The sequence below is a fragment of the Eschrichtius robustus genome, chromosome 21 (assembly GCF_028021215.1).
Source record: "Eschrichtius robustus isolate mEscRob2 chromosome 21, mEscRob2.pri, whole genome shotgun sequence".
Taxonomy (NCBI): domain Eukaryota; kingdom Metazoa; phylum Chordata; class Mammalia; order Artiodactyla; family Eschrichtiidae; genus Eschrichtius; species Eschrichtius robustus.
Window position 1 is genome coordinate 14,609,593 of NC_090844.1, and position 144,179 is coordinate 14,753,771.

General features: G+C 40.3%; 3 protein-coding genes and 1 non-coding gene across 5 annotated transcripts; all 4 read left to right on the plus strand.

Annotated features, from left to right (window-relative positions):
• Nucleotides 1–40,382: 40,382 nt before the first annotated feature.
• TLR3 (toll like receptor 3) lies at nt 40,383–50,263 on the plus strand. The gene is made up of 6 exons (XM_068531963.1): nt 40,383–40,743; nt 41,938–42,029; nt 42,752–43,203; nt 44,720–44,911; nt 46,571–48,423; nt 48,661–50,263. The coding sequence occupies exons 3-6, from the start codon at nt 42,760–42,762 to the stop codon at nt 48,887–48,889; spliced, it is 2,718 nt and encodes a 905-aa protein (XP_068388064.1). The 5' UTR covers nt 40,383–40,743; nt 41,938–42,029; nt 42,752–42,759; the 3' UTR covers nt 48,890–50,263.
• Nucleotides 50,264–61,642: 11,379 nt separating this feature from the next.
• FAM149A (family with sequence similarity 149 member A) lies at nt 61,643–99,082 on the plus strand. The gene is given in 16 exon segments (XM_068531942.1): nt 61,643–62,475; nt 62,521–62,670; nt 80,534–80,644; nt 80,931–81,069; nt 83,319–83,461; nt 84,774–84,899; nt 85,568–85,738; nt 86,323–86,513; nt 87,352–87,506; nt 90,916–91,019; nt 91,488–91,697; nt 94,781–94,901; nt 96,122–96,221; nt 96,224–96,249; nt 96,336–96,414; nt 98,745–99,082. Coding segments are annotated over 16 exon segments (2,391 nt in total). The 5' UTR covers nt 61,643–61,984; the 3' UTR covers nt 98,819–99,082.
• Nucleotides 72,171–72,303, plus strand: LOC137756133 (small nucleolar RNA SNORA31). Its single transcript, XR_011072189.1, has one exon. It is a non-coding gene; the product is annotated as a small nucleolar RNA SNORA31 (small nucleolar RNA).
• A 6,016-nt stretch (nt 99,083–105,098) lies between the features above and the next one.
• Nucleotides 105,099–122,274, plus strand: CYP4V2 (cytochrome P450 family 4 subfamily V member 2). 2 transcript variants are annotated; one of them, XM_068531940.1, is made up of 11 exons: nt 105,099–106,003; nt 110,462–110,574; nt 111,276–111,361; nt 112,154–112,344; nt 112,741–112,810; nt 114,287–114,413; nt 116,380–116,565; nt 119,297–119,399; nt 120,206–120,340; nt 120,434–120,613; nt 121,846–122,274. In XM_068531940.1, exons 1-11 carry the CDS (start codon nt 105,790–105,792, stop codon nt 122,016–122,018), a joined length of 1,578 nt encoding a protein of 525 aa, XP_068388041.1. In that variant the 5' UTR covers nt 105,099–105,789; the 3' UTR covers nt 122,019–122,274. The 2 variants fall into 2 exon arrangements, with proteins under 2 accessions (XP_068388041.1, XP_068388042.1); XM_068531941.1 differs by lacking the exons at nt 111,276–111,361; nt 112,154–112,344 and having other exon boundaries at nt 114,361–114,413.
• Nucleotides 122,275–144,179: the final 21,905 nt, after the last annotated feature.

The window sequence follows — 144,179 nt, forward strand, 5'->3', positions numbered from 1 at the left end:
TGGGTCTTCGTTGCTGCGCGCAAGTTGCGGCGAGCGGGAGCTCCTCTTCATTGCAGTGCACGGGCTTCTCATTGTGGTAGCTTCTCTTGCAGAGCACGGGCTCTAGGCGCGCAGGCTTCAGCAGTTGTGGCACGCAGGCTCAGTAGTTGTGGCTTGTGGGCTCTAGAGCGCAGGCTCAGTAGTTGTGGCGCATGGGCTTAGTTGCTCCGTGGCATGTGGGATCTTCCCGGACCAGGGCTCGAACCCATGTCCCCTGCATTGGCAGGTGGATTCTTAACCACTGCGCCACCAGGGAAGTCCCCCCTATATACTTTTTTTACTCTTCGTCATCCCTTCCCTTCCTCACAATGTAGTTCTCCTGACACTTGTAAGACACCTGTGACATAAGAACCTGTTTCTGAGCATCTCTTGCAAAGTCCTCATAAAGATGGCAGCTACTTTGAGGATGACATCCCCACTTAATTCTTCTTCAGATGTTCTGAAGGGGTTTCGTCAAATAATTTAAAACCATCTATATTTAGAAATAAAAACTCTGAAGATGACTTCTGAAGATTTTCTCCGTTCTGTTAAGAGCAACTTTAAGAGATATATTTTCATTCTCGTACTGGATGCTCCCCTACTTCTGGTACCACTTCTGGGTGTGGGTGTGGGTGATCACGATTGACAGTTGACCTGCTATTGCATAGATGTTCATGTTTGTGACTAAAGAAATAATCAGAGACTAAGATGACCACTCAGGTGGCAGTGATATGATCTGTAACTTTCACCTAGGGGTGTTTTTTAGAGCTTTTAAAAAATACAGATCAAGTGAATAATAAGTTAGGTAGGGCCTCGCTTGGAAAAAACCTAATGGGAGCATAATCAAAGTAAATAAAACTGACCAAGAAAATTTATGGAAGAGAAGCTGATTTCATGGATCAACACACTGCATCTACCAGAGTTGTAACTAATGGTCATGAGGAAACTACCTGCTCCTCATGTATCATGTTAACAATATCTGGAAGAATCTTTAACCTTATTGCTTTATGAAGCCAATAGAAGTACTTGAGAAGATGTTCAAAACCACGCCAAGGAGTAAGAACGATCTTCAATATGCTGTACAGTCATGGGCCCCGGACTGACTGCGACGCCCTGGGTGCCCTGGTTCAGGAGCAGCTCGGGTCTGCGGGTCCAACGCTGGTCTCGTACTGAATCCCCCGAGAGCTCTCAAAGAGCATGGCCCAACCCAGAGCCACACATACTACCAATGTTTCCGGGCTTCACTGTGCATCAGAATTGTCTGTGGATAGTTTAAAAACCATCTCACCTCCTCAGAGAGCCCATTTCAAGTGGTCATGGGTGGGGTCAGGTAACTATTTTAGAACTGGGTAGGTGGTTCTGGTGAGCAGCCAGCATTAAGTAGCACTGGTGTGTGTTTGCCTGTGCACACGCGCGTGTGTACCATATACGTACGTGTGTTAACGTGGAATCTGCTGGAGCCTCAGCTGAGAGTGAGTGTGGATGTGTGGCTCCCTGTTGAGGCCTCCAGAGGTCTGTTTATCTGAGGAGCCAATTTTAAGGGAAGAGGGACCCACGTAAGATAAGCCTTCGTCCCGGGGGTGGACGGGGCGAGTCTGTGTGCAACATCATGTCCACTCTTCAGCTCTGGCCCTGCCCCAGTCCCACAGGCTGAGTCCCGGGACAGGGAGGGCTTTAAGGGAAAAACAAACAAAAAAGATCAGCTGTTTCAGGTTGCACCAGACAACAGAACGAAACACAGGACAATCTCCCACCTCACAGATGACCTTTTGCTTGGCTTTTGCACAAGGGGGCCGCCCGTGCACTGCAGCAGTGTCTGAGGTGGGGAATACGGGCACAGCTCGTGTGCACGGCAGGATGTGCCTGGCGGAGGTCTCCAGGCATCCAATGGACAACCCACCGCTCCACCGGTGACCCGCACATACACACCTAGTGCCTTTTACAGGTGCCTTGAAAGAACTTGGCAGGATGTTCCATGTGATCAGGTGTAACTAAGGAAGGGCTAGTGACACTGCTATTATTATTATTATTATTATTAATACTTAGCATGACCCTATCTATTTATTCAGGCTAGAAAGAACCAGCGCACACAAGCACACACACACATATATACATATACATGCATATATGTATACACACATGTGTATACATATAATACACATATACATAAATGCATGTGCACGTTTGCATGTGTGTAACACGTATGTGTATGCACACGTGTGTTTGTGCATGTAGCACATGTGTGTGCGCGCACGCAACACATGTGTGCACGTGTGACACATATGTGTATTGCACTGTGCGTGCGCCGTGCCTGTGTATGTGTGTAGCACATATATGTACATGCACGTGTGTGTACGTGTAACATATATATGTACACACACACACACACACAAAAGGGCCACCATTACATGGGAAGGTGACTGCAGGTTCACACTCCCAGGGAAGCAGGAGGCAGAAAGTCAATATGGAAGCTGCCCTCCAAGCAGAAGATGAGGAGGACCCTAAGACCTAGTGGACTTGGCCCTTCTACAACCATAAGAAGTCTTACGACATGAAAATGGACCAAGTCTGCAACACCAACACTGGACTCATATCTTGTATGGTGTGTAAAGACATACACACACACACACACACACACACACAACTACAGGTTATATGAGCTTGTTCTGGTATTGACCGAAATCCCTTCTCTCCTGGAACTGTTGAAAATTATAACCAAGAATATATTTCTGACCAGGTATATATATATATTTTTCATTTTAAAATTCTTTGTCATTTCTAATCTGTCTACAATGGACTAGCTATTTTCTCGTTAAAGGGCATTTCTTACGCTATTGAAAAATCTAGTAACTGTCTACAGCAAATAAGTCACACCTCAAGCACTGAACACCTACTTAGGAATTTGCCTCTACACTTTCGTGTAATGCTGAGACCAAAGTAGATCTGCCACCTTCCAGAGCATTCTACAAAATAAATGTCTCTCAAAGCTGCACATTAGCCAGAAATGTCTTCTCTCCATGTGAACTGTGACAGAGCAAGATTGTATATAGATGGTCCTAAATTGGGGTGAGAAGGAAGTCACTTCACCGTTAAATACTTTCTGAAAATGTCTCTCCCACATTGCAGACAATGTTGATTATATGTTACTTCCTAAACGTCACTATCAGATACCCTGGTCTTTTCATCCAGGTTTTACTGTTTAATTCTTCAGAGTTATACACGCCGAGAAAGGATTCAATGAACATCTCCTTTGAGACGTTTTTAGGAGAATTAAATTCTATAAGAAGTTTTGAAATTTTGTAATTTAAAACATCAAGTCTATAAATTAATGACACATCTGGGATTAGCCACTCCGGGTATGTGGGTCTGATGTTGAGCTTGTTTTCCAAGCTCTCTGGGGAGGACATTCCACACACTCAAATATTTTGTCATGAGATTTTCTTTATTAAGGAAAGAAGCTCAAGCATTTACAAAAAATCATTTCAAACAACACAGAAATTGGATTTACTTTCTGTTTCCTTATTAACTGACAACTCCCCCCTTTCCTGTTCCCACCAAAGAAATTGGTATCAATTGCATGCTGTGCTAAAAGAGATAAAAGATGTTTTTATCAGGAAAGTCCCTGGCAGTCCAGTGGTTAGGACTCCATGCTTTCACTGCCAAGGGCGTGGGTTCAATCCCTGGTCGGGGAACTAAGATCCCCCAAGCTGCGCAGCAAAAAAAAAAAAAAGATGTTTTTATTATAGTTGATGAAAATGACTAATTAGATGTTCAAGTTTTGAGGCCCAATAATATTTTCACCATCCACAAAATGTTTATGGATTCCACACAGACTTGTCAACACCTTCATTACTATTCCTTTCAAAGTTTACATGTGAATATTCCATGTGACTCCAACAGACTGGCAAGATACAAGAACTTGATGTTCTTGGATTTTTATTTTGTTTTCCACAGATTCATTCTTTTGAGAATCTAGGGACATAGAATATACAAGTTTGGATGGCTATGGGTTAGATTAATTTAGAGTGGGGAAAAATAATCTTTTACCCTCTCTTTTATACTCACACACCTAAACACACACATACACACTTTTAGCTCCATTTTTTTTCTTGTACATAAACGTATAAGAAGTAGACCAAGTGATATCTAGACTCCTGGGACTGAGGGTCTATAATTTTATTAAATGTATCACTCATCACTGATCATGATCAGATGTACAATTCCACCTTAACTGGGAATATAGACGGTAGCACTCTATAACCAATAAAACATAATTTAACTGAAAGCACATTATTAAATTTACCAAATACCTAGAATTTTTGCTCTTCATTTATTAACTTTAAAAATCACAATTGGGGCTTCCCTGGTGGCGCGGTGGTTGAGAATCTGCCTGCCAATGCAGGGGACACGGGTTCGAGCCCTGGTCTGGGAGGATCCCGCATGCCGCGGAGCAACTGGGCCCATGAGCCACAACTGCTGAGCCTGCACGTCTGGAGCCTGTGCTCCGCAACAAGAGAGGTCGCGATAGTGAGAGGCCCGCGCACCGCGATGAAGAGTGGCCCCCGCTTGCCGCAACTAGAGAAAGCCCTCGCACAGAAACGAAGACCCAACACAGCCATAAATAGAAATAAATAAATAAATTTAAATAGCACTTGGCAAACAAAGAGAGGGAAGAAAAATATAGTTATAAAAAAAATCACGATAGTCAAATGATAAGAGGGATTTTAAAATGCATATTTTAAATCCACGATTTCCTGACTATTTGGTTTGATCATCATGTAAAAATCCTTTCCTCCCACCTATTCTATATCTAAACTATTGCATGATAATAGCCTGTTAAAATCCGATGACTGTCAGATCACTTAGTCCTATACCCTTATTCAGAGGCAAAATACTAAAGACTAAAATAAAGGACTCAGTAAAGGTCACCTTCAGCTGGATCAGGTCAAATGAGGACTGGAACACAGACCTTCAAGACAGAGGTATTTCTTCAGCATTGGCTTACGTCAGCACAGTTAACCTTCAGGGTAATACTCATGAAATGCTACCATATTATCCAAATACAAATTAATCATCCTCAGCATATTATGCTATTAAGGAAAGAAGTCTGTTTAAATACTTTAAAACTATTTTTAACAAGGGAGTCATTAAAAAGGATTTTCTGGCAAGCTTATGTTAAGTAGAGAAATCTATTAATCTGAACGTTTGCCTCCAAAGTATTCTTATTATTCAAAATTTGATTCATCGCAGGCAAGACCACAGGTATTAACCTAGTACATCTAATTCATGCGTGTTTCAGATAAATAAACAGCTGGAAGCAGATTGCTTTTTGTCTGCTTCTGTGTTTTTCCTCTCTCTAGCTCTTCAGCTTACCTGCTTGCAATAAATATCACACACCCTTGCTAAACATTATCACCATTCCTCCTCCTGAGTGTCACCCTGACTACCTTGGGCCCATGGAGCCATACAATGGCCAACACAGGGAACCGTGCGACTCACTGTCTCTGCCCTATCTCCTCTGTCCTCTGGGGAGATCACACATATTTCTACCATTGATTGGTAACAGCTCTGTTAATTCCACACCAGAATGTTCTTTTTCATAGATACTCATTCATTCAATAGGGTTTTATAGAGCCTCTCCTTGGTGCTGGGCACTCTCCTGCTCTGGTGGTACAGCAGCGGATCAATAGACAGGTATCCCTGCCCCTGTGCACTTGTATTCCAGAGACAGGGACAGAAAAATACATCACTGGATATATAAAAGTGATTAGTACCATGGAGATAAAGAAAACATAGATAGATTATAGGTAACTCCTAGGAAAAGGGACACTTTCCAAAAAAAGAAATGTAATCTCACTACATGATTATTTTCTGCAGTAAATCAAAGCTGCAGAGTCACGATCCTGTAAATTAGTGTTAATACAATTAATAATCGATACGTATTGCAATGGTGGAATTGGTGATGCAAAGAACATAGTATGGCATTAGATAGCTAATCTAGCAGCTAAATCCTCATCTTCCATAACAGTGAGGTAATAGATATTGTCTAAAACATATTGCCTAATTGATTAATCAAAAATAACAGCATAAATATATTAGTTTCTATTTGGGAGTATTAGTTAAGAAAGTAAAAAGTGGTTGCCCCTGGAGAGTAGGTTGATGAGAGGTTAAGAGTAGGCTGGGGTCTGCTGTTTGCATTATAAACCTTTAGGACATTTGATTTTTTTCACAAACTCTGTGCATCTATTATTTAAAAAATTTTTAAAGATGAAAAGTAAAAAAATGAATAGAAAGAAAAAATAGACCTTGATGAAACTGACTTATGACCCACAGAAGGATGAACTATTTTGCTACTGACTAGCAGAATGAGAATTAGAGGCCAGGCTACATGAATGCAGAGTCCACGTGTGTCATTTGTGTGATGCACCGTTCTATGTGGTGGAATGAATACAATAAAACAGCATCATTGCACTATAGGAATCAACCAATAAATGACAGCTCTTAGCATTATAATTCAATACCACTGATTTGATAATTGTGTGGTCTTAATCTCTCTCAATCACATTTTTCTCATCTGTAAATTAATAACACCAACCTTAAAGAATTTTTGTGTGAATTAGGGAGATGTCTGAAGATCACCAAGTCCTAGAACTCCAGAGGGGAAGTAGGATAAAGATTTGCCTTCGTGTTGCTTCGGCAAACCTGTCCATTACACACCTCACTCAGCTGAGCCCCGGGCAGGGGCAGGTGGGCAAGTGGAAAGTAGACTTCAGGAGACTCCTTCTGAGTCCGACATCTTTCTTCTCATCTATGGCTCTGCTCTTTTCTTCTTACCCGAATTACAGATTTTTCATTCTTCCAAACCCCATTTGTTATTAATGTAGTAGTTGTTTTTTATACGCCAGAACCACAGCTACAGAATCCCTCAAAAGCCAAGAATTAACTTATTTTGTTCTCTACTGTTTTAAGATACAGGTTTTATAATTATGGAGGTATGGAAAAACCAAGGCATCAGGAAATGATTGCCAGTGAAAGATAGTTTGTTACAGATCCCAAGAAGAGGGGGCACATCACACCACGGGGGCTACCTACGGGGATATTCAAGTAGGTCAGGAGGCAGGGGGAACAAAGGAAAATGTGGGCAAGAACTTTTCCTGTGGCTTCCATGGGAAGGAGCAGGCAAGGCAAGGTGAGCACTCTTCGGATTGGCTAGTTTGAATAATTTTCATGGGCTCTGGGGCATAGGGACTGTCCCGAGTTGTCTGGTGATCTCTGGGGTAATTAGTGCAGGAATTAGGCCTGAGTCTGAGAACCCAATAGAGAAGGAGGTCAGGGTTGTGGGCTCTGGAATGATTGGTTTGCATTTTGAAAGATGAGGCTTTTGAAAGGCTGAAGGCGAGTTGTTTATTATCTCTAGGAACTGGTTCACCCTGGAAGGGGGAGTCCCTCCTGGGTCAGCAAAGACCCAGATGCAAAGCATCAAAATACAGACAATACAAAAGGTAAAAACTTCCAATTATAGGATGAAAAGTCCTGGGGATCCAGTGTACAGCCTGGCGACTATAGTCAACAATACTCTATGGTATCCTTGAAAGTTGATAGGAGAGTAGGCTTTAAATGTTCTCACCACCATAACCGCAATAAAGAAATAGCAATTATGTGAGGTGACGGACGTGTTAACTGGCCTTAACGTGGTATCATTTTTCAATATATACACATGTCTAATCTCCACACTGTACACCCTAAGCTTATACAGTGTTATATGTCAATGATATCTCCCTAAAGCTGAAAAAAATAAGAAAAAAAATAAGACATGGTTAGTACACCTACATTCTTCAGTGTCAAATAACACTTGGGGCGATGGAATATTCATATGTAGTCTCCCCACTTGGAAGGAAAAAGGGAAATATTAGGGAGACTTTTAATATCAAAAAGTATTATCCCACTAAATACTCTCCATATTTTGTAACACGGAGCCTTGCTAATCAAGACCATCAAGTTATCGATGGATTTTTTGTTGTTGTTATGCAGTTTCCCTTATATGCGTCTCTGCATTTGTAAAGTATGAATGCTTTATATTTTATAAATGGTTTGAATGCTTGACTCTCTTGAAAGAGTCCTGCTGTGCAAATTGTTTTGAAATCCCTGAACTGATCAGCCTAGAAGCTTAGCTAGTTCCAGGGCCTTCCGTGATTCCAATCCCAAAGTCTTCATATCAAAGCATCCTTTGCTTATTTTGCTACCAAAGAAAATTGCATTTAAACCATTTCTGGAAATTTTTAACAGGTGGCAAGTTTCTGCAGGCTCTTCTGGCACCATGTATAACTGACCCTTGACATTCCATTTTCTTAAACTGATGAAAACATAGCTGTGTTAATACAGATAAACAAGTATTTCTTAACTGCCCACTCTGGGAAAATTCTGTGTTAAAAGCTTGATTTACTGATTTATTCAACACATATTGAATGTGTCAGACACTTTTGCAGGCATTGAGGCTACAGTAGTGAACAAAATAGACAAAAGCTCCTTTATGGAGCTTATTTCTTATTGGGGGGAGCTGGCAATAAACAAAGTAAAAATTGATGGGGCGTCACAGGGTGCTAAGTGCCACGGGGTAAATGAAGCAGTGGAGAGGAGGCTTGGGGAGAAAAGGTCTCTGTAGAGGTGACATTTTAGCAAAGACTTGAAGGATGCATTGGAGAGGATTGTTGGAGACGGGAAAGGAGAGGGAGGGAGCTGGAAATATACGAGGTGGCAGTTAGAACTTGGGATGCCTGAAATGGAGGTTATGGAGAGAGTATATAACAGCGATAAAATCCGTTCCCTGACCTGCAGAACTTTATGGTCTCATTAGAGAGATAAGGTTGATTAACATGAAATCACTGGAAGTAGGTAATTAAAGATGGATTCTGCTGTGTGGTTCACACAAGCAAGTGAATTCTGTGTTAAAACACTAAAGGATACTTATCTTAACATTTGCCAGAATAATCATTAACCAGATGACAGGCTTGGTAACCCCTAAAATTAGGGCACATTCCCACACTCATCATCACGACTCTCTCCAAACATTACCTCAGTGTTTACTACATACAGTTTACTCTGCCGTGTATCAGGAACTGGCAAAGCCATGAGTGTGAATTTCCTGAGGGAGGGTATCTTTTGTGATCCGTCCCTTGTGGGGGAATGTCCAGCATAAGGCTGTGATGGGATTTAGAGGTGTCTGAGACGACAGCTCGGGGGAGGTCTGTGGCTGAAGGAGAATGAGTCAGGAGTTGTCACAGATACGTGGTGATAAAGAGAGAGGAGGAGGAAAGTTTAGCTTTGATGGGTTGGTCCCTCAACCTGGATGTATGGGGAGAGATTGTATGTAGGGAGAGATTGTGGGAAAGGACAACTCCTGGTCTATTGAAGACCCCAAGGAGAGTCAACAGCTCGGGCTCCCGGGGACACAGCTCCCTTGTCACTGTCCTTTTCTGTAACACGGGCAGCAGCCATAGAAAGAAGCCTGGCTCTCCTGGGGCTTTGAGGATAACAGATGTGAACAAGGGTGGGTGTGCAAGGCAGAACCTAGGAGGGTGTTGCTGAGACAGCTCCAGGATTCCCAGCAGTAGCTGAGGGAAGCATTGGACGTCGTAAGCAGGGGCTGCCTGGAGAGCGTGTGTCTGCAGGAAGCTGGACCAGCAAAACCGATCATTGCTGTCAACGGGCTGTCGGAAGAACTCACAGCCTGGTTAGCTCTGTAGAAGCCAACGTCTTATATCAATATATTTCAGATCATAGCTCAGCGCTGTATAAGTCATTTGTAGTCAATTCTTATTGAACTGAAACAAATTATCAATCTAGTCTCTCTGGAAATTGCCTTAATGCACAAGGTAGCGGAAGGGATACAGCCAGAGGGATACAGATACTCAGTTCAGAGGAAGGTGAAACCTTGAAACTCCAAATATGAGTGAAGACTTCACCTGTGAGATAGAGTGTGTGGCCGTGATTGGCTTCGTCTTGCTGCAGGAGCTTCGTAAAGCAGTAGTTATTATCTGCTGTCAGCATTGTAACCACAGCACCGGCCATGCTGGCAGCAAAGCCAGGCAAAGTTAGGGATCATTACTTTCCACAGTAAAAACTTTTACAGGCTACTTTTATATCCTCCTGGAAACACTCAGTTGTTGTGCAATCATCAGAAGCAACTTTCCGCCTACACACCCGTAGAAGCATTTTGAACATCAGTTAAAAGACATGATACTTGAGGTGGTGCGATATGTATTTTTACGTGGTACTTTTTAAAATAGTATATTTTATGCAGTACTTAATCACAGGAGCAAAGTTGTTGTTTTTTTTTTTTCTCTCTCTCTTCTTTTCCTGCCCTTTATAAATTTTTCTGATGCCTAATAGTGATCAAAGCAATCCATTCACCATTTTCTTTTCTCTAGGAAATGAATCAGGCTGAAAATCTATGAGCCTATGATAACAATTACTCATTGATAGCTTAACGCTTAGGAAGAAGACTAGGTTTTAAAGACTTAGTTGGAACCCCAAAGCAGAGACTGGTTAATGAAAGAGAGAGTCTCCCCCCCTCACCCAAACCGTACCACCTGGTGTAGATCTGCTACGGCTTGGGGCTGGCAAATGAGACGCTGTCTGGAACTGGGGATTCCTGACATTTACCTCTTAGGTGCACCCTGTGAAGGGGTGGGATAATTTGATTGCCGGGTTCCAATCTTTTCTCTTAGAACAAGAGACGGGCAAGATGTGCAGAGAACAATACTGTACTCTTGTGGTCAGAGGGAGAATTGGACATCAAGACACTTGTTTTTATTTTCCTGACTGATGCTGTCAGTAAGTCCCAGAGCAATCTACTGCTACCAAAGTGAAGGAAACAAGTGATACGATTTACGGGATAAAATCCAGGCCCAAATAATCCTGGTTTTGTCTGACTTGTCTGGGTCATGTCTACCGCCTGGTCTGATTCAGCCTTTGGGACAGTGAGTCGTGTATCCATTTTATTCATAATTCAGATTTTCTAACGGCAAATTCAAGATGTTTCTATCTCCATTAAGTATGTATGTAGCTTTTCATCAGTTAAATGAGGAAACAATGTCTCCTGTCCACCTGATGGACTTACGATGGGGATCAAGTAAAAGTGTATGAAAACAGTTTAAAAGTATAAAGCTCTGAACAAACGTTATCATGGAGGAAAATGCATGCTTATCTGTTATCATTGAAAACAATTCTCTAATTCAGTCCCGTGTTTTAGAATTTTCACCTATAATTACAACATAATAATGAAAAAATATATGTATATGTACACACACAAGTAATGAAAACAATTTATATTCTATGCAATTACCTCCCTTCTGGACCTACTGATGAAAGTCTCTCCAGGAAGAAAATTCTTTATTGGTGATTTTTTTTTAATTTTTTAAATTTTTAAAATTTATTTATTTTTGGCCACGTTGGGTCCTTTTGGCTGCGCACAGGCTTTCTCTAGTTCTGGCGAGCGGGGGCTACTCTTCGCTGCAGTGCGCAGGCTTCTCATTGTGGTGGCTTCTCTAGCTGTGGAGCACGGGCTCTAGGCGCACGGGCTTCAGTAGTTGTGGCACGTGGGCTCAGTAGTTGTGGCACGTGGGCTCAGTAGTTGTGGCTCACAGGCTCTAGAGCGCAGGCTCAGTAGTTGTGGCGCATGGGCTTAGTTGCTCCGTGGCATGTGGGATCTTCCAGGCCAGGGGTCGAACCCGTGTCCCCTGCATTGGCAGGCGGATTCTTAACCACTGCGCCACCAGGGAAGCCCCTTTATTGGTGATTTTAAACTTTGAAAGATATACGTCCTTACCCTTCTATGATTCACCCAAAGGGATTTTCTTTAAGGACTGTATAACCCACATTTTCAGAGCATCCTCACATTATGGTGCAACCATTATTGTAAGCACGCACATACTCGCTATGGAAGGAAATGGACAGTGGAGAGAGTTAGCCCTAAGACAGTGACATAGTTTCCTACTAAGTATCACCACCAGCTGATCTTTCTTTAAATCACTTCCAGGTCATTAAAATACAAGGAAGGGAATGATCATAAATAACAGCTTGGATTGCTGAATTTTTCACTACATTAGGGTTAAAAATTGGGTGGTGACACTTGGGTTAAAATTATTTAATGTGGTAATCTTTTTTTTTTTGCCTTCACTGGAAAAATATTTTCAGTAAAATCTCAGATTCAGAAACAAAACAAGAGGAAACATATTCTCATATGCTGTGCTGGGAAGATGGAATATGAAGGAACATTTCCAACCAGGAAAACAATTACTTAAAGTAATTTGGGGTGGGTTCTTTTATAATGATCCTCAAGATATTGAAGATCATGTCAGGCAAATGTTGACAACTATTTTACTTCATGCTTATTTGAAAGTTCAAAATAACAGCAAAAGAGGTCAAAGCAATGCTGAGACAACCAAGAATGAACCAGCTGTTAATTTGCATGTGGAATTAATTTTCACTGTGCAGGGCTCAGCCCACCCACCCCTGCCCAGGTGGAACCTTAAATACCAAGGAATGAGGACATTGGTGTGCCAGCATTTACAGTGCCAAACTGGGGGATTTTCTACAGCATCATTTTTTCATTCCCTTCTATAGTCTGATACTCTCTCTCTTCACCAGCTTGATTCTTTAGTCAGTAAAGAAAAGGGAAATTTTTCAGACGCTGAAATATTTTTCTCTATTTTTAGAATAAAACGTTTGTGCCTTTAGTATAAATTTTATAGAGTTCAAAAGTTACTTTTCAGAGTGTATTGCCATCAAGTTGAATATTTTAAAGTACATCCTACAGCTTCCCGAGCACACAGACTCACGCACATCGCCTGTGCTTTTCTTGCTCTGTATTGCTCTGCTTTGGAACTTGTGGCCTGTGTGTTTTTGTGTGTATGCTGTGCACGGCTTTCAGGAATGATATGCAGATGCCAGTGGAGACCGAGCAACGGGGCTGAGTCTGGAGGCCTCCAGACTGACTCTGCCGACGGCTCACCCACCTCATGAGACCCCCTGGGCAGCCTAGCTTCCTGTCCAGCCTCCTGTTCCTGTCCTTGTCTGTGTCACCGGCTTCTGATCTTGGGTTTGTCCACAGACTGATAGATCGCTGTGCTCACACGCCTGGGAGTTGACGGCTTCTGCGCGGCTAATATTCTGACTACTGTCGGCCTAGCTCCCATGCTCTCGCTCGGGCATCTGACTCTGGCCAGCCCCTGTTTGGCTCCACTAGTCCTGTCTTGGCACTGACATATCGTACTGGGCTGAAAGGGGCCCCAAAAGGAGAGCTTTGGCAACTGCACAACGTCACTTCTCTTTTCGGAGCAATACTGCCATCTCCTCCCAGTGGCCTGAGAAACCGGTAGCCAGACACCCAACCACTTGGGGTACAACAAATCTAGAGGTTCTGAAGAATATAAAGAGGGCAAGTGTGAATGATCGCATCCTAGATATTGGTTTCAAACTTCTGTTTTTTTAGAAATAAATACTGATTTTAATCATATACAATCTACTAGATTCCCTTTTACTAGTCTGGTCGACCTAGAACCTGCCGACCTTGCAGAAGCGCTGAGATCAGTCAGAGCTGAGCGTGACTAAGATGGGTTTGACCCACTAGACCTCAAGAAGAGAATTCTGATCCGGGCTAACCCTGGAATAAGAATAAGAGTAAGAATTCCATTTCCTTATTTGTGAATGAAGAATGGAAGGAACACTGTTCTGTGTCTGTCTCCTTACCTTTTCTGTCTGGCAAACTCTTGCTCAAAATTTCAGAAATAACTCAAATAATTACACGTCCTCGGTGCCCATAAGTCCTATTTACTCAGGTCCATATTCCCACCGTGTTTGGTTCCACTCCTATTATGGTCTTCACCACTCGGCTTCATAGCGCTTGTTTATGTGCCTTTGCTCCCTCTGGATTGTGAGTAACTGCAGGGCAAAAACTGTGCCTTATTCCTTTTGTATCCTCAGCTCTTTACATGGTGATGTGCAAATAGTAGACACTTAATAAATGCTCAGTGAATTAACAGATGTTTCACATCGGAAGCTTTTAGCAGTGCAGGTGCTTTGATCTCTTGCCAGGGAGAGAAGCACACTCCAGACCCCAGGGCTGGATCTCTGAACAGAAACAGAGAATTCTGCTTCCACTTAGGATGTGGAGAGCTTCAAGAAGTTGTCTCCCCCCACTTCAGCCGTGAGAAGAGGCCAGCTAATCTACAAAATCATTAACATTTGGGGGCGCATCAGAAAGCAACCAAATGAACTCAATTCTGAAGAGTGACAAGCCCATTGAGGGGAAATGGGTGGCAAGACTCACCTTGACAGAGCGCGGGAGGAGGATGGAGCCGCCATAAAAGCAGGTTGGAAGAAAACAGCTAAAATTTTCACAAATTCTTAAAGACCAAGGACAGGCTAGTGAGATAATTTGGAATGGCTGGGAACCTGAGCCACAGGGAGCAAGTGCCCTCACATCTTTTCCCCACTTGTCCTCCCTTGTGGGCGTGTGAGAAGGATGGGGGGGCAGAGCAGGAAGCAGGTCCTGACACCATGATCTGCTTCTGAGGGAGCAGCAGAGGCACATCTGCTGCCCTTGGGGAGGGGCCAGAAGATGCTCAGGGGCAGGGTCCTGCACTGGGCACAAAAGGAGGGAATGTATTTTTTATGGCTGAGTAATATTCCATGTTTTCTTTATCCATTCATCTGTTGATGGGCTCTTGGGTTGCTTCCTATCTTGGTTAGTGTGAATAATGCTGCAGTGTACGTTGGGGTGCAGGCATCTTTTCGAACTAGTGTTTTTGTTTTCTTCGAATAAGTACCCAGGAGTGGAATCGCTGGATCATGTGGGTGGTAGTTCTATTTTTAGTTTTTGAGGAACCTCCATACTGTTTTCCATAGTGGCTGTATCAGTTTACATTCCTACCAAGAGTGCACGAGGGTTCCCTTTTCTCCACATCCTTGCCAACACCTGATATTATCTTTCTGATGATATCCATTCTAACAAGTGTGAGGTGGTATCACATTGTAGTTTTGATTTGCATTTCCCTGGTGATGAGTGATTTTGAGCCCCTTCTCATGCACCTGTTGGCCATCTGTATCTCATCTTTGGAAAAAAGTCTGTTCAGGTCCTCTGCCCATTTTTTATTTGGGTTTCTTGGGGGGATTTTTGATATTGAGTTGTAAATCTTACCATTTGCAGCAACATGAATGGACCCTGAGATACGCTAAGTGAAATAAGTCACACAGAGAAAAACAGATCCTGTATGATTTCACTCACATGTGGGATCAAAAAGACAAGACAAATAAACACACAGACCCATAGATACAGAGAACAAATGGGTGGTTGCCAGAGGGGAGGATATGGCTGGGGGGATGGATGAAATAAGTGAAGGGGATTAACAGGTACAAACTTCCAACTGTAACATAATTAAGTCATGGGGATGTAATGTACAGCACAGAGAAAATAGTCTATAATATTGGAACAACTTTGCGTGGTGACAGATGGTAACTAGAATTATTGTGGTGAGCACTTCATAATGTTATAAAACTATCAAATCACTATGTTGTATACCTGAAACTAATATAATATTGTGTGTTATTTATAACTCAATTTAAGAAAAGAAAGGAATTACCTTGGGGTCATTACCTTGGGGTAGTTTCCATGGGGAAAGGGGCAGGGATGTCTCTGGGGCCAAGGCTGTCAGAAGCTTTGCCATCAGGTGCAGCAGCTGGGAGAAACAACACAGCACAGATGTGTCCCTGTGTTAATCTTACTGCCACCACCTGCCTCTCAGTATCCACAATGTGGAGATCGGACAAAGAGCTTCTGGTCAAGCAATCTGGATGCATCTAATGCTTCTGCCCCCAGACTGGTTGCAGAGCCCCTCTCCTCACTGCCTGACGCTCATTGCCTCTGTGGGACCACAGTCAGACCTTAGCTACGAGGGAGTCTGGGGAGTGTCATTTGAGTTTTTTATATTTTGGCTTTTCTGCTGCTGCAGTTCAAAGAGGCATTGTAGCTAGAGTTCAGGAAGGGATTCTGTAAGTGGGTTGGAATAGGAGTCATAAAAGCCAGTCCATAATATGTACTAACCCCTACCATCCAACTAGATAGATTTCCATCACGCTGTTTATTTCCTTCTAGTGCCAGAGCCCTCCAAACGAAATAAAACACTCATGGTTGTTAGTTGATTTTTATTTGCTCCATGCCTCCCTCTACCGCATTCATTTATAATTTCCACTCATGCAGGGACCCTGTCCCCCCTTGTCCTTCACTGGATGCTCAACTATAAACCACAGTGCCTACCATATAGCTGGCCCTCAGTAAATACTGGAGAAAAATCAGCAGACCCTTTGAGAATTAAATAAAAGCAAGTGATGGCCCTTTCCATGGAAAAATACTTATAGGCACGACATTTACATTCCACTTTCTGAGATTCCCCAGGAAGAAAGTACAGTGAGGAGATGAAGATGAGGTGTGCCCTTATTACTTTGCTATAAATGTAGCGATTTTGCTCTTAGAATGATTACACTGAATGTGACACCAAGAGTAGAAAGGCCAGAGTAGAAATGTTTCAGGCCTCGGTGCAGGTGGGAGAGGCCCATGTGTCACTGGCAGGTCACTGCCCTAAAAGTGCAGGCCAGCAGCTAACACCATGTTTGGAAAAGCCTGACGGCGGGCAGAAACTGCAGTGTATCTCCATCTGGCATTGACACAAATTCCTGGAACCCGGGCCAGCTCGTTTTTCAGACTGATTGGCTGGCAACAGAAAAGGAAGAAAAAGAAGTCTTAGGTCTTAGGGTGCATTTTTTTCCTTCTCTTTCTACAGCTTAAAGGAGGCTCAAAGCCTAAGAAGGGATTCGCAGTCCTTGAATAATAGCCAGAAAAGGAGATTAATAAGAAAAGAAGGTATGTGAGTTTCAGAGCACTGGGGGATTTTTCTGAGTTTTAGTATTAGAAGAATTTAGGGCTCTGCCTGGCATTCAACTTCCTAGTTCTATTGGTATCACCCACTGCGTAGCTCAGGAGCCCCCATTTGCCTTTCCTTTTCTTTCACCAGAAAGGAGCTGAAGTCAAGGTCAGTCACAATGTCACAGTGAGGTGGTCTCCCAGCCCCGCCCGGGAGAGGTTAGGGCAGGGACCCTGGCCCAGGCTCTCACCTCAGGCTGCTGGTGGGAGAATAAAGAGGAGGGGTGCTTTGCTCGATCTGGCTACCCGGGGGGCAGGGGGGAAAGTTCTGGGGCCTTTGAGAAACCTGGACTTGGCCCGGAGACATACTCCTTTCAAGTGATGAATTTGTCAGACTTCCATATTTCAAAGGAGAGTCAGCAGTGAACAAGCAAACAAGTGTTCAGCAAGTTAATCAAATGATTCCAAACTCCTTGATAACAATTGGCTTTCTGCATTAGTTCTCTTTTTCCAATGGGGATTCTTCCTTATGATCTTCCCTCCTAAAGCTGTGTCATTTGGCCAATTTAAATAGACTCATTATAGACTTATAGATTCATTTTTCTCCATATGAAATATGGCAATATTCTTGAAAAGAAAGTTCCTTTTACTCATCTCCCTTCGTATGAGGGATGGTTCAAAATGAGTACGATGTTTTTTGAAAAGTATTTTCTGAGCTATTTCCTTTCAGACATCATTTCCATTTCTGGTAAATCTCAATGGCTGGGCACCCCAGCCTTTGAGGTGGTAGGTTTCAGTGCTTCAAGGGTAAAGTGGATTCCTGCTTGCAGCAATATGCTTTAACAGTGGAATTGGAATTTTGTTGCTGTGGGCTGCAAGACAATAAGAGCAAAGGCTAGACTTTGGAGAGAAGAGAATGAGAAAGAAAAAAGAGTGAGCCGGAGAGAGTGAGAGAGACAAGGAGATGGAGACAGATGAAGAAAGCTGGGAAAAGAGAGAGAATGAATTTCATGAATCTCTGAAGTATGTATAGATGCTGGGCTCACAGAGCTTCTGCCCTGATGGTAGAGAAGTTACCTTGTGCCGAGCAAGGCATGGTCAGGAGACCTCTCCTGCTTTACTAGGAGGATGTGGTGAACGCGGGGAGTTTTGAGGGAAGGGAGTGAACAGCTGTGTCTCTCCCCTTGGTGTTGGGAGCGGGTGGTAAGAAGAAGAGAGAGGCAATCTGGGAAACTGAGCACCGACTGAAGGGGGATTTTAAATTAAAAAGTCAGGTTGAACTAAATCTGGATTCACCATCCCGTCCCATCATCACCAGCCCCAGCAGACTGACACTCCTGAGCGAGATGTATCAGTTAGAGAGAAATTGAGAAGCCACATTTTCTTTACCCACCTGAGTGCAATGTGGATAATTTTGCTTCCCAGTCACAGAGTTCAGCTTAGCCAGTGACCGCATGTCTACTTTGTTGGTGAAGAGTCCTGTGAGAGGCAAAAGGAGACCACGAAATGATATCCGAAATCATCTTGATGATCAAGTCCTTTCTTTTTACTACAAGGCACTGAGGCAGAAAACTTAAAAAAAAAAAAAAAAGGAAATTGGGCACATCAGTTTCTCCCTAACCCATCATCCCCCACAGAGAGGCAAAGTTTTCATCCGTCTGAACTCCAGGTCAGGTCAGTTCAACATCTTGAGTTATTTTCAGCCATGATGGGTGTTGAAATTAATTTCCAGGCCCAAGATGCAGCCACTCCTGCCCGGGTGACACATCAGTAAACCAAGATGTAGATCACTTTTGTGTCCCTGTAGATGTTCCTCTTGACCAGAAACGCAGTCTATCCAGGCAGCCAACTCCCAAACGCCAAGGTGACTCTGGGCTCTCTACTTACTTCCTATTCCTTACTCATTTTCTGTTTTCTCTTCCATGTTCCTTATTCTTTAACTTATAAAAGCGTCCTGCCTTCCGCCACACTTTCCAGTTCTGTGGACGCTTGGGAACAGAGACTTCCCATTTCATGAAGTGTTAAAGTTTGTTTCTGTTACCTAAATTGTCTTCTTTAATCGTTTGTAGCATCTAAAAGGACTTTGCTTTGGAAGAGCTGCTGATCAACTTTGGTTTCTGTTTTTTGAGAATCCCCAGATTTATATTAACCAGTAGAACAATCAGCCTTCATCTCATAACTGACTTCTTTGCTGTGACTTGCAGACTGCTGTAAAGACTAGAAGATACTCAAGAAAACAAGAGCAGGAAGCCCAAAAAGGCGACTAACACACTCTGAGGGAAATTAAACCAACTACCTAAAGCAGACTCTAGTACCCTCTAAAGAACATAAATATGTGGTGAAGAAAGCAGAGGAAATTGTCTGTACTTGAACAGGCAAAAGCCAACCAACCAAACAAACAAACAAACAAACCCCAAACCTATCATTTGTTTTAAATAAATGTTAGTTCATTCATTAAAACAGTACCTATATGCATGAAGGTTGCTACGTGCATATGTTGGGCTGCACCCTGCAGGCCTGCAAACTCTGTACTTGCCCAGCTCAAGACCGAAGAAAGAGTCCAGAGTCACTGACAAAGGCATGAATGGTTCGCTAGATGCAGGGGTAGGGATGGGGTTAGGGAGGTTACCAGTGATAGAGGGAATTGGCAATTGAAACCAGCAGAGGAGCACGGCCCTCACTGCCCCTTGGATAAACTATCATAGTGGAGATAGCTCTGATCCAAAGATTAGAGCAGTCGCTAGCTGGGGTCGGGGGCAAGTATGTAGGCAGCTACTAATTAGGCTCTATGAGTAAGAGGGAAGGTCAGTCAAGTGAATAGGGTGTAGGTGAGGCAGGGACTGGTCGGGCAGGGGATGTACAGGGAGCAAGAGGGCAGCCATCTTGAGTCGCCTGACCATACAACCTGCAAGTGTTATTATTTATTCAGTGTACACATTATTCTTTTTTTTTTAAGTGTCTGGGGGTTTTTTTAAGATTTTTTTTTTTTGATGTGGACCATTTTTTTTTTCTTTAAGTCTTTATTGAATTTGTTACAATATTGCTTCTGTTTTATGTTTTGGTTTTTTGGCCACGAGGCATGTGTGATCTTAGCTCCCCGACCAGGGTTCGAACCCACATCCTCTGCATTGGAAGATGAAGTCTTAACCGCTGGACCGCCAGGGAAGTCCCCATAATTCTTGATTCACATATGGATTCCCAGTCCCCTGCTGTAGCATTGTGGTTCATCCCATTCTCACTTCCCGCCCCGCCCCCCCAGAGGTAGGGAAATACTTCTAACGATTTATGATGATTCTTAAAAACAAAAAAATCCCACAACATTTCTGGCTCTTTTCCTAATTAACATCTAAACGTATACCCATTTACATTATTACAAGTAGAATTAAATTGTTATGAAACACTTTACGGTGTGAAAAAAACCCGTTATTTTTACACATATCAACTTTTTGATAAATAATTTTTAAATATACAATTACCTATCAAGAACTTGGTCATTCTTAGTTTTAAATATAAAGAAGTAAATATGGGGACTTTTCTGGTGGCTCAGTGGTTAAGAATCCACCTGCCAATGCAGGGGACATGGGTTCGATCGCTGGTACCTGGTCCGGAAAGATCCCACAGGCCGTGGAGCAACTAAGCCCATGCACCACAACTACTGAGCCTGCGCTCTAGAGCCCACGAGCCACAACTACTGAGCCCACGTGCCACAACTACTGAAGCCTGTGTGCCTAGAGCCTGTGCTCCACAACAAGAGAAGCCACTGCAATGAGAAGCCCGCACACCGCAACGAAGAGTAGCCCCTGCTCGCCGCAACTAGAGAAAGCCCGCGCATAGCAACAAAGACCCAATGCAGCCAAAATTAAATAAATAAATAAATAAATTTATAAAATTAAAAAAAGAAGTAAATATGCTTTTGTACATACTCGATGGCTATTTTAATGGACTGGCACATGATGGGAGAAACTTTTCTCCCGACATTTAATATAAATAGTGGGAAACAGGTAGAGAAATTATTTATCTACATTGCAGAACATCAGTTATCTGTTGGTAAAGGCTGGGTGGAGGTGAGCAGCAGCTCAACTCTGTAATGTTTTTATTTGCTTCTAAGACTGTTGACCCATGGACTATCCTCCGAAGAATTAAAGCCAATTCGTTTCCTAGGTTTATCTGATACTCCCCAACGATCCAAGTTACCAGTTCAGTTTTATTTTTACAAACTTACTACTCAGATTCAAATTTCATTTGCAAGCTGAGATGAATCCAAATCTGCCATTTCAATAAGTATCCCAGTTAATCTATTTTAGTGAGCAGAAATGTAAGGCATGTAAGCCAGAGATAAATGTGGAAAACAAAATACAGAAACACTAGCAATTAAAATGACACAGCAGGGAGGCAATGGGAGAGCAAGAGGAAAGATTACACGAATGAATTAATTTGAAAGGGAGGAATTTGAATGAGGGCCCTACATTCAATTACTGGCAAAGGATGATTAAAAGATCAGGACAAGCAAATAGAATGGGAGGTAGGGGGTCGGGTGGGGAGAGAACAGGAAAGTAAGAGTTAGAGGTGGAAGAGGTCAAGGGAGCTAGTCCTTCATCCACTTAGCAATTCTTTCATTGACTGAGCAAGTGCTTATTTAGAATAAACTTTGTAGAAGGTTATGTGAGAGATGAAATACAGGAAACAGAAGGGAAGAAGAACAAAGGGATAAACTGGTCTTGACCAAGAATTATGGGCTCTTTAAATGGGGAAAGTGAGGGTAGAATAATCTGATCCAATTCGTCTGTCACAGGAGGGAACTAATGAAAAGTTGTGTTCTTCTAGGCAAGGATGTAGATAAGAGAGATGAAGCTGTAGAAAAAGGGAGCAATGTGCAGGGAAGGCTGGGGGAAAATGGGAGGGAGCAGCGCCTGTGATACAGACAGGCAGCCTCACTGTTGAGCCTGACCCAGTGAAGGGGAAGGGAAGGATGCTGAAGACAGAGGTTGGCCACAAGCACAACATCCCAGCCTTCCAGAATTTAGAAGAGAGGCAGCCCGGGATATGGATGTAAAGCAGATGTAGACATCCGTCCCTGGAGTTTCCATAGACATGGGAATATCGGCCCTGTGCACGTTTCACTCACACCTGGACAACCAGTGGGAAAACCCTCTCTTTTTTCTACCACTGCAAGGGAGCCCAAATCTCTACGCTGCCGCAGGTCCAAACAAGGAAAACAAGAAAACAGAGAAGAGGAAAGAGGGCAGCTAAGAGCAAACTCAAGCGTCTAAGTCCTCTAATCTCTGAGTAGCCTCTTCAGTCACTGAATTTTAAAATGAAATTTGATTTTGCCAGTGTTTAGAATTTTCACTTAAGTGACCAAAAAAAAATTGGTCTCTTCGCTCCATCTAGCGTTGCATCTTGAAATGACATGCTGCCCGACGCCTCTCACAACCCGAAGGAGCTGCAGTGATCACAGCCACAGAACCGGAAGTTGAGTGAGGGACACGGTCGGATGAGCCTCTTCTATTGCGTAACCCTGAGAAGTGCTCCGAATTAGATCGTGCATTCCACGCACCAGATGAGTTTTCTCCATGGTGTCCAAGGATATCCCCAAATCTGAGGCAAGGCAGTTAACTGTGATCCAGTTACTGACTTGGAAGTTCAGATATAGGACACGACTCTAGCTCCCAGTGCGATGAGAATAAACAAAGCCTGCAGGTTAACTTGAACGTCAGCGACTACATGGTAGACTATAGAGAATTATGTGTAATTCTAGAAGGAAGGAAGAAAGGGAGGAGATAGAGCATATCATACCTATGTATATAACCGTATCTGGTAAAAACTAACGAATACACTGAGTAAAATACAGAGTCATAAGGCTATTTAACTGTAATAAGCATATTGCTAAAAAGTATTAAATAGGAAAGTAAAATTATCACCAAGAGATACTAATAAGAGTAATGACCATTCACTGAATATTTACTATATGCCAGACGAGCACATACACTATTTGATTTAATCCTTACAATGGTCCTCTAAAGTAGGCATCACTATAACTGTTATTCAGGTGTAGAAATTAAGGCCACCCAAGGTCACACATAGTCATTAACTGACAGAACCATGATGCGAACCTCAATCTTTCTGATTGAGGTTACAAAACTCTGGTTTTCACTGCTGTGCTATGCTGCCTCCTTCTGTCAGAAATGCTTTACATTCATGACTAAGTATAAATCTAAAAACTCAACTTCCTCTTTATCTGTTTCCTATTTCCTTAATCTGTTACCTATCATTTTCATTAGACTAGTATAAAACTATATCCAGAAGTGATTATTTGATGTCGTGTAGAGTGCAATGCAGCTGAAATGATCATTGAAAACTTGGACCGCACCTAAATTGTGAGGCAAAGGAAGAATATTTTCATAACTTCGTATCTCATTTGCACATGCCAAGGTGCAGATCTCTGCATCTGAGTGGCTGGTAGTACCAGGAACTAACATTATCAACACATCAATCGTGTGAGAAGCAGGTACCTTACAAATGAGTCTTGTCTCCAGAAACCTTGACTCACTGACCCCATGAAGCAACAGCAGATCTGCAGTCTCAACACAAAAGAGAGGACTGTCAAATTCTCTCCTTGCTTAGCAAATTAGCCAGTTCCTAAGGATCTTGTCCCTTTTGCTATGCCTCATCAAGAACTTTCCAAAAACGTAAACCAAAAAATGGGAGAAATGTTCTCTCAAGTTTCATTTGATTGGTTCACAAGCACTCTTTAAATGGTCTTAAGTTAATTACATTCCTGCTGAGAAGAATTTTATTCTATACATGGACCAACCATTCCATAATGCTCTGGGTCATTAAACCCCTCAAATTTGGGGGAAAAAAAAGAAACATTTTCTCTGTGAATGGACGTAAAAGAGCATTGGGCCAAAGTAGCATTTTTTTTGAGGTCTCCAGAGCGTCCTAGAATAGTTTGATTTAGGATTAAAGTATGTTTATTGCTAAAGTAGTCAAGCTTGATAGTAGAACTTTTATGGCAGCGAAATGTTAAAAGATCTCATCTACCTCTTCTAAAACTTTATAGTTGATTTTTCTCATACTTTAAGGATAAAGACATTGGTAAATTCAAGTCAGCAAGAAAACAAAGAAAGGTTTATTTCTTTAATATTCCTGGGTTTATATGAGGGGGAATTTTAGGGCTCTGGCTGAATGTAAACTTCCACATCCATAAGCTGAAAGTTTACTTAGGTTTGTCAAATGCCACATCCCTCTAATTTCTTCTGCGTGGATGCTGATATGATGCTGATCTTATGGGTGTTGGTAGCTTATCTTCACCCTCTGATACTTTGCCAACTAGTTTTGTTTTTGATGCGGTCCGTGGATTTGGGGTTTTGCTATCTAATTGCTCTATCTGCTTTTAATGTGATGATTCAGGGAGAGTCAAATACTCTCTGCTGCCACTGCCGTATCTTCAAAGGCTGTGCATCTTAATATTCATTCTTTATTACAAAAACAGAGCATGGGCATGATAAAAGTTTAAACAACATGGGAGAGTTTACTATGAAAATTAAATCCTTTTTCCTTTCCATACATACCTGGAGTTTTCCCACCCCAGCTCTCTGGAAGTAACTACTATTCACAGAATCTTATGTAACTTTCTAGACCTTTTCTAAGAATATAAAAGAATATAGTTTAGAGATATAGGTCTTTTTTCTCTTTTTACACAAATGGGGTCACACTATACATTATTTTGCAATTTGGCTATGTCACTTAACAACATAACTTGAAAATCTTTCTAAAATGGTAAATGTATATATACCTACCTCATTTTTTTTTTTTAATACCTACCTCATTTTTAACTGCTCTGCAAGTATTCTGTTTATTGAGTTAGCAAATAGTATTGGTCAATACCCTATTGGTACAGTGAAAGTTTTTTTAACATAATATTTTCATCGTTTTGGAGAATGTATTTAGGAGCCAAATTCCCTGAATGAAATTAAAGAGTATGGAGTGGAAAAGACTTTCTAAGCAAGAAACAAAATTCAGACACTGTGAACAGATGGATAAATATGATTTTACTAAACTTTTTCATGGCCTAAAACAACACTCAAAAAAAAAATCAAAAGACAGATAACAAACCAGGCAAAAATGACAGAGTGTATAACAAAAAGTTAATTTTCTTAATATTAAAAAACTTACAAGGGAGTTCCCTGGCAGTCCAGTAGTTAGGACTCAGCACTTTCACTGCTGGGGGCCCAGGTTCAATCCCTGGTGGGGAAACTAAATCCCACAAGCCACACAGCACAGCCAAAAACAACAAAAAGCAAAAAAACCAAAAAAACAAAAAACGAAAACAAACAAAAACTTACATGTAATAAGAAAAATATGTAAAAACAGTAGGGAAACTGGAAAAAGGCAATCAGATACTTTAGTGAAAAACAAATACAAATAAACAAAGATGAAAAAATGCTCAGCTTCACTCATAACATTTCAAATACGCCATCAAACAGCAAGATGCTATTTTCCATTTATCAAATTGTCAGAGTTTAAGTATCCTTGAGACTATCTGAAAGCAGTAACTCTCAAGATCTATTTGGCAGGAATATAATATGGTGATTGATATGACATTTTGGATGAAGATTGAATGATAACTATCAATGTTAATGGCATACCCTTACTTTTAAAACGTACACTTCTAAGTCTCTTAATATCTTCAAGTAGAGTCTTTATCAGTGATATCTCCTTAACCAATCTCCCCTTTGATGTGCTGGTGGTGTGCCCTGGGACATATGGGCACTGGCTATAACAGTATCTGAGTGCCACCAGATGGTGATTTTACAGATAAAATCAGGTGCTGGGCTTCCCTGGTGGCGCAGTGGTTGAGAATCTGCCTGCCAATGCAGGGGACACGGGTTCGAGCCCTGGTCTGGGAAGATCCCACATGCCGCGGAGCAACTGGGCCCGTGAGCCACAACTACTGAGCCTGCGCGTCTGGAGCTTGTGCTCCGCAACAAGAGAGGCCGCGACAGTGAGAGGCCCGCGCACCGCGATGAAGAGTGGCCCTTGCTCGCCACAACTAGAGAAAGCCCTCGCACAGAAACGAAGATCCAACACAGCCTAAATAAATAAATAATTAATTTAAAAAAAAAAAAAAAAGTCCTTGAAAAAAAAAAAAAAATCAGGTGCTATCTTCCTAGACTGTATCTATGCCTACTCCTCGAGAAACGCGACAGTGTTAATCTGATGCAATTCTTCTTACGTGCTAGCAAGCTGTTGTACACGATTGATTTGTTCTGAGTGTTCAAAACTCAGAGGTACAGCCTATCTAATTTTCTTATAAGAATTACTTGATTTATCTTAATAGTAAAAACAATAGCTATAATTTATTGAGTACACTCTATGTGCCAAACAGTTAGTTTAATTATCCCTAATCTTCACAATAATTCTGTCAGTTGGTTACATTGTCTCTAATTGACAGAGGAGGAAATTCGTGCTCAGATGAAAAAAATTGCCAAAGGTCATAAAGCTAGTAAATGGCTGAGTCATGATTTGAATTTAGGTTTGATTAGCTCCAAAGTATCACCATATTTGCCTTTCTCAATAGTTGGGAATCATATTTTGGAACTCACATGTGGTAAGATATCTACTTTTGTTATTGGTTAGACTTACTAAGTTTTTTATTCTTTTTGATGCTATTGTGCATGAAATTTTTTTCTTTTTTTTTCTGGCCTCGCGGCTCACGGGATCTTAGTTCCCCAACCAGGGATTGAACCTGCACCCTTGGCAGTGAAAGAGAGGAGTCCTAACCACTGGACCACCAGGGAATTCCCATGAAATTGTTTTCTTAATTTCTTTTCAGATTATTCATTGTCAGTGCATAGAAAAACAACTGATTTTTGTGTGTTGATTTTGTACCCTGCAACTTTGCTGAATTTGCTTATTCTAACTGTGTGTACGTGTGTGTAATCCTTGGGGTTTTCTATATATACGATCATGTCGTATGTGAACAGAGATCATTTCACTTCTTTCTTCCTAATTTGGATGTCTTTTATTTATTTTTCTTGCCTAGTGGTCCTGGCTGGAACTTCCAATACTATGTTGAATACAAGTGACAAAAGTGGGCATCCTTGTCTTGTGATGTTAGCTGTGGGCTTTTCATAATAGCTTTTATTATGTTGAGGAAGTTTCCTCTATTCCTAGTTTGTTGATGTCATACAGTTTTGGTTTGTTTTGTATTTTCTAATGTTGTCTTGACCCTGTTTTGAGGTCCTGGCTAGAGGCTAGTTAGCTGTTCTTGAGCCATGGATTAAGTCCACACCCCAATCACTTCCCTTACTGGGCTTTCACACAGAGGCCACTATACATCTGCCCTAATTGCCCCGGGGTTAGTTAGGTACCAGACCAGTAGGGACAGCCCCTATGCCCCAGATTCCACTGAAATTATTCAAATTAGTCAATCCACAGGGAGCCACGAAAAGCTATAGCTAAGCCCAGCCAGCTTGCCATACATATATCGTCCCCACAGCCCAGCTTGCTGCTACCCTGTCCCCAGTTGCAACTCCCTGTGTGGGCCTGCCTGGCAGCCTTCTCTTGTTTGGAGCTGCCTTTCATCTATCTGAGTATTACTGTGTCCTGCTTCACCATCAAAAGAACCTTTAAATCTTATAAAACAATTGGCGCTGTGAGCAGGATGGCATGGCCATGACGATAGACTCTTGAGCAGCTTTGTGAAGGGACAGCTCTTGTCTTCCTAAGTGGTTCCAAGCTCCCGTGAGAGCCACTTAGGACAGAATCTCTGCCTCTGATGAACTTGCAGTTTAACCTCACGGCTTGCTGCTGTGTCTGCCAGTGATTGCCACATCCCTCCTGACACTAATGTCCTGGACCGGGGAATATTCAAAACAAACAGTCCTAATTGGCTAAACTCGGCTTCTAGATACTAGCCCAGGTGGGACTCACCTTAGGGCAGCAGGAATGCTGGGCCCTAAGCTGCGCTGTCTAGAGTTGGGTGTTCTCCTGCGTTTCGGGTCACAGCCTGTGTTCGATAAAGGATCGTTCCAGGGCCCATCGCATCTTTGGCGTTGGTGTTTCTTTATTATTATTTGGAGCACAACCTTGATTCGTCCCTGTGTTTCCGGTATGCCCTGTGGAGGAAGGTGTTGGGCGGGCTCCCCATGGTAGAGAATTGGCACCCCGGTCTCCATGTTGACGTTGCTCAGGTGGAGCTGTCTTCCTTGTGCTGCGTGCCTTGCCTCCCTCCAACCAACATGCCCCCCACACTCTCGGGGGGATCGTGAGATGCATCCTTGGAGACCAGTAGCCCAAGGTTTAATCCAAAGGGGGCCCTTCGGACAAGGACACCAATATCTTACTCCTGCACCGGGCTTCCCGCTCCAGAACGCCCTACCTGAGTTACCCAATTGCTTAAGTAATGCAAAGTCCTGAACCGGTGTGCTTGGGCTTCAGTAAGTGCTGCCTGTATCAACATGCAGAAGGACTGGTACTTGGGACAAGGGGACTAATGGTGCTGTCCCAAGGTCAGGCTGCCGTAGCACCCAAGGTACAAAGCCCAGCACCCAGGAGGTGGACTGAGAACCCTGGGAAAGACAGCCAGCTGCCTGCGAGGTAGGTCACTAGCCCTTCCCCCGCTTTTCCTGTGTTCATTTAGAAGGTTCTCCAATGAGTTACCAGACAGAGACAGAAACTAAGCAGCTAGAAGCAACCCCACCAGAAAAAAAAAAGAATACAGAGGGATGAAATGTTTAATTTTATATTTTTATATATTAAGTATATAAATTTAAATTAAAACAAAGGTCCATAATTTGACCCATTGGAAATCCAAAATTAACTTTACAAATGTGTATGACAAAAAGGTAAAATGATGCTGATTGGCTTTTGTGCCTCTGCAACATCGGTTCTAAATTAACTTGAATATTTGCTAAAATATACCAATTGACAAACTTCATGGACTTAATCAATATGGGGGCTCAAGTCATAATTACTGGCCACATCTGGGGATCCCAGCAAATTTAAGCATGGTAGCCTTTATAATCTCAGGAAAACAACTAAATATAAAATAGAGAAAAAAAATATTTATGCCTTGCCTAAATTTCCCATGGTCATAGTACCCTTTGCCCTAAAATGTCCCACAGTGACATAGACACTCAACACAATGAGTAATACATTGAAATGGAACTATGCTTTTGACACTTACAAATCAGCTTGACAAAATGGGACTCCATGGACCCCAGTTAAAATAGTTAATATGGCCCAATGTAAATTAAAACAGGACCTTCAAGGGTTGAGACTTATTATGTAAGACCTAATTGGTGAATGGGTGATTGTCCGCACTGCTTCTACATTTTTAAAAAATGTTCTTAAACTGGGAAAGAATAAATGATGCCTCATGGCGGTTACTACAACCTTAATGCTGTAGTCCATCTATGAAGTCTCCCATACCAAGTACCCAATATTATTAAATTACTAATTCCATCCATCCCATCAACAACCAAGGAATACTTCCCATTATAGATTTGGCTGCTATGTTCTACTCAGTGCCTATTTCAACAGTCTCTCAGCTGTGGTCTGCCTTCATCTCCAGAGGGACACTGTGCACGTTTTTCCGGCTACCAATGGGGTACCCCCATAGTTTGACCACCATGTACCATCTTTGAAGACAAGATCTTACTTGCATCCATCTTTCCCCAGGAGCACAAGTATGACATTACATTGATGACAGCCTCCTCAGAAGAGATTCGTTTGACATGCTCTTAAGGGCATACAAGTCCACAAGTCCAATATCTTGTAGTAGTTTTTGGGTTCTGGAATCAGCATATTCCTTTTTTACCAATTTTACCCAGTCTCACTGATGCTGCTGCCTACAAGTCAGCACACCTCAGATGAAGCCCCTCCAACAGAAGTCTCTAGAATCGGTTCAAATTAAAGTCAACCAGCCTTCCTGTTCGTGCCCTCAGAGACTCCTTCACTGTAGTGGCTTTAGCAATCTCTTCCCATGCTTCCTGGAATCTCTAGACCACATATGATGGCCAAGAAACTGCCCTTCTTGGCCCCATGCTGTAGGTCATTAGAGCAAAAATTGTTGGCCATGTACCGGGTTCCCCTGTAAATAGGATTTGTCACAGACTCTGAGCCTATGACCCTCCATACTCAGCTTCCCGTTACATCTTGGCTCAGAATCCCACAAGCTCAACTTGGATACCAAGACCTCTTTGATACAGGTTTGGATGGAGCCATACCTGGGCTCTCTGGCATATTCTACCTGCAGGGGAAGTGGCATCACCCCTCCTCTGTCCTTTGCCAGATACCGTGGTGTGGAGGAGGCCACCATTCCCCCAGACCCCTTGGTTACTTGGGGAGTCCCTTGGTATTAAATGAGTGAATAGCAATGGGAGTTTTTATATTGTACAGGTGGAATTGCCACCATCATATGGGATGGAGCTCAGTTGAGTGTGGGTGCTTTCCATCTCAACCAGGATGTCCCCCCGTAATGGATGGGACCCAAGGGTCAGCACAGTTGGCCAACATTCAGGCAGTAATCTTAGCACAGTATACCCTGGTCAGCAAATGGTTCCATCTGCACATTTTTACAAACTCCTGGGTCATTGCTTAAGTTGTACCTTTCAGAGTAGAGAACTCTTGGCTCCTAGATACCAAAACTATGAGTCAAAGTCACATGTCTCTCTACATATACAAGATCACAGCATAAGGCCTTACCAGGACACTCCTTACCTCCTTCAGTGCTCCAGACATAACTGATCATAACCAAAGCACACATTTCACTTCTCAAAACAAAGTGTTGGGCTATAATGCCTTCTGTAAAAGGCATTGAGCAGAACTTACAGCCTCCTATAGGCCCCTCCTAACAGGTTAAATTGAGAAGACTAATGGACTCCTCAAGAACTTCTGTTTAAGTTACAAAATTACACATAAACCATTAAATAGGTCTCCACCTTTCCCTAGGCCTTAATCTCTCTTAATTCAAAGCCCTTTGGTTGACTCACATTTCACACTAACTTTAAAAAACTTTCCCATCACCCTTTCCTGTATTTAAAAGACGATGTGTCTCTCCTCCAAGTATACAGACTTACATATGAGGCCCTTTAATAATGTTTCACCCTATTTTTACAGATTTTCTATCCTGCTCCCAGCCCATGTGGGCTGAGGCCCGATCAAGGGTGCACACTCTCCTGGGATCCTTTATACCGTAGATTGTTCCCTGGGCCAAGACACCTGTCCATCTGATATAAGAGCCACTAGAGCCTAAACTTCCACCACCTAAAACCTTCCTCTATATTCAGGTTATAAGAGGTAGATCATTAATCTGGCTCTCCCTCTGATCCTCGCTAGGAAATTAAAATTAGTTTTCCAGGGCCAAGCCCTCAATAGAGTGAACTACCCAGAAGGGAGATAGGAAACCCCACTTAGTAAATGAAAATCACCTTCAGAGATAATAATGGAATCAACATCATATCCATAATAATACAACTAGAAAAACCCTCTTTGGTAAGAATATTTGCCAGGGGAAATCCACCAGGCAACAGAAGACTGTCACGTGCAGCTGCACACCATCCAGTTGGCTGTTGGTCTTGTAACAACTGGTCTCAGAGTTTTCATTAGTTTGCGATCTGGAGACCTAAGCCTTCCAAGTAAGCCCTTGTTTCAACCATATATGATGAATTCTGATGTCCCCTTGCCATCCAGTTTAGCCCAAAGACCTCACTAGCTTGCCTGTCACCAACCAAACTGACAACGGAGGCAGAGGGCACCTAGTCTTTGGCTAAATTAGAGCACCTGCCAACAGACTAATGCTGAAGCTCCAGCATCAGACAAGGATATTTCAGTTGCCTAACCACCTGACACCCTGTTAACCACATGCATCCAAATCAGGCCATTGGATTTAAATCCTATTTGCAGTAAAATCTCTCATCATCTATCTGGGCAAAACCTTGGATTATTGGGAGCTTTAGATTCAGCCACTCTTAATTAGGATAGTAATTGTGCAATTGCCAGTTGGGTTACGAAGCTTTGGTCCAATTACAAAAGATCACCAATACTGGCATCACTTTTGCTAGCTGTGATGCACCCAGAGAGCCCCTTGATTTGAAAGATATTTACAAGCTCCCAGACCCAACATTGCCTTCAAATTCTATGAGGGGCTCAACCTTGTTATGATACCATATGGTCACAAAAACATGACCTACATCAACCCAAGTGGGTGTCCATGTGGGAAGGATATCCTGGTCCCACATCCAAGACAGCATTGCCCTGGCCCAGGAGCTTGCTGCTAAAAATAACATTGCTCTCCACGACAGATATAACTTCCTCCCGGACTCTCAGATCTCTACCATGGCTAACCTCTCTAAGGTGCCCACAAATTGGACACGGGACATTGATTGCTTTCTTCCTCTGATACTAGAGATGCTATTACACTTCCTGAGCTCACTGTCTGCCCACTCCATGATCCTTGTATACACCTTGCTCGCTGCCAAAACCCCTACACTCCCATGCCTAAAGGGAAAACTTATCAAGGTTACTACTAACTGTGCCACTCTAAATATAAATGAAAATTATTAGTCCAACCCTCGACTTCCTGGGGAGAGGCCTCCCACTTTCCAGTGCCTTCTCTTACTCCCTCTCCCAGCTTTCCACCATGACCCCCCACTCTGCATTCTGACCACCCCTTCCCTTTGGTTATAAACAAATACCATTAACCTTTACATATACCTTCCTAAATGATTAATTTATACCCTCCAACAATGTAACTGCCAGACCTCCCACCCTGACCCAAGAAATACACCAAGATATTTGTCACAAAATTACAACTCATATTTTAACACACTCTTTAACTCCGCCAAGATATTTTTAGAGACTCCAGAAATTTCAGTTCTGTCTTCTTGGCTGATACTGTATAAATGAGGAACTTGGTGATGGGCTGGCCACCAGGACTCCTTGTACTTCTTTTCTTTTTTTTTCTTTTTTCTTTTATTTTTTTTTAACATCTTTATTGGAGTATAATTGCTTTATATTGTTGTGTTAGTTGCTGCTGTATAACAAAGTGAATCAGCTATATATATATATACATGTATCCCCATATCTCCTCCCTCTTGCGTCTCCTTCCCACCCTCCCTATCCCACCCCTCTAGGTGGTCACAAAGCACCGAGCTCATCTCCCTCTGCTATGCAGCTGCTTCCCACTAGCTATCTATTTTGGTAGTATAAGTCCATGCCACTCTATCACTTCATCCCAGCTTACCCTTCCCCCTCCCCGTGTCCTCAAGTCCATTCTCTACATCTACATCTTTATTCCTGTCCTGCCCCTAGGTTCTTCATAACCATTTTTTTCTTTAGATTTCTATATATGTGTTAGCATACTGTATTTGTTTTTCTCTTTCTGACTTACTTCACTCTGTATGACAGACTCTAACTCCATCCACCTCACTACAAGTAACTCAATTTTGTTTCTTTTTACGGCTGAGTAATATTCCATTGTATATATGTGCCACATCTTCTTTATCCGTTCGTCTGTCGATGGACACTTAGATTGCTTCCATGTCCTGGCTATTGTAAATAGAGCTGCAATGAACATTGTGGTACATGACTCTTTTTGAATGATGGTTTTCTCAGGGTATATGCCCGGTAGTGGGATTGCTGGGTCATATGGTAGTTCTATTTTTAGTTTTTTAAGGAACCTCCATACTGTTCTCCATAGTGGCTGTATCAATTTACATTCCCAACAGTGCGAGAGAGTCCCCTTTTCTCCACACCCTCTCCAGCATTTATTGTTTGTAGATTTTTTGATGATGGCCATTCTGACTGGTGTGAGAGGATATCTATCTCATTGTAGTTTTGAGTTGCATTTCTCTAATGATTAGTGAGGTTGAGCATCCTTTCATGTGTTTGTTGGCAATCTGTATATCTTCTTTGGAGAAATGTCTATTTAGGTCTTCTGCCCATTTTTGGATTGGGTTGTTTGTTTTTTTGATATTGAGCTGCATGAGCTTCTTGTAAATTTTGGAGATTAGTCCTTTGCCAGTTGCTTCATTTGCAAATATTTTCTCCCATTCTGAGTGTTGTCTTTTCATCTTGTTTATGGTTTCCTTTGCTGTGCAAAAGCTTTTAAGTTTCATTAGGTCCCATTTGTTTGTTTTTGTTTTTATTGCCATTTCTCTAGGAGGTGGGTCAAAAAGGATCTTGCTGTGTTTTATGTCATAGAGTGTTCTGCCTATGTTTTCCTCTAAGAGTTTTATAATGTCTGGCCTTATATTTAGGTCTTTAATCCATTTGGAGTTTATTTTTGTGTATGGTGTTAGGGAGTGTTCTAATTTCATTCTTTTACATGTAGCAGTCCAGTTTTCCCAGCACCACTTACTGAAGAAGCTGTCTTTTCTCCATTGTATGCTCTTGCCTCCTTTATCAAAAATAAGGTGACCATATGTGTGTGGGTTTATCTCTGGGCTTTCTATCCTGTTCCATTGATCTATATTTCTGTTTTTGTGCCAGTACCATACTGTCTTGATTACTGTAGCTTTGTAGTATAGTCTGAAGTCCAGGAGCCTGATTCCTCCAGCTCTGTTTTTCTTTCTCAAGATTGCTTTGGCTATTTGGGGTCTTTTGTGTTTCCATACAATTTGTGAAATTTTTTGTTCTAGTTCTGTGAATAATGCCATTGGTAGTTTGATAGGGATTGGGTTGAATCTGTAGATTGCTTTGGGTAGTAGAGTCATTTTCACAATGTTGATTCTTCCAATCCAAGAACATGGTATATCTCTCTATCTGTTGGTATCATCTTTAATTTCTTTCATCAGTGTCTTATAGCTTTATGCATACAAGTCTTTTGTCTCCTTAGGTAGGTTTATTCCTAGGTATTTTATTCTTTTTGTTGCAATGGTGAATGGGAATGTTTCCTTAATTTCTCTTTCAGATTTTTCATCATCAGTGTATAGGAATGCAAGAGAATTCTGTGCATTAATTTTGTATCCTGATACTTTACCAAATTCATTGATTAGCTCTAGTAGTTTTCTGGTAGAGTCTTTAGGATTCTCTATGTATAGTATCATGTCATCTGCAAACAGTGACAGCTTTTCTTCTTCTTTTCCGATTTGGATTCCTTTTATTTCTTTTTCTTCTCTGATTGCTGTGGGTAAAACTTCCCAAACTATGTTGAATAATAGTGGTGAGAGTGGGCAACCTTGTCTTGTTCCTGATCTTAGTGGAAATGGTTTCAATTGTTCACCATTGAGAACAATGTTGGCTGTGGGTTTGTCATATATGGCCTTTATTATGTTGAGGTAAGTTCCCTCTATGCCTACTTTCTGGAGGGTTTTTATCATAAATGGGTGTTGAATTTTGTCAAAAGCTTTTTCTGCATCTATTGAGATGATCATATGGTTTTTCTCCTTCAATTTGTTAACATGGTGTATCACATCAATTGATTTGCGTATATTGAAGAATCCTTGCATTCCTGGGATAAACCCCACTTGATCATGGTGTATGATCCTTTTAATGTGCTGTAGGATTCTGTTTGCTACTATTTTTTTGAGGATTTTTGCATCTATGTTCATCAGTGATATTGGCCTGTAGTTTTCTTTCTTTGTGACATCTTTGTCTGGTTTTTGTATCAGGGTGTTGGTGGCCTCGTAGAATGAGTTGAGGAGTGTTCCTCCCTCTGCTATATTTTGGAAGAGTTTGAGAAGGATAGGTGTTAGCTCTTCTCTCAGTGTTTGATAGAATTTGCCTGTAAAGCCATCTGGTCCTGGGCTTTTGTTTGTTGGAAGATTTTTAATCACGGTTTCAATTTCAGTGCTTGTGATTGGTGTGTTTACATTTTCTTTTTCTTCCTGGTTCAGTCTTGGAAGGTTGTGCTTTTCTAAGAATGTGTCCATTTCTTCCAGGTTGTCCATTTCATTGGCATATAGTTGCTTGTAGTAATCTCTCATGATCCTTTGTATATCTGCAGTGTCAGTTGTTACTTCTCCTTTTTCATTTCTAATTCTATTGATTTGAGTCTTCTCCCTTTTTTTCTTGGTGGGTCTGGCTAATGGTTTATCAATTTTGTTTATCTTCTCAAAGAACCAGCTTTTTGTTTTATTGATCTTTGCTATTGTTTCCTTCATTTCTTTTTCCTTTATTTCTGATCTGATCTTTATGATTTCTTTCCTTCTGCTAACTTTGGGTTTTTTTTGTTCTTCTTTCTCTAATTGCTTTAGGTGTAAGGTTAGGTTGTTTATTTGAGATGTTTCTTGTTTCTTGAGGTAGGATTGTATTGCTGTAAACTTCCCTCTTAGAACTGCTTTTGCTGCATCCCATAGGTTTTGGGTCGTGGTGTTTTCATTGTCATTTGTTTCTAGGTATTTTTTAATTTCCTCTTTGATTTCTTCCTTGTACTTCTTTTCTTCCTTTCTTCTCTCATGATAAATTGTTTTCTATTCAGTTTAGGGCAAATTATGCCCAATCTCTAGAAGTCTCCTCTATTATTGTATTTAGGTCACTCAAATATCCCCCAAAAACTGAACTCAAAACTAATGTCAAGACATCAAGGGGTCAATTGTAATATAGTTTTAAAAAATGCTCTCTTGACCCAGTTTTGAGGCCCTGGCCAGGGGTCGGTCAGCTCCTCTTCTTAAAGAACTTACTCATTTCCCTTGTGGGCCTTTCACACTCCAGGCCACTGTACCACAGGTAATTTAAACAGAAAGGAATGTTACCATTTCTTTTGAAATGGTATTGATGTTAAAGTGTACATTCAACTCTTATATAGGCCTATTTCTAGGTAAAGAGTAAAGAATAAGATTAACATTTTATACAGGCTGTAAACTCTAGCTTACAGCTTTCTGAATTCCACTAGGTTTATGTACTTTTTCTCCAAATCTTTAGCCAGTAAACCTCCCCCTCCCCACCTTCCTTTCACTTTTACTTCTCATTTTTTAAGGACCAGTTCTCATATTCTTATTATAAATCATCCCAGATACAGATATAGCTTCCTGTTAGGAGAAAAGCAAGAAGCATGTTCAAAAGCAACTGCCTATCCTTTTCAACACTGGATGCTCTCTTTAATTTTCTGTGTTGATTCAAAATTTGCATTATAAAATGGAGATCGACCTGCATGAGCATTAAACTGTCACCAATGACCAGTTTAATCTGATTACAGTAAATTATTAGTTGCTTTTGATACTTTGAACTTCTTTGTGTTGTGTGATTGTTAATGGCTTTGTTTGACATTTATAACTCCATTCACTGGATGCCCAGTAGGCATCAGTTCATTCAAATTTAATTAGGATATTTAAAGTGTAGGATGATATCATATTGTATATCAACTATACTCCAATTTAAAAGAAAGGGAAAAAAGTAAGAATAACAAGGGCAAATGCTCTTAACAGCAGATTTTGATTTGAAATCAAGCTGCTCCTCACATAGACAGGGGTAGCACCATGACGGTTATTTATTTAATCATGACTCTGTAGAACAATTCCAGGAGGCCAATTTACTCATAATAAATACTGGAAAAATGTCCAAGTTGAAAGTAAATAAATAAATAGAAAGAAAGTAGGATGATAGTGAAGTTTGGTCTGGAATTTTATTTTATCCTATTTTGTTTATTTTTTGCCGTGCCACGCGGCATGTGGGATCTTAGTTCCCTGACCGGGGATCGAACCCATGCTTCCTGCAGTGGAAGTGTGGAGTGTTAACCACTGGACCTGGAATTTTATTTTTCATATTAATAAATGAATATCAAATTTAAGGCATAGAGTTTGAAGAGACCTTCACCATATCCTGAGACTGTCAGTGAAGGAGGGTGAGACCATTCACCCGAACCCACCTCCCAGATTTACAAGAGAGAGGAAGATATCACCACTTTTCATCTACCACGTAAAATTACAAAAAAATAAAAAATAAGGAAAAGCTCAAGTTAAGCTAGAAGCTCTGTGTGTCAAATGTTGGTTTCTTTTTCAGAGGGGAAGTTCAAGTTCAGTCCTGCTCAGTGGACATGAGTGAGAGTAACAGGAGGGGCACAGTGTTATTTCTTCTCATTAAAGTTCTTGCTGAGTTTGTTGTCTGACAACAAACTTAATTTAAACCAGCTGAAGCTCAGTGAGCAGAAATGGAAATGACACTGACAAGAGGAACTGCACCTTTACTTTAGAGAAAGAGTTCACAAAGAAAAAAGAAAAAGAGATGCCTTCTGGAATTTCAGACAGTTCAGAGCAGGACCATGTCCTTTCTGAATGGTGGCTGTGAAGGGAGATAGGTCAGCACAGTTCAAAATGATGGTCTATCTGATGCTCTGAGGGAAATGTAACTGTTTATCTAGGTCCATAATATACTTATCACATTGTTAACCCATGGGAAGTTTTTGTTTGTCTGTTTTGGAATCATAGTTAACATACAGTATTATATTAGTTTCAGGTGTACAACATAGTGATTTGATATTTTTATACATTATGATCACCACAATAAGTCTAGTTACCATCCATCACCATGCAAACTTGTTCCAAGATTATTGACTATATTCTTTATGCTGTACATTACACACCGGTGACATTTATTTTGTAGCTGGAAGTTTGTACTTCTTCATCCACTTCACCTACTTCATCTGTTCTCCTGCCTGCCCCCGTCTGGCAACTACCAGTTTGTTCTCTGTATCTATGAGTCTGTTTCTGTTTTGTTTGTTTGTTTGTTTCTTTCTTTCTTTGTTCTGGTTGTTTCGAGTCCACATATGGACATATATCATAGTTTTGATTTAATTCTCTTAAAAAGGGAAAAATAAACTTTTTCACTGTAGCACCTACCACCATAATAGCTAAATAAGTTAATGCATAATTGAGAAATACACACTGGAGAGAAACTGACCTGTGTTGTATTTAGAAGCCAGCATGAATTAAGGACTATTAATATCTGGATGAGAACTGGTATTATGCCTAAACTGATTATTGCATTATGAGACTACCAATAAAAATTATTTTTTGGAAGCCATTCTTTAGTTCAACCAACATTATGAAAAACCTGATATTTACAAGAAGCCCTAAGGCATAAGAGATGGGTGTGTAGGGTTGTGGGGGGAATGAATTTCATTTATCTGATGATACCCAACATATCACTCCAAATTTTTTTGGTTTAAAACATGAGTCACTTATTTGTTTACTCCTCTGGGATTTTGGCAGGACTTGTGGGGACAGCTCGTCTCTGCTCCGTGGGGCATCAGCTGGGGTGACTCAACTGGGATTGGAAAATCCACTCCCAATATGGCTTACTCAATGGCTGTCTTCTGGGTGCTCAGTTGGAGCTATTGGCTAGACCCTCGGTTCTCCTCCGTGTTGCCCTGCACAAGGCTAGGCTGGGCATCTCACCACACAGCGACTGGGTTCTGAGAGGAAGAGGGACAGTCCTAATATGCAAATGCTTATCCAGCCTTGCCTGGCTGCATGCTTACTAATATCCCGTTGGCCAAAGCTAGTCACATGGTCAAGCCCAGGGTCAATGTGGAGACCACACAAGGGTCTGAATACTGAAGAGCAGCCTGGTTCACTGGAGCCCAAAGTGACAGCCTACCATGGAAGACTGGCCGGAGAGTCACACACAAAGAGCACACCCTGTCCTGCCTTCAGGGACTCACAGAGAAGAAACCTTTTGAATAGTAGTAACGTTTTACTGCACATCCCAATGGGTAGATGTGGGGGACAGTCGTTTGCCTGCTTATGCCATTATATCATAGATGTGACTTCAGAATCAGAAAAGTGTAACCACAAGGTGGTCCAGCTAAGGCTGGAGCCCAGGAAAGGGCATTTTGCATCCTGATACAAACTAACTTCTTGCTCTCAATTCCGCAGTCAAGCTAATGACATGTTTCAACTGTTCCAAGCTGTTTTCTTACTTTACTAGTATAAAGCATTAAGGCAACTTGCGGTATGTCCTCAGGCAGATCCCTCACCTAGCTCTGTTTCGTTTTCCTCACTTCTCAAACAAGGGAGCTGGATTCAGTGATCTCTACAGTTCCTGCCAATTGTTATATTTTACTGTATAACATTATAGTTATCCTATGATGTTATATCAACAATGAAAACGTGTTGCTTTTTTGACGAGCATGTTCCTTACACTAGTTGAAGTCAGTAAAGCTAATTGATAACTAAATAGTGAATCTGAACTTTCTCCGGTCTCATCTATTTGTTCCCTAACAGATTCTGACCATGTAAAGTGGAACAGCATGAGTTAGGACCGGCTCCTGGCTTTGCCAAGCCCAGCTCTTTCTCTGCTGTGAAACTTGGTCTCTTTGATCAAAAGGTTAATTTCTGCATTATTTGTCTTACAAAGTTGCTAAGAAGATAAAGTGAGATAAGAGAAGTGAAAGTGCTTAGCTTTGATTGGGGACTGAGTTTTTTTTCTGTCCCTCTAACCGATTCTGACCGCTGTGCATCAGGCTTTGGTTTAAAAAAAAAAAAATAGAGGAATTCGCTCTCAGTTAGATATTCATTAACCTCTAGAGCCCTGCCCACATCAACGGGCGAGGTCTTAATTCTTTCAACTTTTTCTGTTGCTAAATCTGTGACCCTCTTAATAAAACCCAAGGGACTGTACAGAAGAAGAAAAAACAAGACATTTTTAAGAAACAATGTAAAATACCTCTTGCTGAGATTGTGATTTTTTTCCTTTGCCCTTCTTAGAATGTACCAAGGGGAAAACGTTGTTTTTGTTTTTTTTTTAAACTTTAGTTTCACTTTCCAGATTGCAGCAAACTTCCTCACTTCCCAGATGAAAACGACTGGATTTGGACTAATGAAAAAAGGAACGGTCAGCTGCCGTCAGAGTAAGTGAAGGTGTGTATTTTAAATTCTTCCTGGGATGGGATCTCTCATGTTGGGTACAGCTAGAATGCTTGTTGGCTTTAGCATTCTTTGATCTTTCTTGGATCTGGTGCTTGAGATCGAGTCAGAATCATTCAACATGGAGAGTGGAAAAAGGGGAAAGAATATAGGGGTGAAGAGACTTGTATCACAACTCAGAGAACAAGGGACAGCAACAGTTTCTCATTAACATGATAAAACATTTTATGCAGTATTTTTTATTTCCTTTGTAGTGTTCTGTAACTGGGAAAGCACATTAGGGAAGCGATGGAAATCATTCGGCAACAGCCTTTTTAAAAAAATCACAGCTTTGTCTTAAAGATGCAAAGCCCTGTGAGCTTTAAAGAGCTTATCTCCTTTTCTCAGTTTTCTTGGCTGGAGAGGAGACAGGAGCTGGCATTTTATAATGGGCTTGACAAGGAGAAAACACTTCAGGTATTCCTAGGAGTAAGAAAATGGCTTTCTTTGGCCTCATAAAGGAAAACGGAAGAAGATGAGACATGGAAAGATCTTCAGGTGTGTAGCAAGGTCAGAAATGAGCACATATGGGCTGGTCGGCCTCAGGCGGTACTGGTTTCAGGAAGTTGGCTCCCAACTTTACAGTAGGATTATGTGTTAGTGTGTATCTGCAGATAGATGTGCCTGCATAAATTTAGGGGAAAAAATATTGTGAATTTACAAACCAAACTGTACAAGCCAAACTGCAAATAATGATTAAGCACCCTGGCGGCAGATGCCACGTCCCAAACATGATGCAATATTGTCTTTTACTTGGACAAAGAAATGTGTAATCCTAGGTTTTTCAAAATTGCAAGGCCCAGTGAATCTACTTTTCATCTCTTTTAAACTTCCTTTGTTTCTGTTACGTCTCATGAAACATCAACTCTTCACTCTAATTTCATTCTCTCCCTTTTTTGTTTGTTTGTTTTACTGTAGCACATTCTAGAATAACTTTTTCATGAGTCTGTGCATATCTCAAAATGCTTCTTGCCCTTATCTTTAATTGTTCAGCCTCATATGAAATTTGGGGTACAAAATTATTCCCCCTGCACGTTTTGAAAGCTTAGCACTGTTGTTTTCTAGTGGCTCATGTTGCTGATGAAAAGTTTTGTGGCAATCAGGATCTCTTTCCTCTGGAAGTAATTGATCATATGTTCTCCTTAAAAGGTTTTAGGATTTTTTTGGTGGATGATCACAATTCTGACGTTTCAGAAGAGTCTGTGTCTTTTTCCTTTTTCACTCATCCTGCCTGGCATTTGGTGAGTCTCTTCCATCAGGGGAAGTGTATCTTCATATCTGGGAATGTCTTTCAGTCCTTACATGTTTTGTAAATGGCTTAATCCTTCTCAGTATTTCTTATCTCTAGCTACAGCCCTTCCAGAAGAGGTAAATGTCACCTAGGCAAGGAGGGGAATATATTTCAGGTACTATGCCTGTGAGTTGGTAAATAGAGGTAGTACCCTTATGGTACTGGAAAGAGAGTTTTCAGAATAGGCTTTAGAACTGGAACACTAGATTAAATGAAATTAAAAAATAACTAAGGAAAAATGTGAAGAGGATGAGGAAATAGTATAATTAAGTTCCTCATCTTTTTGGTGGGAAGAAACTACTTAAAGTCCAGAAATGAAGAAATAGAAACATAAGCATATTATTTAGGTTTGTGGAAGTGACCATGAGAATTAAAAGTAGAAACAGTCAAGAGGTTTACCTTGGAAAGTTGCAAATGGGGTGGAGGTGAAGAGCAAGGAGGGAGTTTGTTTTTTGATCCTTTTTTGTGCTGATTGAATTATTTCCATTTGATGTATTACTTGTATAATACGTACTTGTATATCATAAATGTTACGAGTAATGAGATCACATTGGTTACATATATTACATATATAGTCACATTTGTTGCATATATTACAAGGAATAAACCAATGCATATGGAAGCACATGTTATTAATGCTGCCCATTACTTTTTATGTTTTTCTTTTATAAGGCAAAATCATGAGCAGGTATTTGCTTTATCGTATCTACTCCTTTTTGGGACTGTTGCCCTTTTGGATACTGTGTACATCTTCTACCAACAAATGTACTGTTAGACATGAAATAGCTGACTGCAGTCATCTGAAGTTGACTCAAATACCTGATGACCTCCCAACAAACATAACAGTGTTGAATCTTACCCATAATCAACTCAGAAGATTACCACCTGCCAATTTTACAAGATACAGACAACTTACTATCTTGGATGGAGGATTTAACTCCATCTCAAAGCTGGAGCCAGAATTGTGCCAACGTCTCCCTTTGTTGGAAATTTTGAACCTCCAACACAATGAGCTATCTCAGCTTTCTGATAAAACCTTTATCTTCTGCATGAATTTGACTGAACTCCATCTAATGTCCAACTCAATCCAGAAAATTCAAAATAATCCCTTTAAAAACCTGAAGGTAAGATGGAAATGAATATTTCCATGTAAGAAATGAAAAATATGTTATCGAATATTGTTTCAAGTCATTTATGCATCTTTAGACTTCATATCTAAATATCAAGGTGAAGAATAAGAAATCTGGTCTACCCAAATGGGAAGAGGGGGGCTCCACACACAAATATGGCCATTATGATTGGAAATATTTTCAAGAGAGCAAATACCGTAATTTTAAAGAACTCTCCTCTCTTGCATCCTTCCACTAGAAATAGAACTTAGATTCAAGAGGTAGAGACCAGAGAGGAATCAGAATATCCCATGAAGAATGGCAAATAAACTCTCCACACTGCTGACTTAGTACCTGCAATAATGAAAAAATATGTCGAGTCCAAATTCTAATTTAAATAAAATTAACAAATTGATGCGTGAGAAAGCCATCTGTTCAGCTAAAAATTACATACTTTTGATTTAAGAAATCTTCTACAGTATTGCTTTTCAGTAGCTACCACCTTTTTCTTGTCAGTACTTTGCTTGAATTTTAAATCTGTGAAAAAATATGCTAGTGTGTTTAAATCTGAGGCAATTATTAAGTGCTTTTCTTATATCAAAGCTATTTTCAGAACTCTGTTTTCTTCATTTTGTGGGCTTATAAAAAACTGAGCATTCCTCGACCTCAAATACCAAGAATAATATACAAATTTAAATATTCTTAGAAACATTTATAAAATGATTTGCTTGCTAGCTAGGGATTTGAAATTCTTTCTTGTGCCTTCTTAGATTCTGATGTAGATGAAATGATGTCTTTGGGCACAAAGACCTCAAAATCTGGTTAATTGCTGGCAAAATGTTATTCTTATTTTTAAAACATAAATAGAAGTCTTAAGCTCTTTGATAGACATTACATAAGATATTGCCCTAACATATATCAGTTTTTCCTTACATTTTACCTGAGTGGAAGTTTACATGTTCAAAGGTAGCACAAAGTGACAAAACATCCTACAGCACAGACAAAACAAAAAAATAATATTCTGAACTAGTCATGATGCAAAATTTACATAACTACCAATCTTTCTCAATATGAAAATCTTTTAAAAATTTCATGAACAGCAGCATTCTCCTCATGCTTCTTAAGAAAATATTTCTTCATCTTTTTTTTGTTGTTTAGTTTCAAGGTTGATGCATGACACTATGTTTGATAAGCCACATGAATATTTCTTACATCATAAATAAATGCTTATTATAAATAAATAAGTAAATAAAAAAGCTTATGAATATTCCTTACATCACGATTAAATAAGCTTAAGTCATTTTATTTTGGTAAGAGAAATAAGGTGATTCTTTGAATTAAGAAATTAGTCTTTGTAGCAATGGTATTTTCGATCACAATCAAGATTTTTTATTACTCCTACCGTCAGTTTTCTATAAAATAATAAAGATGTGACATTTTGCTGTCCAGTTATTTCTAAGATTCATGTACATTTAAAAGAACTATTTTTCATGGCAAGACTGTAACTTATATACATATTTTTTCCCCTCAGAATTTAATCAAATTAAACCTAGCTCATAATGGTTTATCATCTACTAAATTAGGAACTCAGCTGCAACTGGAAAATCTCCAAGAGCTTCTACTATCAAATAATAAAATTTCTGCACTAAGACGTGAAGAACTTGATTTCCTTGGCAACTCTTCTTTAAAAAGATTAGAGTTGTCATCAAATCAAATAATGGAGGTAAGATAAAAAATTTTGTGTTGTACTTTTAAGTGTGGGCAGTCCCTAATTGTGTCACGTGGGTAAGAATCTAAAGGTAGAGATAGAGAAAGAGGTGATAACCTTTGTCACGTCTTCTAGAAATCCTTCACACTTCCTGCTTAGGATCATTGATGTCATCCACACAAGAAAGGGAGTTTGGTAGCAATTAGGAGCTGGAGCTCTGCTGTCAAACAGAAGTGGGTTAAAATCCTTGATCCATTACAGACCAGGACTTTGGCCTTGGGGAACTTAACCTCTCTGGGTCTAGTTTCCTTGCCTATGAAGTGGAAATAATACCATCTATTGCACAAAATCCCTGGAAGAATTGGGGGCTTCCCTGGTGGCGCAGTGGTTGGGAATCTGCCTGCCAATGCAGGGGACACGGGTTTGAGCCCTGGTCTGGGAAGATCCCACATGCCGCAGAGCGACTGGGCCCGTCAGCCACAATTGCTGAGCCTGCGCGTCTGGAGCCTGTGCTCCGCAACAAGAGAGGCCGCCGTAGTGAGAGGCCCGCGCACCGCGATGAAGAGTGGCCCCCACTTGCCGCAACTAGAGAAAGCCGTCGCACAGAAACGAAGACCCAACACAGCCATAAATAAATAAATAAATAAAATTAAAAAGAAAAGAAAAAAAAAAAAAACCAAAAGGTTTTGGCCCATCAAAGCTGGGTTTCCGGCAGTGTTAGACCAGGGCCCCATGCCCTTAGCAGCTGTGCTGTGTTGCCTCTCTGAGGATGATGGTGTATCCTGCCTTTTAAAAGTAATATCATAACATGAATATCCTCCATGTCATTAAGAATTATTCACAAACTTAATTTTAGTGACTGCAAAATTATCCTATCCTATAGATTTACCATAATTAATCTAATCATTTCCTGCTTTGTATTTTGACTCACTTTCTTCCACATTTCTCTCGTGTCATCCATTGGCCCTAACATCTCACAAGTGACACAGTAGAAATCAGAGCCTCTTTGCTCTCCCAGGAGACTTGAGCTCTATCCTCTCTGGATCCCTTCCCTCCTGCCCCTGCTCTCTTGCTCCAGCGCTGAGTCTCATAGCAGCCAAGGCTTCTAGTGTGGGACTGGGGGGCAGAGCGGAAGGGAGCTGGAAACACAGTAAGGAAATAGTCAGGAGAAAACCTTGGTGGGAAGACAGAGAGGATCGCTGGAGCTCAGAGTCATAGAAAGGAAAGTCCATGTCAATGCTTCATAATAAAATCCACCCATTCATTCCAGAATGTTCACTGAGAGCAGTGGTCACAAAGAGAGAAACAGGATCTGCCCCAGAGGTGACTTTACAAACAGTCTATTAATTACAATAATACTCAGTGTGATGAAGTAAAAGTACCAGGAGACTTAACTTAGCCTGGGAGATCAGGGAAGACCCTCTGAAGAAGTGGCATCTAAGCTGATACATGGATGCTGAGTAGTAACCAGTGACCAGGGGAGGCAAGGGCTGGAGCGGGAGGTGGGTGATACGGGTGCAGAGGAAGGAGCGGGGAGACAGAGGAATGGAGAGAAAACCCAGAGAAGGTGGTGAAAGAGGAAAGGGGATTGAGTAAAGAATATGCCTGTTTTTCAAGGGTCGTACAGACTCGTTGTGTTTTGGTTATTAACCTCTTTTTCCGTCCCACTCTTAGTTCTCTCCAGGGTGTTTTCATGCAATTGGAAAATTATTTGGCTTCTCTCTGAACAATGCCAAACTGAGCCCCAGTCTCATAGAAGAGCTCTGCTTGGAATTATCAAACACAAGCATTCAGAATCTGTCCCTGAGCAACAACCAGCTGTACACAACCAGCAACACGACTTTTGTTGGGCTGAAGCAGACAAATCTCACAGTGCTCGATCTTTCCCATAACAGCTTAAGTGTGATTGGTAATGATTCCTTTGCTTGGCTTCCACATCTAGAATACCTCTTTCTGGAGTATAATAATATAGAACATCTGTCTTCTCGCTCTTTTTATGGGCTTTCCAATGTGAGATACCTGAATTTGAGACGATCTTTTACTAAACAAAGCGTTTCCCTGGCTTCACTTCCCAAGATTGATGATTTTTCCTTTCAGTGGCTAAAATTTTTGGAGTATCTCAATATGGAAGATAACAACTTTCCAGGCATAAAAAGCAATACTTTCACGGGATTGACAAGGCTGAGATGTTTAAGTCTATCCAACTCCTTCTCAAGTTTGCGAACTTTAACAAATGAAACATTTTTATCACTTGCTGGTTCTCCTCTGCTCACACTCAACCTAACCAAAAATAAAATCTCAAAAATAGAGAGTGGTGCTTTTTCTTGGTTGGGCCACCTAACTGTACTTGACCTTGGCCTTAATGAAATTGGGCAAGAACTCACAGGCCAGGAATGGAGAGGTCTAGAAAATATTGTTGAAATCTACCTTTCCTACAACAAATACCTAGAGCTGACTAGCAACTCTTTTGCCTTGGTTCCAAGCCTTCAACGACTGATGCTCCGAAGGGTGGCCCTTAAAAATGTGGATAGCTCCCCTTCACCTTTTCACCCTCTTCCTAACCTGACCATTCTGGATCTAAGCAACAACAACATAGCCAACATAAATGATGAACTGTTGAAGGGTCTTGAGAAACTAGAAATTCTGGATTTGCAGCATAACAACTTAGCTCGCCTCTGGAAGCATGCAAACCCTGGCGGTCCTGTTCATTTTCTGAAGGGTCTTTCTCACCTCTACATCCTTAACTTAGAGTCTAATGGCTTTGATGAGATCCCAGCAGAAGTCTTCAAGGACTTACGTGAATTGAAGAGCATTGATTTAGGATTGAATAATTTAAATATCCTTCCACCATCTGTCTTTGATAATCAAGTGTTGCTAAAGTCATTAAGCCTTCAGAAGAATCTCATAACATCTGTTGAAAAGAACGTTTTTGGGCCAGCATTCAAGAACCTGAGTAATTTAGATATGCGCTTTAATCCATTTGATTGTACATGTGAAAGCATTGCCTGGTTTGTTAATTGGATTAATAATACCCATACGAACATCTCTGAACTATCAAGCCGTTACCTCTGCAACACTCCACCTCAATATCGTGGTTTCCCAGTGATGCTTTTTGATATATCACCCTGCAAAGACAGTGCCCCATTTGAACTCCTTTTCATGATAAATACCAGTATCCTATTGATTTTCATCTTTATTGTACTTCTCATCCATTTTGAAGGCTGGAAGATATCTTTTTATTGGAATGTTTCAGTACATCGAGTTCTTGGTTTCAAAGAAATAGACAGACAGCCAGAACAGTTTGAATATGTGGCATATATAATTCATGCCTATAAAGATAGGGATTGGGTCTGGGAACACTTCTCCCCGATGGAAGAAGAAGATCATACACTCAGATTCTGTCTGGAAGAAAGGGATTTTGAGGCAGGTGTCCTTGAACTTGAAGCAATTGTTAATAGCATCAGAAGGAGCAGAAAAATTATTTTTGTTATAACACAGAATCTACTGAAAGATCCATTATGCAAAAGGTAGGTGAACACTCTGAAATCTGAAGTGTATTCTCGTTCTTAAATTGAGCTTTTAAATGTTACTAACATTATTACTCACAACTCAAAGTATTTTAAAAATAAAATTAAGAAGAAACGTAACCTGATTTTTAGTGACAGATTAAAGTTAATTACAAGGGAAATGTTAATTTTAGAGCTTTGGGCTATTAAAAACTGTATATTGATATATACCGTAATTCAGTTATTTTTTTAACTTAGATTCAAGGTGCACCACGCAGTTCAGCAAGCTATTGAACAAAATCTGGATTCCATTATATTGATCTTTCTTGAGGATATTCCGGATTATAAACTGAATCATGCGCTCTGTTTGCGAAGAGGGATGTTTAGATCTCGCTGCATCTTGAACTGGCCGATTCAGAAAGAACGGGTAAATGCCTTTCATCATAAATTGAAAGTAGCACTTGGTTCCAGAAATTCAGTACATTAAATTTATTTAAAGAGTAAATTAAAGGAGTAGCTTTCCTAATTTAAGAAAGGTCCATGGTAAATTTACATTTTACTTGATAATAATGTAAATCTGTTCATTCATACTTATCAATAAGAATACCACAAGTATCTCTCTTCTATGGAGATATATCTCCCTATTTCAGGCCTTTTATTACTAATCAAGTTAATTTGACCCAAAATGAACAGATAAGAATATCCTTTACTAATGAATACACAATTGGGTTACTGAGGCCTATCAAAACAAAGTTTTAAAGTATTTCTCATTTAAAGAAAAGTTAGAGGTATATGAGTGTTTGTGATAATTATATTTGGGTTTTTTTTCTGGATGCACTCAGAATAAAATATAACTTTTATGGGTACAATGCTATTTCAATTGTGAAAGAGTAAAATATACAGCCATGTTTTTAAAAGTTGAATCAGCAATTTTTCAACTGAAAAACTTTATATTTTAGTGGTACCTGTCACAGTGTTGATTTTGTTAAATGTTAAATACCATTTTAATATACGTACTCAGGACAGAAAACATTTGCACTTCATTTTGATTACTTAATAAATAAATATTTTAATAAATACATTTCCTAATATTTGGAATTCTGCTATATGAGGCATTAGAAGACACTATTCTTTTACTTAGAAGTATTGCAGGAAGGCTTATTTCCTAAAGGTTAATTAGTAGATTGGCTTTGTGGAAACAAAATACTTTCTTCCTTTGGTCACAGATTTGGCCCTGGCCAAATCACGTGGTTCCACTGGGATTTTTTTGACTACTGATCTTGAAAATTACAGTGATAAACAAAATCTTGACTATTCCCAAATCATTACTGATGATGATCCTGGTATAATACATTCCCATAGAATATATTATTATACCATAAAAAAGTATGCTGTGTGTAAATTAGTCCTTATGATTATTTTAAGTTTTATTTTTGTTTTACAATAAAAAGAGTCTGATTAGTGGAAATAGACATGAATAGCTTTTAAAAACCTTTATAGTTCTGGTATTCAAATATAAAGGAGAGTTGAAATGATCATGTTGAGATAATTTATATACTTGAAGCACTCATTTGTCTGCTGAATTGAGGGAGCATTTGAGATGTCACACTTTGGAACTTCGATTTAAATAGTTCCGTATTCTCGGGGCTAAGTTCACATAATCCTAAAAAAAACGTAATACCCGCTGTACTGCTGATTCTGAAGGACTCTACAACAACATGAATATACGGAGAACTCATTTTCACTCTCTCATTATACACCACCCTCACACTTGAGACATGTGTTTTGTCGTTTTTTTGTTAAGATTTGTTTTCTAACTGTGAAATAATCCTGTTTTAATTTGGCATCATAAAATAAAAATCACAACTAGTTTTTTCGTGATGCACTTTGTATGTTATCTATCAATATTCTCAACCTCACTGAAATATTTCTAAATCTATTATTATTATTATGAATTTATCAATATATTGTCAGTTTGTGGAAAGCAGAGCAGGAAGTAATTTTGCTTTCTTTCTCTTGTCTATTTGTTTATGAGGTAGTTGATTACATGCGCACAATTTAAATTGAGCTCAAATGTCATTTTTGTAGAAGTTGCTTAATATTTATGAGGTTAGGCTATACAAGGGGTGGCCTGTTTAACTGAATATAATTAAAACTCGTAAAAGGCATAAGCCTTGACTTGTGTTTGACCCACACAGGAAGCAGCATCCTGAACTCTGCAGGCTATCCTCTCTAACTGTTCTCAGGAGGAGTCCATCTCCCTTGGGTTCAAGACAAAGGGAGTGCAGAAAATGATGTTTTGCTGACCTATTTAATTTACACACGTGAACTGACTTGTCTGAATGCTCTCAGGATGTCATCATGTAATCGGTTCACCCCAACTCCTTCCCGTTTTCACTTTTAAAACAAAATCCAGCTGAATCAACAACATGGAGTTTGAAATAAATCTAGGAATTTAGATTTTACCTAAAAAGGACACCTTTTAGGCTGTAATAAGAAGTAGACACAATCAATTTGTTAGTGAGTAGGGGGGTTTTCAATGCCATTTATTTAACAGTGTTTACTTTTCCCAATGTCTACCTTAGATTATTTGTAGAAGGGTCTCAGTAGTAAGTGATGGTGATCATGAGAAAACGTAAAGATGTTCCAACTCAAGAGCTCAAAATACATTTCTTGCGATCTATAGAGACAGTGGGCATCAGAGATCTTTTGGGGGTGATGAAAATGTTATAAAATTGGATTATGGTAATGATTTCACAACTATGTAAATTTACTAAAAATCGTTGAATCATACACTTAAAACAGGTGAATTTTTAGTACAAAATTATATATTAATTATTTATTAGTAAAGCTGTCAAAAAATTGTATTCATTGAGGAGCTAGCTACATGTGCCTAGCCTTGTGCTAACTAAGCACTACGGAGTATGATTGGATATGAAATGTATTGTAGGAAATGGGGCAGTAGGAGTTGGGGTAGGAAGGGATTCTTGGGGATAGACCTGGACAAGGAAGGCTCCATGGAAGAAGATCAGACCTTTCAAAGGCGGGTAGGATTTTGGTGAGTGAGGAGGAAGGTGGAAAGGAGGGAGGGAGACATGAGTTGGTGTTGGGAGACAGTGGAGATACTGTGGAGGATGGAACCATGTTGCAGAGGGCGTGGCAGAGGAGTTTAGATTTAAGAGGTTAGGTATTTTGAAATTGTAACGTTATCGGTTTCTATTGGCAAAACCAGAAATTATAATAAAATTCCCTCTTGGGGTCTGTTACTTAGATTTATGTGACACCTAGTTGAATAGAGGAGCATAACTTATAATTTCACAGTCCAAACATCCAGGCTTACTTTCACATAATAGAAGGGGATTTGAAGCGGTTTTTTTCCCAATAAATATATAAGCCTGTATTAAAATAGCAAAGCATGACAATCAATTGATCATTAGTTACTAATTACACCAGGTGATATGTTAGCCATTCTTAGCTCTTGCAACTAAGCTTTGATCCATCTTCCTGTCCAAGGAAGAAACTGGGTCTGTTATGTGACTTCCCACCCCCAGTTTAACAAACAATCATGAGGGAGGAGTCATGGCACTTTTCAATGGTGGAACTTTTCCAGTTCTGTGTGAGAATTTCTGGGAAACCTGTTTTGAATTCTTAGCTTGCTTTTATCTTAAGTCAGTTCCCCAGGAAACAGACTCCAAGATGGAGATTAACTGAAGCAGGTTAGGGGAGGGCTCTGATTTACAAGGGAGTGAAATAAGCTGGATTGGGAACAGAGAGAACGATGAGCTTTGAGTCAATTGCAATTGCAGCTGAGGCCTTAGTGGACCCCATGGGGAGCTCTGGAGTGGGAATGGCCCTACAGAGTTGACGCAAATCTAGGCGTAGGGGCTAGACTGCTATACCCTCACGTCAACCAGTCATTGGATGTAGACAGCCCCAGGAAGGAAGTATGACTTGAGCAAAAAGCTTTGCTACAAAGCAATTCCAAAGCAGGGGCTCAGTTGTGAAACATCAGAAGGCAACACTCTGGGCACCTGGAAGAACAGATGCCCAAGCCCTTGATGGCGAGAGCTTGGTGGTTCACTACAGCGTCCACTACACCTTCTAAGGTATTTATCGTTCCATTGGTTTCTTTAAGCACTTCTTCAAGGTTGCAGCCATTTTATTTTTAAAAAATAAAGTCTCTTCCAGAAATTATCAATCTGCCCTGATCTATGGATTTTGAAGAGGCAGAAAAAAGTGAACCAACTCAAGCTCTGGAGCTCACAGAGGATAATACTAAAGAAGATAGCATTGTCCCATTTGCTTAAGTTAAGTTTCATAATGTTATCAGTGCAACTATATTTGTTCAGTCAATCAAGGTGATGAAGAAACAGCAAGAATTTCAGTTTACTTTTTTTTTTTTTAATTAATTTATTTATTTATGGCTGTGTTGGGTCTTCGTTTCTGTGCGAGGGCTTTCTCTAGTTGCGGCAAGGGGGGGCGACTCTTCATCGTGGTGCGCGGGCCTCTCACTATCGCGGCCTCTCTTGTTGCGGAGCACAGGCTCCAGACGCGCAGGCTCAGCAATTGTGGCTCACGGGCCCAGTCACACCGCGGCATGTGGGATCCTCCCAGACCAGGGCTCGAACCCGTGTCCCCTGCATTGGCAGGCAGATTCTCAACCACTGCGCCACCAGAGAAGCCCCCCAGTTTACTTTTATTGGTACTCTAGTCCAGACAACTCTTGTGGGACTCCTTCTTTGATATACCACCCGCTGCCCTACACACCATGCAGAGCGAATCACTTCATTACTTATGCATCCATAGTACTTTATTCATACCCTTAGTCCAACTGCACATCGGGTTCTGCACACTGTTTAGATCTGAGTCTATCCTGAACCCGCAGAACATGAGCACCTTGAAAACAGGGAGCTTCATCTTATTCATCTTACTCGCCTTGATATCTAGATGAATGACTGGAACATAGTAATTTTTCAAGCAAGAGTCTGGGCTGAAAAGTAAATGTTAGATTGGTGTTGTGGCAGTGGAAATAGACATGTTAGCTTCTTTTGAAATATATTTTTACCATCAGGAAATTTTGTATTTGGTAGTTCTGTTTCTGGGAGAGAAAATAAACAAAGAGAATCAGGATGCTCCAAAATTCCCTCCAACCTCCTGCAACTCTGCAATACCTATTCCAAAAACATGCCGGTATGCCACGTAGGAATGGTCCAGGGAGTTCCAGGTCCCTACTTAAATAAAACCTTAGTTTACATTCTAAGTTTTCTTGGGATGTTGTCTCTTTCTTTTCATGCTTCATCTCTAATCATTTCCTCCTCTTTACGTAGCCCCTGACACACAGTAAGCAGTCGCAAAATGTTTGTTGATTGAATGATTAAAGGATTAAGTGAATGAATATACCATGATCTTCAGTCACCCAGAACTATCTGCAGTTCCCCAAACGTGCTTTGCCCTTTCAAATTGCCATCCTCATGTAAATGTGGTCTGCTTTCACTGCTGTCCTATCTCCTTCTTTCTTGGCTAAATTTGGTAGTTTCAAGGGTTAGGTCAGGTATCAGCTTCTCCTATAAGGAGACCTAACCCTTGACTCAAGCCTGACCTAACTTTTGAAATTTACAGCCTTCCTAAACACACCTCCTCCATAGGATGAGTTAGTAGGACTTTATCTCGTACCAAGTACTCTTGTATAGGAAGGGCTCAGTCTCCTAAATACTAGGAATGCCTGGGGAAGAGTCTCAGGAGAGAGTAACCTTAAGATCCACCGTTATTGATGCAAGAATCTGTACAAACCCTGGTAGAGGAAAGGGCTTTGCCTCGGCTGTGGCCTTGGAGCGGGCTCTCAGGTCAGAGACTTTTCTCCACTCTACCCGTTTGCTGAAGGTAACCCTTTGGTGCAAGGGGATTTAAAGAGCTGTTCTTCTGCTGGGGTTGTTTTGGTGTGAAGCAATCTTGACTGGATAAACAATGGGTCAAATGAGAACGTCCTTCCTCAGAGAAACCCGGTTACCTAAGCAGTGGTAAGAAACAGAGGCTCCCTCTAGAGTTCCCTTATAAGAGTTCCACCTTCCCAGCCTGGCAGCTTAGTGATTCTGCAGCCTCTTCTGATGTAATTTAGCTCTGGCAGCTCACAGGGCATTCCCTGACCTTAAAGTGTGTGTGCTCCCAAAATCAATCCTAGCCCAGAGGGAGCAGAACATCCCTCCCCACCAGCAGATCACGCTTATCAGGAGGCACCTGATGTTTCTGAACAGAATAGCAGAGTCTATAGAGGGAAGATGGTATGTCAGGGAGGGATGGTCCAGGGCTGTGGTTAGGAAACTGAAGTTCTTGTTAATCCTGGCATAGTAGGTTTTGAGCATGGTACCTCTGAATAAATTCCAGGAGGTGCCATTGGGCACAGTTCAAACTTTCAGGACAGACTCAGCAGTTACATAATATACCCTCCATTTTCCTCCTATCCCTCTTATTTCTCTTTTTACCTACCTTCAATCTCTTTCTATTCCTCTCTGTTCTCCCTGAATTATGCCCCACTGTGGAGGCTTGCTTAGCAGAAAAACACAAACATTAAAAAAAAAAAAATCCTGTTAGGAAACTTTAATGTACCTTCAATTGATCTAAAGGACGGCACTCTACTGCAAGTCCAGGCATCACTTCTCATCTTGGCTATACTTGGGGAACTTTATACTTGTGGATACTATCAAAACAACACTGAGGGGCTTCCCTGGTGGTGCAGCGGTTAAGAATCTGCCTGCCAGTACAGGGGACACGGGTTCTAGCCCTGGTCCGGGAAGATCCCACATGCCGCGGAGCAACTGGGCCCATGCACCACAACTACTGAGCCTGCGCTCTAGAGCCCACGAGCCACAACTACTGAGCCCGTGTGCCTAGAGCCCATGCTCTGCAACAAGAGAAGCCACTGCAATGAGAAGCCCATGCACCACAACGAAGAGTAGCCCCCGCTCGCGGCAAGTAGAGAAAGCCCGCGGGCAGCAACGAAGACCATTTGTAGAAATGAATTCCCACAAAGAAACGGAAAGTAGTGAAACAAGTAAAGTGTTTATTAGGAGGAAAAAGAGTACTTGTGAATAGGCACACATGGTTGAACTCAGAGAGTCGCACCCTCGTGGTAGTTTGACTCACTTATATGGGGCATGTCTTCCAGGTTTCCTTTGGCCAGTCATCTTGCTTTGCCTGGTTCTGAGTCTGTATTTGGTTTAACTCAGGGTCCTCCCATGTATGCGTGCATCTCTTAGCCAAGATGGATTCTAGCCAAGAGGCCTATGGGTAGGTTGACATCACTCCCTTTTTGACCTCCAAGGAGCCTTTCTGCACATGTATAGTCAGGAAGGTCTCCTTGACCTTGAGAATGAGAAATATGTGGTCTCTATCTTTTAGCTGGGCGGGGCTCGCCTCTCCTATTATCCTCCTGCTGTGATCTTCATCTCGGATTACCTGTCCGCAGGGGACAAACTCCAACTGCTCAGCCGAGGGCCCATCTATCTCCGGCCTCATTGTCACTTCTCTTTCAACTTATTTTTCTTTCGTTAAGATGTTCTATAAGCCTGATTTCTAACCACCCTTTTGAGTTACTCATCACTGAGTTCTCCTGTGTGTATGTGAAAGAATCTTAAATTGGGCACACCCCCTGCCATGGCTGTTCCTTCAGCTGAGTGCTGCACACCAAGGGCTCTGTCTGTGAAAGGAATCCCGTGCTTGGTGTCGCCATGACATGGAGTTTTGCATGCAGATCGATTTAAAATGTACCTCTTGTTTACATAATTTGCATAATTTAAAAACATAATGTTGCCAAACTTTGGAAGTGTTAATGTTCAAACTGAAAATCTCCACTACCTGTAACTTTCCCTCTGGATCAGTATGTGGTTTATAATCCCAGCCAGTCGTTTGATCTGTTCCAGTGTAATTTCCATGAGCTCTGCTTCAACTGGAGAACTAGTCTTTGTGAATTTTTTGTACATAAGTGTCTGTCACAAATATTTTAGCAAACACTTTCTATTTCTCTGGCTTGTGCATATCTTGGCTGGCATTACAGAAAAATAGTGCAAACATTATTCCCTTACTGGGAAACTTTTTAATTTTTCTCTCGTTCATCTATCTTTTGTCAGTCTTTTTCAGGGCCCAGCCAATGAACCTAAGGTGGGTAGAGGGAAAAAATAATTTTCTTCCTCTCCTACAATTGCAAAACTTTTTTTAGAACTCTTAACCAGTTCTTCAGTTCTGAAGTTTCCTCTCTGTCCCTTTTTTGGAGCATCTTAGTTTGTGAAATCTTTTTCATGAAGAGTCAAGGATTTTTACTCTTTTTCTCCCCAGCAATTACCTTGCTTCTGTGAATTTTTTCAGATTTCAATTTACTGATCTTTCACAAGACTGACACGTATTGTGGAACACCCGTTCAGGTGCCCGATGCAGAGTAAGGCCAAACAATCTGCAACGTCGGAGTTTGGAACAGAGAAAGGTTTACTGCAAGGTCAAGCAGGGAGAACAGGTAGCTCATGCTCAAAAAACCCGAACTCCCCAATGGTTTTCAGGAAAAAGTTTTTATAGGCAAAATTTAGGGTGAGGGCTGCAGGGTGTGCAACTTTCTTCTGATTGGTTGGTGGTGAGATAACAGGGAGGTGTTCCAAGACTCAGCCAGAAGTTTCCATCCTCCACGTGGATGGGGGCCTTAGTTCCTGCAGAAGAACTCAAAGATATTGTTATGTGTATTCCTTGAGGAGGAGCCAGGACCCTGCTTTGATGGCTGCACTATTGTTTCTTGATTGTTCCTCCTTTGTTTCTGCATTCCCTCATTTCCCCCATTAGTAACTGTTTGAATCAGCCTTTTGGAACCCAGGGAAGGTCTAGGAAGCTGAAGAAACCTTTTCCTACAAACAAGAAACAGGGGACATGGAAGGATTTGTACCCAGGAGGGCCCCACAGGGTCCTGTTCTGTTTCATAAGTCTTGCACACCAGTTATTATGTGCTAAAACTGATGCTTTATTCTGAATCAAACTCTCAAGCACAAGGCTGCTGTGTACCTCCAAGTTCTCTTTAAGCACAAACTTGGACGTGCAGACCCTTGAAGTGGACAGAGATCTGCTGGTGAGACCTAATGCCACTGAGCTCAGCAGCCCTACTGCACTCACGGATTTCCTGTGCTCGGCTGGAGGGCGACGCAGCCCAGGAAGGGTCAGGGCACAGCTTCAGGTGGCTGCTGCCTGAGTCCTGGGCTTCATCTGTGCTGCGATAAAGAGCATCCTTTCAATGTAACCTGGTGTCACATGTGATGAAAACTAACATCTACTGAGAGCTTACCCTGTGCTAGGCTCTGTTCCAGTTCCCAAGCATGTATCAATTAATGTAACTATCAGAGTCCCATTATTTGAGATAGGCACCGCCCCTGGATTACAGGTGAGGAAACTAAGGAACACAGAGAGACTTGGTTGTTGGCCAGTAGCAGAGATAATACGAACCTAGGAAGTCCAGCTCCAGAGGCCCCCATACTGTACCGTCTTCGTCAAGGTGCTTAGTAAATATTTGTTGGATCAGCAAATACCTCTCCTTGTCCAGAAGTTTAGTGTGGTTTTTTTGTTTGTTTTTTTTTTAAATTAATTAATTTATTTATTTATTTTTGGCTGTGTTGGGTCTTCGTTTCTGTGCGAGGGCTTTCTCTAGTTGCCGCGAGCGGGGGCCACTCTTCATCGCGGTGCGCGGGCCTCTCACTATCGCGGCCTCTCTTGTTGCGGAGCACAGGCTCCAGACGCGCAGGCTCAGCAATTTTGGCTCACGGGCCCAGTTGCTCAGCGGCATGTGGGATCCTCCCAGACCAGGGCTCGAACCCGTGTCCCCTGCATTGGCAGGCGGATTCTCAACCACTGCACCACCAGGGAAGCCCTAGTGTTTTATTTTAGTAATAAAATTTGATAGTACTTTTTCTTTATAGAATATTGGCCTTGGTGTCGTGCTAAGTGAGACAATTTAAATCCCTAAACAGATTAATTCCTCAGGTTATTTGTTTCAACTTTCAGATTTTCAAAACATAACATTTCTTCATAGCAACATGGCCATCACTTAATACTTTCTCAATGATGTAGCCAAGCATTATTATACACATCAGAAAACCAGTTCATTAAATTGTTAATTGACCAATGTAAGCATAAGAGTTTTATCACATAAAACATGGCTGTGACATTTCTAATAAAGTCCGTCTAAAATCAACACTGCCGAAGTTAGAAACAATGATCTACTGCATTTACTTTCATTTCCTTACTCTGCCTGAGCCAGACCATTGTGGTACATCACCTGGGGCTCATGTTTTGAGAATGGCATGCTACAGGTAATTAACAGAAAAGCCTGGTAGCATCTAACATCTGTCTGAAAGCCTGTTGATGGATGAACAATGGGTATAAAAGACCTAGCATCTTGTGAAGAATTGTTTATCATGTTTGCAATTATCGGTCATTTTCAAAGGACCCTCAAACAAAAGGATCAATCATTCATCTATTGTGCATTCTTCATGAAGCTGGCTGGCCAGAAGTTTACATCCACTGTTTAACCCACAATGATATTTTTCCCCGTCCTTTTTATATTTTCTGTCATCCTCCCTGTAGATTTTTTTTTTCTGTCGCACAGTGCGGCATGTGGGATCTTAGTTCTCTAACCAGGGATGGAACCCTTACCCCCTTCAGTGGAAGCACGGAGTTAACATCTTTATTGGAGTATAATTGCTTTACAATGGTGTGTTAGTTGCTGCTGTATAGCAAAGTGAATCAGCTATATGTATACATATATCCCCATTTCCCCTCCCTCTTGCTTCTCCCTCCCACCTTCCCTATCCCACCCCTCTAGGTGGTCACAAAGCACCGAGGTGATCTCCCTGTGCTATGCAGCTGCTTCCCACTAGCTATTTTACATTTGGTAGTGTATATATGTCCATGCCACTCTCTCACTTCATCCCAGCTTACCCTTCCCCCTCCCCGTGTCTGCAAGTCCATTCTCTGCGTCTGCGTCTTTATTCCTGTACTGCCCCTAGGCTCTTCAGAACCACTATTTTTTTTTTTTTTTAGATTCCATATATATGTGTTAGCATACGGTATTTGTTTTTCTCTTTCTGACTTACTTCACTCTGTATGACAGACTCTAGGTCCATCCACCTCACTACAAATAACTCAATTTCATTTCTTTATATGGCTGAGTAATATTCCATTGTATATATGTGCTACATTTTCTTTATCCATTCATCTGTCGATGGACATTTAGGTTGCTTCCATGTCCTGGCTATTGCAAATAGAGCTGCAGTGAATATTGTGGTGCCTGACTCTTTTTGAATGATGGTTTTCTCAGGGTATATGCCCAGTAGTGGGATTGCTGGGTCATATGGTAGTTCTATTTTTATCTTTTTAAGGAACCTCCATACTGTTCTCCATAGTGGCTGTATCAGTTTACAACCCCACCAACAGTGCAAGAGGGTTCCCTTTTCTCCACACCCTCTCCAGCATTTATTGTTTGTAGATTTTTTGATATGGCCATTCTGACCGGTGGAAGCATGGAGTCTTAACCACTGGACAGCCCAGGGAGGTCCCCTCCCTGTAGATATTTTTAGACAATTATGATAATTATTTTAATTTGTAGCCAACTTTTTAGAGCCAAATATACCCACTGAAGATTTTCATAGAGGTGCCAGGAAGATTCTATGATCATGAAGCACCCCAAATATTAATTACTACCCCAATAGTGTATTCGTTTTCTAGGGCTGCTATAACAAAGTGTCACAAACTGGGCGGCTTAAAACAACAGAAATGTATTCTGTCATTGTTCTGGAAACTAGAAGTCTGATATCAGATGCCAGCAGAGCCACGCTCCCTCTGAAACCTGTAGGGAAGGCTCTTCCTTACCTCTTACTAATTTCAGGCTATGGCCTTCAAAGATTGACATGCCTCGGCTTACAACTGCATCACTCCAACCTCTGCCTCTGTCATTACGTGGTGTTCTCCCTGTGTGTTTGCATTCAAATTTCTCTCTTCTTAAGGGTATTGGATTAGGGCCCATGCTAATGACCCTGTCTTATGTTGATTTTATCTGTAAAGATCCTATTTCCAAATAAGATTACATTCACACAGACTGGGAGTTAGGATTTCATCATATCTTTATGGGGAACACAATTCAGCCCGTAACAGGATACGTGCAAACACACCTCAGAGACAGACTGCTTTCAAGGCTGGGATTTGCAAGAGGAGGAGCTTTTCTGTAGCCTTATTGACAGTATCTGCATACTTAAAGAAAATCATGTGCATAGAGGGAAGTGGTTAGTAATGAAAGCATAGAAATATCTAAAGTTAGAGAGCTGAAGACAGGTGGGTGAATCCCGCACTGTTCATGTAGGGTTGCTCTTCCAAGGTGGGGGAGGGTGATTTGCTCCTATGGTTACTGCCCTCTGTATATGAAATATATATCATATATATGACTCACTCCCCTTGCTTTGATTCTGTGCTCACCTAACAATCTTCCAACTTAATTTGACATCAACAGGAATTCCTCCCCTAGGGAAAGAGCAGAGGACAACACTACAGTTATTAGTTAACACATTTGAGTTGGGGCTTATGCATCAGTATTTTTGAGTCAAGTAAGTGGGGCTCCACCCTAAGAGGCTGGTCAGCTATGAAGGTCCTGGGCCTGTAAAATCAGGAACCCTGAGACATGGCAGCAGACAAGGGCTGCTCCCAAGGAACTGGGTGAGTTGAATCAAGCTTCACTCAGCAATGACCCTTTTTTGCTGCTTGTCCCTTCAAGTTAAATTACATATGTTCAGAATCAATCAGAGGATTAGCAGCTTAAACCTGAAAGCTCATACTCCAGAAGTGATCCGAATACATGTTTTTATTAACCTTCCCCCCTATCAGAGAGCTGGCCATGGTTCCTTTGGTCTTGTCAGATTGGGTAAGTCCCAGATCTTTTGTAATCAGGGTTATCGTTCCCAGGTTTATGGTCAAATTCCTCACCATCAGCCCAGAGTTCTGCGAATCTGGTGAAGCTCTAAGGGTGATGGAGAAATTGGAGAGTGTTCCTTTAAGGCACGGATCAAGGAGGGGAGCCAGGGTGTCCGTTGTAGACGCAGCCCCAGGCTGCAGTCTGGGGCCCAATTAGCAGTGAGCTAAGCAGGGTTTTTGTTTAGCTTAGCAACCGCCTGCGCGGTCCCGGGGGCCCGTCGGGGTATCTGCGGCGGGCGGAGGCCCGGACCTCTATCCTCAGCTCGCGGTGGCGCTGGCAGCTGCAGAAGTCGCCTCCGTGGGCTCCCGGACCCCTGGCCCTCGGGGTCTCGCAGCACTAGGGCAGAGAAGGGACTGCTCCCCGCGTCGGGGCAGGTCCGGCCGAGCGGGGCCGAGCGCCCGGGGGGAGATCCTCCGCGTGGAGAGAGCACCAGAGGCTCCTGGGTGCGCGGCTTGAGGGGACCCCACGACCCCCGTCCCCGCCCCGGGCCGCCTCGTCCCGATCCCTGCGGGCGGCGGTGGATGGAGCCCCGCAGCCCGGCTCCCCGCGGACTTGAGGTTCGGGCAGCAGCCAGGACAGCATTTCCAAGGCCAGGACATGAAGGTCGCTGTGTTGGACCTTGGGTCTCTCTTTGCCAAAATCTTCAAGACCTCGACGGCGCCCGCGGCGGTTCCCCCGCCGGTCGCCTCCTCCAGCCACTCGCGAGGCGCAGCCACCGCAGGGCCGGCGGGCATCGGGGCGGGCACCTGGCTTGGCACGGCCCCGACCTTGACCCTCTTTCCAGCCCTGGCGCCCGACTCCCGCTCCGGCTCGCGGGGGGCGCCAGCCCTGCAGCAGCCGACACCCGCCCCGCTCCATCCTCTGCTCGCCGCCTCCCACCCCCGGGTCTCGGTCGCGAGCCGCACGGCAGAAGCGGGAGGGACCCCCCTCTGGCTGCCCAGTAGCCCGAGAGCAGCCAAAGTCGGGTCCTCGCCCCCGCCCCTGCCCGCGCCCCCCTCCAGCGGCGTCTGCGGCGCAGCCGGCTCCCCCGCCCCCCCGGTGGCCGTGGCGCGGCCGCCCCCGGGCCCTGGCGGGGTCTGGGCGGCGCTGCCGTCCATCGGTGGCTCCGCGGGCAGCGGCAGCGTGACCGCGAGCCCACCGAACCCTCGCCCGCCCGGCCCCGCGGAGCGGGAGCCCGGCACTCGGGTACCCCCCGGGCCTGGCCCCAAGACCCTGTTCTTCACCCTGCCGGACCTCGGCGAGGAGTGGGCCTCGGACAGCGACTCGGAGGACGGCCGAGAAGCGTGAGTAGCGGCTGGGGCCAGCCAGGCCGGTCCTTCTTGGGTTGGGACCCCTGCGTCTCGACCTGTCACACCCACCTTGCCAGGCGCCCCTTACAAAACTGCACTATTTGCAGTAACTTCCACTAAGTGCCCTGGGTACGTCCCTGCCCTTTTCTTGGATCCTTGTTCCTGGGCTTTCTTTTCTTTTCAAACACAGGCTGTGACAGGCTTTTGATCAACTTTCTCGGAGGTAGTCCTCTGCTGTTCACTAGCAGAGAGGGAGGGAAGACGAAGCAGGACTTAGAGGAGAGAAGGACAAAATTTTGTTTCTTTTCCAGCTGAAGCCTTGACTTAGGTCATTTGATAGTCAGGTTTCCTTAAGGACTTAGAAAGGAGCCTTTCTCTAATGCAGGATACGGCGGATGTGCAGGGTACCCGATACCTACACTGGCAGCTATTATTTTAAGAAATGGTGAGACACAGGGCGCCTCCCTCCTTTTCAAGGATCCGCCCCAATTCTCATCCTAAGTGGGATTTTTTTTGTGTGAGTCATCGAGTTGATTTACATATGTATAACATCATCTGACACAAATGGATTTGTATCATATAGCCTAGAGCTCCTGTGTTATTGCCATGGGGCCCTGAGGTACTCGGAAACGCTGACTGACTTCGTGGGAGCCATCTCAATGGGAATTAGGGGACACTTCCCTCAACACACAGACAGACACACACACACACACACACTCACACACTACCCTTTCACCACCAGGAGCAGTGATGAAAACATTCCTCTTGTAAAATGTGGATTTTAGAACAAAGGCAAATTTAATTTTTTTAATGAGAAGATATAGCTCCTCTTAAGTGGGTATAAAAATGTTCAGCCTTCTTGAATTTCACAAAAGGATAGTGAAATGGTCAAAGGCAAACCAGAAAGTCCTGTTCACGGATGGAGATTTCTGTATTGTAATCTAGCAAAGGAAGAATGGTCAGGCCTGTTAGCAGAGAAGCTCTCTTCTCCCCCCAAAAATGGACAGGAAAACTTTTGCATTAAGACTGATTCTAACTCAAATCAAAATTTAAATAACTATTTTCACAAAACTACGTGACGTTCATCTCAGTGCTAAAATAAGTTAAAGAGTAAGTCGTTCTTTTTTCATTTAAAATATTATATTATGAAATAGATGAATCAACTGATTTTTTTTTCCCCCTAAGGAAAATCAATTGCATTTGGATAAGTGGCTAGAATCCATATGTCTAAGGAATTAGGCCTTTGTTATTGTCTACTGGTCCTTAACATTTATGCAATTAATGTTTTATGAGCAAACAGATATACACACTGACCTTAAACTCTAGTCTTAGTGTTTTTTTCCAGCAGGCACTAAAACACATTCAGCATGGCCAGTGGAAAGCACTGGTGTTGGTTTCCTTTCTTGAACATCTTAAACCATGTTTGCATTGTCCAAAAATGCTTAATAGATACTTTTTGAATAACACTGTATTTGGCACTATTTGCAGTATGCTAATCTACATTAGCAAAGATATCCAATTGTACTGAAAGGGCAGACATTGAATTTTACACAATTGCTTTGAGGAATAATAGGTACAGATATGTGTGTTCAAGGATCTTCCTAATTATGTGCCTTTGTTCTCTCCATGGGACATCCGACAGCCCTTCAAGTACGTTAGCTTTTTTTGGTTTTTTTTTTACATATGCAAATAGTCATGTTCCCTTCCTTCCATACCTCATTTCTTTTTTTAATCATGAAGTTTACAAACGGATAAGGGAAAAGAAGAAAGAAAGGAATTTTTCCTTCAGTCTTACAGACCTTTTGCATCTTGAAGTATATTTTTTTCACTCCCAGATTTCTGGGGTGGCTACTTATAACACTGAATAAACAAACATGCTTCAGCCCTGGATTTAAATTTTACAGCTGCTACCTGATCTGTCAGTTTGCAGTTAGCTGTTGCTAGTTATTAGCCTGCCTGATTACTAACAAAATCGTGTACTTGGTTTTCTCAAGCCCAGGGACACGGACAGTGGAAGATGGTTACAGTAAGAATAAGAGACGGAGGGGGAAAAAGCATAGCTAGAGGGAATGGGGATACATGTAAAACAAGTGCAAGCAAATCTTGAGAAACATGAATCTAATTTGAAGACCACCACACTCATTTACAAAGAAAAGTCCTCATTCACAGTTTATATTTTTTGGAAGAAAACCCATGTATTTTACCTTTGACCTGATTCTGTCCTTGGCCTTTGTTAAAACTAAAAATAGTGAAATTAATTTGAGTGGGGACATATGCAAACTTTCAATTCAGAGCCTTTTCCTTTTTCACTAAGGTGCTATGTAATAGCATGAGTTTTGATCTCTGATTCATGGATTAAATACATGACTGGCCCACAGAAGAGGGGTTCGCCCTTTTCAGTCCACAAGACATACTGGTGGCCACATTTGAACCAGAGGCAGAGATCCTGAGTGGCCTTATTTAGCTCACTCTCCTGCACCCCCAGATGTGTGATTCAGCACTTTCATCCTCATCTTCACCTCCCTGTGTCTTTCACGTATAACGTTGTCCCTCATTCACACTGGTTTCTGGTCTCCCCAGCCCTCTTTCCTACCTCCTTTTGCATTTCCGGTTTGAACTACACAGTTATCACCTTGTAAAAGGACTTTTCGTTTGTTCTGCAAATAGAAGAATTTCTAACAGTAGATAAGGAAGATAGATGGAGAATTGCTGTGTATGAAGGTTGGTAGAGTTAAACTTCACATGGTCAGGAAGTATTTCTATCTTTTTAAAATTATCGCGGATAACAGAGAGTCATTGCCCTTTTGAGTGATTGACTTTTCTTGTTAAAGTCATGTAAATGTGGAAATATCATAGCTGGTGCCTGAAGGACTTGTTAACTTGACTGCCAATAAAATGAATGCAGGGACTTCTCTGAGGCAGCCCAGAGTTGGAGTGATACTTAAGGACCCAGGCAGGAATCCAGTGAGTTGGATTCCTATCTCAAACCACTTGCTAGCTGTGTAATTCTGGGCAAGCTCTTCAGTTTTCCAAACTGTAGATTTTCCACCTTGACAAAATGGAGATAATAATACTTTCCTCATAGGGATGTTCCAAAAATTCACTGAAATAATATTTTAAGTGCCTAACACATGGAGAAGTGTTTAAAAAATAGTATCTGATTATTATCTGCTTCTTGGCACAGGAATGAAAATAGAAAACATGTTTCATTGAAGAATACATTGCAGGAGAAAAAGAGAGCGACAGAAAAAATGCATTGATATTTATTGTACAACTGTAATAAATGGCATCTTTTAGTGAAAGTATTTGGGAGAACGAATTGCAGTACACTCTAATCTTTCATCATTTTCCCTGTAAAATTTACAGAAGATAAAGGTTACTTTAATTAGTATTACCACTCATTGCTGTACAATACCTAGAAGAAAATGTATTTGCCACCCTGGGATCAAACTTTTTTACTTTTCGAGACACTGCAGAATAACCAGTAGCATCACAAATCAAATCGTACGTAGCCAGTACCTCGTACAGCGCTTGCGCATTCCTACCCAGTGATCGTATTATATATATGCGCAGCATATCTTTTTTCAAATGATAAACTCTTTGTCCTGTGACACAACACACACCCACAAAAGGCATTTAATAAATACTTATTAAAAGAATAAATGAAAATATTTTCATCACAAAATCCACTTTCATGGGTTCCTAACCTTATAAAACTCGAGAGGAAATTTAAATGTCCTTCTTTAAGAAATTGTCTTGGGCCTTTCTGTTTTCATTGTCTTGGCGTTTTCCCAGAGTTAGTAATGCTTTTTGCTGGGCGTTTGCATTTCCACAGGGATGAATGGTGAGCTCAGTAGACAATTGTCATATGACTGTTACTTTCTATTACAGTCATATGACCATCAATTTCGTTAAAAGTAATGAACTTGACTTGGTCGTTCATGTCTAGCATTTGCTTAAACCCAAGAAAAAAATTTTGTTCTTAATGTCTTATACAGTAGGTTTTTAAGCTTTAAATTATGTTCTTTACTTTGTTATTATATTTGAAGTCTCAAAAATTGAATTTGAGTTATTATGTTCTGCTGTGTATTTAAAAAACACATTCTGAATTTTTTCTAATGTGATAGGTAACGTGTGTACTTGATATGTTAGCAGTTACCAGTTAGTTACCTGTTATCAATCCATGATAAGTACAGAAAGTGAGGATAAATCTTTAGAAAAGTTTATAGCAATTGACAGAGTAACTTTATGTCTGTTGACTGGTAACAGTCTGTTGACTGGATTTGTATTTTGTGTATCTTTTTTTCCATTTTACTTTCTAGTAATTTATTTTCATTACACTTAAAAAATTATAACATCCACAATGAATAGGAAAAAATTTTTTAATGGTCAGACTACACATTAGTTTGAGAAGCACTGAAGCAGACTTTATTTAGACACCTTTAGACCACAATGAGCAAATTTCAGGACACCAAGAGAGAAAAAAACAGCCAAATGACTATACTACCATTTTACTCTTCCTAAAGTAGAGGGCTAAGCAATATTTGAACAGTATATTCTGATTAAAGATGAAATTCTTTAAATTGTTCAAATGATAGAGTTGAGAATATGCTGTAGTCACAATGTCTTTGGGAGCTATGGCTGTGAAGTTACAACCGGTGGCCAAGAATCCACTGCTCAAAAGGAGGGCGTTTCTCACACTTACTACTTTTTTTTGAAGTTGTATGCCAATGGCTACATCCCATCGGAGGTCTCCTAATTCATTCAAAACCCTTGATGGCAATTTCTCTCACAAAGCAAAACTTGCAAACACAGATAATTTCCCCCAAAAAAGGAACTTTTAACAGGAAATTTACAGACATGACATAATCTCTTCTCTTGTTGCCAATGTATAGTCTCTTTGGAAGAGTTCCTGACTTATGGCTAATAGATGATCACGTGTATTAATCCCTCCTGAATCGCATAGGAAGGAATCATGTCATGATGAAGGCAGTGATCCTATGCCCCATCAGGATATTTTCCCATATTTTAAGTTTAATTTCCATTTGGAGCTTACGTTCTGCTACTGGTGGAAACGAAAACCCAGTTATCTGGGATTGCTCTCATCTTTATCTTAGGCTTGCGCCCCATTCTGGGGGGCTTACATGAGACCAGGACATTCAGTGGCGGGGAAGGAACCCACTTGTTCTTTGATAACATCTGTTCTTGCTGAATCCGCTGAAGTATCCATAATCTCGTCTTGTCCTTCTTTAGAACCCAGGTCTCATGCCTTTATCCACAAAGGCCCTTCAAGTTAGGGGTCTCCCTCCCTTACTTCTGTGGTACTTAACGGGAGCCCCTGGGGGCGGCCCGCCGCTCTCATACCAACATTCTCAGTCACGGGACTCCCGGGGGAATGCCAACCCACACCGCACCGCCTTTCTTTTCTCTGGGATTTCACCACCTCACCTAAGTTCTGTGGAAGCATCAGGACCCTCTGATCCCTCACCTCCACTGCATCTGAGGTCTGAGCTTTGCGCCTCTGAATCACAGTTGCCTAAAGGACATCCTCTAGGAACTCCCTGGTGCTGAAAGCCTGATTCAGGGCTCCACCAGCCTGTGGGAATAAGAAAAGACACTCCTTTTATTATTTGGCTATGGTGTAAATCAAGTGAAGGGCTGGCTAGATTTCTGCCCTCTGTCGACTTCTTGGCTGGGTGCCTTCCATAGGGAACGGTGTCCCTGGTGGACTATTTTGCTTTGTAGTGGACCCTCAAGTCATAATCCCCATTCCCTAACCTCCCTGAGATTCCCTCTCTCAGAAATATAGAAAATCTGAGCCTACGAAATCTCCCCATTCCAGGGAATCTGTTTTCCTTCTGAGGGTTAGGAAGAATCTCCCTGACCTATCTATTTCCTCCTAAATCCTTTTCTATGCTAAAAATAAAAAATCCATACCAATCTTGTAAGCTTAGGCTTAAAAAAAAAAAAAAATAGCAGCAACAATAGCATAAACATAAAGGAAAAAAACCCTACTGCATTCTCTGCTTTCTGAAACAATAAGCAAAAAAGCCTTGGATCACTCAATGTAGGAAGGGACAAAGGAAAATGAAAGAACACTAGGGAAAAAAATATCAGCTAACATTTCAAAATTCTCTATCACATATCCTTCATGCACAGAGAACACTTTTTTTCTCCTTACCAGTGCAGTGTAGTTATTTGTTTAATTCAACAGCAGCCAAATCACACACCTCTTTGGATATGAATAATTTTGCAATCCATAAGCAAGAATTTTGCTTTGTAACAAAATATTACATGAACATTTTATGGTCCTAGGAATACTAGGTATTATATACATATTAAATAGAGCATGATTCATTAAATACTATGTGCTATTCATTAAATAAATGAATGAATACTATTCATTAAATATGTATTGAAAAAATTCAAAACATGTCCCTTTATTTTTTTAATTTATCTGATCAAAGTACAGTTCATTTACAATGTTGTATTAATTTCTGCTGCACAGCAAAGTGATTCATTTATACATTTATACATACATTCTTTTTCATGTTCTTTTCTATCACGGCTTATCACAGGATATTGAATATAGTTTCCTGTGCTATACAATAGGACCTTGCTGTTTATCCATTCTATATATAATAGTTAATCCCAAACTTAGAAATAGTCAATGAAGACACGTTTCATAAAGCACAGAAACTAAAGAAAGCCTTTGACATGATTAAATATCCAGTTGTGAACTTGGGAAAGAAGCAGATGGTCTTTGGTAGTGACAAGAAAAACAGTGAAGCTAAGACTTTCCCTACTGTTACTTAATAAACAGATGATTAAGCCTAAGTTGAACTCAAAATGTTCTTCTCATATGCATATATACATATATATTCTTCTTAGGATCACTGTCTTCTTAAATTTATTATAGTGCCAGTAATGAGGATGAGGACAAATCCCGTCTGGGAGCTCACAATTTACATCAGGCTTTTAAAGCTAATAATTATATTTCAGAGAATGTCACAGATGCATAGAAAGTTGAAATAAGGATTTATTCAAAAATGCAACATTTCATTCAAATTCCTAACACTGGACAGTGAAGTCTTAAAAACCGTTCATGTATATGCAAAACTCTTCCTAATCCAGTTAAATTAAGAGTCTACATTGAATAAAATGAATCCCTCCCTCTAAAAAACTAGTAATTTCATTCTAAATTAATGCATAAGAAGCAAATCCTAGGGAACTTTAATTTTATAGTATATGAAGTCTATTTTAAAGAAACGGGTGATGTATTCTCAAGAAAAAGTCTTGGTTTTACTTACTAGTTTAACATTTTTAATAAGTGTTTCACTGATTGATGTGAACATTGCTCAAATATGTATTATTCTACAAAGCCAAGGTTCTCAGCATTTGAAATAACGACTAGTATTTCCATGTCTACCAGGTACCAAATGCTGTGTGCATGTTCTATAGTCATTGCCATGAATCCCCAAAACAAACATACAAGGTAGGAATTTTATTTCCATTTTATTTACATATGAAGAAACTGAGGTTCAGAAAGGAGAAGTGGTCCAATTCATGTGGTTATGGTTAATACGTGGAAAAATGTAAGATTCAAATCCAGGCAGTCAATTTTTACCATCCATGCATATGTGTAACCAAGTGTTTTTAAGACGATAATAAGGGTTAAAGTCTACTTTTACGGTAATTGGTAGTATTTTTCCTGGAACAAACTGACCCTAAGAAATTATACTCTTTTCAATAAAAATATGTATGAAAAATAAAAATCATGTTAATAAGTAATCTAAAAGTATCTTCCTCAAAATATTATTTCTAGTAGTACTGATCAGGAGACCAAAATTAAAGCATACTTTTGTCCATTTTGAAGTACAGATAACAAAGGACTTTTATCATAAAGCTATGACATCTTTAAAATAAAGCATTAGTTTTGTCATCTCCTAGTTTATTATATATGTGTTTCTTATAAATCATTTTGTGTATATTTAATAGTAAATCAAATACTTTATTCATACAAGTAAGGCAGATAATTAGCAAGCATTGTCTTACTTGAAAAAAAAACAGAGAAGAAGCAATTAGATATGGTCCTTGTTAGAGGAAAGGGTATACATATACATTAGCATTTTCTTAATTAGACGTTTCACTTAAGGGTTTGGAAGAAGCCTTATAATTAAATATTGAGGATAAGGATATGGAATGTAGATGAAAGGGATAGTCTTGGTAATGCTCTATTTTTAAAAATGCTAATCACTGATAAACTTAGTCCTAAATTTCTTGGTTCACACTTCACACAACTGAGATTGAGGTGAAGGACCATGATTTTAGGTGATAGGTGAGTAAGAAGAAATTGTGCTCTGTAGGAGATTCATATAGTATTGTCTTAAAGAGTAACTCAGCTAAATGTTATAAAAAACAAAACAAAACAAAAACAAACAACACAACCCTCTGTGGAACACCTCAGTATGCAATACTTTTTTCCTTCTTATAATGAGGAGAATGTGGTTTTATCTTTGTTTTAGCCAAGGGTTGACCTGTGCTTGATGGAAATGTGTCTTCTTATGTTCCAGAGCTCATGATTTTTGTGAATTTAAGGTCAATATGAAATTCAGTTTAGGATTGGAATGCTTATCTTTACTATTTAATGTACTTCAGTTCCTCATTTGCTTAATATGGACACTTTGAGTTTAGCATTGTGTGTGTGTGTGTGTGTGTGTGTTTGTGCTCCAAATACCCTTCTAAGCCATATACCTGTCCCTGTTGGAAACCTCTGTTTTTACCTCAAGCTGACCATGAAGCAGCATGCAACCCTGTTTTCCCCATAAAGTAATTGTGAATTGTTCTTGCATTAAAGAATTAGGGGGAAAATTTATATTTTACTGAAGATTCCCTTGGCAGAGGAATGGAGATTTATATCACACATTGCGCAATATTTCAGTATAAAAATTCCCTTCATTCTACTTCCAACAGTGGCAAACTATTAATAGATTGTTTTAGAAAAACCACCACCCGAGTACTAGAAAAGCTGGACAATAAATTAAAAAACCACCCCAGAGCTTTGGTAAACTGGAAATAGAGCAGCCTCACAGGGCCTGAAACCCAGATTTAAATCTTCTTAATTCCTGACGGGATTAAGATGATTTGGGATTGCTGGAGCCCCAAGCCCTGTCTGCTATAAGAACCAAATTTAATCCCCACTGTATTTAAGATATAAGCAACAACTCTATACTGTTCATCAAAGACACAATTTATGTATAAGAATACAGAAATGTTTAATATAAATGTATGGATGAAATGTTTGTACATGCAAATTCTAATGAAAAACAAACTGGGGTAGCTTTAATAATATCAGACCAAGTAGACTTTAAAACAAGAAGAATTAGTGGAGGTAACAAGGGTCATTTTATAAAGATAAAAAGGTCAATTCATTACAAGATATGAAAATTTTAAATTTGTAGGCACCAATAACATAGTTTTAAAAGTATATAAAAATACATCTATTTTTGACAGAGCTGGAGCAGTTAACATCTGCTCCTAAGGTTTCTACTACAGATGCAAGAAAAAGTGTTTTCTACTTTCTGTTTGTTTAACTGTGGCAGCCAGATTGAATGAGGAAATAAAGTAATTACCATACATGGGGAGGAGAAAAATATAAAACTCAGAAATGATCTTGTAAGCAGTGAAAAGCCTATTTTACTCCAGAAAAGGTAACTAGAATTTGAGTTTAGAAAAAAATTATCTATTTATGTCTATGGTGACAATTGACAGAACTAAGAGAAGAAATAAGCAAATGCAAAATCATAGTGGAAGATTTTAACATACCTTTCACAACAGTTGATAGAAGATATATAGAAAAAGTTGAACAATACAATAATTACTTGAAAGGATATCAAATTTATTGTAAAGGTACTATATATATAAAGCTTATTATAAAGCTTTATATAAAGCTTTAGTATAAAGTTACTAAATATTATAAAGCTTATTATAAAGCTTTATATAAAGCTTTAGTATAGAGCTACTAAATTTATCTATCTATCTAAATATGGTCTTTTCAATAATAGTGCAGAATCAATTGTATATCCTTAAGGAAATAAAAGAAACTTGATCACCTGTGTCATACTTCATGCAAAAACAAAAGTTCAAGTGAATTGTAGATCTACATATGAAAGAAAAACCAATGAAACTTCTAAATACTATAAGAAAATATAGGAGATGATCTTCCCGTCTTAGGGTTAGGCAAAGATCTCTTAAGTAGGACTCTCCAAAAAAACGCTAACCAGAAAGAAATTACACCATGTTAAAATTTTAGGAACTTCACTTAATCAAAAAAGACCATTTACTAGGTTTTTAATTACCCCAGGGCAGCTTTGTAAGGCCAGCTGGCCCTGTAATTGTAATTAATTGTTGGATAGGAGGTCCTTTGGAATTTGTTTTTGAGTTGAGCTTAGCTTCTGTCCTTGCACTATTATTTTTGTGAAAGGTTGGAAGACAAAAACCTAAATAGTTACAGATTAAGGCTTAGAAACACACACGTAGTATTTCCACAGCAGAGAACTAGTAATATTAATCATCTGACAAATATCCTGGTACAATATCATTTTCCAGTTTAGACTGCTTTTTAATAAAGAGCAAAATTTTATAGAACTGTTATCCATTTCGCAAATTAAGCCATCAAGGCTGAAAAAAATTTTATTTCAGAATCAGAAGTTACTGAATTTCATTGACTCTAAGATTCTGTTGATTAAAGCCACACTTTAATTTTCCATTCCACTAAAAAGAAAAATGTTACCTATGCTAAATGTGAAATCTGCCTAAATGTTAAATATGATACAATGCTTTCTCATCAATTAGAATTCTAATTTATTCTTTAGTCTATAGGTGTCAATTACATCCAGTTGAGTGGTGGAGATGTTGAGTCCAGCTATGTTCTTACTGATTTTCTGCTTGCCAGAACTGTCCATGTTTGACAGAGGGGTGTTGAAGTCTCCAACTAAAACAGTGGATGCATCTATTTATTACTCCTTGCAGTTTTATCAGTTTTCGCTTCACGTATTTTGACCCTCTGTTGTTAATGCATATACATTAAGAATTGTTGCGTTTTCTTGAAGAACTGACCCCTTTATCATTATGCAATGCCCCTTTTTATCCCTGATAACCTTCCTTGCTCTGAAGGCTGCTCTGTCTGAAATTAATATAGCTACTCCTGCTTTCTTTTGATTAGTGCTAGCATGGTATATCTTTCTCCATCCATTTACTTTAAACCTGTATGTGTCTTTATATTTAAGACAACATATATTTTAATTTGTGCATTTAGACCGTTGACATTAAAAGTGATTATTGATATAGTTGGATTAATAGCTACCATGTTTGTTACTGTTTTGTATTTGTTGATTGATTTGGGATTACAAATAAATTTTAAAAGGTATATGAATTCACAAATAAGAAACCCACGACTGGTGAGGATTAACTATATTTTTAATGTTTCAATTACATAAAATGAAATTTAGGAGAGTGGTCTAGCAGTTATTACAAAGTCTTCATTATCAGCTCTACTAATTGAAAGAATAAGTCAAATCAAACATTAGAGAACACTTTTTGGAAAATTTTACTATATTATACTATACTAATTTTACTATATTTAAAATATTACTATATTGATGTTGCAGTTTGGTAAATTGAACGCTTCATAGAATATATTTAGGTAGTTGTTTTCCCTTTGAAAGCCTGATGAGTTCTTTATAAAAAATATTTATAAAACAGTTTTTGAGGGCTTGTTCCTTCTTTCACTTTCTACCAGTAAAAGTATTATAAAGTAACTGTTTAAAAGTAAGAAAAAATTACTGGCTATTAAAGAATGTTATTGAACCCATTTATCCAATGCATTAGTTTGAAACATAAAATTTATTTTTCTGGTTCAAAGCAGTATAGTATTGGCTATTTCATATGATCTTGTATAAAAATTATTGTCCTGATAGATTTCAGCACTTATTTAGAAATTGTTGGGTTTATGAATAACCAACTTAAGTATTTTATTTTGAGTAACATACTATTTCTATATCTTTTTATAATTTTATATGAGCTGTACACCTCATATATGACTTATTACTAAGTTTTTTATACTCTTCATATTAAAAGTCTAATAATTTTTCTTTCTGCTATCTCTTTTCAGATACAGCATTTCTCTAAATTTTAAAACTTTTAAATATTCTTTGCTAAATATAGTGAGCCTTGGTTTCTCCATATCATTTGCAGAGGGCTTTGGAGGGGTGTGCCCTGCATAGAAGATTGAAGTATGGTGTTGATTAAGCTTTCTCACCAACAGCTTGAGTTAGAATGTTGGCGGTGCCATGCCATCAACTTCTTTGTGACTCAGTTTACCGATCTGCAGAATGGTACTGATAGTATTCCCCCTTCAAAGAATTACTGTGAAACTTAAATGCACTAATTTATATCAAGTGCTTAAAATAGGGCCTGGGATGTGGTTAAGTATTCAAGAAATGTTGGTGAATATTGTTATAGAACGCGTTTTGTATATCTATAGGAGATATTCATAGAACATCTTTTCGATAAAAAGAACTTCAACAGAACTCTGCAAATTAGCTCTGAGATGAATCCTAGAAAGGGTAAACTTTTGAAGTCAGGCTAGACAGATCTGGATAAAACTGTTTACCTTTGGTAATTAATGTTTCTCGTCCTTGGTTTTCTTTTCTGTACAAAAAAAATGTAATCACCTTTCAGGGTTGTTGTGAGGTTTGGAAGTAAGGTATGTAGGTCTCTGACCATGTTTGCCTGCCAACGTGAAAGCACTCCATCCGTGTAGGATGTTAGTATCGTGACACTTTATGTTGGCTGTGCAGACTAGATATTGTTCACTAAAATAGTGATTTCCGATCTAAACAGGATTCTGCATCTGTACTAGATTGAAAATTCACTAAATCCTAAATCTTGCAAAAACAAAATGGAATTAAAATCCAGCTGGGCATGGTTTTCAACGTGCTAAAGGAGTGACGTCTAGTGGTTTTCTGGCAGTATTGCACGCAAACATTTCAATTTTAAGGAATCGGGCTCCCATAATTGTGGAGGCGTGGGAAATCCAAAATCTGCAGGGTAGGCCGGCAGGCTGGAGACACAGGGAAGAGTTTCAGTTGCAATTCAAGTCCACAGGCAATCTGCTGGCAGAATTCTTTCTTGGTCTTCAGATCCAGAGGACATGCCCCAAGGAGGAGCTTCCTCATCCTTACTTGGATGTGATTGAGATGATGACTTTTTAGGGGATTCTTGAGGGGCTTGAGTATACCAGGCTTGTGGGAGGAATGTAAATAACGTGTGGCTGGAATGGGATTATGGCAGAGTAAAGATGTCTGCAGACTCTCTGGCCCTCTTCTCACTGAGAAGGGCATTCTATCTTCCAACGCTTTGAATCTGTGACTGCTTTGATAATGGAGAACGGTGGAAATGACAGTATGTTTGCTCAGGGCCAGCCTTTAACAGAACAGACAGTTTCTGCCTTGGTTTCTTGGAACCCGGAGCTACCACATAGGAATTCTGGCCCCCCCACGGGAGCGACCGCTTGGGGGCAGCCTTGAGACTACATGGGAGAAGGGCCCAGCTGCGCCCAGCCTTCCAGCCATCCCCATGCCCCAAAGTGCTAGTATGAGGGTGAAGACCTCTTGGACCCTCCAGCCCAGCCCAGTGGCCAGTTGAATAGCACTGAATAACCCAGGTCAGTGCCACATGGGGCAGAAGAATCACCCAGCCAGGTTTTCCTGGAATCCCTGAAATCTGTGGCTTGTGAGCACAACCCCAGGACTGTTGTTTCACCCACTAAGTTTGGGACGGTTTGTTAAGCAGTAATAGATACCTGGGACATACACGCAGGCCACATCCTAGCTGAGTGACCTCGAACATGTCATTATAAGGTGTCTGCCTTCAGTATTTTCATCAGTAAAATTGGATAATAGTATCTACTTACCATGGGTGTTAAAAAATTAAACAAATTAAACAAAAATAACATATAAAGCAGCTAGCATGTTTGGATCATAACATTATTCTTTACTTTTTTTTTTTTTTCCTGTCATGTCTCCTTTCATATAAATAGTATTAGCAGGTATGTGTTTATTTTAGGTACCATCAGTTTTCCTGATTCACACACAAACACACACACACACACCCTGCATGTATATACATATGTATGTATCATTAATTTCAGAATTTATAACCACTTACCACTTTAAAGCTGAGGATTTGTAAACATGGTGAGGACCCTAGTATCCTTAGTTCAAGAAATGTCATTGTTTTGCTGTTGGTAGTTGGCTTCTTATTATCATCTTAGGGTTGTCCATTAAGAGTCAGAGTCAAAATAAATAAACTGGATTTTTCACTATTAAATGGAATAGGCATGGTTTACCTCTGTAAATGCTGAGCTGGAGGAAGAGGTGGGCTTCTTTGTACCTATTCAGATTTAGAAGGCCTTAGATCTCAAAGGAGAATGGATGGCCACGGCAGGCTGGACTGTATTCCAGTGTCCCATTTATTCATTGTAATTATTAAGAATCTCTTACTGGGAAAAGGCACGCAACAGGTAGTGTCTGCCCTTGGACATGTTACTTTGAAAATGTGTATTACTTTAGCCAACTCAGCCGTATTTCTCTCAGTTTCTGAAAATGGTGGCTTGGCCATTTTGCTATCTCACGGCATAGAACCTGGTGACTCTAGTCCTGGTGTTATTGTATGACTTCAAGATTGAAACAAGCACATATTAATAAACCAAAACACAGGTGTACTCTCCGGTTTGCAGAAAAGTTATTGGACTGTATGAGATAAAGCATCTATTTGAAGATGGGAGAGACAGGACGGCATCGGAAGCAAATCTTCGGTGCCTAAGTAGACCTAGAGTTCCTGTTAAGCAGATTAGCATCTTGCATTTACCAGGCTGAGACTTGAATTTTTTTTAAACCTCCCTCTACCTCCCTGCCCTCCCCCCCACCCCCCGCCACGCCCAACTAGGAATCCTTCGATGGGAGGAGGGGGGTCGGTGAAATTGTCTGTATTGCTCCGGTTCATTCAAATTCTATTTAAAAGGATTAAGGACAGCAAACACCTGTCCGGGCAGCCCCGGGGAAGGGGTGGGAAGGCCAGACCGGTGCGCACTGGAGGCCCAGAGAGGGCAGTGGGGCCGGCGGGTGTCCAGAGGCCGAGTGGCCCGCGGTCAAAGCTCAGGACACTGGGTTATAAAATGTGGCCCCTGGCAGCGGGAAGGGGTACGGCGTGCTTTTCCGGAGGTCGGGATCCGGGGAGAGCGGGACGCGGACCGAGGGCAGAGGGCGGCGGGTGGGAGCGGGGAGCGCCGCCAGGCTCCAGAAGAGGGGACGCCGCGGGGAACCGCCGCTGGCCCAGACCGCCCCCGGCGAGGGGCGCGGCGGCCAGCGGAGGAGGAGGAGGGAAGGGCGGGGGCCGGGAGGCGTCGCCGCGCCGCACCGCGCCGCGCCGCGCCGGAATCTGGCGCTTTCGGGGCCGAGGGAGCCGGGGCGGGGGAAGCAGCGCCAGGCGAGCGGAGAACACCGCGCCCATGGACCGCGCAGCCCGGACCGGGAGCGCCCCTGGCCGCGCCGCTCGAGCCTCGCGGTTCCCGGCGGCGCCGCGGCCGCACGTGCAGGGCTAGCGGGCGGGGGCGCAGGGCTGGGCGGCCGGGGAGCCCGGGCCCCGGGGGCGCGGGGGCGCCGCCTGCCGGGGGCCGGCGCGGGCTGGCAGCGCCGGGCGGCGCCCAGGCCTCGGGGCTCTGGGCCTGGCCCGCGGGACGCGAGCCCAGACCTGGGGCTGATGGTGATTGGGTGAGTCCTGATCTGGGAAGGGCGGGAGGGGGGATGAGTTTGCCTTCGTGTCACCTTTTTGTGCCACGCGCGTGATTTTTTCCTGCTTGCAAAGTCAGAATCCATCTGGTCTGTTTCCCTGCATCCATTCCTGAAATCTCGTGCTGACGCCATCAGGCCCTCCGGAGCCAAGATGCTCACTTGGTCTGACAAGCGTTCGTGGCGTCTGAGATGACTTCTCTTCAGTCCCAAGAGCCGGGAGCCTCGGTTGCTTCTAGAATGAGCTTGTATAAGTCAGGGCTTACCATCCTGCGTTCTAACCCATTCAGAATGCAATACTCATTTCAGACAATCTTTTTAAGCAGAAATATAAATTTTGAAAGCTGCCATCACTGTTTAATAATTGAATTTCATTTTTTAAAATAAATTTATTTATCTGTTTATTTTTGGATGCGTTGGGTCTTCATTGCTGCTCAGGCTTTCTGTAGTTGCTTCGGGGCTGTGCAGTGTGCGAGCTTCTCACGGCGGTGGCTTCTCTTGTTGCGGAGCGCGGACTCTAGGCACGTGGGCTTCAGTAGTTGTGGCATGCGGGCTCAGTAGTTGTGGCTCACGGGCTTAGTTGCTCCGCGGCATGTGGGCTATTCCCGGACCAGGGCTCGCACCCGTGTCCCCTGTACTGGCAGGTGGATTCTTAACCACTGCGCCACCAGGGAAGTCCCTAATAATTGAATTTTTATAGGGCAAAGTGGCAGAGGTTTGTGGGCTATCAAGAGGCAACTTTTAAAAAGTAAAAGTAGATAATCTAGTAATTTCCTTGACAACTGGAATGGAGTGACTTGGGGAGATTGAGACTGAGCTTTAATTTAACTTTGATGCACCAACAAATTAATGCAATATAGTTTGGTGGTTGCACTTCAGTCTACCCTAAAACAAATCCTATAATTCTGTTATTCTCTCTTGTAAAGACATCTATATGATCGCTCACCTCTGTTTATAGTAATTAATTTGTTTTAAAAATTCTCTTTTTTGTAGAGTACTGTAGGTATACAACTAAGGACAGAACTGATTCTCTGATTAATATTTTTTTAAAACTCTATTTACATACAGAAATATAAATGATGAAAATTAGGTACCATTTAATTGAAAGCAAAAGCAAACTTTTTAAATGAGTGGTGTCCCTTTTAGAAATATTGAAAGTTGACCTTTTTTCCCCAAATGACTATCGTATCTTAAGTTAATATAAAATATAAGTTATTTGTATGGGAAAATATTATTTCTATAAAGGAACAGAAGTTGTTTACTGTTAAACGTTAGGAAGGTATTTGACTAGAAGGAAGTAAATGTTTTAAGAGGTTCAATGAAAGGACATTTTAATGATTAACACTAACTGGGCTCTACCAGCCAGGTTTAATGCCTTATTTAAAATTGAGAGATTTCTTCTGTTTTAGTTTTCCATTACTCTTAATATTTTAAAACTCTCTACAAACCAGGCTACAAACCCAAGCTACAATGCCAAACTAAAGTGAGTTATTGTTTGTGTGTTTCAGTCATTTCTTTTATTTCTTTATGTGTTTAGTGATTCAAAAGAATTTGATATATTTCAGAATTAATAAAGAATTATCGAGTTTTTTTCGTGCAAGGCCGGTTGGCTTTTGCAAGCTCCAGGGCACCTGGTCAAGGGATACGAGGGACCTGAAATCTAGCTCATGTTTCCGTTGCCGAGTTTTGGAGTGAGTCTGTATCCACCTAGGTTTGGAGCAACTTTTACCAGTCTGGCTGAGTCACAAGAAGTTGTTTTTTTCCCAGTTTACATAACAGTTCATGTAGGTTAATAACAACCTTGATTCTAAGAAAAATAAAAATGGTAGGGAACTAGGCTCAGTGTCTTGAGGTGTGTGTGGGGTGTGTGTGTGTACACACGTGTGTGTTTAGGGGGACGTGGTAGGCGGAGAGGGACAACTTTCTACAAAAGGAAATTTTAAATGTCTTAATGAGTACACTTATTACATTACAGATACTTTTCATATTTTATTTTATTTTTTCAGAAGAGGAGTGCCAGAAGCATCTGGAAAGCAGAGTTTTGCTGTGAAAAGCAAAGATCCTTTACCTACACATTTTACAAGAAATGTACAGAAAGCCATTGATAAATATACCCGGTAAGAATTAGTCTGTTAAATGTGTCTGATTGCAAAATGAAAATGTGCCCATAATGAATATGGGAAACAAAGTCACTGATGGGCCATGAATTTCCACAAGTAAAAGAAGCAGTTTTATTTTTAGCCAACTGAAATGTTGCACTGCATAAATCTTTTAAAGTCAGTGTACTGTGAAAATTAACCAATATATTAAAATAAAGAAAGAGGGAGTAGGCACAAGGTCAAGCCACTTCCCAGTATGACCTCTTCTCAGTAAATGCTATTAATGTTACAATTCTTCCTACAGTGAATCCGCGTCATCATTTTCATCAAGTGGAAGCCCCACGCCCACAGAAGCTCCCAACTCCTGGTCTGGGTCTGGGACACAGAGTTCAACCACAGGCTTATCAACCGAGAGGAGCTCCATTTACTCTTGGAGAGATGACGTATGTCTCACAAAATTTTGGATAATCCCATGGTTACAACTTATAATGATGACTTGCTTTCTTATTTAAAAAAAAAAAATCTTTTTACCAATTTTAAAAGCATTACCTAGTCCACACATACATATACATAAATATAAAAGCACTTACATGTCACACATGAAAACTGAAAATACAGAAACTCTAAGGAAGAATAAAAATTGCCCATAATCGCATAATCCAGAGTCTTAGATGTTGTTAGTTTTGTTTTTTCCACCTCCCAACCCTCCCCCTCAGGTTATTATGTATGATTTCTTGCATAATATGTATGGCTGGAAATTCAGGAGAGACTCTGACAATTAGGAACTTGAGTAAGAGAAAAATTGGGGGAAAATAAAAGCTGTAAAGAAGAAGAATCACCGCGATTAGGGAATTTCCCCTGAATATTCTAGAATATTCTAGGTCAGATATTTTACTTCTAACGCTAGCTGGAAGATGTTAACCGTAACCCTTTAGGGCGACTCCGCTGGGTGGGACTTGAAGTCTGCAGCCCAGGCTTACGTTCAGATCTCTGCGATTGCGCGGTGGCCGACCTGTGATCCCCTCAAGAGTCCCTGAGAATTCCCGGACACAGGCTTTGGTGATGTGCCTGTGGCTGTGGAAGAGTCCCCAGGAGAGCTCCTTGGATGTTCTAACTCCTGCTCCTTTCTTGTTTGTGTTCTGGTTTTCATCGCCTTCTCTAAAGGCCGCTCTCGCCCGCACGGCGCAGGGGTCTGCTCCCAGGGATGGTTTTGTAGCAGCGATTGTGCAAGGGGCCAGAGGGAGGGGGCCGTGTTGGGCGGGGGAGACTGAAGGGGAGCCAGCTGTGAGTCAGGCCCTTTCAAACAGGATGGGACTCTGTCACTTGTGATGAACGGCCCGCACCCTCACGCCCGCGCCCTGCCGCCCTGGCTCTTTGGTCAAAAGTGTACCGACGGGAACACGGCTGAGGACCGGCTTTAGGAAGCAATACGGTCCAAATTCTGGGATTCCTTTAGTACAGATTTTCAGGTAATTATCCATAGAGAGTCTTATGCCTTCCATGAATAGAATTTACTCCAGCCCCTAGACAGTAAATTTTGCTTTGAATCTAAAAACATTCACTTACTCTTTGATAGGTAATATTTGCAAAAGCAACAAAATACAAAAGACAGAAAAATGAAAATAAGCCCTCTTCCACGCTCCAGGCACCCAGTCCCCTCGTAGGAGGCAAATATTCTTCTGAGTTTTCTCCTTATTTTCATTTTAAAAGGGGTAATTCAACTCCCCTGCAGTCTGGAAATCTAGTTTGTTATCAATTGGGGGGAAAAAGTAACATGGAAAATATAGAATTTTTGCTGTGAAAATCTATGAAAAGTCTGTGAAAATCAACCTAAATTGACCATTTTGCATCAGGTATGTCAGGCTGAATACGCACTTGGTCGCTCTGAGTTGTGGGTTAGATTTCAGGTTCACCTGCCACCCCCCAACCCCCAGGGAGAAAACTGAACAGGGCTTTCACCCTGCAGCCCCCAGTACAGTGTTGGCTCTTCCACTTGTGGTTATGTTCATTTTTTCCTCACCGGCTGTGGAGGCAATAGGTCTGTTACTTCTCCATCATGGAGAATATACAGAAAGGCTGGAGGGTTTTCTCACTGACAGTTCACTGTGGCCATAGCCCAAGAACCTCTTAAGGCCACACAAGAAAAATGAATGCTCTGGCCCCGCCCTAACAACCACATCTCTTAGGATACCTAAGGTGGGTTTCTTTTTCTGTTTCCTTGATTAAAGAAAGTGAATGGCCCTTTCTATGAAATAATTTTCCTTTTCATTAGAAAAGAAATAGTTTGTAATTTGCAGATGTACTTAGGTGTCTCATGCCCAACTACATGAGGGACACATGTCTGTGTACACGTATGTGTGCACGTGTAAGTGCTTAGATATATGGTGTGTGTGTGTCTCATTATCAATGTCTGTGTCAATATGTATGTTCATACCTGAAACTATGTCTATGTACAATCTTGAATAAGTCTCATAACTCTAGTTATGAGAATTTCTAGTAGTAGAAATTATCCCTATTTAACAGTTAAGGAAACTGAGTCTCAAAGTGGGATGTAATTTTTCAGAAGAGTAAAACTTGGAGCCCTGGTATGTCCGGGAGGGCTCCCTCCTATATAAATTTGTAAGTATCATTGATTCTGAAGCCTGTATTTACAACTTTTAGTCTTGTAACTAAATGTGCATTTCTATTTTAGGAGTTTGACAAAGCCAATGCACAGAAAGTACAGCAGTTATTCTGGGAGGTCGAGGAAATGTTATTTGAAGGGAAAGTAAGCCCTCAGACCCAGAATCTACAGGCTGAATGCAGTGAGTGGGCAAGAAGGTCCCTCCATCTGAGGTAAGGAGGTTGTTCATAGTAATTCTCCAGAATGTGTTTGCTCACTCTTGACCTGTTCAATAAATTGGGTATATTTTGAGTAAAAGCACTTGTCAAAATATGTATCTGGAACACATGTCCTTTACTGAGGAATCACGTCCTTTGCAATGGTGTCTGAGGAAATCTGGAGACATTCCAATACTCAAGTGCATTTTAATTTGTGAGAAGCAAATGTAGCTCATCCCCAGAACGGCATTGCATGCATCACAAATGCGAGAATGGAAGAAGGGCAGGAGTTATCCTTTACACTCACTAGTGTGTGAGCAACATGTATCTGCCCTTGAGAGCAGTGCACAAGGTGGGGTGGGGCGGGGGAGGTGAACAGAGTGATTATTTGCTGCGTGACTGGATAGAGGAATCTCACCATCTCACCAAGATTCCTTATGTAGGAAGGATCATCTATTTTTTTTATATCAAAGATGAAAGATGTAGATTGAGTATAAAGGGAAGATCTTCTTCCTTCAGTTACTCAGCCAAACCTACTTAGAGGGAAAAAAAATAATCCATGTCAGTTATCTGAAGTTCCTCTATATTATATCTGGGGAGAATAAATTAGAACACTCATGCAAATGTTGATAGGTCTTCTGGTTACCTCAACTAAGTAACTTTTTAAAAATCTTGACTAAATAGGTTTTTATTTTTCCTCTCCAGTCCTTTGTAAGCCCCTGCCTTAGTGTCCACTAGATATTAATGATGGATGCGGACTTTTCTAGGCATCATGATGCACTTGCCTAAAATCCAGGAGCTCAGATCTGTTTCTTTCAGTGTTGTCTTACATACTTAAGATAAAAATGAAGGAGGAGAGGGTAGAAAAAAGAAAAGATGACAAGGACGGTAAGCCTAGTGTACATATTTACATATTTTTCTGCATTATGTATATATCAGTTAACATTTATAGAGAGCTTCTGTGTGCCCAGCATTACCCTAGTTGTCTGAATCTGATTACATTATCTATCAGCCACTCGTTAGTCCTACAAGGGCACTATTATTGTACTTTGCATACAAAATCGAACTGATGAAATCAGTGGCTCAGGGAGCCTGAAAACTTTGCCTCAAGTCCCTTCATCAATGGCAAGAACTGTCTGTCCTCTTCCCTCAAAGCCTGTGGTTTTCCTGTGATCCCGTTACACTGCTCATGTACTAATATCTACCTTATCACTTCATACACGCTCCTTCAAAATGCTATAGGGAAGTCCATTACCCAACTTTTAAAATTGCAAAACATCTTTCCCTTTTCAATCAAAAATATTAGTTTCCTTTTTTTCACTTGCAGAGTATTAGGAAGACAGCTCATCCTGCCCACTGATGAAGGGGTCCGGCATTTCCAGGGCAGCAAACCTGCTTCTGCCGTCCACAGACCCTTCTTTGACGACTGTGAACCCAGCAGCAACATCAGAGAGTATGTTGCTAGAAGTTACTTTTGAAAAGTATTTTAAATTACATTTTAGTTACACTTTTTCATGTCTATCTGAGCCATGAGCCTTGGCTCCAACAATTTGGAAGTTTAGATTTCAATGAAGGGCAGGTACAGAGCATTTTATTTTTCCCCAAGATGCTTCTGATTTAAAATTGATGATGGTGATGGTATGTGTGTGTGTAATACAAATATCAAGGGAGTTAACTTTTAAACTGTTTCAAAGACTCTGAAAGGCAGCCTAGATGCAAAATCAAAAACTGCTTTATTGTGATGGATCCTAAGCCACAGAGCAGTAGCAGAATAAATAAAGCTCTCTTCCATTTTCTTTTGCTCACTAACAGATTTTGGTAAATCCCTCTATGCCATTCACACATATTCGGGACTGTGCCATGATATCCCTTCATTATAGCAAAGAGGATACAAACTTGTAGAATAATTTAGACTTTTAAGAAGCCCTTAAAAATTTGAATGATGTCTGAGCCAAAATGTTGCTTTTAAGTGTATGACTTTTGTCAAATGCAATATTTAGTGATTTTTAAAATTTGGGATTCTGTGGCTTTATGGATAACTTAAAGACCCACCATGATCATGTAGACATTGTATTGTTGACGTTCTGCAAGCCCTCACAGAGAATCTTATTTTCCCCATAGGCTGTGCATCTCCGGCTCTCAAATAGTCCCGGCCGCACTCTCAGCCCTCACCCTGCCAGGTCCTGTTGGCACAGGGGTTGCGGACCTCACGGCATGTTCATCCCTGGAAGAGGAGGTTTATGATGTGGATGGAAAGATTGAAGAGTATTTCGCTTTTGACAGAAAAGAAGAGTAAATAGAATTTTATTTGACATTGACTTAGTACAATAATATTTATTGGGCATGTAGTTTGATTATATGCTCATTTAGTGTTTTGTGCATTTTTCACTTATCCAAAAGATTTTTCCATCCTTTTGAGAGTAACGTGCTCCCCAAAGCTTTTAGATTCCTGGCAGGATGTGGATATGCTAGAGCAGCGTTTCCCTTTCTTACTGACAACGTGGCTCAGACAGAAAACAAGAATTGTGTTCAGCATGTTGTCGAAAGTGGAAAGGCAACTACTGGCCTTTGTCCCCCGGGGCTGCAGGTGCCCTATACCCGGCCACCCAGGGGGGCAAAGGGGAAAGTCCAGTCTCTACACTAAATGCCTATTTGGTTCTTAGACAAAAGCTATCAGTATTGCCTAATAAACATTTGCCTCCTGATTGAAAGCTGTTACATTAAAACATAGCAAAGTGCTGTTTAACAAAGAATGTTGGGTTTATTTATATATGTACGATGTATATATATGTGTGCATGTTGGATAGATAGATAGGTGGCATTATTTGAACTTCAACCTTTGATACTTTAGTAATGAGAATGGGTTTTGTCCTTAGTGACGAGGACTGTCTTGAACAAAACCCAGCTCATCATCACAGGACGTGGCATAAGCACGGACTTCCTCCTGTATCCCCGCATGACTGTGTCAGAGACGCAGTGGCTGCAGAAGTGTTTGATCACGTCTGGACAGCTGTGGTGGAAATACTGGAAAAGCTGATTAGAAAAAACTGGGAAATTACACTCACAGGTACCTAATTGGTAGAAGTTGACCTAATGAAAAGAAAAAATAACTCCTGTCCTCAGCTTTCTGCCCCACCAGTTTGGCCAAATCTAGGACCTGACTGGGGTGAGAAGGGAAGTTGGGTTTTCTGTCTTTATTCACAAGTGAGCTTTAATCACTTCAAAAAGGACATTCTCGTTCTTTGAGCTATAAAAATAAGATAGAGGCATTCCTGAAAAAAACACAGAAATACACAAGAAAGAAGCTACAAGTCACTTTTTAAATTCTGGTTTAAAAAATTACCTAACTAATCTCTAATAATGGGATATCGTTTTTTAATTATAGATGACATTATTTATAAAATAAAATGTAAACAAAGCTAATTTATTAATCACTTCATTTACCTGTATAAAATGTTCTCTAAACTACTTGAAACTGAGCAGAAACAAATTATGGAAATGTCAGTGGTGGACAATAGTGACTAGTATTAACCAATTTGTATAATAGGGAAATAATCATTAAATATTAATAATTAAATTTTACTTAATTAAATTTACTTAATTAAATGTTACTTTTTCCAATCAAAGGGATTAATTGGGATATTATAAAATACCAAGAATCCTTCTTGCCCCAGTGTATAATCCCAATTTTTCTACGTACCACTGAAATGATAGTCGTTTCATTAGATGCTCTTGGAAAAGCGTCAGCCCATTGCTCTGTGGGGTCTGTCCTCTCTACAGGAAGGTTCAGCAGCCACAGCAGACTCATGGTATCTCAAGAACAAATATTCTCTTTGAACAGGGGATTTTAAGTACATGTATTTGATAGTATTTTTCTTAATAATATTGATTTTTCTTTGGCACAGAAGGAAAAAAACAGAAAGAAAAATTGAAAGTAGCTGAGAATAAATCTCTACCTCTGGTCATTTCCTGTATTAATGCTGATGTGGCCAGTGTTCCCCCGTCCAGAAGTTCTGAAACTCGAAGTGTAATCCTGGCTTCTCATCTTAACCCACCTCAGGTAGATGCTTTTCCACTCTCTCTCTCTTTCCTTCAATCTTTATATCTCTGGCCTCAGTTTGTCAAGAGTGCCATTCTATTAAATTCTATTATCAAGATATTTGGGTCTGTTGGCCAATAAGACTAAAATTTAAAAATAATTATTTCATGGAGTTGAATAGAATCGCCAGATTCTCTGATAGAGTAGGGACACTCAGATTTGAGACTTTCCACCTGCTTTGAACTGTAGAGCTGTTTCCGTATTTTTAAAGAAAAAAAATGCTTTCCCCCAATAGTTCTAGCCAATTTGAAGGTTACAGATGTTCTCCTGTCCTCCCACCAAAGTGATAAAAGACTCGATCAATGAGTATACGTTAGGTTCATTCAACATTAATTGAGTTTGTATTAAGTGAACTGTATTAGGTGTTTTAAGGAGATGTAGAGATGAACACAGCATATTCCCTGACCTAGTAAAGTGAAGAGTATGATACAGGTCAGATGCAAAGTCTTCTGTGAGCATTGTGCAAAAAAGAGTTGTAGGAGAAGCAGGGAGAAAATGATTTATTCTGCCTGGAGTGAGGCTTTATCTTTTTGGTTGGAGGTGAAATTTGAACAGAAACATGAAGAAATGAGTAGGCTTTCCTGGATAGGAATTCTGAGTGGGTCAATTCAGACCCACATGGAGGAGTGAGGGAGGGGAGCAGTGATTGGACTGAGGCTTAGAGGATGGGATGCTGGGACAAGCAGAGCCACTGTGGCAAGACCAGGGCGTTTGGAATCAAGAGACCTATGAGGGGAATTATCTTGGACATGCTGTTTAACTTTTCTAAACTTCAGTTTCTTTATCTTTAGAATGAGGGTAATAATATGTTGTGCAAGGGATTGTTGTGAGGATAAAGTCATATAAATATGTGAGAGCTCCTAACACAGGCATATACTGGGAACTCAATAAATTTTTCCTGAATTGTGTCCCTATTCAAAGATCTAGTGGAGGGGCTTCCCTGGTGGCGCAGTGGTTAAGAATCCACCTGCCAATGCAGGAGACACAGGTTTGAGCCCTGTTCCGGGAAGATGCCACACACCACAGAGCAACTAAGCCCGTGCGCCACAACTACTGAAGCCCGTGCTCCTAGAGCCCGTGCTCCGCAACAAGAGAAGCCACCACAATGAGAAGCCCGTGCACTGCAACGAAGAGTAGCCCCGCTCGCCGCAACTAGAGAAAGCCCGTGCGCAGCAACAAACACCCAATGCAGCCAAACATAAATAAATAAAATAATTAAAAAGAAAAAAACAGATCTAGTGGAAGGTGAGGCTGGAAAGGATGAGCTTGCTTATGGGAGACCTACAGGAGTGCGAAGGAGTTTGGACTTTATGTTTGCACAGCCCGTCTGCTGTGAGGAAGCAGAAAAAAGATAAGACAGGATTCCTGGTCCGTACAAGTTAGTTGGAGGGAGTCAAGCCATACCAAACAATACTACACACACACACACACACACACACACACACACACACAAAGAGGCAACCTAGAAGATATGTTTAGAGTGGATGAGAGTTTGAGCTTTGGATATAGACTACAACTTTGGAGTCCAATGTCACAAGCTATTGACTCTGTGATCTTGAATCTGCCCCTTTCTTTCAAAGCCTGTTCCATTATCTACGGGATCTATGAAATAGGAAGCCGTGAGAATTAAAGGAGATAAGACATTTAGTACAGTGTGTGACACAGAGCAGACTAAGTGTTAGCTTTGATTATTATAATCAGATGCTAATTATAGATCATATATTTTATTATATTATATATTGTAATTAGATGTCTTTTAGCTTATAAATGCTGTGGGGTTCAGAGGGAAAATAGCATACCCTTCACAAAGTAGAGTAATACATGAACTAAATCCTAAATGACAGGCAAGATTTATTAAGCTGAAAAAGAAAAGAGAGGGTGACAAGGCAGAGACAAAAATATGCACCCAGCATAGGAGCAATAGGGCCCGAGGTTCACGGAGCAGTGGATTAAAACAGAAATATCTAATAGGATTGTTTTACCCTCTAGTTTAAGGGCTTTACAATTAGTCTTTGTTCGTGCTGTTCAAAAGAAACTTTTGGAATTGCTACCAGTTTAATGAACTTTTTGGTCTCTTTAAAGTGCTCTGACAGGCTCAATAGTATTGCCCACTTTTCATATTAAAATATGAAGTATGAATCGCATATAAAGGAACAGTTGATGACAACATAGAGGAGAACTTTAACTATCAGGCAATATAAATACACTTGAGAAATACGGAGATTTTAAAATCTAAGGATTTTTTTTAATAGATATTTTGTTGTGTTTACGGTTTTTTATAGTTTTTCAAAATGCTTTTTACGGCTATTTTGTTGTTTGCATTTGGATAAAAGTTAAAGGAAAGTGAATGGGCAACAAAGTTTAAAGTAAAAATAAAATACTAGTAGAGTTTATTTTGAAAGAGTCAAAGCATTTTAGTGATAATCACAATAGGTCTTAATTTATTCCTCTAACATTTACTTTTATATATATTCAATATGAGGAAAATGTGATTAGGGTTGCCACATTTTTCTCGAACTATAATTCTAGTTTCAGAAATCCTGTTTGCCTGAAGCTATATATTATTTTAAATCTTAGTTGGTCATATTACGGGATGGAATTGGAAATTAATAATTATTTAGCCCTTACTTCATGCTTTCACCAAGGTTATCGAATTGAATTCTCCTAATAACTCTATGAAGTAGGAATCATTATCCCCAGAGTAAAGATTAGGAAGTTAAAAATCTTTCCAAGATGACCAAGCAGGGGCCACTGAGAACTGGGATTCAAATGCAAGCCTTTCAGACTCTGGTCTCAGGTTTTCCCAGGCTCTGGAGCTGGTCCGGGAAGCTCACTGGGGTGAGCTGTGAAGGGTTGGGTCGGAGGAGAGGTGCCAGGCAAGCTGACCAGTGGGAGCTGGGACACCTTTTCTTTGCTTCTCCAGACTCTCTGTCTACCCTCTTCACCCTGGTGAAGGTGAACATACAGCGAATGAACAGAGGGTTCCCTGCCCTGCAGCTTTTGGGAGCTCAGAGCATGGAGGAGAACGAGGCCTGGCTTGTTTCCTCCTGGCCCTTCTACCGGGTCACAGTGGGTTGGTGGCATTTCTCCATCAGCTACCCTGTCCAGATTGCAGAAACCTCTCCCTCACTTCTTGCTGCTCCGAGCCTAGGTGTGGTAATGTGTCCCTACTGTTAACAAGCCTTGGGGAATTGGTCATTCCTTATTCATTTCTCTTCACGCGTCTTTAGAAAGTATAGTCCCTTTATTAAATGCACCTCAAATTAGCCAGTTTGATGCTGCCCTTTGTTTCCTGCGGGTTCCTGACAGGCATCAGTAATTGCAATGGCTCTGGATGCTTTTTAATGTTTATTGTTTTCACTTTCCTCAGATTCATCGCTTCTCCAATAATTTTTATAGTGACTTGAATGGTGTGATGACAATTCAAGCAAAACCACTTCAGCAGAGACCTACCTATTTTGCAGATAGAACACAGTACGTATAAAAAATAATCACCCAGCCTCTTCCCTGCGCTGGACACACTCAACCACTAAAGACCACAGAGGACAAGATGATAAGAATTGCATTTAATCCCATGCTCCAGGTGTGTCTGAGCACATACAGCAATGTGTAAGAGTGAAAACACCCTGTTCTAATGACAACCACAAAACAATTCCTGCTAGGTCGGGGCCGATAAGAAAAGGGGACTGTAGCTGTGAATTCTTAATCTTGTGGGCTATATGGTTTGATTACAAACAGTGAGAGACTTAAAACAATGAGATCTTTTCCCCCTGTCGATGATCCTTCACTGAAATTAAAATTGAACTGGAAATGCTGGTCTGTCCACTCATTCAACAAATAGGACTAAGTTCTATGTGCCAGGCCATGTTCTAGACAAAGTCTAGTAATGGGCAAATGCGTAGAGCTTACATCTGAGTAATGAACTTGACTTCCCTCCCGCAGGGGTGAGCAAGAGGACAAATCACTGGGTGTAGGGGCCAGTGCTCTTTCCTCGGCCCCCCACCGGCTGGCACGGATCTTGGATGCTCGCGGGCTACAGACTTCTGCAAAGAAAACACTGGCATACAGGAGGCTGCCTTCTCTTACCTCAGAATCACAGAGAGTAAAAATCCCCAGTGTGTACAGTGATGAAGTTCTTAGGGGAACAAAACTGTAAGTCTTGTTTCTCTGGTGGTGAAACAAAGGTCACGGAGGGCAGAGATGCTTGTCAATTAGGGTTTATGGTTTATTCCGGACAAAGCATCCCCTGTCAAATCTTATGTGGACAGTTTTCTAAGTAGTTCATTATTTGGATATTTAACATGAATTTGCTCCAGTAGTATGCTTAGCTAGATACTAGAATATAAAGTCAAGTCATATATCTACAGCACAGGCAGCTAAGCGCAATGAAACTCTTGATGGAGAGGGTCTTAGATGGGTTTCAATGGCTGAGTCTGTAAAACAAATCATTAGCTAATGCTTTTATATATACATAATTAATACTTACATTGTGAGGTGTAAAAACTGATGTACATAAGATGCTGTTAAAATAAAAGGGACATATACCCATTAGTTTTTATTTATCTTGAAGGGCGAGTTTCATTCTGTGTAGGGAATTTCAGAAAAGCTTTTGACCTCAGGGATCAACATCAAATCATTGCCTTATTAGAAAGGAATTTGTCTCTTCCCTTATTGTAGAATTACGAAGGAGCTTTCCAGTTTTCTCACTCACTCAAGTGTGAGGCAGTACTTATGTTAACAACAGCCAGTGTTTGTTGACTGCTTTCATGTTCCCAGCACTAGCTAAATGAATCACATTTATTATCTTATTTGTGACCTACCACAAACCTTTGAGTTGGTACTCACATTATCCCAAATCTAAGATGAGGAAACAGAGGCTGAAAGAAGTTGAATAACTGGCCAAAGATCATCCCACGAGGGAGAGGCAGAGCTGGGACTCCCCCACAGTGCTGCCTAGCTTTGGAGACCAGCCCCTGGACCACCGGGCCACCAGGCTTCCTGCAGCACGGGAGGCAGTTATTACAGGGACCACATCTAGGTCCCCGTGCGGGGGGGATGTGTAAGCAGCTGCCAGTGCTTAACGAGTGACTGGACTCCTTCGAGATGCATTCCACAGCACCCCTTACAGCTTTATGATAAGTCAGCGTTTCTTTCACTAGTCGGAAGTGCTCTTTCCAGCTTTATTTGAGTCTGCTCTGTTAATTCTTTCAAGATCTCACTCCCTCCTCCATGTCACTTTGGCCACCTGGGACCCTCTTCGTCATCCTCTGCCGTGTCAATAGCACATTACTGGCTCTCTCCTCTTCCTCCCAGCCCACCCGGGCTCCACTGTCAGGCTTTCATCAAAAACCTTTTCTCTTTTTTACTGAAATAAATTCAGACACCTCCAGCTGTACATTCCCTTCCTGTCTTGTCCTGGCCTCTCCCTATTTGTAGATCCATGTTTTTCAACGTTTTAAAAATTATTGCCATGCCAAGAAGCCCTTTTAGAGTATCTTTCCTAATTCCTCCCCCACCTGTGAAATTTTAATATAGTGTAGAGTTTTGTACTATTTTTAATATCTGTGTTTTACACATAAAAAGAATAAGATTTTTGTTGTCCCACCAAGAGCCAACATTTGCCCTTTGGGGGCAACATCACATCTTTGATTATGGCACCTGCTTTCCGTTACTTCTCATCACCCACCTTGCTTCTGGTCAGCATTATCTCCTCTCTGACCCACAAACATACCAGCTATGCATAGTCTTACTTCTGTGATTTTGTTCATGCTCTGTCTTTCCTTTTGATTAAAATACCATTTTTTTTCTAATTATCAAAGTACTACAAGTTCACCGGGGACCATTAGGACAGTACCAAAAATATAAGTAGAAATCAAAGATCCCCTGCATGCTCAACACATAGAAATATAAAAATGACAACTGTTGGTAAATTTACTACTAGTTTTGTCTATGATTAAATTTCTTCTTTTCTTTCCATTATCGTTTTTCTAATACTAACATTATCTTACTATTTTATAATGTAGCTCCTTTTCATATACTCTTCACTTAACATTATTCATATTTTCCATGTTATCAGATATTTTTGAAAGCATGATTTTAATGACTAAAATATAATTATGTGGGTATATAATCATTTACTGTGTTGCCCTATTACTGAAAATTTTCATTTCTTCTATATTTTCACTATTATATTGTACAGTGAACATTAGCTTACATAAATTTTAGTAAGGATGTCTTTAAACTGTTTCCCGGTGGTGAGTCCTAGAAGTAAAGCTATGAGGTCAAAGGTTATGGATATTTTTAAGGCTCTTGAAATATTTTTCCAAAGTTCTTCTAAGAATGGTTCTACCAACTTATAGACCCACTAGCAATCCACAAGACTTTTTCCTTGCAGCCTGTAAACTTTAGTTAGTATGTATATTTTAAAGCTTGATGAGTCAAAAATTGTCATATTTTAATTTTCATGAATTAATTATTAATAAATAAATGAATTAGAATCTGTTTCTAGAATATCCATCTCTATTCTTGTGCACAAATTAGACAATTTAATTTTTCAGTGTTAATATGTGGTAGGGAAGGTCTTTTATCATCATTACTCTTCCTTTGTTGAAATTACTCACCCATGTTGACAAATAAATTTTACAATCTGGTTGTGAAATTTTAAAAAAAGTATCACATTGGACCTCATAGCATTAAATCTATTAAAAATGTAGGAATAATTGACATTTTCACAAAACGTAGTTTTCCCATCAGAGAACATATTTTGCCTTTTATGACCTTACATAAATTTTTGTGGTTTTCCTCATCTAGGCCCTGCACATTGAGAATTAATTTTATCCTTCATTGATTGCTCTATTCCCTAAATTTCTACAGTGCTTGTATTCAAAACCAGACACTGTAGCACTATATTATATCAACTGCATTGCATTGTAATCTAATTACTTGATTTGTTTTCAATACTTTGTAATCTTCTTAAGGAGAGGAACTAGATCTTCAAAAACTTCCGTGTTCTGCGCAGGGGCTAGCATAGCTGAGCACTCAGTAAATACAGGCTCACAGTCTTTACTAAACACAAAGGTGACTGCGGCTGGGACTCAGTCCCCCGCCCATCTTCCAGAAGCTCAGCTCATCCTACTTGGCGTTTCCTTTGGGAGGAAGGTTGTGATTAATAGCTTCGCGGTAAGGTCCGTCCGTCTCTGTACCTGGGTACTCAGGTCATGTTGTTGTGTTTACAGGCAAACTGGCGTGGACCGCATGGCCTCCCCACCAGTTCAGACCTCAAGGAGCAGGTTGCCACCAATAGGCTCAGAGACTGGAGAGCAGAATATGGCAGTTCCCGGATCGCACCCTGTTTCTGTAAGACAGATTTCTTAATATTTAAGTGCACCATTTACATTGTTTGTTGGAAAACAAACAAACATAATTTGGACACTTCCACATGAACATGGTAGCATAAAATGTCTCCATGATCTGTTTCTTGAAAGTAACTGGCTTGTGAGAATTTATAGGAGGTGGGAGGATTAATTCAATATTTTGTGAAATAAAAACACGGCCCGAACTAAATCAGAAAGTCCAGGTGTCAAGGCAATATCTGATGGTCAGGATGGTGTAGTGAAGAAAATAGCATGAAGATTACGTCAGGGGACAGGCAGATCTGTGTTTGAATCCTGCCACACAAACTCTTTATATGATTTGCTTCCAATTAATCTCCCTGAGCCTGAATTTTCTCACTTATAAAAGGGCAATAATGATTCCTACCTCAAAGAATTGTTATAAGGATTAAATGAATTTATAGACGTTAAATATTGCCTGGCATAGATTAAGAACACAGTAACATACCCTGCCATTTTTCCTAGCTCTCATTTTTACAGTTAATCTTTGCCATGTTCACTGGAATGTAGGCGCAATGTCTTCTTCACCCAAGCTCAACTCAGCCAAGCAACCACAGAAAGTCTGGGGAAGGTATGCTGCTGGTAGAAAGCCTAACCAGATTTCCCCCAGATTTATAATGACTGCTCACTTCACTCCAATACAAGTAACTTGTGTCTATTTTATAAAACACCCCCAAGTGTGAGAACATAAAGCCTAGAGAGAGAAAAACCAGCTGAGGCAGGGCTTTCTCTCGCATTCCTTCTGCCTCCTTGAACATAACAGTAAAACTCATTCTCAGAAGGCAAGAGTTGCAAAGCTTTAATATTTAACTTTAGAATATTGTGGCTTAGAGCGGAATCCTAAAAGCAGTCAAATATCACATTTTAAAAAAGTCAGATGCTTCACAAATGCAGAATAACATTTCTATCATAGTTTAATATTAAGAATTTTATGCGGTTAAGGTTTTTAATCCATATTTACTTATTAAGGCCCTACCACTTTACCGGGTTAAAAACTACAATTACATAATTAAATTGATATGTGTGTTTAGTGGACCTTATACTTAGCAATATCTAAATAAAAGTTTTCAAATAAGCGAGTGAATGAATGATAAACGAGCGACTGATTGAAGCATATATAGATTTTCTTTTGTCTTTTTAAGGATTGCATTTATTTTAAACAAGAGCATATCATCCTTCATTTAGTTCAGAGGAAGGCATCCACAAAACCATGTGTTGAGCGCAGTACCTGTCTGTGTAGAACGATCACCCCTTCAAGAAAGATCTCTGGCCACGGAACAGTTTTCAAGCCCAGCACAACCCATACATTTCGGGTCGGTTCTCTGTTAACCATAACTTTCATTTTTAAAAATATTTGAAACAATAAAACTCATCCCTCATTTTATTTTTCTTCTAACAGTCAGCTACGCCTCGAAAAAGTTCATTGACACTGAGGGAATTTGCTGGTCACACATGGACAGGTCAAGGTTTTTTGACAGGTCGGTGTTCTCCATATACAAATAAAATGATGTAATACGTGAAGTTTCAAGTTTTGGCAAGAGAAATTGGAGATTATCGACCTTGAGAGGACAGTTTTGACCAAGAGTTTGTCGTCTATGGCTATATCTCAGGAATCTCCATAAAGAGCAAAACTGCAAAGACAAGCACTTCTCTGCTGTTGGTTAAAAAACAAAAAGTAACTGAGTAAATCTGAAGATCGAAGTGGTTTTGGTAAACGATTCATGAATCAATTGGGCAGCATCTCATGTGGCAAACAGAGGGATATTCTGAGGAGTTGCAGGGCATGGAAGGCTTTTATAAAAGGAAGGCAGGACAAGGAAAGGAGATCATCAGCAAGGAAGAAAGGAAAGTTCATTGGAGGAAAGTAAAATTTCAAGTGATGATAGCTTGTCTTTGGCTGAGCTGCCGGGTTTTCCATTGGTTGGGCTTGTTGCTGGGCAAGAAGGAAGTCTTCCTTCCTCCTACTGGGGCAGGAATGTAGCTGCGCTTCCTGTTTGGGAGAGCAAGGTAGTCTCTTCCTGTTGGGGTCAGTCAGTTACTGATGTCTTCCCGGTGGGGTAATTGAAGGTGAGTGGTGGGCAGGGCGTGAGAGCTCCCACTACTGGCCTTCCGACCCCAACTTTGGCTGAGGTTTCCTTTTATTAATTTGCACAATCTTGAGAAAATGCCCAAAGTTTCCTAATAATTTAGAGCCTCACCCTCATAAAAAAGAAAATGCTGTCTTGAGTCTTATGAGAAATCAATGTCTCTCTCTGCTGAAGAGTTTCCATGCTTTTCTTCTGAATGAAACTCTATTTTTAGCTTCTCTTTGAAGATCTCATTATAAAAATGCTTCACAAAATTAATACAAATCTTCTAGTTATTTTATGATGTAGAGTTTTACAGATAAATACTTATTCTCAGGTAGTATGCCATTTAAAGAATGAAGTTTCTAGACTGAATTCAGGCCTATGATATTTTAATTTTCAAAACCGTTACCAACATTTTTGTTCAAGGAGGCAATGTAGCAACGTCATGAGGTGTGCCACTCTGGAATCAAATGCCTCGTTTCTATCCTGACTCGAGCACCTACTAGCTAAGCACTTTAGGAGAGCTTCAACTGCTCCGGGCCTCAGTTCTTTTATAACAGACTAGATGGAGAAAACAATTATTGGAAAGATGTATGGAAAGGACCTAGCTAGATGCCAAGCATACACTGTTTGCTCAAAAATTATGAATCATTTGTGTTATAGATAATCTCAAATGTACAGGATAATTTGCTGTTTTAAGGGAAATACTTAATATAACTTTAAAATAAATCTAGTATAATTCAAGCACTGGGACAACTCAGGTTTATCACTGTTTATGTCAGCCCTTCTATAGTTCTATAGCATAGTGATGTCAAAATTTCTTTATTCTTTTGAGATTTTTCTCTTATGCTCATAGCTCTAAGCTGCTGTGTCTTTTGGTTGCTTTTTGCCTTGTGCATTCCCCAGGAGTATTCGCTGTCATTTTCAATGACAACAGTTCTTTCTCTAAAAGGCAGCCATGGTATGTGAGAGACAGAACAGTGAGGGTTGATAAATATGATTCTGCGGATGGCCAGTAGACAGTGGTGCTAAGGAGTTTTGATGAATTCAGTTTCGGAGATGTTGACTGCAGCGTGCTAAGTGGAGATGCTGAATAGTTTTTTGGGCGCACAGGAGTAGAGGTTCGGAGAGGAAACTGGGCTCTGAATTTGTTTAAAATCTGCACTCTTAATTTTTCACCAAATACTAAGTCACTGTATTCTCTTATCAATAACTTTGTGACAACTATCATTATTGCTGGTTGGAGGCCTTTTTCATGTCTATAGAAGTGATTGAGGGTACATAAGAGAGATGTTCCTGTATTTCTAAAGATTTATTTTCTTCTTCTCTGACAAGCAGGCTTGTGGTCTCTTGCTTACCTTTGCTTCCAGGTCCAAAAGTGCAGGGGCTATTAACTTATCAACATTATTTCTGTAGCAGGAAAAAAAAAAAAAAGAAAGAAAAAAGAAAGGAGAAGCTGAGGGACCAACAGTGGAAAGGACTTCTTAAGGTAGCTGACAGAGTTCTCTGGCGGAACTCACGACCAGGACCGAGGCCCAGTGGAGGGGGCGCACCCCTCTTTCTTCCCAGCACCCAAAATGGCAGTTTTTCCAGATGACTATTTCCTGATTTGTGTACAAGTGACATTAAGTTTTTTTTTTTTCGTTTTAAAAAATATCATCTGCATGGAACATTTAACATGATCCTTTTGAGACCTAGGATTTGTAACATTTTAATGAGAATTTTGCTTGGTGTTTCAGGTTCACAATTTCCACCTCAATCTTTTCAGAGGACAACTTTGACTTTCAGAAAGAGATTCCAAGTGACATCTTGATGTGACTTCACCAGGGCTACAACACCTGCTGGAGCATTCAAAGCCTCAGTACACCATCTATCACTTGAAAAATAGAAGAAGTATTGTTATGTATCTGTCTGACAGTCTGAGATGTTAGACTACCTGAGAGAAATGCAAACAAATAAACAACTTAATTTTGAACACTTTGTGCTGTAAAGAGAATACAAGTCAAACTCAGCAACCTTCTTCATTATCGGAAGCATTCCAATAAAGGTTCTTTAGGCTTTGCTCAGAAGAATCTAATATGTGTTTATAATTCATCCTTTTATTAATTATACACACACACATGCTTAGTGCGTGTATTCACACACTACTTAATATATGAAAGTATATTATCTAGGAATATGCCCTTTTATCTAGGAGTATGTAACTTTATGTCTTGACATTTTTTTTTGTCTCATTCTATTATTAATTCCATCAAAGTCCTAGTCACTAATAGACATTACTCCCTCCTTTAGAAAATAGCAAAGTCATCTTTGGTGCAATATGACAGGTTGACTAGTGTTCAGATTGTTCTAGTCGTGCTGACTTGCTTATACCTTTTTAAAAAAGCACTTTAGTCATGAACCTCTTTGAGGAATGTCAGTGGCTGTCTTCAGCCAATTTTGTTTTACTAGTTTTCATGCTCAAATTCAGGCAGTCTATTTAAAATATAATAAAATAAAATATAAATGAATATAAATGTAGTTAAAATATATTGCATATGGTTTCATCCTTATTGTTTACGACGGAAGTGCTCGTCCACTGGAGGGAAGGCTTCGCGGCAGCATCTTCCTTATTTCATTATAATCTGATCTCTGCTCAAATGTCACCTCTGCAAAAAGCCTTCCCCCCCGATCCTTCTGTTTAAACAGCATCCCTCCCCTCCCTCTGTCCTCTAGCCCTGCCTTATTTTCCTTCAGAGCATGTGTCCTGACCTGACATTAATACAGAAAATGGAACAGAGAAGCCACAGGAGCAATGATCAGTTGAAGGCACCCCTCTAGGGTCCTTTATCTTTTGCTCCTCTTTCCCCCTTACCTACCGTTGTTTTCCTTTATAGTGATTGAAACCCTTAGACTCAGTTTGATATTCTCAGATCTCGAATGACCATAATTTCTTCTTTTCCATCAGATAATTATATTCTGTGAAGCTAACTTTCATTAATCCAAAATGAGACTTTATATTTAACCATATAAATGTATGATAGATCATTTTCAGACATAATTCTGGTTGTAAGAAGAGAAGATTACTGCCAACTAATGTCTGGAAATTAAAAAGTACATTGGGGCTGGAATTCGTGTTGTCCTTTATCACAGACTGGACAAAACAAAAATGAGCCGAGAGCCTTGCCTCTGAGAGATGATTTCTCCTTTCCATCCTCTGCTCCATTTTCCATGGTAGTGGAACCAGTTAGGGAGCGGACATGAGGACGGTCACTGTATCTATACCCCTTCTGCATGGCCGCAGGTCCGTAACTCCAGGTAATATCCCTAACGCTTAGTTACCTTCACTAAGCAGACCAAATCATTTTGAGAATTTTCTAAACTATCCCCAAACATTAGCTATAGAAACTTTCAAGAGAAAATATCAGTTTGAATTTCATTGTTGGCAAACATGAGGGATTTCTAGACATGTGAGCAGCCTGGGGCCCCGTTCCTAAGGGTCTCTAGTCAGGTGCGATCTGGTCCATAATTACTGCTAAATGTGCCCCTTCTATCCACCCTGCTCTTTCAGAACCATTCAGGCTATTTTATATCAATTTCCAGGAACCATCCAACTCCTTACCTAATCAGCCCAGACTTCTTAGAAGGGAACCTGACTGATATACATCTTAAACTAACATTAAGGTAGACTATCCAAGACTGTTTTTTCATAGAAAACAACTGAATAGATTGCATGGTAGCTTTACTTTATCGGGCTTCAGAGTTTTGCAAATAAGAATCTATTATTATATATATTGACAAAAATACTTTAAAAAATAGAAGTACAGTGGTCTAGACTCATACCTTACAAACATTTTCTACTGGAAAATAAAGTACTATTTTAGAGATAACAAAGATTTGGCTCTACCACTCACTTAAAAAAAAACCCTGCTCATGCATATATTTTAACACCTGTATTAAAGATAATACAGATAATAATTTAGAGTTTAGTAAATAATGCTTAAATCAAGGATGGTGTAGGGCAGTGTTTTCATAATAATCTATTTTGATAAATGAGTCTCATCTTAGAATTTCCCTAACAAAGTGTGAAAAAGGCAAATCAAATTACTCCTGAGATCAATTTTTAAACTAAGGTTAGTGACTATATTAATTAAAATGTCAGTTTATCCAAAACCAAAGAAGAAATGAAGGAATTTAAAAATAATATAAAAACATGTAAAATACCATAGAAAACTACTAGATTGTATGAATTTAATACTAAAGGAAGTAACCATAGAGTTGTTATTCTGAACTAGAATGGGATTTCTATACCAATTAAGAGGTACATTTTTATAATATCATAAATCATTTGCATATTATATTTTTATTGTCATTGTTTTCTTATGACTACAGATCATGGTTTGGATGTTTAATTCTTTAATTTTTAATAAAAAGTGTTGAGTTTTCAAAACTTCATTACATTTATAAAATCTTCTTTAGGTTCCCAATTTTCAATATAATTTGTGTAAATATCTCTCTATTCTGCAGTGTCTAATACACAGGTTACTCATTCATTTATTTCCAACTCCATAGCAAACTTTTCCCTGTGAATTCAAAATATATATCTATATATGTTTGTGAGGGTTTTACCTCATTTATGAGTACACCAATTTAATCTTCATTTCAGAAAATGGCATTCCTGAGCGGCAATCATACTTGATATTTATCAAGCACCTCCTTTGTATAAGATTCTGTTCTAAACATTGGGCTGAACAAGACAAAGTTTTGCCCTAATAGAACTTATATTCTAGTGGAGGGCACAGACTGTAAACAAATCAATAGAAACATAAGGTGAGATAACAATCAGTGCTATGAAGAAATATAAAATAAGGCCATGTGACAGAGAGCGGAAAGAGTTGCAACTTTAGATAGAACAGTCAGGGGAGGCTTTATTGCAGAGGTAGTCTTTGAGCAAAGACTCAAAGCAAATGAGAAAAGAAGCCATGTAGAGATGAAAAAAAGAATTCTAGACAGAGGAAAAAATACACAGCCCAAAACACGAGCATACCTGGAGGTTTGAAGAGCAACAAAGAGGCCAGTGGGACACGGGATGGAATTAGCAAGGGGGTAAATAATAAAGAATGAGATCAGCAAAGTAATAGGAGCTGAGGGTTTAAGATCCTTTTTGGCCTTGGAAGTTGTAAATTACCTGAAATGGGGAGCCACTGGAGAGTTTTGAGCACAGAGTGATGTAATCTGACACGAGATGATGTTTCAGATCAGATGATAGTGGTGCAGCTGGGGAGAAGTCAGGGACTTTGGGTGTGTTCTCAAATTTGAGCCAATAGGATTTGCCATTGGATTGGATGAGGAGGGTAACAAAACATGAATCCAGATTGACTCCAAAGCTCTGGCTTAACACTTGGAAAGATGGTGTTGGCCTTTACCGAAATCGGAAAAAGTTCAAGAGGAGCAGATTTGGAAGCGTGTTGAGACATGTTTGTTTGAGATGCCTAAGTGGAGATGTTGAGGTGTTTGGATATCTGTCCCTGGGGTTTAGAGAGGAGGTATAGACTTGGGGTGGTGTATATATATATATATATATATATATGTATATATATATATGTATATATATGTGTATATATATGTATATATATATATATATATATATAATATATATATGGTATTTAAGTACTGAAATGGATGAGATAACCAAGAGAGTGAGAATTTAGAAGCAGGGAAAAAAGAGTTCTGAGCCCCGGGCATTTTAACATCTGGAGGTATGGGATGTGAAGAGAAACTAGCAAAGCAGACAGAAAGAATGACTGGTGAGGGAGAAAAAAATCAAGAGAATATGGACTCCTCAAAGTCAAATGGGGGCGGGGGGGTTCAAGGAAGTGATAAGGACTCAAATATGTTGAATGCTGTTGATAAGTCAATTTAGATAAGGTCTGAGAAAGGACTTAAAGATTTAGCTACATGGGAGATACTGGTGATCTTGACAAGATCTGTGCTAGAAGAACGGACAAGGCAAAAGTCTCAACAGGCTTCAGGAGAGAATAAGAGGAGGAACTGAAGACAGTAGGAATTTACACTGATCATTTGATGTGCGTGAGTATATAGATAACATAGTTCTATATCCAATGAGAATTTATCTTTCTAATCTAAATTAGATATCTTTTTCATACTGGGAATCATTCCAAGTGAGATAAAATTTAAGGAAATCAAAGTGTTAACATTTACAAAGCCTTTCTGTAGTTTATAACACATTCTGGCCCATGACTTTAACTTTCAGAAGCACTTATTTCAAGCTGGGGAGAGTAGAAAACAAAGACCTTCCAAGTGGGAAGGGATTCGTCCTTTACTGTAGAATGAATCTTCAGGAGAGAAAGTAAGTTCATACCTTCCTACTCAGTTGGATTAGTTCCACGGAGCTGACAATGAATGTGGTTACAAAGGCAGACAGATTGTCTTCACCTTGGCACAGCACTGTTTCCTACACAGAGCATCCTTACATTTTATGGTGGACCTTCTAAGAGGCAGCACTGTGTACTTCGCTGCCAGGAGAGAAGGATGGTGCTGTGCATTTCTTGCAGGCCTGGCCATCTGACTGGTTTCCTCTGAAATGTAAATATTCCAAGGCAGTATGAGAAGGGTCCCATCTGGTAACAAGAAAACCACAGGAAAGATGAAAGGGAACAAAGGCACAAGGCTTTTATTTTGTTGACCCTTAAAAAATCTTCAGTGTCCTCTTCCTCACCCACAAATTGCCTTCAAAATAAAACTAAACCGTGTACGCCTGGCAGTCAAGGTTTATTTCAGCTTGCCCCATGCCACCCATCAACGTCATCTTGCTCTAGGCACTCTGAGCTACCCTGTGCTCCAAGCAGGGGCCCCTACACTGTCTCCTGAACCCCTCATATCCTTCCCTGAGCTGGAGCACTTCTTTTCTCATGCTGCCTGGAGCACTCACTCCCCCCACCCCACCCTCATCCCCATCCCTCCCTCTTTCTCCACTTCCTGAGGGCTGCAGTTACACGTTATATTCCTTGTTTTGTCCACAGGGATTAGCAGAGAGTCAGATATAGACAAATCCTGTACTTTTATAGCTTTAATTGACCTTGTGGCTCAGCCTCAGTCCTTTAGAGAGAAGGAAATGAAAGCCCAGAAGATATACTGAAAGATATTACACAGATATATTTTTTAAAAGTGTTAAAGTAATTAAACAATATGGAAGGGAATAACATAAAAAGTGTAAGTTCTTCTCCATTCCCACGCAGTCGAGTTGATCATTATTCTTCTTTCCAGATATTAGTCTAGCTGCAGAGAAAAAAATTCTCCCAAAGAGGGCATTACATTATATACTTTGTTCTGCAAATTGTTTATTATTTTTTTCCACTTAATATTTCATGAACGTCTTTCTGTGTCGGTATATACAGATGACTTGAAGAAATTCAGTTGGAGAAAAGTCTTAGGTATGTTTTTCTCTACATCAAAGAGGCTCTGCAGGTGGCTGCGAGTAAAACTAATCCAATTAAGCAAAATAAAAATGCAGGGTATTCTCAATATCCCATCTTCCTTGGCACTTTTCCTATAGCTTAGGGACGTGCTGCTAGGAGAGGGACCCTCCTTCCCAGCTCCTTTGTGAAGAAGGATCAAGTGTAAACAAGGGAACCAGAGTCAGGATTGGGTACCTGGAGAAAAGAGAGAATTTGGTAGTCAGGGAAACCAGCCCCTGGGCAGAGGCGGAGCAGCCTTCTCACTGTCCTTACCTTTTCCTTCTGCAGGCTCAGAGGTTTGTCTTCTTTCCCTTTTGAGAGCACTCCACAACTACTGTCTCCTTATCAAAACCTCCCCTCCCAGCATCACTTACCTCCACCGCTTTCAGAGAACTCGACCTCCATCCTCTCCCCCCGCCCTTGTCTTGCTCTCTTGGGGTGCTAGCTTTTCTTGTTCCCGAAAATATTTTGAAAAATATTTGGATCACAACAACCTTACTCAACGCCCCTGTGTCGCAATCAGCCATCCGATGCAGACTGATAGCTGGTGCCCCTGAGGTCGTGTCCCTAAGGCTACTCTGGATGGAAGTAGGCAGCTTCCCGAATGACCCGGATGCGGAAGCCAGGACGCAACCCACCTCCGGGCGGGTAGGCAGCCAGCGCCAGCGGAGTGGACCACGCGCAGACGTGCAAGGGAATGAGGTTAGGTGCCCAGCCGGGAAAAAGGAGCTCCAGAGGCTGAGTTTCAAACCAGATGCTTCTTTATTTCCACTTTAAAACATCCTGCGCACTCTAGCCTGAGTCGTCCCGTTCCCAGCAGAGGGGGGCCTATGAGCCGAAGCTCGGCCCCTCTGGCCCCGGGGCGCCTCTCCGTCACTAAGCCGCCTTCCATCTCACCTTCAGTATCCTCCCCACTCCACCCACTAACGTGCCGCCGTCTACAGCAGCGCGGCCTACAGAGCGCTCGTTTCCCGGACCTTCGTTTTCCGCTCGAAGCAAACAAAGAGGCCGGTGACGTAGGCTTGGGCCGAGCCCCTAACAGCCCCCGCGGTGCCTTGTCGAGGAGCCTCGGAGGCCCCAACCTTGTCCCGAGAAGCAGGGCTGCCCCCGCTTCAGGGCGGCCGGGCCTGTGCCCACCTCCGGCCGCACGGGGAAGTGAGCGGGGCCGGCGACGCCTCCTGCTCCCGCCCGAGTTTCCAGAGGCCGGGAACTTCGCCCGGGACCGGCGCCCTTGACCTCCCGGGGCTGCACCGCGCCCGCCGCCCCGAACATCCCGCCCCGCGGTCCCCGCAGTCTCAGTCCGGGTGCAGAGCGGCCCGCAGGCGCGATGCTGGCGCTGTGGCTGCTGAGCGTCGGGCAGAAGTTGCTGCTCTGGGGCGGGTTGTGCGCGGTCTCCCTGGCGGGCGCCATCCTCACCCTGAACCTCCTGCGGATGGTGGCGAGCTACGCGTGGACATGGCAGCAGATGCGTGCCGTCCCAACCTTGGAGGGCGCCTACCCCTTCCTGGGACACGCGATGATGTTAAAGCCGGACGCGAGAGGTAAGGGACCGCGCCCAGGCCGGCCATGTCCCCGGCCCAGGGATGGGGGCTCCCGACCTGCGCCGCGCCGCCGGCCTTCTTACAGCCTGGACACCAGGGCTTGAGGTGCTGACGCTGGGAGAGAGAAGGATTTGTCACCCGCTGGAGGATGGAGTCCCAGTTCTATCCAGTTTCCCTATGACACCTGGCAAAATTGCTAGTGCCCTCCGTTCCCAACGAACTTTTTCTTCGTGTACAGCATAGATTGCAGTATCTCTAAGCTTTTGTCCTTCTGCATTTTTGCTTCTTCTCTTCCCACCTCGTAGCTGCTCCTACCTCAGAACACTGCCGTCTTTGCTTCTGTCTTGGCTGTTAAAGCCTTAAAGGCATAAACTTCCCTGGAACAAGGCAAATCCTTAGAACTTAGAAATCTCTCTCTCTCTCTCTCTCTCTCTCTCTCTCTCTCCCTCCCTCTCTCTCCCTCTCTCTCCCTCTCTCTCCCTCTCCCTCCCCCTCCCTCTCCCTCCCCCTCCCTCTCCCTCCCTCCCCCTCCCTCTCCCTCCCTCTCCCTCTCTCTCTCTCCCTCTCTCTCCCGCTCTCCCTCTCCCTCTCTCTCCCTCTCTCTCCCTCTCTCTCCCTCTCTCTCCCCCTCTCACATTTATTTATATGAAAACCACATTTGTAAAATCATCTTGGATAATACTAAAAGCAGAGCTAACCTCCCCTTCTACCCTAAGGCTTTATAGTATTAAAAAATAATTATGTAGAAATATGGACCCTCCCATCCCCCCAAAAGAAACAATTTACTTGAGGACTCTCATCATATTCTTTTTGGGAATTTTTCTAAGAACTGAAATCTCTAGTGAATAAGACCTGTTTCAAAACAAACTGTGAGTTGATTGGAATATTTAACATAATTATCTTTGGAATTACTTTCTGAGTGAAGAGAATGACAGTGTACTGTCTTTTATAAAGGGACTTTTTAATCCGTCATACAAGTACTGGATTTTGGCAACAGGTAAACTTTTGCTCAATTTCCAGCTTTGCAACCAAGTTGTTAGATTTGGGGAAGTTGTTTGAAACTCTCTAAGTTAGAGGGGTTTTGTTTGTTTGTTTACCATTTACTTGTAAATGTAACTATATTACAGAGTAATTTTAAGGATGAAATTGAATTCATGTGGTTTCTAGATCACTATCTAGAACTTGGTTAGACTAAGTTAGTTAAAGTTGTCAATCAGCCATTTATTGAAGCCCTGCTTTGTGCCCAGCATTGAGCTCAGCAAAATTGGGGATATCAGAATATTCTGAGAAATATTCCCTGTTCTCAGCACCTTTGTCTCTTATACAGGAGGCTGTGCCTTTCATTTTGTGGCTGCTGTCCAAATTCTGCCCTCAGTAATTCCACCTGGAGTATTGCAGTTGCTTTCCCATGAGCCCTTTGAACTCTAATCTCTTGCTTTTGCATCTGTGTCAGCACCCGTCTTCCTCAGCTGCTACCTGCTATTGGGCCTGATATCTTCAAACCACAGATTCAGACTTCCCTGTCTCCTCTGTCAGACCAGACCAAGGCAGGCAGTATATTAGCACGAAGCCGGATATTTTGGTACTGTTGACCTGACCCAGCTCTTTTCATGGCAATGTTACCAACTGTCTTGACCAGAAGACATTTTGAAGAAGTGTGGTAATATGGTTAAGGTGGTGCATTCTGGGGTCTGACTGCCTTGGGTACAAAGCCAGATTCCACCATTTACCAGCTCGGTGATATATTGGGCAAGTTGCTTAACTGTGCACAACTTCCTCAACTGTTTAATGACAGTAATAACAGCGTCCCTCCCCATGTAACTGTGGTGAGGCACAAAAGACATAATACACCTGAAACCTTGAGCACTAGATCTGACATATAATAACCTGCCATAGCAAGTAAATATGACATAATGAATGTTAATTATTTTAAGATTATTATTATTAGGTTTGGTGTGCAAAACGTGCAAACACTTACAAAAATCAAGACTATTGATTTAATTTTATATGCAGTGGACATCCCCAGCCTTAGCCCTTCTCCAACTTTGAACAACTTGCCCTGAAGCTCAGGGGTGGGTGAAGCTTAAGGATGGAAGAGGACCAGGGATGGACTGAGCACGTGCACATTTTTTGACATGGAAAAAGAGCTGAAGAGCTTAATGGTTCTGTTTTTTATGCCATACCAGTTTTTCTCCTTACCCAAATTCCCACGTAAAAAAAAACCCTGTCAAAATCTCAAGCATCATATTACTAGCCTCACAGTGAGTTTGGGATGAATCCCACTGTTGTCAATCAGGCATTCCCATTGCCCAGGAGAAGCCCTGGATACCCATATGCCTCCCAACTAGCCTTCCCCTCCACAAAATTGGAAAGGAAGAAGTAAAACTGTTACTATTTGCAGATAACATGATATTATAGAAAACCCTAAAGACTTCAGCAAAAAAAAATTATTAGAACTAATAAACTACTTCAGTAAAGTTGCAGGATACAAAATCAATATATAAAAATCAGTTATGTTTCTATACACTAATAATGAACTATCAGAAAGAGAAATTAAGAAAACAATCCCATTTACAATTGCATCAAAAAGAATAAAATACCTAGGAATAAATTTAACCAAGGAAGTAAAAAAGGTGTACACTGAAAACTATGAGACACTGCTGAAATAAATTGAATAAGACACAAATAAATGGAAAGATATTCCATGTTCATGGATTGGAAGAATTAATATTGTTAAAATTTCCATACTATCCAGAGCAATTCTCAGATTCAATGCAATCCCTATCAAGCTTTCAATGACGTTTGCCACAGAAATAGAATAGTACCAAATTTTGTATGGAATACAAATGACCTCAAATAGCCAAAGCAATTTTGAGAAAGAAGAACAAAACTGAAGGCATCACACTTCCTGATTTCAAGATATATTACAAAGCCATAGTAATCAAAACAGTATAGTATTGGCATAAATGCAGGCACATAGATCAATGGAACAGAATAGAAACCCAGAAATAAACAGATGGTGGTCAATTAATTTACCACAAAGGATCCAAGAATACACAATGGGGAAAGGACAGACTCTCAATAAATGGTGTTGGGAAAACTGGACAGACACTTGCAAAAGAATAAAACTGGACCACTATCTTACACCATGCATGATAATAACTCAAAATTGATTAAAGACTTAAGTGTAAGACCTGAAGCCATATACCTCATAGAAGAAAACATAAGCGGTAAGCTCCTTGATTTTTTGGATTTGACACCAAAAGCAAAGGCAACAAAAGCAAAAATAAACAATTGAGACTACATCAAATTAAAAAGCTTCTGCACAGCAAATAAAACCTTTAAGAAAATGAAAAGGAAACCTCCAAAATGGGATACATGATTTGCAAATCATATATCTAATAAGGGGTTAAAATCCAAAATGTATAAAGAACTCATACAACTCAATAGCAAAAAACCCTGAACAATCTCATTTAAAACTGGGCAGAGGGTCTGAATAGACATTTTCCCAAAGAAGATACAGATGACCAACAGATACATGAAAATGTGCTCAACATCACTACTCATCAGGGAAATGCAAATAAAAACCACAATAGGACTTCACCTCACACTTTTTAGAATGGCTATAATCAAAAAGACAAGAAGTAACAAATTTTGGCAAGAGAGAAGGGAACTCTTGAGCACTGTTGGTGAAAATGTAAATTGCTGCAGCCGCTGTGGAAAACAGTATGGGGATTCCTCAAAACATTTAAACGTTAAAAATTGAACTACCGTATGAGCCCTCAGTTTCACTTCCGGGTATATATACCAAGAAAATGAAAACATTAACTTGAAAAGATATATGCACACCATGTACACTGCAGTATTATTTACAGTAGCAAAGACATGGAAGCAACCTAAGTGTCCATCACTGGACGAATGGATAAAGAAAATGTGGTACACACACACACACACACACACACACACACACACAGGAATATTATTCAGTCATAAAAAAGAAGGAAATATTGCCATTTGTGAAAACATGGATGAACCTTGAGGGCATAATGCTCAACGAAGTAAGTCAGACAAAGCAAGGCAAGTACTGTGTGATCTCACTTCTGTGTGGAACCTAAAACAACAACAACAACAACAAATATCTCTCTGGGAGATATTAAGTGACTTGTCCAAAGTAAAACAAAAACAAAACCCCCAAGGAACCAAAAGACACAATAAGGAACTTATTACAAAATTTTTGTCTTTTTAAAAATTTTTATTGGAGTATAGTTGATTTACAATGTTGTGTTAATTTCATGTGTACAGCAAAGTGAATCAGTTATACATATACATATGCCCACTCTTTTTTAGATTCTTTTCCCATATAGGCCATTGCAGAGTACTAAATAGAGTTCCCTGTGCTGTATCCCTTAGACAAAATTCTTGTCTTGATTGAATTTAAGATTAAATATTTTCTCCCAGATTTTTTTCAGCAGATGATTCAGTACACTGAAGAACACCGACACCTGCCACTGCTGAAACTCTGGCTCGGGCCCATACCTGTGGTGTTCCTTTATAATGCAGAAAATGTGGAGGTGAGTATGTGGCAAATGTGATCAATATTCCACTGTCTGTCTGATGGTGTGGGAATCTCATTAGATGTGGTCATCCTCCGGATTCACCTGCCTCTACCCTCTCCCCTCAAGAAATGACTCTGCTTGGTTCCTAGTTTGTGGCAGGAACCAGGAATCATCTTGGACATTTTCCTTCCCTTCAACTCCATTTAGTCCTCGAGACTGAATGACAATTATAAGTTCAAAACTCTAATTGCATTTCTTTGAGGTACAGGAATGAAAATGAATCACAGAGAAATAACAATTATAAAATCTTGCTTTAAAAAGTAGTTGTGGGCTTCCCTGGTGGCGCAGTGGTTGGGGGTCTGCCTGCCAATGCAGGAGACATGGGTTCGAGCCCTGGTCTGGGAAGATCCCACGTGCCGCGGAGTGGCTGGGCCTGTGAGCCACAGTTACTGAGCCTACGCATCTGGAGCCTGTGGTCCGCAACAAGTGAGGCCACGATGGTGAGAGGCCCGTGCACCGCGATGAAGAGTGACCCCCGCTTGCCGCAACTAGAGAAAGCCCTCGCACAGAAACGAAGACCCAACACAGCCATAAATAAATAAATAAAATAAATTAAAAAAAAAAAAAAAAAAGTAGTTGTGTTCTAGCCAGGTGTTCTTATAACTGAAATTGTTTTGATGTCTATATCCCTCAATTTTTTTTTTTCTCTTTTAAAGGTAATTTTAACTAGTTCAAAGCACATTGACAAATCCTATATGTACAAGTTCCTAGAACCGTGGCTTGGCCTAGGACTTCTTACAAGGTACCTCAGTGGAAATTTGTAAAGCTGTCTTGTAGAAACAGTTACTTCTATGGGTAACTTGTTATTTCAGGAACTGACACAAGGTATTCTTCCAATAGCAAGATTGAGGTATTGGGAATTATGGGAGAAGCTGGAAGGAAAGGTCCAGCTAACAATGGGCCTTTGATAGATAGGGTGTATGGTAATCTCCAGCCACTATATTCAATAATGATAATCACTAGTGTTCCAAGAAAAATGAGGAGGTACTGATGTATGAATGGAGTAAAGCCAAGGATAGTTTGGAGAAGGGAAATCTTGAAAATATCATGAAAAAGGCAGTCACCCTCAGAGAAGTGAATCGAACACAGTAACCTCACTTCTTGAGTTGGCACCCAGAAACAGGACTCCGTCCTCTGAGAGAGGGCCTAGCAAGAGAAAGGCAGGACCCTGGTGGGGACTTTGGAGAATTCAAAGACAGTAGAGATTAAAGAAAATCATGGAGCAGTGGATCATCTGAGGGCTAAGATGTTGATAGAGGGGAGAAAAATTCTAATTTTTAGAAACTCAGAGCTCAGAAATTTAGAAAAATTCTTAAATGTTTCCATTTTTAATGAATACTCTTCTAAACATTAGTAATATAGAACAGTATCCAAAATATTCACAACTATACATGAGTCTTTGTCATTCTGACCAAAGCATTTGAGAATCTGTAGATTAAGCTGTTTCAGGAGAACTTGATGATGACTATATTTATATTTTACTTGTTTCAGGTGTTGCTTGTTTTTTCTTTGTAACCATGTATTTTATTTCTAGTACTGGAAACAAGTGGCGCTCTAGGAGAAAAATGTTAACACCCACTTTCCATTTTACAATTCTGGAAGATTTCTTAGATGTCATGAATGAACAAGCAAATATATTGGTTAATAAGCTTGAAAAATATGTTAACCAAGAAGCATTTAACTGCTTTTTTTACATCACTCTTTGTGCCTTAGATATAATCTGTGGTAAGTCTCACTGATTTATTTTTAAAGTTAGGATGTAAAGATAAAATGGCACAAATAGAAAATAACAGTCCATAGGGTGGGGCGGGGCGGGGGAGAAAGGACATTGGGTTCTTCTGGAAGGTCCTATTGCTAAATTAGCCACCTGAGAAGCAGCAGCCATTCATAGGACTTCGGACAAGCGGTCACTGAGCCAACATGACCAGACGGTCCGAGGGAAGGAAGGGCAGGAACTGGGAGTAAGAGAAGCAGAAGATACAAGAGAAGAGGGAAAAGAACAATTCTACAATATATATGAACAGAACAGGACATAGCGTCTTTTATCAAGTGTCTGCCACTGGAAAATGTACCCAAGATACGTGCATGAATTGAATGGTTGCTTCTCACTATATTTTACAGAAACAGCTATGGGGAAGAACATTGGTGCTCAAAGCAACAATGATTCCGAGTATGTTCAAGCAGTTTATAGGTAAATGAAGTCCTAATTATTTCTAAAATTGTTATTGGGAATTCCCTAGCAGTCCAGTGGTTAGGACTCCATGCTTTCACTGTTGAGGGCCCAGGTTCTATCCCTGGCCAGGGAACTAAAGTCCTGCAAGCTGCGTGGTGTGGCCCAAAAAGATAAAATAAAATTGTTATTGATCAGGGCTTTAAAAAATTCTTGCTAATAATTTCTGTCTGTACTGTAGCTTTTTCATCATTTCAAAGTGAAACATTATACTAAAAATTAACCTAATCATTTAAGCATATCTTTCAACAGTACAGGAATGGTTATGGCACATCCAGATTATGCAGTAATTTTAAATGACTATTTTATAATATATCGAGAGATTACATTATGATGCTAAGTGATAAAGGAAAGACATAAATTTTTTTGTAGTTTGATAACCACTAGGTATAAAAAAATTATTCATAGAAAAAGCTAGGAGATACTATACCAAAATGTTAGCTGCGGTTATTATGATTTTGTGTGTGTGCTCTCTTACTGTGTTTTGGTTTTGTTGTGATTCATTCTCCTTTCCTATATTTTCTGCACTGCGTATGTATTATTTTTTAATTGAAATAATCAACTTTACTTTTAAAATTGCTTGTGATTATTCAGCTATTAAGAGGCAGGGCCAGGATTTGATTCAATGTATCCTATCTTTAAGTCCACGGCTCATTTCACTTCATCTTAACAACTACTTGTTGAGCATCTATAATCTGCCATTCCCTGCACAAGGTACTGACTAGTTTTATATGGGCATATGAAACAGAATAGCAGGGGAGACGGGCATTGAAGCAAATGAATATAAACTTATAAATTATAATAATTGCTTAGAAAGAAAAGATCAAGTTGATATGAGAGAGGAAAACAGGGATGTGTTTTACAGATTGCGTGGTCAGGAAAGGTCTTCTCTGAGGAGTTGGCATCTAAGCTGGTCATGAAGGAGGAGATCGTGTAGAGGTCTTTCTGCTTCTCACTGGGAATAATGAGGGTGGTGCTCGTGACAGCTGTGTGACAGATGGGTATTTAATGAGCACTTTTCCGTGGAAGAGGGCAGCCAGTTGTTTACTGGCACTACGGAGGAGTGAGCAAGCAAATGAGTGGACATTATAAAGAGGCAGATTTCATATCAGCTTGTGGTACAAGAGCCACAGGCAGCCTGGGGTGGTCAAGAACTCTCCCTGGAGAAAAAGAAGCAGAGATCAGATGACCATTTAGTATGGATGTTTTATAACAGATTCTTCATTCCTCTAAAGAACCCATTAAATGTTTAAGCTTCACTGGATGTGTAATACCCCATGCCTTCATTGTTGAGTGTAAAGCCTGGATCTTAGCAGCCTCTAAGACGAATCATTATCATCCCTACATATTACCCTCATTGAGAGCGGGCATCAATTAGGTGCTCAAGAAATACACATTTTCAGTGTATCAGCTGATGTGTTTTTATCCTATTTATAGGATGAGTGATTCAATACATCAAAGAATGAAGATGCCCTGGCTCTGGCTTGACCTTTTGTTCTTTATATTTAAAGATGGATGGGAACACAAAAGGAGCCTAAAAATCCTACATAATTTTACCAAAAACGTAAGCCCTTGATTTTTTTAATTGTGATAAAATATACACAACATAAAGTTTACCATTAATTGCACTCACAGTGTTCTGAAACCATCACCACTCTCCATTTCTAGATCTTTTATACGTCCAAGATTTTTATGCTGTGTTAACATACGCTGGAGCCTGTGTCTCATAAAATAAAAGTTGAATAATAATGGAAAGAAGGAGACGGTGTGATTACATTTTAATTATGTACTCACCAAATATTAATTAAACACTTGTTAGGTGCCAAACACTGTACCAAGTGTTAAAGACATAGTAATAAGTAAGATATGTATGTCCCCTAAAGGAGGTTAGTCTAGTAGAGGAGGTTGTCTATTAAAAAAATTACAAAATGTGATACGAACTATAAATATTTATTAACAACCAGGGTGCTATGTTGAATGAATAAAGAGGAGGGGATCCGTGTTATGAGAGTCTTATGGCAAATGTTTGGATTAGGCAGTAGCTTTCAAAGGCAAAGGGCATTTATAGCAGTATCTCAACTTGGAAAAGATTAAAATTAACTAGATGTCACTATTTTACTTCCAATTAAAAAATAACAAGGAGATAGTGATATTGTTTCATATATAAGATGTCAGTCTTGTGTTAAACATGTGCTTTTGACAAAGCAATATTTAATTGAAAATATACATCAAATTATGATTTAAATGTACTGATAAAAGTACCAATTTAAATATATTCTCTCTTTGCTGTCAATTTCGGTTTCAACTATATTGGCATTGCTTCCTTACAGTGAGGTACAGCCTGTCACCAACAGATCATGTGGTTCCCAGTCAGGAAATGTTGGATGAATGAGGTGTTGGATTCAGGTGGCCACAGTGGAGGACAGAGTTATCTCCATTACTGGGCAGTAGGCGAATGACCAAATTTTTCCTCAAATTACATGCGTTACTATCAATATCAATAATTAATGAATTCCAAATTGGATGGACAATATTATTTATTTAATAAATATTGAAAATTGCATACTGGGTGCCAGGCCCTAGGGGGTTCCCCCGAGAATGAAAGGAGATATGGTGTTTTGTCCTCAAAGCACTTAGGATCTATTCATTCAAATCACTTAGTAGCAGGTTTGGTCAATTGCCTGATAGGAGAAGAAAGTTGAAATGTATAGCCACATTAAGTTTATGGGCTTTAATTCTTTTATTCATTCAGAAAATATCTAAGGGACGTCCTTAAAATGCCAGGCAGTGTTCTAAGGGTTGGAATTATATCAATGAACAAAGACAAATTTGCTGCCACATGGATGGTACATTCATGCAGTATATTATATAGCAAGTATACTATAATGTCAGGTGGTAAGTGAAATGGAAAAAAAATAAAGTAAGGTTAGGAAGGTAGTGAGTGCTAGGGACCAGGTTAGCAGTGATCTGGGAAGGTCTTTCTGATGGTGTGAGAAGGGGCCAAGACCTCAAGAGGAGGGAGGGAGGGAGTGAGCCACACTGGCATCTGAAGAAAGAGAAATCTAGGCAGCAGGAACAGCAAGCACAGAGGGTGAGCTGACTGATCAACCTGCTGTTTCTTTCCTCCAGTGCAGCCTGTAATGAGAGCAATCCGTAATTTGTCTATTATATAATGATTGCATTCTCTCCACCACCTAAACTTTTTCTCATTAGCTCATCCAAATCTCTAGGGCACCACTTAGGGGACTACTAACTCTATTCCCGTGTTGGAAAGATGGCAGAAATAGCAATTGAATATTCTGAATTTGTCTGACATTAAATTTGTTTTTAAAAGTCTTATTAAATAATGCCCTAAAATGTTAACAGGAAGCTTTACTATATTTTCCACAAGAGCCTAAGTTATTGTTGAGTTAGAACAGGAAAGGTTTAGAAAAAATCCATGAAAGAAGCTAGTATATTTTCATAAGAAAATATATTATGAGGCTACATCAAATTCCAAACAAGAGCATATGATTGTTTAAATCATACAGGTCATCACTGAACGGGCCAATGAAATGAAGAGACATGAAGAAGGTAGAAGTAATGACAAGGACTTTCCTCCACACAATAATAAACGCAGGGGTTTTCTTGACTTGCTTTTAAATGTGACTGATGACCAAGGGAACAAGCTGAGTTATGAAGAGATTCGAGAAGAAGTTGACACCTTTATGTTTGAGGTATTTTATCTCATCACGTTATTTTCCGGTATCATTAAACAAATTGCAGTTATTTTCTAGAATCTTTAGCATCATTTTTAAAAGTTTATTCAAGTTTTAAAGTAGCTTCATATAACTGAGGATGAGTCGCTGCATTATAATTAGAAATTACAAAATGTAAGAACCTGATTAAGTACCAGATCAGCTTTCTTCTTCAGAAAAAGCCTTTGACTCGTGGTGAGTATAGCACTAGACACATTGTTTTCTCAGGAAAACCCAAAACCCATTGGATTTTTCCAAGTAGAAAAGAAGTCAGAAATTGCTCTCATTCCCTATATTGCTTCATGCTTTTTAAAAATCTCTGAAACCCACAAGTCTGTCTTTTCACTACCTCCTTTTTGAAGTTCTAGCAAATGAGTGCTTAGCTCCTGCTTTGAGCTGCCCAAACTAGAGAAGAAAGCAAGAGCCCTCCAACAGAGAATTTAACTAGTTTGTGATTCTAAAGGGATTTCTGACCTTCAAATAATGAAAAGATGCAGTTTTTACAAAAGGTAATTCTAGCATTATTAAATATTACAGAGTGAATCTCTCAGTGTGTAGATTGCCAAATAAAGTGAAGAAATGGGTTTAAAAAGCACCCTGTGGTAATATCCTGGAAGTGGAGGAAAGTGAAGGGCATATGTAGTTTTGGATGGCTCAGTACACGCCAGCCATGGATGGTGTGAGCAGCCCTGCTTGCAGACACCTGGGTACAGTGTACCTCTGGGTACAGTGTACCTCTGGGTATACTGCCAGAGCGCACATTCTCCCGGGGGCACAGTGTAGGAAAGCAAGCTGTGTCAAGGGTCCCTAGACCCGAGTTCTCATTCTGGCTCCATGCTGACTAGCCTTATGAGATGGTGCCAATCATCTCAGATCTCTGTCACAGCTTCCCTGTGTATAAAATAGAGAGATGGATTAGATCAGTGGTTTTAAACTTCTTTTTTAAGCAGAGCGCTTCGTTGAAAAGAAATTTTATGCAGAAAATGGACATCTAAATTAGCTAAAAAGTGGAGCGGTGTTAAGCTGGGGTCTCTGGGGCCAAATCCCACCTCTAACCTGTACTAGAGCTGGGACCTCCGGTAACTCATGGAGCCTTTCTGGGCTTTGGTGTGCTCATTGTTATAGTACGGGCCTCGCAGGATAAGTATAAGGATTAGATGAATGATTTTTTAAAGCGCACGAAGAATCTTGCCTGGCACATGGGAAGTGTGTGGTGGATACTGGCTATTATCATTTGATGTTAAAGTGGAGAGACTGTGTCACATCTCCACCCTGCATACACACGTACACACACACGCCCACATACATACACTCTCATGCACACGTGCACCCACACATCCTTCTCCTACCAAAAACCTCTCACTTTCATGAAAACAACTGGAATAATGATCTCTTTCTTCCAGCTCTAACACTGTTTGAAATTCTAAGTTTTTTCTTCTTTGCATCAAATAGGAGACACACCTCGTATGATTATAATATTGTGACCTCCTCCATAAAGAGGTTGCAGGTTATTACGACCACACCTTTCCTGCCCCAGGTGCTGACCACTGGATACTAAGGTTTCTGCCCCTGCCCTGTCCCACCAGCCTGCTTCTATAAACTGTGTGCTTTGTGCTTTGCTTAGTCCTGCTTTCTTCAGGTAGCAGACATCTCTTACACATTTAAATCAGGCTTCCACTTATAAATTCAAGAGAAGTTATTAAGAATTATTTAGCAAGAGCACTTCCTCCTGTGACTTTGGTAAACAACTGAGTGAAATGGACCAGATCTGGTCCGGAGCTCAGGGTAGTTTCTGTGAAGGAACAGCAAGCCTGAGAAGAGGCAATGACACCAATATCAGAGACTTGGAAAATATATATTTTATAAAATTGCAGAATAAACCTCAAACAATTCAACTTAGAAGCTGTTTTATGAAGCAAGTGCTTTGGAGATTTCTGCCCAGAGAAAGGAAAATTATAACCATCACTTGTGTTGCGTAGGGAAAGTGGAAAAGTAAGAACTTCCATAGAGGAAACAATTTGTTTTCTGTTTAGTTCCCCTAAAAGTCTTATTCATAGAGTTATAATATTATTATTGATTTTCCAAACTTTTTTTTTCTGCAGAACTCATGTAAAAAAAAATTCTTAGTCTGTTTTTAATCTCTAAGATGTAAATATCTGTATCAAGTATTTCACAGAGTTTTTCTGAAGGATAATTGAATTAGTTTCTGCACAGTACTTAGTATTTTGCCTAAAGCTCAGCAACTATTATGGGAGGCTATTTATCAACTTCCTGACAGGCAGGATGTTACTCAGAACCACACATAGACACCCTGGTGTCCAGGGTTGACAGGTAAAGCCTACCTTACAAATGCTAGAAGGTGGAGGAGTACAGATCTGGTAAACTGGCTCATAAAAGTCAGACTCTTTCCCCTTAAAAACAGTCTAGAGCACCTAGTTCCCTTGGAAGGCCCCCTTATTAGCACAGCCTAGCCACTTCTCACCACGTATGCAGCTCTGTGTAGTGTTGAAATATCTAAGCATGAATCTCCCCTTTGAAGGGATCATTTTCTTTGTTTGTTTCTCACCAAGGTGAGATACTGTACCAAATTAATTTATTCTGTTTGGAGTCCCAGTGCAGCTGTCAAATCCAGAGACAATTCAAAATAGAGTTCTCTCTTCTAATCTTCGCAATACTACTCCGCTAAGTTATTTTTTCCTTACATTTGTAGGGTCACGATACGACCGCAGCTGCAATAAACTTGTCCTTATATCTATTGGGTTCGTATCCAGAAGTCCAGCAAAAAGTGGACCATGAACTGGAGGAAGTGTTTGGTATGTTTTGTCCCTTCACTAGTTACACTGTGGGTACCACGTCCATGGAAGCAAGTGTTGTTCTTGCTCATGAAGGATAAACAGCAGGACCTGTTCTAAAGATACAGCAATAAGCAGGAAGTCTCCCCTATGGGATCCCTTCCAGTCCCAGTCTTCTTAGCAAAGCCTTATTCATCACTTACAGAATACAGGCATTTGCTAATTGCATGGCATGTGACTGCACTGGGCTAGATGCTGGGGATGCACAGATAAATGTTACTGTCCTCAAGCATCTCACTTAGTAGATGAAGCAGACATATCTACATAAAGCATTGAGTCATGGGGTCAAGGAAAACTGTTTCATACAGCATTGCATCTGGCCACGAATGAGAGAAAAGATGCATTAAGCCGGTAGGACAAACTTTTCTATTACACAACCAGCAGTCCGCAGGTAAGCTGTCCTAGGCTGATGTCAGCAGTGATGTCATTGGAGTCCCAGCACCCCAAAAGGAAACTCTTTCCCATTAATCAGCCACTCTCCTCTCTTCCCGCAGCCCCTGGCAACTGCTAAGTTACTATCTGTCTCTATGGATTTACTACCTGTTCTGAATACTTCCTATAAATGGAATCCCACAACATGTGACCATTGGTGTCTGGTTTCTTTTACTGAACATATCTCATTTTATTTTGATTATGGGTAATACTAGAAACTCTACTTTAGCTGTAGGTATTTAACATGTTTTGATGCGTGTATTCTTCTTCAGTGTCCCATCCCTCAAGCTCAAATAATCCTTTCCTTGTTATCTCATGTATTTACTTAAAACCAGGGAGATCTGATCGTCCTGCTACCTTAGATGACCTGAAGAAACTTAAATATCTCGAATGTGTTGTTAAAGAGAGCCTTCGCCTTTTTCCTTCTGTTCCTTTCTTTGCCCGTAATCTTAATGAAGACTGTGAAGTTGGTAAGAATTCTATAATTTGAATAGGAGGGAGAGTGGATTATTTTAATGTCTGTCTTGCTCCATCCTCATGGCCTATTGACTACTTCTTGACAGCGGGTTACAGAATCGTGAAAGGCTCTCAAGTAATCATCATGCCCTATGCACTGCACAGAGATCCAAGGTACTTCCCCAATCCTGAGGAATTCAAGCCAGAACGGTTCTTTCCCGAGAATTCGAAAGGACGTCATTCATACGCATATGTGCCCTTCTCTGCTGGACCCCGAAACTGTATAGGTTTGTATCCGTCAGAACTTGTTTGACCTTTCAGGCCTGCAGAGTAGGCGGTTTCACACAAAAATTTCTTGAGATGTAGCAGCCCATAGGCAACTGTCTTTTAAAAAAACTGGCTTCCTCTTCCCTCCACTTTACTATACATTATTGTTTTAAAATATGACTGTCATAAAGTGTATTAGTTTGCTAGGGCAGCCATAACAAGGTACCACACACTGGGTGGCTTAAACCACAGGAATTTATTTTCTCCCAATTCTGAAGCTAGAAGTCCAAGATTCAGGTATCAGCAGGATTGGTAATAAATACCTGCTTAGCTTGTAAATGATCTTCTTCTCCCTATCTCCCCACATAGTCTTTCCTCTGTGTGTGTCTGTGTCGTAATCTCTTCTTTTTATAGGGACCACCAGTCAGATTGGATTAGGGTCCACCCATCTGATTATTTTATTTTATTTTTGACCATTTTAATTTAATTACTTCTTTAACATTCCCATCTCCAAATAGTCATATTCTGAGATACTGAGGTTTAGGACTTCAACCTATGAATTTGGGGGGACACAATTTAGCCCATAACATAAAGCATAAATAGTTTCATGGTAGAGTTTGAAAATGTTGTAGCTTTTAGATTAAAATAGAACATACTTCATATGATACAAAACTTATTTATAACAATTAGTTATATTTAGCTTAATTTCTGTGTTTGTTGATTTTAAGAACTGCATTTTGCAAAACCAAAACACAAAATGCTTACCACAAGGCCAGCTGAAGTGCTTAAGCAAAGTGAATGCACATCACCGTGCATTATAAACACTTTCAGCTTCAGAATCTCTAGCATTTTATCGTTTATGTAAATGCAGACATTCGTAAATTAAGGCCAGATTTAAATGGATGAATCTGACGCTTATTTAGTACCTCTAGAGTAAATTAAATTTAAGTTAAAGGCTCAAATAAGAAATCAGTCGAGAGTAGTGATTCTCATGCTTAAACGAGCCCAGGATTCATCTCACGTTTTGCTAAAATACAAATGCCTGGCCCACTTCCGCTGTTCAGATGCACTGGGTGGGAACAGGAAGGGCACTCAAGGATCTTCATGTTTTACAAGCATCCCAGGTGATTCTGATTCTCCCAGGACCCACTGCGAAAATATAAAATTTCTTGCTTCCTCTAATCGGACTTGTGATTTCTCACATTTGAGATATATCTATCATTAAAGTGTTGCTATTTACATTAATTTGAAGGTCAAAAGTTTGCCATGATGGAAGAAAAGACCATTCTTTCCTGCATCCTGAGGCATTTTTGGGTAGAATCCAACCAAAAAAGAGAAGAACTTGGTCTGGCAGGAGAACTGATTCTTCGTCCAAGTAATGGCATCTGGATCAAGTTGAAGAGGAGAAACACAAATGAATCCTAACTATACTATTGGGCTGCTCTCTTACCACAAAAAGGTCTTTCTTTAAAGGAAGCTTTGCATTTACAGTTCTTAGATCATGAACTCAATATTCTTAATCCCTAAACCTAATTTTTTTCTTGTCCCCACTTACCTTGGGGTCAAGTCTACCAAAGCGAGAGTTTTCATATCTCCATCACCATCATAGCTCTGACCCCTGGTCTTGATCCCAAAAGTAAACTGATGACTGTACCCAAATAAACACATAAAAGCTTCTCAACAGAGGGATCCACAGGCCAATTCAATTTTAATCAATGGGCCCAAAGGATATAATTTAAGTGAAGTTCCAGAATATTTTTAAGGTATTCTTGTAGACTCAGGAACATATACATGCATGTATATATATACATTTGTTTGAAAAGGGTGAGTAATTAAGTACTTAGACATAAGGAGCTTAAGTTTCAAGAATTATATCAGTGGCATCAATTATGAGAAGACTAACCATTATGATACTTTTCAGATTTAATCTTCTACAGCAGATCATTTATAAGTTGACTCAGAGGTTCTGTTCCTACTTCCCTTTGGACGGTGTACTTGTAGCCTTCCTTTCATTCCTCAGAGCATCACAATTACCTTTTTATATCATGTGTTATTGGAAGAGATTCCTCTTGGTAATCTCCCATCCCTCACAGTGATTCAGGGAGTTGATTTATGGCTTTTGGAGCTTGAAGGACCTTAGAGTTTATTAAGTTATGCTGTGGGCTCTCCCTATCCACGAATTCTGAATCCATGTATTCAACGAATGGCTGATGGAAAATATTTGAAAAAAAGTCCGTAAAGTTCCAAAAAGCAAAGCTATTTACGTAGCATTTACATTGTATTAGGTATTATAAGTAATCTAGAGATGATTTAAAGTATACAGTTGGAGGTTCAAGATGGTGGAGTAGAAGGACGTGCACTCACTCCCTCTTGTGAGAACACCAGAATCACAACTAACTGCTGAACAGTCATCAACAGGAAGACACTGGAACTCACCAAAAAAGATACTCCACATCCAAAGACAAAGGAGAAGCCTCAATGAGACCGTAGGAAGGGCACAATCACAATAAAATCAAATCCCATAACTGCTGGGTGGGTGACTCACAAACTGGAGAACAGTTACACCACAGAAATCCACCCACTGGAGTGAAGGTTCTGACCCCACGTCAGGCTTCCCAACCTGGGGGTCCAGCAATGGGAGGAGGAATTCCCAGATAATCAGATTTGAAGGCTAGTGGGATTTGATTGCAGGACTTCAACAGGAATGGGGGAAACAAGAGACTCCACTCTTGGAGGGCACACACAAAGTAGTGTGCACATCAGGACCCAGGGGAAGGAGCAGTGACCCCATAGGAGACTGAATCAGACCTACCTGCTAGTGTTGGAGGGTCTCCTGCAGAGGTGGGGGGTGGCTGTGGCTTACTGTAGGGACAAGGACACTGGCAGCAGAAGTTCTGGGAAGTGCTCCTTGGCATGAGCCCCCAGAGTCCACCATTAGCCCCACCAAAGGGCCTGCAGGCTCCAGTGCTGGGTCGCCTCAGGCCAAACAACCAAGGGAGAGAACTCAGCCCCACCAAATAGCAGACAAGCAGATTAAAAGTTTTACTGAGCTCTGCCCACCAGAGCAACACCCAGCTCTACCCACCACCAGTCCCTCCCATCAGGAAACTTGCACAAGCCTCTTAGATAGCCTCATCCACCAGAGGGCAGACAGAAGTAAGAAGAACTACAATCCTGCAGCCTGTGGAACGAAAACCACATTCACAGAAAGATAGACAGAATGAAAAGGCAGAGGGCTATGTACCAGATGAAGGAACAAGATAAAACCCCAGAAAAACAATTAAATGAAGTGGAAATAGGGAACCTTCCAGAAAAAGAATTCAGAATAATGATAGTGACGATGATCCAGGACCTCAGAAAAAGAATGGAGGCAAAGATCGAGAAGATGCAAGAAATGTTTAACAAACACCTAGAAGAATTAAAGAACAAACAGAGATGAACAATATAATAACCGAAAGGAAAAATATACTAGAAGGAATCAATAGCAGAATAACTGAGGCAGAAGAACGGATAAGTGACCTGGAAGACAGAATGGTGGAAATCACTGCTGCAGAACAGAATAGAGAAAAAAGAATGAAAAGAAATGAAGACAGCCTAAGAGACCTTTGGGACAACATTAAACGCACCAACATTTGCATTATAGGGGTCCCAGAAGGAGAAGAGGGAGAGAAAGGACCCAAGAAAATATTTGAAGAGATTATAGTCGAAAACTTCCCTAATGTGGGAAAGGAAATAGCCACCCAAGTCCAAGAAGTACAGAGAGTCCCAGGCAGGATAAACCCAAGGAGAAACATGGTGAGACACATAGTAATCAAATTGACAAGAATTAAAGACAAATTATTAAAAGCAACAAGGGAAAAATGACAAATAACATACAAGGGAACTCCCGTAAGGTTAACAGCTGATTTCTCAGCAGAAACCCTACAAGCCAGAAGGGAGTGGCATGATATATTTAAAGTGACATACAATGGAAAAAAGACAGTCTCTTCAATAAGTGTTGCTGGGAAAACTGGGCAGCTACATGTAAAAGAATGAAATTAGAATGCTCCCTAACACCATACACAAAAATAAACTCAAAATGGATTAAAGACCTAAATGTAAGACCGGACACTATAAAACTCCTAGAGGAAAACATAGGAAGAACACTCTCTGACATAAATCACAGCAAAATCTTTTTTGACCCACCTCCTAGAGCAACAGAAATAAAAACAAAAATAAACAATTAGGGGGCTTCCCTGGTGGCACAGTGGTTAAGAATCCGCCTGCCAATGCAGGGGACACAGGTTCGAGCCCTGGTCTGGGAAGACCCCACATGCCACGGAGCAACTAAGCCTGCGTGCCACAACTACCGAGCCCGCCTGCCGTAACTACTGAAGCCCGTACACCTAGAGCCCATGCTCCGCAACAGAAGCCACTGCAATGAGAAGCCCACGCACCACAATGAAGAGTAAGCCCCGCTCACCGCAACTAGAGAAAGCCCACGCACAGCAACAAAGACCCAACACAGCCAAAAATAAATAAATAAATAAATTTATTAAAAACAAACAGACAAAAAAAACAGATGGGACCTAATGAAACAAAAGCTTTTGCACAGCAAAGGAAACTATAAACAAGATGAAAAGACAACCCTCAGAATGGAAGAAAATACTTGCAAATGAATCAGCGGACAAAGGATTAATCTCCAGAATATATAGACACCTCATGCAGCTCAATATTAACAAAACTAACCAATCTAAAAATGGGCAGAAGACCTAAATAGACATTTCTCCAAAGAAGACATACAGATGGCCAAGAGGCACATGAAAAGCTGCTCAACATCACTAATTATTAGAGAAATGCATATCAAAACTACAATGAGGTATCACCTCACACTGGTTAGAAAGGGCATCATCAGAAAATCTACAAACAACAAATGCTGGAGAGGGTGTGGAGAAAAGGGAACCCCCTTACACTGTTGGTGGGAATGTAAATTGATACAGCCACTATGGAGAACAGTATGGAGGTTCCTTAAAAAACTAAAAATAGAATTACAATATGACCCAGCAATCCCACTACTGGGCATATACCCAGAGAAAACCATAATTCAAAAAGACACACGCACCCCAATGTGCACTGCAGCACTATTTACAATAGCCAGGTCATGGAAGCAACCTAAATGCCCATCGACAGATGAATGAATAAAGAAGATGTGGCATAAATATACAATGGACTATTACTCAGCCATTAAAAGGAACGAAATTGGGTCATTTGTAGAGATGTGGGTGGACCTAGAGACTATCATACAGAGTGAAGTTAGTCAGAAAGAGAAAAACAAATATCGTATATTAACGCATGTATGTGGTACCTAGAAAAATGGTACAGATGAACCAGTTTGCAGGGCAGAAATTGAGACACAGATGTAGAGAACAAAAGTATGGACACCAAGGGGGGAAAGTGGCAGGGGGTTGGGGGGGGATGGTGTGATGAACTGGGCGATTGGGATTGACATGTATACACTGATGTGTATAAAATGGATAACTAATGAGAACCTGCTGTATAATAAAATTAAATTAAATTAAAAAAAAGAATAAACTCATTCAAAAACAAACAAAGGATATTGACAAATACAGCTCTGATTCTAAGGACCCTGTGTTTTCAGTTAATTCTGATGTGAAATCCTCCGTTGTTTTCTTATTTCTTTAAGAACATATTATCTTCTAATAAAAAGAAAATATGTTCATTATGTAAGATTTATTTGGAAATTAGAGATGAAAAAATAGAAATCACCCATAAAATCACCCTATGGAGATAGTAGTAATATCTCGGTATATCTATTTCTAGTGTTGTTCTATACCTAAATATAAATACATATTTACAAAATTAAGAAAAAAATAAAGTATACAGTTGGATGTGTGCATCCATATGCAAATACTAACACCATTTTATATAAGGGACTTAAGCATCCATGGATTGGTGTCTGCGGGGGATCCTGGAACCAATCCCTTGCGGATACCCAGGGATGACCGCACTCCCTTTTATTAGAAGGGAATGAGTTCGATGGAAATGTACGTTTCTTCCTAAATTTAGGCCACTAGTGGGTGATAAGGTTGGCAATAGAGGTCTTTAAATCTCTCCACTCCCGTTACGATGACACTTCTACAATATGCTCTTGCTTTATGGAACTCATGTCTCGATATGTCATTAGAACACAGATGTTCTGCCTCTGATTTTGGCATATTTCTTCTAGAATTCTTTCATGGTTAAAGGAAAAGAGAAGCCGTTCATCTATATTAAGTAACCGAGTCATGTCTCACTTAGTTTAGTGTTGGACTTTCAGTAAATTCAATCCTCCAGAACATACCTGTCAAGCTGATAACTGACACCCACTCCCTGAATTTTAATGCCATGGACAACATCTCTAGTCTCTCACTCAGTGACTTTTTAAAACTTCATTTAATAAGTAATTTTAATAAAATTGTTTTTTCAGTTTTTCCAAGGCCATAGCTGATAGAAACGACAAATTAAGAGGATGGAAGATGTATTCTTCAATGGATATCAAAGAAAGAGCTTACAAAAGCAAAGCCACCTGGGAAACACCATAGGCTGCGGCACTGAGATCAGGGTCAGCAGCTCTACCCACTTTAATATCCAAAAGACCCCAGTGTAGACCACCCAGCCCCTAAGCTGATCGGAAAAAGTCAGGAACATATGTGATACAAGTAGAAAAGAGTCCCATCCTATATGGTTAACCTTCTTATCTAGAAAGTGGATATACATAGAAAATCTTGTTCCCAGATGACCTTGGATAATTGGAGTTTTATTTGTAGAAATCAGTCTTATTTATCAATTTTATGCACTTATGTTTAAACCTTTGTGTTTGTTTGTTTGTTTGAAGTGACCCTACATTAAATGTGAAATTCAATGTAAAGTAAAATATTGCTACATGTTACCTTTTGGACTAAAATCTTCATTTAGCCCCAGAATAATTTGTTATTCATATTTTAATTGGAAATTCTCCAAAACCGTGTCAGAGTTGGAAATGAGAAATTATATCATCTTCTGTAGTATGGAAATGCAGATGCTGATTTTTTTAAATTAAAGGATGGTCAAATATCCGTTTATATCCCCATTACCTGTCTTACTTCTAGTCAAAAGAGGTATCTCAAGAAAAATAAATTTTAAACATGGGTGCTACATTTTATTCTAAGAATTGATGTCAGTTTGAAATATGGATCATTTTAAAGGATAAGTTAGTGGATGACTGATTCATAATGTAATTAAAAGCACTTTTGAATTGATGTCATTAGTGTCACTCAGGCTTTCTAACAAAATGATCCTCACGCTGTTATCAGACTGATTTCGAGTTTCCCATACTCTGAAGAATAAACTAGAGGAGAAGTAGAAATACCAGAACATTTTGCTCAGCTGATAGCAAAAAGTAAAATCTCTTAGGGCTACCTGGGAGTCAGCAAAAACCATAAGCATCATTGGGTCACAGGGATTTACAGCTTAGAAATCTCTCCAGGTGGTGGACTGTTGAATTGATGTTCTATTCCTTGTCACAGACAACCAAAGAATGTCAGCTTTGAACCAACAGACCTTTCTCACAAAGAGATACTGGGCACAGAAGGGTCAGTTTTTACCCTGGAAGGTATCTGGATCAAATGCATTTATTTCCAGCATCTAATGAGATGCTGATAGAAACATTTAACTTTGACCCCCTTTTTCTAGGAACAGCACCTTCTTTATTTTTGGAATTATCCTGGGATATCCCCACCTTCTGTTCTCCTCATCCTTTTGCTTCCCCAAACCACACCCACTGTAAACATGTGGTTCTAGAGGAAGCAATGGAGAGCCTCCCTCCTGCCCAGTCGCTGTCACACTTTGAGTCTCTAGAACTTCTTTTATACTAACAGCAGAAGGAAACTGTTTTTAAAGGGATCATGTGATGAGATTAGGCACACCCAGATAAGCCCCATTTTGATTAGCTCAAAGTTGACTGTTTAGTAACCTTAATTACATCTGCAGAATTGCTTTTGTCCTGTAACATAGCGTAATGATGGACAGACAGGGTACCCCCAGCTTCTTCAGTCCCTGGGATCTGAGTGGGAAATCTTGGGAGACATTTCAGAATTCTGCCTACCACTGCCTCTTTCCAACTTCATTCTGATTTGGTTCTTCTGAATCTACAAAGAAATTTTTAGTTTTAATGTATTATGAGAACATATGTTCCACTGTAAGAAAAATTCAACAGAAACACAGAAGTATATTTAAATAGGTTAAAATTGGTAATTGCACCTTTTAGGGAAACAACCTCCGAGGGTTTCCGCTGTGATTTGGAGACACGGTAGTTTTTCTCCCAGTCACCTTTTTTTCCTGATGAGGCCAGTAGCAGATGAAATCTCCAATTTAAATTCTTTAATATTGCACAAGCCAGAGGATTCCCTTTTGTCGTTTGCTGGTGTACCAGTTGATACCCTGAATTTAAATGGCGGTACAGCATGAATATTTGAAATATGCTACTTCATTACAGCCAGAAAATATTTTATTGGCAACATTATCCTACATTTTTAATAAACACTGTTCTGCTGTTCTGCATTGCAGTAACATGCATTAAATATTTATTTAAGAACTAACTCCCTAAAAATCTAATTTACTAGCCAGAAAGATGTATTGCATTTTTGAAGAATAGTTAGAAAACAAAGGAGATTTAGTGGGCAAGGGATTATAGTCTTTAAATATTTTTAAAAGCACAAAAAAGAGAACAAATCATTTTGTATGGATCTAGTAGGTTAATCTAAGAATGATGGATAGAAGTGGCAAGGAGGTATATTTCAGTATATAGGGAGACTTTTTCTTAAAAATAAAAATAAAATAGAATTCCCTGAACAGGAACAGGCTCCTAGGAAAACCAGTATGTTTCTTTCAGGTCTAGGTGTGCTGACAGAGGAGTCTAAACTCTATGCTAGGAGTGCTAACTTTGTCTGACAAGGGGCAGATAGTAAGTCTTTTCAGCTTTGCAGGCCGTACTGTTTCTGTCACAACTACTTAACCCTGTAGGGTGAAAGCAACCATGGATAATACAGGAATGAATGAGCATGACTGTGTTCCAATAAAACTTTATTTACAAAAATAGTCTGTGAACAGTGGTTTGTCAATCCCTGCTATGTCTTATTTCCTGAACTGGATGGGAGGAAGACCTAAAAATTGACCAATTCCCTTCCATCCTTAAAACTTCAGTGTTACAGGATTCCTTCACTAGGATATAGGAAGGCATGGATACCATTTGCCAAAAGGGTCTTCGTGCCTTCCAGGATGATCTATCCATTCCCACCCCTTATTCAGTTGTGTATCCAGGTTATTATATTGGAAAAGTCTAGTTAAGATTTATTATGACCCCAAATAACTAGGAATGTTATGGATCTTTTAAAAAATGGAAGCCTCTACATGAATTCTGTGGTCTTATTATGAAATAGTTAATGTATTTAATAGCTGAACACAGGAATGGGACATTCATAGAATATGTTGACAGGACGAAAAGTTGAAACTGTTGGCAGAAAACCAAAGTCAATATCGGAGCCAGGAGCCAAGCAAATACTGCCTGCCTAGAGCCCCATAGGGAAAGCTCAAAGACTGGCCATTTTTAAGTGGCGAGAGACACCCTCACCTCCAGAACTACGAAGCAATTGTGCTTTCAGGTGGAGAATTTCTGTTATTCTGATTGCTTCCAAATAGTGTTTTTTTTTTTTTCATTAAGCATTGTTTTTACTTTATGAAGAAACTACTAGTTGATGTTCTAATTCCCTGTGTATCTAGAGAATGTAGAAGGAATTAATATTCTTATATGTGGAAATATTTAAATGGAAGATATTTTTAAATCAAAGAGAATATTGAATGATTTAAAAATTTAAAACAGGCTTGAAGATTTTGAATATCTTTCCTTAGGGATTCTGGACCAATACTATTGCTGTGGGAGGTCTCAATTTGTATCCTGTGCCAAGTCCTTGGGTACAAAATGTACAGAAAACCCTTGCTTTCTATACTGGTAATTGGGTGCTTAGATTTGCTATTCAGACATTTACAAGAAAATCTGTATCAGCTTAAATTAAGGTTCATGTTGAATATGATCTACAACCAGTAGAGTTATGCGTGTGTTGCCTTCTCTTTTAGGATGATTTCATTCAGACAAGCAGCTTACTTCATTTGCTTGTTTGCTACAGTTTCCTGTGGTGAGTGGATTATCTATAAGACCTAAAGTTAAGGGTGAATGGGAGAGTAATTAAGCAAGACATCCACCCCTCAGGGCACATTAAGGTTCAGCACCAACTACCACTTAGATGTATCGCCTTATATACACCAGAGGGAGGAGCCCAGAGGTGAGAATGTCTTGGTAGGTGTTAACAGAAACTTCAGTTTGGAAATGACTCTCTATAAAGCAGATCTTACTATAGTCAGCCCTCTATTTTTATTACCAACATTAAAAAAAATCAACTTTATCTGAATATTCAAGAGTGCTAGGAATTTTATAGTGTCTGGGGTCCAGTCCAAGTATCATAATATGTATTCAGTACATATTTTTACTCTTTTAAACCTCTGGGGAATTATTTCAGAAATGAAAGCACCTGGTTTATATTTAATTTAGTAAACCATCCACTTGAATAGTTTGAGCTTCAACATCAGGTTTTGATCTTATTTCTCCTTCTATCCATTCCATTAAAGTTTCACAAAATAGGGATGATTCTGGACTCTGTCTTTCATTAATCATTGTAGAATGGAGTTTCCTCGATGCCAATATTATGGGTGATTTCTGAGTCTATGTTGACTTTAGACCACACCACAATGATTGTTTACTTATCTCTCAGATGTATGGTTAAGATAAACACCTCTAGGATAAGGGTTACATTTGGAAAGAAATATAATTTCTTAAGGAAGAAGCTTTTGTTCCCTAAACCAAACTCCCCTCCATCTGCCCCCTCATTCCTAATTGCTCTGAGCCATAATCATTACCACAAACAAATACATTGAATGCTGAGAAGCAGAAGCCAGAGATGCTGTGAACCATGGCCACTTCAATTTTATTATTTTTGAAAAAAAATTTATGATCATGCTAGGAAAATTAGAGGTGCAAATTAGCAGAAAATGAGAAACTACCTATTGTCTGTAGTCTTATAATACAGGAATGGCCTTTGTTAAAAATCTTTTGTTTAGTCTTTCAGATACTTTTTCTGCACACATTTACACACTCAACAAAGATGTTATTAATTACAAATAGTTTTTTGTAACTTATGTTTCCCATTTATAGCAATCTTTTCATGCAAATAAATATATATCACATTTTCTGGAGCTTAATATTCTTCTCTATTCATGGTATTTTTGTATGTAACTTCTTATACACGTTTATTTCTGTAGAATAAATTTTTGGAAATTAAAATACCAGATATGAAGATGTGCATATTTTTGAAGGTTTTATGACATACATCATAAAATTAGCTTCCAGAAAAGTTATTCCCAAGTTGACTTTTTCTACCAGCAGAGAGAATAATCATTTACCCCACTTAGGTCAACTCTAAAAACCATCTATTTTTTTGTGGCCTAGTATATATTCACTTTTCTGGAAACAATATCCTAATTTATTTCTGAGAACTGCTGCCTCCCAGTTTGGGTCCATGTGATGGTGACCCACGCAGGCTTGAACCAGTGAGGAATGCACACATCCTGCTGTCTGCAGTGACCTGACCAGAGCCAAAGCCTTTCAACTTCTAGAAATAAAACTCTAATTTTTTTTTTTTTTTTTTTTCCGATTGGACTTGAATTACGTGAGAATACAGAGGCCTGAGTTTCTGGCCTCATCTTGCCACTCTGTGGAGCTTGAGAGCAAAGACAACACTTGGGAAGAATAGATGACATGACAATTGAAGACAATTAGATTGTGTCTTGAGAACATCAGCTGAGCACCACATCCAGTTATTTCTGAAGCCACATCCACCATGGGCTCTATGGCTTTTGCATCAGTACATTTCATTTGTGCTCAAGTCACTTTGAACTAGTTTTTTTTTTTTTTTAATTTTTTTTTTTTAAATTTATTTTATTTTATTTATTTATTTATGGCTGTGTTGGGTCTTTGTTGCTGTGCAAGGGCTTTCTCTAGTTGCGGCAAGCGGGGGCCACTCTTCATCGCGGTGCGCGGGCCTCTCACTATCGCGGCCTCTCTTCTTGCGGAGCACAGGCTCCAGACGCGCAGGCTCAGTAATTGTGGCTCACGGGCCCAGTTGCTCCGCGGCATGTGGGATCCTCCCAGACCAGGGCTCGAACCCGTGTGCCCTCCATTGGCAGGCAGATTCTCAACCACTGCGCCACCAGGGAAGCCCTGAACTAGTTTTTTTTTTTTTTAATTATTTTCAACTAGAATCAGTGCATCAACACTGGTTAATTTAAAATTTTTGCTGGTGAGTAACATGGCATCTAGTTGTTTTAACTTGCCTGTATTTGATTCTTACCATTTTTCATAGCCTTACTAGTTGCCTGTATTTCTTTTGCAATTTATCTTTTCATATCCTTCACCCAATTTTTAAAAATTAAAGTGTTTTTCTTCTGCATATTGATTATGAAATTTTTTTAAAACAAGACTGAATAACCTGCCCGAAGTCCTTGGACACAGGGGCCAGTGTGATATAATTTAACAGAACATTTTATGCTATGAGACAACTTATGTAACAGTGCTTCACATACACTCTAAAATATAATACGAACAAGCCTATCCTTGCGGTCATCATCACCATCATCCTTGTGGTCATTATTACCAACTTAGGAGGATAAGCAAGACCAATTATTAGAACTTTCTTTCTGATCCACTTCAAAGTTAGCGTATTTTTAGTTGCCCCCTCTCATCAGCAGAGTCACCTGGCAGTTCACAAAGGCTCAGTTGCAGAATGGGAACTCCCGGGCTAGCACCAGCCATTGTTTGGAACCTTGTTTGTGCACTGGAATGGGGAAGAATGGCTGCTTGATAGTTACGAATCAGCCAAAAACACCAACTGTCTAAAACACAGGTCACTTTGAAGTTATTGTCACTGGACCAGATGGTAACTTGTATTCCCAGAAGCTTCCACCTGGAGAGATCTCCACTCTTTCTAAATATGAACCTTACCCAAGGCTTAGTCATCTTAGCTACACCTCTGAGGGGAAGAAAATCGATCTTGCTGGGTTGGGTGTCATAATAGGGCCCAGGGTCAGAATCCCCAGAGGTGTGGGTTAGCGCAGAGGAAATTTTAATCTTTAGTGCTTAACGAAATGCATGTGTCTAAGCTGTCCATTCCCTGAAAGGCAATATAAAAATAGGTATTACTAGAATTGAAGTGTGGTTACTGCCCTGGGGAATGGACAAGGTTGTCATTGGAATATGTTATGGTTAATGGACTGTTGACCAACTGCAGAGAAGGTTCTACCTGAATTGGAAAAGCTTAGAAGGCAGACTTTGACGTGGGTCTTTCAAGGTAAACCTAAACTCATATATAAAAGTTAACACGTTAATATATGAAACAATAAAAGTAAAGGTAACACAATACTCTAATAATATGTGGGATGCAGGGGACTTTAGAGCTGTGAACAATTCTAAACAGCAATAGTTCAAAATTTTCAATTTGGTAAATGCGTGCATTTGCTTAAACTATCTAAAACTCAAGCGTCTAGACCCTGAGCAAATATTGCCTCCTTTGCGCTCATTCCTAAAGTAATAACTACTTAATAACCCCTAGATTGCTTGAGTTAAACTGAGATGAGGAACATCATTTAACATTGCACATAAGAAAAGAGAACAAGATTAGGAGTCAGAAGAGTTGGGGTTATGTCCCAGGACATTCATTAGCTGTGTGGATCTTGGGCAAGTCTGTACTGCCTTGAGATTCAGTTACATACCTTCTTTCTTAAAAAAAGAAAAAGTCAGATGCATATGATGAAATCTGTCTCTAGCTTCCCTTTCAGACCTACTGTGAGAATGTAGTGCAGATGTTTGTTATGAAAGTGCTTTGAAAAATGATCATACATCATTATTTTTAAGGCACGATATTTTCACAGCATGTTAGAAGACAGGGAGAAACCAAGCTAAGATTGCATTTGGGGGGAATAATTTATGTACAAATTATGATTGAGTATGATTAATAAAAATCATCCAAATATAAAAACCAAACAAATAAATAGGCAGGAACAGGAACTTCAGACTCCTGGAAAATTTATTGAATCCCCTTCCACTGAAACCATAAGTAAGTTAAAAATACAAACAAAGCTAAATTGCATAAAATTAAAATTTTCTTCTATTTCTAGAAAGAGATATTGAATATTCCAGATTGTGGAGTTTTAGGTCATTATTACTTAGTCACTGAATAAAAGTGTTGTAGTTTTTAATCTTGGTATATTTTTATTGACAAATACTACAATATAACCCTTAGTTTTCTTAATATAAAAACAAATATATAAATATACATAACAAAAATAAAATATTTGGATAGAGTAAAATATCACTCGAATTTATTGTAGCAAAAATAAAATAAATAAAATTAAAAATAACTTAGAAAAAACCTTAGAAAAAATAGAATAGGAAACCTTAGAAAAAATGGGAGGACTAGGAGACCAGAAAACTTTAATTCTGATGATGATTGCTACTAATGACTTGGGAAACAATTTCCCACCCTATCCTAATAAATTTAAGGCAAATGGACTATTTCTCTAACATGACTGATCTGAAAGTGGAAAGTGCTGAAAAGATTCTCTCAACTGATGGGTTGGCAGAACCTGAAAATAACCATGATGGGACTCTGCATCATTGCTGTATTACCTTTGCCATATACAGGTAATTTTGTAGATTTAAATTGCAGATGTTTTTAAAATTTTTCATCCTTTCCCCCTGCCCCAGTAACACCACTCCGTCAACACACATACACACACTGTGTGCCTGCCGTTTGTGTAATAATCAGCCCTTAGTTCTAAACATGGGGGCCTAGCTTAGTCAATATATAGTTTACCTGAGGAGGAGTACTTTTCCTATTTTCTAAGATCAAATTGATATCTTGATACAATTTAGTGTAAATTCTTCAATTAGGCATTATTTTCCACTGTGATATCCAAAGAAAACTTAAAGAAAAAATAATATTGTGCCTTTCTCAATACCCCTAGTTATTGTTTCCCCCCCAACTTAGTCTACTCACAGAGCTTGATTTAATGTTCCCTTCTAACGTTCCCCAGGTATCTTCAATTAAAGGGAAAAATTGCTCCCAGGCACATAAAGTCTCTAAACTCAGGACCGATTTTAGTTTAAAACATTTACAGGTAGGTTTATAGCTTTTAACTAATCATTAAGAAAACTTTTCGTTTTTAAATATTCCATCCCAATTCTTAGCCTGTTTCTTTTCTCGTGTAAAGCAGAATTGGAAAGAGATCCCATTTCTACAACTTACAAATTCCTGCCATCATTATTGCCTTGTTTCTCTTCCACTGCTCATTGATAATTCCAGCATGAAATATTACCTGTATTGCTGCACAGACCTTGCAGTCTGGGAAGTAAACTAACCCCTTTTCCATGCTAGTGCTCTAAAACATATTGGAATGTATTTATTTCAAGTAGAGTTTGATAGTTTAGTGATGAAATAAAAATTCTAAATCCCCTAATTAATGGGGGCAGTTGCCAAAAACGGAATATTATCCTTCAAAACTACCCAGCCCAGACTTCGAAAACAAACTTATGGTTACCAAAGGGGAAACATGGAAGGGAGGGATAAATTAGGAGTTTAGGATTAACATATACACACAACCGTATATAAAATAGGTAACCAACAAGGACCTACTGTTCAGCACAGGAAGCTCTACTCAATATTCTGTAATAACCTATATGGGAAAAGAATCTGAAAAAGAATGGATATATGTATATGTATAACTGAATCGCTTTGCTATACACCTGAAACTAACACAACATTGTAAATCAACTATGCTCCACTATAAAATAAAAAATAAAAAAAAACCACTACCCAGCCCAAATTGATGATTTACTTCCAGAAGGGAAACTGATTGAATTTGCTCTATGCGTTTTATTTGGACAGCTTGTCACCGAAACATTTATAAAGGAATTGATATGAGAGGAGTCAATTTCAATGTATCTAAGGTGAGCAGTGTTGAAGAATGCCAAGCAAGGTAGACCGATAGCATTCACTGCCAGTTTTTCACATACGCCACGCAAACCTTCTTCAGTGCAGGGCACTGGTGAGTAAAATTCCCAGTGTCTGTTCTTTCTCATGGTGTTTTTAGGATTTAATTGTATTCTTCATAACCTTTTTTTTTTTCCCAGTTGAAAACCGGACAGGGCTTTTAGATCTAACCACTCTTATTTACTCAATTTTGGCGTCATTTTTCCTGAAAAGAGTAATTTCCATTTGGTCCGCAAATTTCCATTTGTGCTTGCAGAATGAGGGTTCAGCAAATAATGTAGAAGAATGGCTCCCACTGCATCCTCACCTTAACCCTCCCTCTGCGGAGCGGGGGGTGTCTATTTGATGAATAACAGAAAACCCTAACCCAGTCATCACCAAGGTCTTGCTTTGTTTATTTTCCACTGACCATGGATCATTTTCAACTGGAAATGGACTTCTGCAGGTACCTGGAAGTTTAGGAAGCAAAGTAACCTCTGTTTTTCACATTCAGGAACAACTGCCTATTAAAGTACAGTCCACGAGGGACACCTAGTAGTATAAAGGTGCTGGCTAACATGGAATCTGGATTCTCACCGAAGCCCTGTGCAGACTCGGAAATTGGTAATTGTATGGCTCCTACTTCACTCTGTGATTGTAGCAGGCAGAAAAAGAGCCCCCCAAAGACATCCACATCCTAATACCTGGAATCTGTGAATATGTTACCTTATAGGGCAAAAGAGGCCTTATTAAATATGTGATTACGTTAAAGACTTTGAGATGGGAGATTATTCTGGATTATATGGATGGGCCCGATGTAGTCACAAGCGTCCTTATAAAAGAAAGAGATACCAGAAGGGACAGAGTCAGAGAGAGAGAGAGAGATTTGAAGAGGTTACACTTCTGGCTTTGAAGATGGAGGAAGGGTCCATAAGCCAAGAAATGCAGGTGGCCGCTAGAATCTGGAAAAGGTAAGGAGCCCTGCCAGCCTCTTGATTAAAAAGCCCAGTAAGACCCATTTCAGACTTCTCGACTGCTGATCTCCAGAACTGTGAGATAATACATCCGTGATGTTTTAAGCCACTACATTTGGGATAATTTGTTACAGCAGCCATAGGAAACTAGTACAGTGACATTGTAGAGAAAACTATAAGGTCATTTCTTGGTGGTGTCTGTTACCTAGTGAAATGACTCTAGCATAATGAATCAATGAAACCCTGTAGTCTCAGACACAGAGGTAATTTTAATTGAATTATCCAGAAACTTTGCTATGACATTCTACCTTATTTAGCATATTAGCATGTCAATGATAGCATGTTGTTGAAGCCAAATAGCCAACAGTCACTTCTACACAGTATCAAGTGCTGACCCTGTACCTGGTCCTGAATGGGGAGCTCCTGGGAAGACTGGGAAGTTGGCAACAATGCACACCTTTTCCTATCTGTTCCCATCCTCCCCAAACACACCTCCTCCATGGTGTGTTCCAGATTCATTGCTTCGAATTAACTGATTATTTAATTTTTTAATATTCAGATTTGGTTCTTTTTTTAAATATAATTTCTCTCTTTATTGATATTCTCTATTTGGCGAGACATTGATTTCATACTTCTCTTCAGTTCTTTAGACATGGTTTTCTTTCATTCTTTGAACATATTTAAAATAGCTGATGTAAAGTCTTGGTATAGTAAATCCAATGTTTGTGCTTCCTCAGCAATGGTTTATACTGACCTTTAATTCTGTGTATGGGCCATAGCTCCTTGCTTCTTTACATGTCTTGTAATTTTTTTGTGAAAAAAAAAATTAGACTTTTTAAATACTAGCATGTGACAACTCTGGAAATCAAATTCCCTCCTTCCTCAGAGTTTTTTGTTGTTACCATTTTGTGTTGTTGTTACTGTTTGTTTGGTGACTTTCCTGAACTAATTGTGTAAAGTGTTTAGTCTTCTTTGTACGTGGCCACGGATGTCTCTGCTTGGTTTTCTTCGTAGTTAGCTAATGATGGGACAGAAGTTTCCTTCAGTGCCTGGAACCAGTGAGTTTCCCAGCCTTGAACAAGGGGCTTTTCGTGAGAGTTAGGGCATGCCTACACTACCCCCGCAGGGATTTTGCAACTTTGCCCTGATCTCCACTTTCTGCTGACACAGAGCTCACAAAGGTCAATGTCAGCTGGCTCAGGGCTTCCTCAGATCACTCACAGGCTTGTGCACAGCCTTGGTCATGCACGCAGTCAGCTCTATACATGCTCATGGCCTTCTAGATGCCCAGGATTATGTCAGAGATTTTCAGGCTTTCCCTGGTTTTCCTTTTAAGATTTTTATTGGCTTGTGCTTTGTCCCAGCTGTGACTGCTGCCTTAGGTAGCTACAATGTTGTGTAATGGCCATAGTTGTTTTTTGTGACAAATACTTCCAAGGAAAACGCCGTTAACACTGAGGAAGCTCCGAGTCAGGTGAAAGAAACTCAATCCTTGGGAGTGGGGTTTTCCTGAGAACTTCCACACAAATAATGACAATGCTCTGGGGACAGAGCTTTGGGGCAGCTCCAGCTCCGATCTGCCCCCTCCTGGGGCTGTTAGGCTGCTGGTTTTCCCCGTGACTGAGGGTGTTTTCAAGGCTTCTGTGGAGCTGGGGAGAGGGGGTGGGAACAGGGCAAGTTAAAACCCCACAAAACTTGCTGTTCTTATTGAGATTCGGCTGTTTTTCTTGAATAAACTCTCCCTGGACTTTTATGAACCTTTGGTTAATTCCTAGAGTTCTGAAACAACGTTGATTTTGACAATTCTGCCAGCGCTCGTTACTTTTATGGAGGAGAGGATTTGCGAGGTCCTTACTCTGTCATTCCCACTAACATCCTGTAGTGCTTTTGGTAAACGAAACAAATGAAAAACAAACTAGCTTTAAAAAAGAACATGGGGGCTTCCCTGGTGGCGCAGTGGTTAAGAATCCGCCTGCCAATGCAGGGAACGCGGGTTCGAGCCCTGGTCTGGGAAGATCCCACATGCCGCGGAGCGACTGGGCCCGTGAGCCACAACTACTGAGCCTGCGCGTCTGGAGCCTGTGCTCCGCAACAAGAGAGGCCGCGACGGTGAGAGGCCCGCGCACCGCGATGAAGAGTGGCCCCCACTTGCCACAACTAGAGAAATCCCTCGCACAGAAACGAAGACCCAACACAGCCATAAATAAAATAAATAAATAAATAATTAAAAAAAAAAAAAAAAAAAAAGAACATGGTCTTTGGAACAAGATAGCCCTTGTCCTTCTGTCATCTGGACAGGGTAGACTGTGACTGCACTTTGTATTCAGCTCTGTGTTCCACATTTTGTACAGAGCAACGGACAAGTGGAACACTTCAAAGGAGAGTAACCCGAATGGTGAGATATCTAGAAATCATGGAAAATAAGATACAGTTAAAGAAACAGGTTAAAGACATTAAACCTGAAAAAGAGTCAGGATGACTGTTTTAAATTTTTGCTTTTGAAGGACTGTCATTGGGAAAAGGATTAGATTAATCTGTGTAGTTTTATAAGGCAGATACTACTATGATAAAAATAAGAAAAAAATTCCAACACCTGCAGTGGTCCAGAAGTGAGCCTTGTCATGAGGTAGTCAGCTCCTTGTCACTATAAATGTCTTAAATAAATGTTGAACAACTTGTCAAGGGTATCCTTGAGAGGATGCAGTTGTAGGTAGGTATGGAAGACCCATAAGTTCTCTTCCAGCTTCAAGAGTCTGGTTTGTTTTTGTTTTTGTTTTGAAAAAAATAAAAAAAGATTTAATTAGTTAAGGTCTAATTTCCTAAACTGCCCATCTGAAGATATTATGTTATGGTGAACACTCCCAAAATATGTCCAAGGGGAGCCTGGACACTGGTGGAAATTAAACTATTTGTAAATAAATTGTTCTTTGTGAAAAATGCTCACTTACATTTACTCAAAGAACAAAATATTCTTCTATTGTCAAAGGTTTGTTTTTTTCAAAAATTATATATGTATACTTTTTCCAGTTTTATTGAGATATAATTGACATACAGTCAATTATAAACTTATACATGCATAAGTGTAAAGTGTACAGCATAGTGTTTCGACTTATATGTGTTGTGAAATGATCACTGCTATAAATTTGGTTGGCATCCATCATTTCATACAGATACACACACCAAAAAAAAAAAAAAGAAAAAGAAAAAAACATTTTTTTCCCCCTAATGGTGAGAACTCTTAGGATCAACTCTCTTAACAACTTTCAAATATACCGTACAGCAGTGTTTTTCATGGGTGAATAATATTCCATCATATATATATATGCCTATATATATGATGGAATATTTTATATATATATATATATATATATATATATATATATATATATATATATATATATATATATATATATATATATCTCACAGTGTCTTTATCCCTTCATCTGTCAAAGGAAACATCTTAAGTTTCCATGTCTTGGCTATTGTAAATAATGCTGCCATAAACATGGGGGTGCAGATAGCTCTTGGACACAGTGTTGTTATTTCCTTCCAATATATTCCCAGAAGTGGAATTTCTGGATCATATGATAGTTCTGTTTTTAATTTTTTGAGGATTCTTCATACTGTCTTCCATAGTGGCATTTGTTATCTCATATCTTTTTGATAATTATCATTCTAACATGTGTGAGGTAATATCTCATTATGGTTTTAATTTGCATTTCCATGATGATTACTGAGGTTGAGCACCTTTTCATGTACCTTCTGGCCAGTCATTATCTTGTTTGAAAAAATGTCTATTCAAGTCCTTTGCCCATTTGACAATTAGATTATTTGGTTTCTTTTCTTTTTTTGGCTTTTGAATTGTGTGAATTCTTTAAGTATTTTGGATATTAACCCCTTATTAGATAAATGTTTGCAAATATGTTTTCCCATTCTGTAGGTTGTCTTTTCATTTTGTTGATAAAAATACTAATTTTAAAATTATCATTTTGAATATGTAAAACAAAAACTGAAAGATAAGAGCACCTAGGCTTTCAGATTGTAGGCAATAAGAGAGAATTTGAGAGATTTTTATGGAGATGAGAGGATGGCAGAGAAAATGAAAGTTCTTTGGTCAACCTAAGGTTCTAGGGTGGTCCCAACGCTGCATCAGAGCCCAATACAGGGCTCGCTCGCTCTCTCTCTCTCCTTCTCTCTCTCCTCTCTCTTTGTCTGTGTGTGTAACTCTACCTTCTCACCTTTACTATTTTTATCCAAAGAAATGACCTTAATGGAAAAGTCATCATTCTCATTTGTTTTAAGACTGTAGTCTTACTTCTATATTTATTTTATTGCCTCCTTCTGAAGTTGTACATTGTTTTACCTAATAGGGAAAATCCAAAATACCCTACAAAAGACAAATGTTCCTTTGGTATCAAATGAAGAATGCCAGAAAAGTTACAGAGATTATAAAATAACCAAACAGATGATCTGTACTGGCTGTAAAGAAGGAGAGAAAGATGCTTGGAAGGTAATGCATTGGATTATGAAAACACATAATAGGCCACTTGAGAAAAATCATTTCAAAATATATTTTTTCCAAGAGTACTTCACTATAGTTTTCCAAATAATTCAGAACCAAATAATCTGAAAATTTCATAAGAAGTCTTTAACAAATTGAATATACACATATAATTTTTATATATTATACATCTCACAATCTTTGCAGGAGCATGCCATATTTAAGGGAAGACAATTGTAATACAATAATTGTGCTAAAATATAAGAGCATTAGATTTATCTCACCTTGGGTGATGACGTCAAAATTTCTTTGTTGGAATGAACAGAAAATGCAACCATACTCTATTGACTTAAGTCACTTTCACCCCATTCAACAGCTGAGGCACATGAGTATCTGAAGAACTATGAGAAATTTTTTGTGTGTGGTGTGACTACAGAATTTTAAAGGCACATCTGTCATAACCTTCTGTCATTTTATTTTTTCCACTCACTGTGACATAGGGTGATTCAGGTGGTCCCTTGGTTTGTAAGCACAATGGAATATGGCATTTGGTGGGCATCACCAGTTGGGGTGAAGGCTGTGCCCGCAGCAAACAACCAGGAGTCTACACCAAAGTTGCTGAGTACATGGACTGGATTTTAGAGAAAACACAGGATGGCGATGGTCAGTCTTTGATGAAGTAGCCAGCTTGAGAAGCGTCATAGAGATGGGGAAGAGCCCAGCTTAGAGCATTCGTTTTACAACCTGCGTTCAATTCAAGTACTGAGCCTTGGGGTCCTCGTCTGCAAAAACGTGGGGAGTGGTGTCTACCTCCTGTCCTTGTCATAAGGGTAAAAAGGGCCAAAGCATAACGCTTTCAACTGTCAGTAATAATGCTGTAATGGGAGAGGAAACAACTGAGGATCTCCGCGACTGTTTGTTGTGAAATAAAATGGCAAAAGAGTGTGATTAAAAAGTGTTTTCTTCTGATAGCGAAACAGACTGGAAGATATGTGACTCCAGCTTCTAGCACAGTGCCTGGGATCATTCTAGTCTCACCATCTCCTCTGGGTCTCAGTCTGTCTCAGAGATACTAAATTCTCTCAACCTCACCTGCATGATTGTTCATACCTACTACTGCCTGCCTCATTTGGGGTGAAAAGCCGGTAAGCTTGGATTTTGTTCTGCCGGGTGGAATCGAAGAAACCTGTGTAACATGCACTTCTGCAGGGAAGAGGTGGGTTATCTGAACCTGGAAGAACAGTAGTGCCCCTTTTTACGTTGGCCTCCTACCTTGGTCCCCCAGGCATTGCCACAGGGCTCCAGGCTGGCCGTGCAGGGGAGACCAGTGGCGGTGCCACTGTCTGGGTGCAGCTCCTGCAATCGGCTCATCACACAGCCTTTGCAGAAGGCAAGGGGTCTGCACTGCTGGGATTCCGTGGATATTGGGTTCTGCAACAGTACCCCAAGGAGCAGTATTAGGTAAATTCATGGTAGGAGGAGGCAGCCCTGGAATGAATGACAGCAATTCTTATGCAACACAAATTCCAGACTTGCCAATGACCAGGCACCACAACTGATACCAGGCAGTTAGATTCAGTTCCGTGAAGCTGACATGACATTGACACAGTACTGACCATTTACAAAATATTGTGTAAATCAATTAGAAAAATAGAAAAGCAAAGTTCCGAAAAGAGACTGAGTTTTTCCTTCTATGCTCAAAGACACACTGAGTGGTAGAAAGGACTAACGATGGAGGGGGCTGAAGGAAAACCACGAGGTCTGAGTTATTTATAAATCACACAGTAGGAAACTGAAGAGTTAAGGTTTTACTCCACAAGTAAATTCTCCAGATTTTATAATATCTGGCTGGATTCCCTGAAATGATTTAAAACAAAAAAACCCCACAACTTCGACTTTTACTTTTGCATGCAATAAAGCTACTGGTCTTTGTTCTTTGTGGGTGTTGTTTTATATTTTA

What these genes read in the sequence shown, in the direction of transcription:
- CYP4V2 (XM_068531940.1), top strand. Translation starts at nt 105,790, where the DNA reads ATGCTGGCGCTGTGGCTGCTGAGCGTCGGGCAGAAGTTGCTGCTCTGG. An exon ending in TACATAATTTTACCAAAAAC is followed by an intron (nt 114,414 to 116,379) that starts GTAAGCCCTTGA and finishes TAAATCATACAG; the next exon opens with GTCATCACTGAACGGGCCAA. An exon ending in TTGACACCTTTATGTTTGAG is followed by an intron (nt 116,566 to 119,296) that starts GTATTTTATCTC and finishes TTACATTTGTAG; the next exon opens with GGTCACGATACGACCGCAGC.
- TLR3 (XM_068531963.1), top strand. Translation starts at nt 42,760, where the DNA reads ATGAGCAGGTATTTGCTTTATCGTATCTACTCCTTTTTGGGACTGTTG. An exon ending in ATCCCTTTAAAAACCTGAAG is followed by an intron (nt 43,204 to 44,719) that starts GTAAGATGGAAA and finishes TTTTCCCCTCAG; the next exon opens with AATTTAATCAAATTAAACCT. An exon ending in CATCAAATCAAATAATGGAG is followed by an intron (nt 44,912 to 46,570) that starts GTAAGATAAAAA and finishes TCCCACTCTTAG; the next exon opens with TTCTCTCCAGGGTGTTTTCA.